Below are 144,179 nucleotides of genomic sequence, written 5' to 3'. Positions count from 1 at the left end.
AAATACTTGCTTTTCAGGCACACAGTCCAGTGTTTTGTCTGCTACCCTTGGTGTATACAGAATTTTGTGGTTCAAAAAATTTAAAAGAATACAGGCCACATATTGAAGCAGTCTGTTATCTCCGTCAGATGCCTGGTCTATCTGTGGTGTTGAAATACTTGCTTTTCAGGCACACAGTCCAGTGTTTTGTCTGCTACCCTTGGTGTATACAGTATTTTGTGGTTCAAAAAATTTAAAAGAATACAGGCCACATATTGAAGCAGTCTATTATCTCAGTCAGATGCCTGGTCTATCTGTGGTGTCAAAATCTTAGCTTTTCAGGCATACATTTCAGATTTTTGTCTGCTGCCCTTGGTCTATACAGTATTTTGTGGTTAAAAAAAATGTAAAAAATACAGGCCACATATTGAAACAGTCTGTTATCTCAGTCAGACGCCTGGTCTCTCTGTGGTCTCCAAATCCTTGCTTTTTAGGCATACATTGCACTTTTCGGTCTGCTACCCTTGGTCTATACAGTACTTTGTGGTTAAAAAGTTTTTTTAGAAAAAACAGGCCACATATTGAAACAGTCTGTTATCTCCATCAGACGCCTGGTCTATCTGTGGTGTCGAAGTCCTTGCTTTTAAGGCATACATTCCAGTTTTTTGTCTGCTACCCTTGGTGTATACAGTATTTTGTGGTTCAAAAAATTAAAAAAAATTTAGGCCACATATTGAAACAGTCTGTTATCTTAGCCAGTTGCCTGGTCTATCTGTGTTCTCCAAATCCTTGCTTTTCAGGCATAAATTCCACTTTTTGGTTTGCTACCCTTGGTGTATACAGTATTTTGTGATTAAAATTTTTTAAAAAAATACAGGCCACATATTCAAACAGTCTGTTATCTCAGTCAGATGCCTGGTCTCTCTGGGGTCTACAAATCTTTGCTTTTTAGGCATACATTGCACTTTTTGGTCTGCTACCCTTGGTGTATACAGTATTTTGTGGCTAAAAAAATGTAAAAAAAATACAGGCCACATATTGAAACAGTCTGTTATCTCAGCCAGATGATTGGTCTATCTGTGGTCTACAAATGCTTGCTTTTCAGGCATACATTCCACTTTTTGGTCTGCTACCCTTGGTGTACACAGTATTTTGTGGTTAACAATTTTAAAAAAATACAGGCCACATATTGAAACAGTCTGTTATCTCCGTCAGACACCTGGTCTATCTGTGGTGTCGAAATCCTTGCTTTTCAGGCATACATTCCAGTTTTATCTCTGCCACCTTTGGTCTATACAGTATTTTTTGTTTCAAAAAATTTAAAAAGTAGAGGCCACATATTGAACCAGTCTGTAATCTCAGTCATACGCCTGGTCTATCTGTGGTCTCCAAATACATGCTTTTCAATTTAATTAATTTCTCAAAATTATCCATTTGTATTGAACTTTTAAAATATTTCAGTAGTCCATTTAAAATGGGCAAGGCAAGGGACGGGGAAGTGGACATGATGCTGATGGTGCATGCAGAGGATGAGGCTGTGGCCAAGCTGAAAGTGGGCCACAACAAAGACCCATATCTTCTCGCTCAACCTTCCTGTCCCAGTTTCTAGGTGACCGCAGCACACCACTATTGAAACCAGAGTAGTGTGAAACTGTTGTTGGTTGGATAGCAGATAATGCGTCCAGTCACTTAGCCACCACCACCAAGTCCTAAACATGGTCAAGTCTGAGTAGCCGTGAGTGTGGACCGCATATTACTCACCCTGATCCTCCTTCATCCCACCATGCCGAGTGCCCTGAGACAACTGATCCCACACTTGGACACTCCAAAGAGCTGTTCACTTTTCCATTTAAAAGATTCCAGACTCTCAGCAGGTCAACTTGAAGTGGGGCAAGGTGAGATCGCATGTAGTGATGCCCAAAGATTTGAGCAGCCACAGTCACACGAAGGCGATGGTGGGAAAGTTTCACAAGAGGTGGACGATGATGAGACACAATTGCCAGAAATTCAGGAGGAGGAGCAGGGTGCGGATGTGGAAGACGAGGTGGTGGATGACATAGTGATTGACCCTACCTGGCAGGGGGACATTCAGAGCGAGTACTGCAGCACACATGGGGAAGGAGGCATGAACCACAGACTCCAGGAACACTGTTTGCAGGTGACACCACTGCTTCTTCCACTGTTTTGCGCAGAAGCCAATCCCCAGTCCACGGTGCATGTGAAGTTGCTTCGTGCCCTGCACCTGTTGTTGCCCACAGTCAACCAGCACCATCATGAAGCCCATCCACGTCCTTGTCCCAGTGCAGCCTTCAGTTGTCTATACCCCAGTCATTGGGACGCAAGCAGAAATACGCAGCTAACGCCCCACAGGCCACAGTACTAAATTCTCACATTTCTTGTCTGCTTGCGCTTGAAATGTTTCCTTTTAAGCTCATTGAGATGGAAGTTTTCTGCAACCTGATGGCAGCAGCCATCCCAAAGTACTCAGTATCCAGTCGTCACTATTTCTCCCGGTGTGCCGTACCGGCATTACACCAGCACGTGTCCCACAACATTACCCGTGCCCTCGACAATGCTGTTACTGGGAAAGTCCACCTAACCACAGACACGTGGACAAGTGCTTGTGGGCAGGGACGGTACATCTCATTGATGGCACACTGGGTTAACATAGTAGAAGCCGGGACATAGTCGGACCTTGGGATAGAACATACTCCCGACGTTGAGGATTGTGGGCCCTAAGTCAATAAGGGTTGCCCCACAGTCTACAGCTCCTACACCACCTCCTCTTCACCCTCCATCTCTGGAAGAACTGAAGCACTGCCTCAGCCAAGCGGCAACAGGCTGGGCTGAAGCTAATCTGCTTAGTTGACAAATCGCACAATGCTGAAGAGTTGTGGACAGCGCTGAAAGAGCAGTTAGATTTTTGTATGACACTGCTGAACCTACAGCCAGGCATGGTCATGTGTGACAATGGTCAGAATCTGGTGGCAGCTCTGAGGCAAAGTAAGCTCACACATGTACCTTACCTGGCCCATGTGCTTAACCTCATTGTTCAACGTTTTCTCAAAAACTACCGGATCTGCTAGTGAAAGTATGCAGCCTGTCTGCCCATTTTAGAAAGTCAGCTACTGCATCACCTGCTCTTGCCATGCTTCAGCAGCGCTTGTATCTTCCGGCTCACCTATTGGTGTGTGATGTCCCCAAATGTTGAAACACTACACTGCATATGTTGGAAAGGATTTCTGAGCAGAAGAGGGCAGTTGTTAACTACCAGCAGCAACAAGGCCATCGTATTCAGTTCAGACTCCACACATAAGACCTAAGGAGTGGACATGGATGTCAGACATATGTACCATCCTCAAAAACTTTGAGGACTGCACCAAGTTGGTGAGCGGCAATGCCGCCATAATTATTGTCACCATCCTACTTCTCTGCATTCTGAAAACCTCTCTGCTCACAATTAAAGAGGATGCATTGCAGGCGGAGCATGAGGATATGGAGCAAGGAGCCATACAGAGTGATTACACACAGCCCAGCCTTTTGTCGTCCCTACGTGAATTGGTAGACAATGAGGAAGAGGAGGAGGAGAAAGAACAGGAGCTACTTTCATGCGCTATAGATGGTGCTGCAAGCACAGCTGTCATACCTTCTGTTCAGTGTGGATGGCCTGAGGACAGGGAGGGGTGGAGGAGGAGGTGAACAGCATGGTCAGTCGTCCTTTTGGTGAGGGCACGGAAGTCTTGCCTGTTAGCAGTCTAGCACACATGGCAGACTTTATGTTGCACTGCGTTTCCCGTTACCCTCGCATTATTAAAATTTTCTGTGACACTCATTACTGGTTGGTCGCACTTCCAGACCCACGCTACAAGGAGAATTTTCAATCTCTTCTTCCAGAGGCAGACAGGTGTACTAAAATGTTGCAGTACCAGAGGGCCCTTGTAGCGGAATTACTAAAAAAATTCCCATCTGAGAATGCTGGCAGCAGACATCAGAGTTTGTTGTACAACCAAGGAGTCCAAGCGAGAGAGACAGAAGTACAATCCAGAACAGGCAGGGGAACAATGGCAAAGTTCTGGGACAGTTTTCTCAGACCCTCCCATCGTGCCAGCACAGAGGCAAGGGGTGCTCTCACAAGAGGTGCAATGTTTGGGAAGATGCTGAGGGAGTACCTTGCTGATCAAACAAATATCCTCCGTGATTTCTCTGTGCCTTTTAATTATTCGGTATCCAAGCTGCACACATGACATGAACTGGCTCTCTACTCATTGGAGGTCCTGGCCTGCCCTGCTGCTAGCATTCTGTCAGAGCGGGTTTTTGGTGCCGCTGGTGGAATTATAACAGATAAGCGCATCTGCCAGTCAACTGAAAATGCTGACAGGCTGACTCTTAAAAAACTGAACAAGGGCTGGATTGGGCAAGACTTCTGTTCACCACCAAGTGAAAACAGCAAAGCATAACCTCTAATACATTCTGTTTTTTGGGGAGGTGTATTCTCATGCACCTCTTCACAACCACGTATTGGTATGCGATTCCTGATTTGGTCTGTTTGGTGTTATCCTCCTCCTTATTCTCATCCTCATCATCCACAGCCACTAGAACACCAGGGTGAACGTATTCCGCGATGCAAAAGTCACTCAATTTTTGTGCAATGGTGTTTTTATGATGCCCGTTACTAATTTGAATCCAAAATAAATTTTACTCCCCCAGGAGGAAATGCTTGTCAGCCCATGCACTTAGTGTATGGGCATTACAAGTCTAGGAGACCTGCTCCTTTAAATTGGGCCTAGTTTTTAATGAGGCCTTTCTCCACGTCTCATCATCCACCGCCACTACATCACCAGGGTTAACGTGTTCCGTGCTGATACAGCCAGTCAATTTTTTGGCAAGGGTGTCTATGATCCCAATAAAATATTTTTAAAAATGTTCCCCCCATGGGGAAATGTTTGTCAGCCCATGCACTTAGTGTATGGGCATTACAAGTCTAGGAGATCCGCTCCTTTAAATTGGGCCTAATTTTTAATGAGGCCTTCCTCCACGTCTCATCATTCTCCACCACTAGAATACCAGGGTGAACATCTTCTCTGCTGCTACAGCCAGTCAATTTTTTGGCAAGGGTATCTATGATCCCCATAACATATTTTTTTTAAATGTACCCCCCATGGTAAAATCTTTGTCAGCCCATGCACTTAGTGTATGGGCATTACAAGTCTAGGAGGCCCGCTCCTTTAAACTGGGCCTAGTTTTTAATGAGGCCTTTCTCCGCGTCTCATCATCCATCGCCACTAGATCACCAGGGTTAACGTGTTCCGTGCTGATACAGCCAGTCAATCTTTTGGCAAGGGTGTCTATGATCCCCATAAAATATTTTTTTTAAATGTATCCCCATGGGGAAATGTTTGTCAGGCTATGCACTTAAGGCCCCGTCTCACATAGCGAGATCGCTAGCGAGATCGCTGCTGAGTCACAAGTTTTGTGACGCAACAGCGACCTCAGTAGCGATCTCGCTATGTGTGACACGTACCAGCGATCAGGCCCCTGCTGCGAGATCGCTGGTCGTGTCGGAATGGCCTGGACCTTTTTTTGGTCGTTGAGGTCCCGCTGACATCGCTGAATCGGTGTGTGTGACACCGATCCAGCGATGTCTTCACTGGTAACCAGGGTAAACATCGGGTTACTAAGCACAGGGCCGCACTTAGTAACCCGATGTTTACCCTGGTTACCAAAAAAAACAAACAGTACATACTCACCATCTGTTGCCCGTCAGGTCCCTTGCCGTCTGCTTCCTGCTCTGACTGCCGCCGTAAACTGAGAGCACAGCAGTGACGTCACCGCTGCGCTCTGCTCTCACTGTACGGCGGCACACAGTCAGAGCAGGAAGCAGACGGCAAGGGACCTGACGGACATCAGATGGTGAGTATGTAGTGTTTGTTTTTTTTGGTAACCAGAGTAAACATCGGGTTACTAAGCGCGGCCCTGCGCTTAGTAACCCGATGTTTACCCTGGTTACCCGGGTGCTGCAGGGGGACTTCGGCATCGTTGAAGACAGTTTCAACGATGCCGAAGTCGTTCCCCTGATCGTTGGTCGCTGGAGAGAGCTGTCTGTGTGACAGCTCCCCAGCGACCACACAGCGACAAAACAGCGACGCTGCAGCGATCAGCATCGTTGTCTGTATCGCTGCAGCGTCGCTGTGTGAGACGGGGGCCTTAGTGTATGGGCATTATGAGTCTAGGAGACCCGCTCCTTTGTAATGGTACTTTTTTTTTTATGAGGCCCTCCTCCATGTTTCTTCCAAGGGGGATTGGGGTACGTGCAAATTTGGGTCAAGGCAGCCCTTGCATTCAATGCATAGGGAAACAGTATGGCAGGACCAACTGAAGAATGTGAAGTGGGTTTTCCTGTGACCAACCAGTACCTGGGTTCAAAGGATTCTTTGGGTGCATATGACTGGGTAGCAGGGCAGGCCTTGCAGTCAATGCAACATTTTTTCAGGAAGCCCTCCTGTATCTCTCGTGAAAGAGGTATTGGGGTGCGTCGTAATTCTTGGCAGCCCAGCCACTCACTGCATAGGCAATAACAGAATAGGAGACCCACTGTTTAATAATGGCCCTTTAAGAATATTATTGCTGCCTGATGCCCCTCTAAAAATAGGCTTTGTGACTTTAAGCATCCCTCCTTCATAAATGAAACAAGATGTGTCTCCTTATGTGTCAGACCCACTGTTTAATAATGGCCCTTTAAGAATATTATTGCTGCCTGATGCCCCTCTAAAAATAGGCTTTGTGACTTTAAGCATCTCCTTATGTGTCACACACCACATGGCAAGCTAGGGTTGTTATATGTTACAATGGCATTTCCCACTGAATGCATTTGTATTGGTTGAAAGCAATGTTAAAGTTGAAAAACGCATCAAAAACGCTGCGTGTGAACATAGCCCAAGTGGTGGAGGAACATTTTGGTCTGGGGTTAATTTTTTGCCTTATATACAAGTCATTACCCTGGAAAGGATGTACCTTAACATATTTCCCAGCAAAATCCATTTTGGTTTTGTGTTTGTATGTTTTTTGGTGCACCTGTAAAAATGACGTGAAAATCTGACAACATTGCTTACAGCTGTGACCTAGGAGTCAGAAATGCTTCCAGGGGCGATCCCCATGATGTTCCCATGATATGAGCAGTGATTCCATCATTTTCAGTCATTTTTAGACCTTAAATGGACTCCTGGTGGGATCGCGGTAAAAATACTCGGGTTTCCCATAGACTTACATTGGGCTCATTGCTCGTATCGAGTACCCGAGTATTCCAATTTGCTCTACCCGAGCAACGAGCACCCGAGCCTTTTAGTGCTTGCCCATCACTAATTATGGGTTATTCTGCTATCTACAGTTATATGAAAAAGTTTGGGCACCCCTATTAATCTTAAGCTTAAAGTTTTATAAAAAAATTTTTTTTTTCGCAACAGCTATTTCAGTTTCATATATCTAATAACTGTTGGACACAGTAATGTTTCTGCCTTGAAATGAGGTTTATTGTACTAACAGAAAATGTGCAATCTGCATTCAAACAAAATTTGACAGGTGCATAAGTATGGGCACCTCACCAGAAAAGTGACATTAATATTTCGTAGATCCTCCTTTTGCAAAAATAACAGCCTCTAGTCGCTTCCTGTAGCTTTTAATGAGTTCTTGGATCCTGGATGAAGGTATTTTTGACCATTCCACTTTACAAAACAATTCCAGTTCAGTTAAGTTTGATGGTCGCCGAGCATGGACAGCCCTCTTCAAATGATCCCACAGATGTTCAATGATATTCAGGTCTGGGGACTGGGATGGCCATTTCAGAACAGTGTAATTGTTCCTCTGCATGAATGCCTGAGTAGATTTGGAGCAGTGTTTTGGATCATTGTCTTGCTGAAAGATCCATCCCCTGCGTAACTTCAACTTTGTCACTGATTCATGAACATTATTGTCAAGAATCTGCTGATACTGAGAGGAATCCATGCATCCCTCAACTTTAACAAGATTCCCGGTGCCGGCATTGGCCACACAGCCCCAAAGTATGATGGAACCTCCACCAAATTTTACTGTGGGTAGCAAGTGTTTTTCTTGGAATGCTGTGTTTTTTGGCCGCCATGCATAACGCCTTTTTGTATGACCAAACAACTCAATCTTGGTTTCGTCAGTCCACAGGACCTTCTTCCAAAAAGAAATTGGCTTCTCCAAATGTGCTTTTGCATAACTCAGCCGACTCTGTTTATGGCGTGCTTGCAGAAACGACTTCTTTCGCATCACTCTCCCATACAGCTTCTCCTTGTGCAAAGTGCGTTGTATAGTTGACCGATGCACAGTGACACCATCTGCAGCAAGTTGATGCTGCAGCTCTCTGGAGGTGGTCTGACGATTGTCCTTGACTGATCTCACCATTCTTCTTCTCTGCCTTTCTGATGTTTTTCTTGGCCTGCCACTTCTGGCCTTAACAAGAACTGTACCTGTGTTCTTCCATTTCCTTACTATGGTCCTCACAGTGGAAATTGACAAGTTAAATCTCTTAGACAGCTTTTTGTATCCTTCCCCTGAACAACTATGTTGAATAATCTTTGTTTTCAGATCATTTGACAGTTGTTTTGAGGACCCATGATGCCACTCTTCAGAGGAGATTCAAACAGGAGAACAACTTGCAAGTGGCCACTTTAAGTAGCTTTTCTCATGATTGCATACACCTGGCTATGAAGTTCAAAGCTCAATGAGGTTAGAAAACCAAAAAAAGTGCTTTAGGCCTGTCCCACACGTCCAGATAATTCTGGTACCGGAAAAATTGGTACCGGAGTTATCCGTGTCCGTGTGTCCGTGAGCTCACGTGGCACATCAGTGTGGCACATGTGCGGCAGCCGTGTGCAGCCCGTGTGCCGACTGGGTACCACATGGACCATGCAGGAGACAGCACTACAGTAAGCGCTGTCCCCTGCTTTGGGTGCTGAAGCCGCCATTCATTTCTTCTCTCCAGCAGCGTTCGCTGGAGAGAAGAAATGAAAAATCATTGTATTTTGTTTTTTTGCTGTAGAAATAAAGATCTTTGTTTACCCCCCTCCCACCCCCTGTGTGCCCGACCGCTGGAAAGAAAATACTCACTCGGCTCCCTCGAAGCGTCCTCTCTGCGCCGCAGCTTCTCCTGTATGAGCGGTCACGTGGTGCCGCCCATTACAGTCATGAATATGCGGCTCCACCTCCCATAGGGATGCTGGAGAGAAGAAATGAATGGCGGCTTCAGCACCCAAAGCAGGGGACAGCGCTTACTGTAGTGCTGTCTCCTGCATGGCACACGGACTGCACATGGACAGCATCCGTGTGCGGTACGTGTTTTACACGGACCCATTGACTTTAATGGGTCCGTGTGATCCGTGCGCTCCCACGAACACTGACATGTCTCCGTGTTTTGCACGCGGACACACGGTCCGCGAAAACACGCTGACATGTGCAGAGACACATTGATTTTAATGTGCCTACGTGTGTCAGTGTCTCCGGTACGTGAGAAAACTGACACCTCACGTACCGGAATCACTGACGTGTGAAACCAGCCTTAGTAAGTCAGTAAAAAGTAGGTAGGAGTATTTAAATCAAGAAAATGATAAGGGTGCCCATACTTATGCACCTGTCAAATTTGGATGATTCTCCCTGTTCCACCAGCGGCCCCCTGACGCACGTTTCGCGGTCAGCTTTCTCAAAAGGGGTTTGTATATGTAATCTATATATATAATTGTCTAAGGGGTACTTCCGTCTTTCTGTCGGCAACTTCCGTCACGGAAATCCCGCGTCGCTGATTGGTCTCGCCAGCTGCCTGTCATGGCTGCCGCGATCAATCAGCGACGGGCACAGTCCGATTAGTCCCTCCCTACTCCCCTGTAGTCAGTGCCCGGCGCCCGCTCCATAATCCCGCTCCATAATCCCCTCCGGTCACCGCTCACACAGGGTTAATGCCAGCGGTAACGGGCCGCGTTATGCCGCGGTGTAATGCACTCCGTTACCGCTGCTATTAACCCTGTGTGTCCCCAACTTTTTACTATTGATGCTGCCTATGCAACATCAATAGTAAAAAGATGTAATGTTAAAAATAATAAAAAAACAAAAAACCTGCTATTCTCACCTTCCGTCGTCCGACGGTGAGCTCGCGCCGGCCGCCATCTGCCGTTCCCAGAGATGCATTGCGAAATTACCCAGAAGACTTAATGGTCTTGCGAGACCGCTAAGTCATCTGGGTAATTTCGCAATGCATCCTGGGAACGGAAGATGGTGGCAGCCGCGCGCGCATTGCCAGAGCTTCGCTGGATCCCGGCGGGTGAGTATATAACTATTTTTTATTTTAACTATTTTTTTAACAGGGATATGGTGTCCACACTGCTAAATACTGCGTGGGCTGTGTTATATACCGCGTGGCTGCTATATACTACATGGGCAGTGTTATATACTGCGTGGGCTGTGTGATATACTGCATGGGCTTTGCTATATACTATGTGCCCTGTGTTATATACTGCATGGCCTGTGTTATATACTACGTCGCCTGTGTTATATACTGCGTGGCTGCTATACACTGCGTGGCCAGTGTCATATACTGCATGGGCTGTGTTATATACTGTTTGGGCTGTGTTATATACTGCGTGGCCTGTATTAACGCATCGGGTATTCTACAATATGTATGTATGTATGTATGTATATAGCAGCCACATAGTATATAGCACAGGCCACATAGTATTTGTCTGCTATATACTACATGGCTCCTATATACTATGTGGCCTCTGCTATATACTATGTGGCTGCTATATACATACATACATACATACATATTCTAGAATACCCGATGCGTTAGAATCAGGCCACCATCTAGTAATCATATAATTACTGAGGTGAAGTACTTCAGACAACATATCCAAAACAAAAGTAAAAAACAGTAGCAAGAAAACCACCAGAAAATAAATCAATGAATAAATTGTATTAAATAATCACATATAAAATCAAACTTAACACAGTACAAATACATATAAGGGAAAAGGAGGAGACATGAATGTAGGCAAGGGAAAGACTGTAGGTCAGAATAGGACTTAGACAAGCGGGGAAAAGAATAATCACAGTAAGTGTGATCAGAAATAGCATAAACTGGCAAATGCTGTAGATGGTAGTAGGATATACCTATATACTGTACCAACATAATGCAAAGTCATAGAATGAAGTATCTACTTAACCATAGTAGGTCCAGACCATAACAGCCTTCCCTTCGACCCCTGATGCACATTTCACATGCTTGCTTTATTAAAGGGGAGTAGGTAGAATGTCCTCTCCTTGAAGAACTATGTAAATGGAACAGCACAGAGCCGATTATTGCGGCTCCAAACACATGAAATATCACTTCCTCCGCTGCCGTCACCATGCTGTGAGCATGCGGGTGACATAGCACCCGATGACATCATAGGACATGCACACTTTGTTGGCTTCATAACCGCTGAGAAAGCAAAGTGCTGGGTAAGTCACAGTGCCCATGCGTGCTATCGTGGCCATCATACCAGGTACCAGCAGAAATCTATGGATGATATAGGAGCTCCAACATCAGGGTGGTATTACTTATACCGGTGTTCTAGAACCAGGTGTGGTACAAGAAAGATGTATAAAGAGTTGGGAAAGAAAAAAAGATATAAAACAGAATAGAGGTGAAAAAGAAGGGGAATACATCCCACTTCAACAAGAGTATGTGCATGGCAGCAGATACCACCATAGAATAAACAGTGTACTATAATCTCCGTACAAAGATGGAGCCATACATTATTAAGCCAAAAGCTAATATAACAAGTGCTACAGAGCATGCAAAAAGTATACAGCCATAAGGACGTAAGACTAAAGGCGGTAGTTTGAGCCCACCATGCAGAATAAAAAACAGTACCCATAAGGACCAAATGTGGTCAGACCTGTAATACCTAGGGCAAGAAAGGCTCATAGACTAAAGTTACATTAGTGCAAAATAAACAAACAGATCAAAATAGTACAAAAGGAGTGACATAAGATAAAGGTTTATCAGTTTAAACAATCTTTTTTCCCCCATATACACCTCATTGGAACACTTAAACATGTCAAACAAACACTGGTTGTATGTACAAAAGAGGACAATAATCATACAAACAAGAAGTCTATATGTACAGAGTAAGATTAATGTGGCCAGTGGTAACATATCATTATCTTCACTCAAGATGACAGACGGGGTGGAGAATGGCCCAGGTAGGGGAATGGATTCAAAAAGAAATCATGATGATAAGGCACATATAGTAAGAACCAATAGGACACTAAAAGAAAAAGATATGGACAGCACATAAGTTAAGAATTAGTGATGAGTGAATATACTCGTTACTCGAGATTTCCCAAGCACGCTCGGGTGTCCTCCGAGTATTTTTTAGTGTTCAGAGATTTAGTTTTTATTGCCACAGCTGAATGTTTTACATCTGTTAGCCAGCATAAGTACATGTGGGGATTCCCTAGCAACCAGGCAACCCCCACATGTACTTATGCTGGCTAACAGATGTAAAACATTCAGCTGTGGCAATAAAAACAAAATCTCCGAGAACTAAAAAATACTCGGAGGACAGCCGAGCGTGCTCGGGTAATCTCGAGTAATGAGTATATTCGCTCATCACTATTAAGAATCAAAGAGCAGGGAACCTAAGAAAGGGGAATGCAAAAGAACAGCAGTGGTGGAAGGCATCCTGTAGGATGGAACGGATGGCAGGGGGGACAAGTCACAAGAAGGGAACGAAACTGAGCTTTTCGTCAAGTCCCTTTAGTGACATGGTGTCAAGGGTGACAATCCACCTGCATGCATGATCTAGAGTCTACTTTAGGTTGCCACCCCTGACACCACCATGAATCCTGTTAATTCCCCTAACCACTGGGATCAAAGCCGTGGTAGGCCTTAAAATGCTTTGGCAGTGTTCCAAGTGTTGAGACATCAGACACCTCCCTTGCAGCTAAAATATCGCGTATATGCTTGCGAGTTCTAGTTTTCAACTCCCTAGATGTGAGACCAACATAAGTAAGGGAGCCGAGACATGTGGCATAGTAAATCACATGTATAATAGTACAGGAAATAAAGTTGTAAATCACATATTCCCTGTTCCCATCAGATGATTTGAAGGTCCCACATCTCAGGATGCTGGGGAACGCCACTTATGAACCACAAGGAAAACAGCCGTGTTTTGGGCCACCTGAGTTAAAAAGTGTTTTTTGTTTCCTCACATAGTGGCTTCTTACCAGTTGATCCCTTAAATTTTTACCTCTCCACTGCATCATGCGTGGGGCCAGAGGTAGATGGGCCGCAAGGACGGTGTCGGTGCACAGAACCGGCCAGTGCCTGTTCCATATCTCTCGGATCCTATTCCAGTGGCAATTAGAGGTGGAAATAAAACTCAGATTAAAATTATCCATCTGTGCTTTATTTTTAGATTGCATCAGCAAATCACTCTTCTTGTTGACCAGGCCCGCCTGATGCAATGGCCACTGTAACCCCGAGCTCTAAATGGCATTATAATATATTAGATGCATAATGCTATATGAGTCTGCAATATACTTTATGGGGTTTTATTATACTCTATTAAACCGCAACACAGCACCATCTTATTGAAGACACTGTGCTTGCGAATTCGTAGGCACAGTGTCTTCAACAAAATGGTGCCACAGTGCATTGCAGCTCACGAACTTGCTGATTGTGGGTTGCATTATAATGTATGGGGCTGCATTATACTGTAAGAGGCTGCATTATATATTATGGGGCTCCACTATACTCTATGAGGATGAATTATACTATTTAAGGCTGCACTATGCTATATGGGGGCTGCATTATACTATATGAGGTTGCATTATACACTATGGGGGATGCATTATACTTTATGGGGTTGCCTTATACTTTATGGGGGCTGCATGATACTCTATGGGGGCTATATGGGGCTGCATCATACTCTATGTGGGCTGCATTATACTCTATGGGTCTGCATTATATTCTGTGGGGCTGCATTATACTATATGGGTCTGCATTATACTCCATTGGGCTGCATCATACTCTATGGGGCTGCATTATACTATTTGAGACTGTATTATAATATATGGGATGCATTATACCTTATGAGTCTGCATTATATCATATAGGGCTACATTATACAATATGAGGCTGCATTATACTATATATTTATATCGGGGGTGCATTATACTTTATGGGATTGTATTATACTTTATGGAGGCTGCATTATACTCTATGGTGGCTATATGTGGCTGCATTATACTCTATGTGGGCTGCATTATACCGCATATTACCCAGCACTACAGCACAATTTTATTGAAGACACTGGGCTATATAGGGCTGCATCATACTCTATGTGGGCTGCATTATACTCTATGGGGCTGCATTATATTCTGTGGGGCTGCATTATACAATATGGGACTGCATTATACTATATGGGTCTGCATTATACTCTATTGGGATGCATCATACTCTTCGAGGCTGCATTATGCTATTTGAGGCTGTATTATAATATATGGGATGCATTGTACCTTATGAGTCTGCATTATACTCTATCAGATTGCATTATACTTTATGGGGTTGCATTATATTCTATGGGGGCTGTGTTTACTCTATGGGGCTATATGGGGCTGCATTATACTCTATGTGGGCTGCATTATACTAAATATTACACAGCACTACACCACAATTTTATTGAAGGCACTGTGTATGCAAATTTGCAGACACATTGTCTTCAACAAAATGGTGTGGAAGTGCATTGCAGCGCACAAACGTTCTATATGTGGGCGGCATTATAATGTATTGGGCTGCATTATCCTCTATGGGGCTGCATTATACTATTTGATGCTGCATTATACTATTTGAGGCTGTATTATGCTATATGGCGCCTGCATTATACTTTATCGGGTTGCCATATACTCTATGGGGACTGCATTATACTCTATAGGGGCTATATGGGGCTGAATTACACTCTATGGGGGCTGCATAATACTCTATGGGGCTGCATTATACTCTATCAGGGCTGCATTATACAGTATGAGGGCTGCATTATATACTATGGGGCTGTATAATACTCTATGTGGGCTGCACTATACTATATGGGAGCTGAATATACTCTATGGGTACTGCATTATACGCTGTAGGGGCTGCTTTTACTATATGGCTGCATTATACTCTGTGGGATTGTATTATCTATATATATAATTGTCTAAGGGTTTTTCCGTCTGTCTGTCTGTCTTTCTGGCTGTCTGTCTGTCTTTCTGTCTGTCTGTCTGTCTGTCCTGGAAATCCCGTGTCTCTGATTGGTCGAGGCCGCCAGGCCTTGACCAATCAGCGACAGGCACAGTATCGACGTAGATGTCATAATGGTTGCCAAGGCGACGATGATGTCATAAAGGTATACTACGGGGACATGCATATTCTAGAATACCCGATGTGTTAGAATCGGGCCACAATCTAGTATTCTATAAGGCTGAATTATAGCATTTGAGGCTGCATTATACTATAGGGGGGTGGCATTATCCTATATTGGGCCAGCATTATACTTTATATGAGTCTGCATTATACTGTATGGAGGCTGCATTATACTATATGGTGCCTGAGTTATACTATATGGGAGCTGCATTATACTCTATGAGGACTTCATTATACTCTATGGGAGCTGCATTATACTCAATGGGGGCTGCATTATACTATATGGGTTTGCATTATTCTTTATTGGGTTGCATAATACTCTATGAGACTATATTGTAATATTTGAGGCTGCTTTATACTATATGGGAATGCATTATACTACTGTATATGGGGCTACCTAATACTATATGAGGCTGCATTGTACTCTATGGGGGCTGGGTTATGGCCTATCAAGGACTATGGGGAGTGCATTATGCTATGTGTACTATATTGGTGCTGCATTTTATTCTGTGTACTATATAGTAGCTGTATTATACTCTATTGAGGACTATTGGGAGTGCATATACTATATGAGGGTTTTATTATACTATATGGAGGACTATGGGGATTGCATTATACTATATGGAGGACTATTGGATGCATTATACTATTTTGAGGACTATGGGGTGCATTATACTTTATGGATGACTGTGGGTTTCATTATAATTGATTGAGGACAATGGGAAGTGTATTATACTGTATTTTACTATATGGGGGCTATGGGGAGTGTATTGTACTATATGGAGGACAATGGGGAGAGCATTATATTATATGGAGGTCTATGGGGAGTGTATTATACTATATGGAGTACTATGGGGCACATTATACTATGTGGAGGACTATGGGGTACAATATACTATATGGATGACTATGGCAAGTGCATTATAATTTATGGAGGAATATGGAAAGTGTATTATACTCTATGGAGTACTATGGGGAGTGTATTATACTGCATGGAGGTCTATGGGGAGCGTATTATACTATATGGAGGACTATGGGGCACATTATACTATGTCGAGGACTAGGGGGCACAATATACTATATGGAGGACCATGGTTTGCATTATACTAAACAAGCAAACTGCTGCCTATTCATTAAGTAATCATTGTTCTCAGCAGCACATCGCCTGGTGAAAACTGCAGCTCTGCTGCTGATAATCTGATACTGTATGGGGACAGATTGAAGTACTAGTGATCATTCTGTGCCCATCATTCTTCATCAGCTGGTGTAAAGAGACCAGGAAACAAGCGTTGAATAACTTCAATATTGTTGATCACGCTTGTTTAGTGTCCTGAAGTCAGAGCATGTAAATGCAACCAGAATGTTTTTTTATCAAAAATATGCCCATATATGTCAACGGGGCATGGCACGTCAAACAATATATTACCACAAGCGGACTTACAGAATAAGTAGTCTAAAGAAGCAAACCATATACAAGTTAAAATACACAACTTTATTTTAAATATATAAAAAAAAAAATCCATTAAAAAATAACTAAAAACCCATAATTAAAGAAACAAAAGTGTCCTGTAGGGGGATCCCTCACCTCGGTATGCAAGAGATCACATAACCTCAGTATACAAGAGATCACATAAAAAGAATGGTAAGTATACAGCTCTAAGATTCAATAGCAAAGTTAGTTTGAAGTACGGTAATTAATACTTTTTATAAAATATAAAACACAATGAAAAAACTCAAATGTAAATAGCCAGAGCTAGAATAAAATAAGTACTGGTCCCAATAAATAATAAAAGGTAAGAAATATATAATTTTTGTATTTTGTATAGCAAATGTTCTATTAAGCAAAATGTAAACACTTAAGTTAGAAACTCATTACGGAGTACAGAGACATTCAGGGATGTAAGCACAGAAATGTTACCTGCATGCAGAGTAAGATAAGATGAGCACTGAAAGATTCCCCACACCCCAACGTACGTTTCGCCCCCCGAAAGAAGCTAAGGTTTCCTTAGGTATTTTTTGATGGATTTTTTAAAATATATCTAATATATAATTGCCTAGAATACTACTTCCTGCAATTTGTGCCAACTTCCGTGGCTTTGTCCGGAGCTAATGTCCGGAGATAATGTCCGGAGCTAATGTCCGGAGATAATGTCCGGAGCTAATGTCCGGAGCTAATGTCCGGAGATAAGTGACGTCACCAGTGTCCTACACCCAGGCAGAGCACAGGGGCCCCAGGCAGCATATGGGGCCCCAGGCAGAGCACAGTGGTCCCAGGCAGAGCACAGGGGCCCCAGGCAGCCTATGGGGCCCCAGGCAGAGCACAGTGGCCCCAGGCAGAGCACAGGTGCCCCAGGCAGCATATGAGGCCCCAGGCAGAGCACAAGGGCCCCAGGCAGAGCACAGGGGCCCCAGGCAGCATATGGGGCCCCAGGCAGAGCACAGGGGCCCCAGGCAGCATATGGGGCCCCAGGCAGAGCACAGTGGCCCCAGGCAGAGCACAGTGGCCCCAGGCAGAGCACAGGGGCCCCAGGCAGAACATGGGGCCCCAGGCAGAGCACAGGGGCCCCAGGCAGCATATGGTGCCCCAGGCAGAGCACAGGGGCCCCAGGCAGCATATGGGGCCCCAGGCAGAGCACAGTGGCCCCAGGCAGCATATGGGGCCCCAGGCAGAGCACAGTGGCCCCAGGCAGAGCACAGGGGCCCCAGGCAGCATATGGGGCCCCAGGCAGAGCACAGTGGTCCCAGGTAGAGCACAGGGGCCCCAGGCAGCTTATGGGGCCCCAGGCAGAGCACAGTGGCCCCAGGCAGAACATGGGGCCCCAGGCAGAGCACAGTGGCCCCAGGCAGAGCACAGGGGCCCCAGGCAGCATATGGGGCCCCAGGCAGAGCACAGGGGCCCCAGGCAGCATATGGGGCCCCAGGCAGAGCACAGTGGCCCCAGGCAGAGCACAGGGGCCCCAGGCAGCATATGGGGCCCCAGGCAGAGCACAGTGGTCCCAGGCAGAGCACAGGGGCCCCAGGCAGCCTATGGGGCCCCAGGCAGAGCACAGGGGCCCCAGGCAGAGCACAGGGGCCCCAGGCAGAGCACAGGGGCCCCAGGCAGCATATGGGGCCCCAGGCAGAGCACAGTGGTCCCAGGTAGAGCACAGGGGCCCCAGGCAGCCTATGGGGCCCCAGGCAGAGCACAAGGGCCCCAGGCAGCATATGGGGCCCCAGGCAGAGCACAGGGGCCCCAGGCAGCATATGGGGCCCCAGGCAGAGCACAGGGGCCCCAGGCAGAGCACAGGGGCCCCAGGCAGAACATGGGGCCCCAGGCAGAGCACAGAGGCCCCAGGCAGCATATGAGGCCCCAGGCAGAGCACAGGGGCCCCAGGCAGCATATGGGGCCCCAGGCAGAGCACAGCGATATTTTGGACCACTGTGCGGTGTTTCAGACCCCCTGTGTGATGTCTGGGGCCCTGTTCTTAAGTATATTAAAGATTAAAGTAACGTATATTAAAGTATATTATAGATCAAATTTGACACGTTTATGAGCACCATTGAGTGATATACTCAAGAATGACATAATTTTTCAACATTTTATGGTTTCAAACTGTAAACACTCAGTTTTTTTTACTTCAACCAGAAAACAACGGTTCATAAAAAACTTGACTGTTCAGGATATGATAAAAGTCATAGTATTCTGAATCTTTAACTTATAAAGATACCTTTACATGGGGTGATTATTGGTTCCAGAGAGGCTTTCGGCCGATAATCGTACACATGGCTGGTGACAGGACAATACAATATAAACGTTCAAAGGTAAACACTGATAACATTAACCCCTTAACGACCGCCGATACGCCTTTTAACGGCGGCCGCTAAGGGTACTTAATCCACAGCGCCGTTAATTAACGGCGCTGTGGAAAAAGTGAATAGCGCCCCCCAGAGTCGGATTTTCTCTGGGGTCTCGGTTGCCGAGGGTAGCCGAGACCCCAGAGAACATGATTCGGGGGGTTTTTACCGACCCCCGAGTTGCGATCGCCGGTAATTAACCGTTTACCGGCGGTCGCAACAAAAAAAAAAAACGCGATTTGCCGTTTAATTTCTCTGTCCTCCGATGTGATCGCACATCGGAGGACAGAGAAATGTGGTCCCCGATGGCCCCCAATACTCACCTACCTCCCCCGGTGCTCCTCGTGTCTCCCCATGGGCGCCGCCATCTTTTTTCCGGGAAAAAATGGCGGGCGCACGCGCAGTGCGCCCGCCGCCCGGCACCCGGAAGATCTTTGGGGTCTCGGCTGCCGGGGGTAGCCGAGACCCCAAAGAACATGATCGGGGTCGGTTTCCACCGACCCCTGCTTTGCGATCGCCGGTAAACTGTTAATTAAAAAAAAAAAAAAAAGCGATCAGTTATTTCTCTGTCTTCTGATGTGATCGCACATCAGAGGACAGAGAAATAGGGGGATTCGGGGACCCTATCATACTCACCCGGGGTCCCTGGGTCCTCTTCTGTCTTCTCCTGCCAGCCGGGTTTTTCATCATGGCGGGCGCATGCGCAGTGCGCCCGCCATCTGCTGCCATCTGCCGGCCGGCAGGAGAAGACAAGTTGGGGCTAAAATTAGGGTTAGGGTTAGGGTTAGGGTTAGGGTTAGGGTTAGAGTTAGGGTTAGGGTTAGGGTTAGAGTTAGGGTTAGGGTTAGGGTTAGGGTTAGAGTTAGGGTTAGGGTTAGGGTTAGAGTTAGGGTTAGGGTTAGAGTTAGGGTTAGGGTTAGAGTTAGGGTTAGGGTTGGGTCTAAATTTAGGGTTAGGGTTAGGCTACTTTCACACTAGCGTTTTTTGGCTTCCGTCGCAATGCGTCGTTGGAGAAAAAAAGCATCCTGCAAAAGTGCTTGCAGGATGCGTTTTTTCTCCATTGGCTTGCATTAGCGACGCATTGCGACGGATTGCCACATGTCGCATCCGTCGTGCGACGGATGCGTCATGCTTTGGCGGACCGTCGACACAAAAAAAACTACATGTAACTTTTTTGTGCAACGTGTCCGCCATTTCCGTCCGCGCATGCGTGGCCGGAACTCCGTCCCCGCCTCCCCGCACCTCACAATGGGGCAGCGGATGCGTTGAAAAAACAGCATCCGCTGCACGCGTTGTGCGGCGCTTACAACGCTAGCGTCAGTACGTCGGCCCTACACACTGCGATGGGCCGAGTACGACGCTAGTGTGAAAGTAGCCTTAGGCTTCTTTCACACTTGCGTTGGTACGGGGCGGTCGCAATGCGTCGGCCCGATGTACCGACGCACGTTGTGAAAATTGTGCACAACGTGGGCAGCGGATGCAGTTTTTCAACGCATCCGCTGCCCAGTCTATGTCCTGGGGAGGAGGGGGCAGAGTTACGGCCACGCATGCGCGGAAATGGCGGACGCGACGTACAAAAAAAAGGTTACATTGAACTTTTTTTGTGACGACGGGGGCTAAAGTTATGGTTAGGGTTGGGGCTAAAGTTAGGGTTGGGGCTAAAGTTAGGGTTAGAGTTGGGATTAGGGTTAGGGTTTGGATTAGGGTTGGGATTAGTGTTACGTTTGGGATTAGGGTTGGGATTAGGGTTAGGGTTGGGATTAGGGTTAGGGGTGTGTTGGATTTAGGGTTTTGATTAGGGTTATGGTTAGGGTTGAGATTAGGGCTGTTTTGGGGTTAGGGTTGTGATTATCGTTAGGGTTGTGATTAGGATTATGGATCGGGTTGAGATTAGGGTTAGGGGTGTGTTGGGGTTAGGGTTGGAGTTAGAATTGGGGGGTTTCCACTGTTTAGGTACATCAGGGGGTCTCCAAACACGACAGCCAATTTTGCGCTAAAAAAGTCAAATGGTACTCCCTCCCTTCTGAGCTCTGCCGTGCGCCCAAACAGTGGTTTACCCCCACATATGGGGCATCAGCGTACTCGGGATAAATTGGACAACAACTTTTGGGGTCCAATTTCTCCTGTTACCCTTGTGAAAATAAAAACTTGGGGGCTAAAAATCTTTTTTGTTGGAAAAAAAAATATTTTTTTATTTTCACTACTCTGCATTATAAACTTCTGTGAAGCACTTGAGCTTTCAAAGTTCTCACCACATATCTAGATAAGTTCCTTAGGGGGTCTAGTTTCCAAAATTTGGTCACTTGTGGGGGTTTCTACTGTTTAGGTACATTAGGGGTCTGCAAACGCAACATAACGCCCGCAGACAATTCTATCAAAGTCTGCATTCCAAAATGGCGCTCCTTCCCTTCCGAGCTCTGCCGTGTGCCCAAACAGTGGTTTACCCCCACATATGGGGTACCAGCATACTCAGGACAAATTGGACAACAACTTTTGGGGTCCAATTTCTCTTGTTACCCTTGTGAAAATAAAAATTTGGGGGCTAAAAAAATCTTTTTTGTGGGAAAAAAATATTTTTTATTTTCACTACTCTGCATTATAAACTTCTGTGAAGCACTTGGGCATTCAAAGTTCTCACCACATATCTAGATAAGTTCCTTGGGGGGTCTATTTTCCAAAATGGGGTCACTTGTTGGGGGTTTCTACTGTTTAGGTACATTAGGGGTCTGCAAACGCAACATAACGCCCGCAGACAATTCTATCAAAGTCTGCATTCCAAAATGGCGCTCCTTCCCTTCCGAGCTCTGCCGTGCGCCCAAACAGTGGTTTACCCCCACATATGGGGTACCAGCATACTCAGGACAAATTGGACAACAACTTTTGGGGTCCAATTTCTCTTGTTACCCTTGTGAAAATAAAAACTTGGGGGCTAAAAAATCATTATTGTTAAAAAATATATATTTTTTATTTTCACGACTCTGCATTATAAACTTCTGTGATGCACTTGGGCATTCAAAGTTCTCACTACACATCTAGATAAGTTCCATGGGGGGTCTAGTTTCCAAAATGGGGTCAATTTTGGGGGGTTTCTACTGTTTAGGCACATCAGGGGCTCTCCAAACGCGACATGGCGTCCGATCTCAATTCCAGTCAATTTTGCATTGAAAAGTCAAATGGCGCTCCTTTGCTTCCGAGCTCAGCCATGCGCCCAAACAGTGGTTTACCCCCACATATGGGGTGTCGGCGTACTCAAGACAAATTGTAAAACAGCTTCTGGGGTCCGTTTTCTCCTGTTACCCTTGGTAAAATAAAAATTTGGAGGCAAAAAATCATTTTTGTAGAAAAAATGCGATTTTTTTATTTTCACGGCTCTACGTTATAAACTTCTGTGAAGCACCTGGGGGTTTAAAGTGCTCACCACACATCTAGATAAGTTCCTTAAGGGGTCTAGTTTCCAAAATGGTGTCATATGTGGGGGGTCTCTACTGTTTAGGCACATCAGCGGCTCTCCAAACGTGACATGGCGTCCGATCTCAATTCCAGCCAATTCTACATTGAAAAAGTAAAACGACACTCCTTCTATTCCAAGCTCTGCGGTGCGCCCAAACAGTGGTTTACCCCCATATATGGGGTATCGACGTACTCAGGAGAAATTGCACAACAACTTTTGTGGTCTAATTTCTCCTGTTACCCTTGTGAAAATAAAAATTTGGGGGCAAAAAGATCATTTTTGTAGAAAAAATGAGATTTTTTATTTTCACGGCTCTACGTTATAAACTTCTGTGAAGCACTTGGGGGGTTCAAAGTGCTCACCACACATCTAGATAAGTTCCTTAAGGGGTCTAGTTTCCAAAATGGTATCACTTGTGGGAGGTTTCCACTGTTTAGGCACATCAGGGACTCTCCAAACGCGACATGGCATCCGATCTCAATTCCAGCCAATTCTGCATTGAAAAAGTCAAACGGTGCTCCTTCACTTCCAAGCTCTGCGGTGCGCCCAAACAGTGGTTTACCTCCACATATGGGGTATCGACGTACTCAGGAGAAATTGCACAACAACTTTTGTGGTCTAATTTCTCCTGTTACCCTTGTGAAAATAAGAATTTGTGGGCGAAAAAATCATTTTTGTGAAAACAAATGCGATTTTTTATTTTCACGGCTCTACGTTATAAACTTCTGTGAAGCACTTGGGGGTTCAAAGTGCTCACCACACATCTAGATAAGTTCCTTGGGGGGTCTAGTTTCCAAAATGGTGTCACTTGTGGGGGGTTTCCACTGTTTAGGCACATTAGGGGCTCTCCAAACGCGACATGGCGTCCAATCTCAATTCCAGCCAATTCTGCATTGAAACAGTCAAACGGTGCTCCTTCACTTCCAAGCTCTGCGGTGCGCCCAAACAGTGGTTTACCTCCACATATGGGGTATCGGCGTACTCAGGAAAAATTGCACACAAAAAAAAAATTTGTGGTTAAATTTCTGTTTTTACACTTGTGAAAATTAAAAAAAATGGTTCTGAAGTAAAATGTTTGCAAAAAAAAGTTAAATGTTCATTTTTTTTCTTCCACATTGTTTTAGTTCCTGTGAAGTACGTAAAGGGTTAATAAACTTCTTGAATGTGGTTTTGAGCAGCTTGAGGGGTGCAGTTTTTAGAATGGTGTCACACTTGGTTATTTTCTATCATATAGACCCCTCAAAATCACTTCAAAGGTGATGTGGTCCCTAAAAAAACATGGTGTTGTAAAAATGAGAAATTGCTGGTCAACTTTTAACCCTTATAACTCCCTAACAAAAAAAAAAATTGTTTCCAAAATTGTGCTGATGTAAAGTAGACATGTGAGAAATGTTATTTATTAACTATTTTTTGTGACATATCTCTCTGATTTAAGGGCATAAAAATACAAAGTTTGAAAATTGCAAAATTTTAAAAATTTTCGCCATATTTCCATTTTTTTCATAAATAATCGCAAGTAATATTGAAGAAATGTTACCACTAACTTGAAGTACAACATGTCACGAAAAAACAATCTCAGAATCAGCGGGATCCGATAAAGCGTTCCAGAGTTATAACCTCATAAAGTGACACTGGTCAGAATTGTAAAAATTGGCTCGGTCATTAAGTACCAAATTGGCTCTGTCACTAAGGGGTTAAAATCTAATATATAATTGCCTAGAATACTACTTCCGGCAATTTGTGCCAACTTCCGTGGCTTTGTCCGGAGATAATGTCCGGAGATAAGTGACGTCACCAGCGTCCTACACCCGCTCAGGGTGGACAAAGATATATGCCTTCGTGGTGCGCGGCACTTTTCTGATTGGTTGCCGCCTGCCGCGAGCGACCAATCAGAAATGTGCCGTACTGTCAAGAATTGTCAAGAGCTGGTGAGTGCAGCCATTTTTTGTTCTTTCTTACTATTATTTATTAATTGTATTATTCTTACATTTGAATAAATAAAGTATATATGGATTCTAGACTCCCGATTCTTTAGAATCGGGCTGCCATCTAGTTTAAAATAAAGTTGTATATTTTAACTTGTATAAGGTTCACTTCTTTGGACTACTTATTATGTAAGTCCGCTGATGGTAAAAACCATAATGTTTCTGTCTGATGGTGCAATATGTTGGCATCTGGGGCCCCGGCCCCCACTGTAATCTTTTGCTCAGGGCCCCACTTTGTCTAACACCGGCCCTGTTCCTGGGGGTGGGTTTTCTCTAATTATCATCTTTTAAGCAATGTTTAATTCATGTCCAATTGACCTCCACAATAATGATAATAATAATTATAACAACATGTGACTTTTTCTACTGTCACTATACAATATCTATGTTGATTTATTTTATAGTTTCTCTCCCTTTAAAAATAATGCAAAATATATTTAAAATTACAATGTACAACAGAAAGTATTTTATGCCGGTGAAGTCTTGAAATTTCTCAAACAAATTACCTGGCTTACTGCCACCTTTAAATATACTGGTTGCTGAAAATAAGGATGGAAGTAGCCTGACATTTCTGGCAAGATGTAATAGGCCCAAACGTGTAATTTAAACTGTAAGTCGAGTTTTTAATTTATAGTGCTGGTGAAATAAACAAGTAGCAGGTTAAAATCATAGGCTGACATTCTGAACACTTTCTTATTATTGCCTCCATTTCAAAGTACAACTTCATTGGTATTAACATAAAATAAATATGTATTAGAAGACATTTACTGCCCTTCTTACATATACTAGCTGCCAATATAAATATAAATTCTAAATTAATAGTCCCCCTGTAATAGAAAGCTGCAGTGCAGAAAGAAAGGAAGAGAAAATTGGCAGATTACCACAAGAAATAAGAAGTAAAACTTCTGTAATTAGCTGTGCCTTGAAAAGTGTCCTTCAGAACTTTATGAAGTTATGTGAAGTTATACCGGCACTGACTGATCCTAGCACATAGAATCCACAAAAGGCACTTGAGACAATGAGTTTGCGATCCTATAGAAAAATGTTAAAGGGGTTGTCCAGGCTTGGGGTTCAAGTCTGCAGTCACTATATGTGTCAGGATGCTTCAGTGCTTGCACCGGGAGAAGGCGGTCATGAAGATATAGCATTAGCAGTTTATCAGGGGACATCTCTACTGCAACATAGACAATGGAAACACAAGTTATGTCTTGACAGCATATGTTCTTAATTTTTGTAAGAGGGTGGCAGATACATTTTTAACTTTATAATAAACTTCAGTCTATGGATGGCATGCATATGGATCAGTGCTACATTGGTACAAATTTGCTGAGAGAAAACTACCTATATGCCTATCACTGACCATGTACAGTGGGGAAAATAAGTATTTGATACACTGCCGATTTTGCAAGTTTTCCCACCTACAAATAATGGAGAGGTCTGTAATTTTTATAGTAGGTACATGGAGCGCCCCCAGACGCAGGGCCGCAGGGTACTCGGTACTGGGCCTCTCTGTCTCTGTTCTGTGGTTGTCACGGTGGCCTGACCCGGTCCGTGACCCTGCTAAGGGGCGTCCAATTAAAGGTAGTGGTGCGTGGTGAGATGAAATAACGAGGACACAGGGTTGCAGTCTCTTTACCTCTTTACTGTAGGCTTCAGGATCCTCAATCTGGAGCACTGCTAACAGGGCTGGCTGAGACCGGCTGGTCCGAAGGAACATCCAGAGTTCCCTTCCCAGGTGGAAATCAGTGCCTACCTTCTAGCGCCTGTGTGTTGTAGTCCTTCCCTGCTGAGCACCACGGGATAGTCCTCACAACTGTTGTGTCTGTTCTGATGTTCTTTCCCACAACTCGTATCTTTTCTGATATTCTTCTCCGTCCCCCAGATGATATGGCTAGGACGCACCCGTATGACGGTAGGCCTGGAGTTCTTCCGGGACCCTAGTGTCGCCCCTCTCCCACAATTGCCCCCTATGTCTGTTTAGGTGATTTAGGTGAGACAGCCAACCTATAATTAACTGTCCTGCCGCTGTTTGAAGTAATGCTTGGAGCCCAATACTTCCTCGGCGTTCTGGCCACCGGCTACGCGCCTCAGTAGGATGTTGCCGATCTCGGGGCATGACTCCTACTGGTATTATCTCCTTTTTGCTGTGATCTCGTTTCTCACTGCTTCACAATAAACCTCGCTTCTTGTCCTTTCTTAAGATACCGCCGCAAATCAGTGCAGGCGCGGTTCCGTAACGTTCTGTTCTGTTCTGACCCCCCTGAATCTTCTCAAGCAACCCCTTCTCTCACTAGGTGTTGCCTGGGCAAAACCCAGTCAGCTTCTTCTCTCACTTTCTATCCAACCCCCAGTTTTACCAGATTGTGAGGAGTGGTCTAATGCATTGATTTTCAACCTTTTTTGAGCCGCGGCACACTTTTTATACTTACTTACAGTACATATTCTACATATAGTTAATAATATAGATTCTAAATGTATTTATACTCACTCAGTGTGAAACCTGATAAACACAAAAAGGATATCCTGGCAGGAATGGTGGAAAGACACACACGAAGCTCTTCCTCAACAGTTCTCAGTCTCTCCCTGTTTTTATTTTTTTTTGTGCACATGCCCTAACCCTACCCCTAACCCTACCCCTAACCCTACCCCTAACCCTAACCCTACCCCTAACCCTAGTTCTAACCCTAGTTCTAACCCTAACCCTAGTGGAAAAAGAAAAAAAATATTTTCTTTTTTTTTATTATTGTCAGTACCTATGGGGGTGATAAGGGGGGGTCATTTACTATTTTTTTATTTTGATCACTGTGATAGGTTATATCTCAGGGATCAAAATATACCTGGAACGAATCTGCCAGCCGGCAGATTCGGCGGGCGCACTGCGTATGCGCCCGCCATTTTGGAAGATGGCGGTGCCCATGGAGAAGACGGACGGACACCGGGAGGCCCGGTAAGTATGAGGGAGGGGATCTGAGCATGGGGGGTGGATCGGAGGACGGGGGGGTGGCATCGGAGCACGGGGGAGCGGGCAGGAGGACGGGGGAGCGGACAGGACGACGGAGGGGAGCGGAGCACCGGACGGAGGACCGGAGAGGAGATCGGTGGTGGTGGGGGGGTACATAAGTGTTTCCAGCCATGGCCGATGATATTGCAGCATCGGCCATGGCTGGATTGTAATATTTCACCAGTTTTCTAGGTGAAATATTACAAATCGCTCTGATTGGCAGTTTCACTTTCAACAGCCAATCAGAGCGATCGTAGCCACGAGGGGGTGAAGGCACCCCCCCTTGGGTGAAGTACCATTCCCCCTGTCCCTGCAGATCGGGTGAAATTGGAGTTAACCTTTTCACCCGATCTGCAGGGACGCGATCATTCCATGACGCCACATAGGCGTCATGGGTCGGATTGGCACCGACTTTCATGACGCCTACGTGGCATCAAAGGTCGGGAAGGGGTTAATGAGCTGTTGCTGACTTAATGATTATACACAGCATTATTGGCGGGCATTACCTTGGCGGCGTGTGTTATGGACCTGGTGGTTAGGTGCACCTGGAATGACCTGATGGCTAAACTAAAAGACAGGACAAGCTCTGGGAAGTGGGAACTCTGCTGACCGCAAATCCTAATCCTAACACACACACAAGAAATAGCTGTGGAGCGTACCTAACTCTCCCTAGACGCCTCTTCACAGCCTAAGAGCTAACTACCCCTAAAGATAGGAAAATAAGCCTTACCTTGCCTCAGAGAAATTCCCCCAAAGATAAAGGCAGCCCCCCACATATATTAACTGTGAGTTAAGAGGAAAGTCACAAACACAGGGATGAAACAGGTTTCAGCAAAGGAGGCCAGACTTACTAGATAGACTGAGGATAGGAAAGGAATCTATGCGGTCAGCACAAAAAACTACAAAAAGCCACGCAGAGTGTGCAAAAAGACCCCCGCACCGACTCACGGTGTGGAGGTGCCACTCTGCAACCCAGAGCTTCCAGCTAGCAAGGCAATATCATGTTAGCAAGCTGGACTAGAACTTAGCAAGCACTAAGAAACATATTCAGTACACAATGAACAACAAATGAACCAGCAGGGACTTAGCTTTTGCTGGAGTAGACAGGTCATCAGAAAGATCCGAGAGAGATCTGAACCAGTACTAATACATTGACAGCTGGCATGGAGTAACGATCAGAGTGGAGTTAAATAGAGAAGCCAGCCTAGCCGCAAACGAGGGCAGCTGGGGAAGCAACCTCAGAACCAGCAGTTCCACTCACAGCCACCAGAGGGAGTCCACGGACAGAACTCGCCATTCATGACCATTCATGACCACAGGAGGGAGTTCGAGAACGGAATTCACAACAGTACCCCCCCTTGAGGAGGGGTCACCGAACCTTCACCAGAGCCCCCAGGTCGATCAGGACGAGCCAAATGAAAGGCACGAACCAACTCGGCCGCATGGACATCGGAGGCAAAAACCCAGGAATTATCCTCCTGACCATAACCCTTCCATTTGACCAGGTACTGAAGTCTCCGTCTCGAAATACGAGAATCCAAAATCTTCTCCACCACATACTCCAACTCCCTCTCGACCAACACCGGGGCAGGAGGGTCAACGGAGGGAACCATAGGCGCCACATATCTCCGCAACAACGACCTATGGAACACATTATGGATGGCAAAAGAAGCTGGAAGGGCCAAACGAAACGACACAGGATTGAGAATTTCAGAAACCTTATAAGGACCAATGAAACGAGGCTTAAACTTAGGAGAAGAAACCTTCATAGGGACATGACGAGACGACAACCAAACCAAATCCCCAACACGAAGTCGGGGACCAACACAGCGACGGCGGTTGGCGAAACGTTGAGCCTTCTCCTGGGACAACATCAAATTGTCCACTACATGATTCCAAATTTGCTGCAACCTGTCCACCACAGAATCCACACCAGGACAGTCCGAAGGCTCAACCTGTCCTGAAGAAAAACGAGGATGAAAACCAGAATTACAAAAAAAAGGCGAAACCAAAGTAGCCGAACTGGCCCGATTATTAAGGGCGAAATCAGCCAATGGCAAGAAGGTCACCCAATCATCCTGATCAGCAGAAACAAAGCATCTCAGATAGGTCTCCAAAGTCTGATTAGTTCGTTCAGTTTGGTCATTTGTCTGAGGATGGAAAGCCGAAGAGAAAGACAAATCAATGCCCATCTTAGCACAAAAGGACCGCCAAAACCTTGAAACAAACTGGGAACCTCTGTCCGACACGATGTTCTCCGGAATGCCATGCAAACGAACCACATGCTGGAAAAATAGTAGAACCAAATCAGAGGAGGAAGGTAATTTAGGCAAGGGTACCAAATGGACCATTTTAGAGAAGCGATCACAAACCACCCAGATGACCGACATCCTTTGAGAGACAGGGAGATCTGAAATAAAATCCATGGAAACATGCATCCAAGGCCTTTTCGGGACTGGCAAGGGCAAAAGTAACCCACTGGCACGAGAACAGCAGGACTTGGCCCGAGCACAAGTCCCACAGGACTGCACAAAAGAACGTACATCCCGTGACAAGGAAGGCCACCAAAAGGTCCTAGCCACCAAATCTCTGGTACCAAAAATCCCAGGATGACCAGCCAAGACCGAACAATGAACCTCAGAGATAACTCTACTAGTCCATCTATCAGGGACAAACAGTTTCTCCGCTGGACAACAGTCAGGTCTATCAGCCTGATACTCCTGCAGCGCCCGCCGCAAATCAGGTGAGATGGCAGACAGAATTACCCCCTCTTTGAGATTACCAGCCGGCTCAGGAACTCCCAGGGAATCAGGCACAAAACTCCTTGAAAGGGCATCGGCCTTCACATTCTTAGAACCCGGAAGGTATGAAACCACAAAATTGAAACGGGAGAAAAACAGCGACCATCGAGCCTGTCTAGGATTCAACCGCTTAGCAGACTCGAGATAAGTCAAATTCTTGTGATCCGTCAAGACCACTACGCGATGCTTGGCTCCCTCAAGCCAATGTCGCCACTCCTCAAACGCCCACTTCATAGCCAACAACTCCCGATTGCCAACATCATAATTACGATCAGCAGGTGAAAACTTTCTAGAAAAGAAAGCACATGGCTTCATCACAGAGCCATCAGAAGATCTTTGAGACAAAACAGCCCCTGCTCCAATCTCAGAAGTATCAACCTCGACCTGAAAAGGGAGCGAAACATCTGGCTGACACAACATAGGGGCCGAAGAGAAACGACGTTTCAACTCCCGAAAAGCCTCAACGGCCGCAGAGGACCAATTCACCACATCAGCACCTTTTTTGGTCAAATTAGTCAATGGTTTAACAACACTAGAAAAATTAGCGATGAAGCGACGGTAAAAATTAGCAAAGCCCAGGAATTTCTGAAGGCTCTTCACAGATGTAGGCTGAGTCCAATCATAAATGGCCTGAACTTTAACAGGATCCATCTCGATAGTAGAAGGGGAAAAAATGAAGCCCAAAAAGGAAACCTTCTGAACTCCGAAGAGACATTTAGACCCCTTCACAAACAAAGAATTAGCACGAAGAACCTGGAACACCATTCTGACCTGCTTCACATGAGACTCCCAATCATCCGAAAAGACCAAAATATCATCCAAATATACAATCATGAACCTATCCAAATACTTTCGGAAGATGTCATGCATAAAGGACTGAAACACAGATGGAGCATTAGAAAGCCCGAATGGCATCACCAGGTACTCAAAATGGCCCTCGGGCGTATTAAATGCTGTTTTCCATTCATCGCCTTGTTTAATACGCACGAGATTATACGCCCCTCGAAGATCTATCTTGGTGAACCAACTAGCCCCCTTAATCCGAGCAAACAAACCAGACAGTAGAGGCAAAGGGTACTAAAATTTGACCGTGATTTTATTGAGAAGGCGGTAATCTATACAAGGTCTCAGAGAACCATCCTTCTTGGCCACAAAAAAGAACCCTGCTCCCAACGGTGACGACGACGGGCGAATATGCCCCTTCTCCAAGGACTCCTTTATATAACTCCGCATAGCGGCGTGTTCCGGCACAGATAAATTGAAAAGCCGTCCCTTAGGAAATTTACTACCAGGAATCAAATTAATAGCACAATCACAATCCCTATGAGGAGGTAGGGCACTGCATTTGGGCTCATCAAATACATCTCGGTAATCCGACAAAAACTCAGGGACTTCAGAAGGAGTAGAAGGAGAAATTGACAACAACGGAACGTCACCATGTACCCCTTGACAACCCCAACTGGACACCGACATTGATTTCCAATCCAATACTGGATTATGGACCTGTAGCCATGGCAAACCCAACACGACCACATCATGCAAATTATGCAACACCAAAAAGCAAACATCTTCCTGATGTGCAGGAGCCATGCACATGGTCAACTGAGTCCAGTACTGAGGTTTATTCTTGGCCAAAGGCGTAGCATCAATTCCCCTTAATGGAATAGGATACTGCAAGGGCTCCAAGAAAAAACCACAGCGCCTGGCAAACTCCAAGTCCATCAAATTCAGGGCAGCACCTGAGTCCACAAATGCCATAACAGAGTAGGACGACAAAGAGCAAATCAGAGTAACGGACAAAAGAAATTTAGGCTGTACAGTACCAATGGTGACAGACCTAGCGAACCGCTTAGAGCGCTTAGGACAATCAGAGATAGCATGACTGGAGTCACCACAGTAAAAACACAGCCCATTCTGATGTCTGTGTTCTTGCCGTTCAGCTCTGGTCAAAGTCCTATCACATTCCATAGGCTCAGGCCTCTGCTCAGAGGACACAACCAAATGGCGCACAACCTTGCGTTTACGCAAGCGCCGATCGATCTGAATGGCCAAGGACATTGATTCATTCAGACCAGCAGGCGTGGGAAACCCCACCATAACATCCTTAAGGGCTTCAGAAAGACCTTTTCTGAAAATTGCTGCAAGGGCACACTCATTCCATTGAGTAAGCACAGACCACTTTCTAAACTTCTGGCAATATACCTCCGCTTCATCCTGACCTTGACACAAAGCCAGCAGGATTTTCTCTGCCTGATCCACAGAGTTAGGTTCGTCATAAAGCAATCCAAGCGCCAGAAAAAACGCATCTACATTAAGCAATGCAGGATCTCCTGGCGCAAGGGAGAATGCCCAGTCTTGTGGGTCGCCACGTAACAAAGAAATAATGATTTTTACTTGCTGAATGGGGTCACCAGAGGAGCGGGGTTTCAAAGCAAAAAACAGTTTACAATTATTTTTGAAATTCAGAAATTTAGATCTATCTCCAAAAAACAAATCAGGAATTGGAATTCTAGGCTCTAACATAGGATTCTGAACTACATAATCTTGAATGCTTTGTACCCTCGCAGTGAGGTGATCATCACAAGAGGACAGACCTTGAATGTCCATATCTACACCTGAGTCCTGAACCACCCAAAGGTTAAGGGGAAAAGAAAGGCAAAACACACTGCAGAGAAAAAAAAATGGTCTCAGAACTTCTCTTATCTCTCTATTGAGATGAATTAACACTTTGTAGGCCAGCTGTACTGTTATGGACCTGGTGGTTAGGTGCACCTGGAATGACCTGATGGCTAAACTAAAAGACAGGACAAGCTCTGGGAAGTGGGAACTCTGCTGACCGCAAATCCTAATCCTAACACACACACAAGAAATGTGCTGTGGAGCGTACCTAACTCTCCCTAGACGCCTCTTCACAGCCTAAGAGCTAACTACCCCTAAAGATAGGAAAATAAGCCTTACCTTGCCTCAGAAAAATTCCCCCAAAGATAAAGGCAGCCCCCCACATATATTAACTGTGAGTTAAGAGGAAAGTCACAAACACAGGGATGAAACAGGTTTCAGCAAAGGAGGCCAAACTTACTAGATAGACTGAGGATAGGAAAGGAATCTATGCGGTCAGCACAAAAAACTACAAAAAGCCACGCAGAGTGTGCAAAAAGACCCCCGCACCGACTCACGGTGCGGAGGTGCCACTCTGCAACCCAGAGCTTCCAGCTAGCAAGGCAATATCATGTTAGCAAGCTGGACTAGAACTTAGCAAGTACTAAGAAACATATTCAGTACACAATGAACAACAAATGAACCAGCAGGGACTTAGCTTTTGCTGGAGTAGACAGGTCATCAGAAAGATCCGAGAGAGATCTGAACCAGTACTAATACATTGACAGCTGGCATGGAGTAACGATCGGAGTGGAGTTAAATAGAGAAGCCAGCCTAGCCACAAACGAGGGCAGCTGGGGAAGCAATCTCAGAACCAGCAGTTCCACTCACAGCCACCAGAGGGAGTCCACGGACAGAACTCGCCGAAGTACCATTCATGACCACAGGAGGGAGTTCGAGAATGGAATTCACAACAGGCGGGCAAATGCGAGAGTCTCTCCGCTCTCAGGATGACGCACCGGCCTCGGTGACGTCATTAAGTCGCGCGAGCATTCAAAGCTCGCGCATGTGTTATTCCGTGACTGCGCATCGCTTCGCATCGCTGCACATTGCCGGGGAACAAAACAAAGGGGGCACCATAGTTTGGGGAACTTTCCCCGTGGCACACCCGACCATGTGTCGCGGCACACTAGTGTGCCGCGGAACACTGGTTGAAAATCACTGGTCTAATGCATAGTACCCTTAGCTCCCCCTGGAGGCCAGATGGTGAAGTGTATTGGTGCCTGTGATACCTGGTCAGGTGAACTTCTTCAGTGCAATCAGACGTACCATCACTCCCCTTAGTGGCAGAGCGATGTTACTGCAATGACCAGGTCTCTGGGGCGCTGCACTCCCCCCCGGTTAAATCCAGTACTCCTGGACTGGGAAGTAAACAACAATACATGTCAGAAAAACGCCATAGAAGAAAAGAAAAGGCAGCACTCACCTATGGAGACTTCTGTTAATCGAGTTGCTTTTAATCCATAAAATTCAGAATTTTACAAATAGATGCGGTGTAGGCTAAGGCATAGGAGTGAAGAGGGAGCGGTGGAGACAGAACAGACGACGGCCGTTTCGCTCTTACGAGCTTCTACGGGTCCATGTGTGCTGTATCGGTAACGTCATTTCCTTTATCGGGTGAAGGACGTACCGCACGTGAAGTGAATACATACATAATTAAAATCAACAACACATTTACAATTTAATTCGGATTTAAATAAAGATGGCCATATCTAATTATCTAATTTATTCTATGGCGTGCATCTTAAATGTATCATCTTCCAAGGCTGAGCACCACCAGAACTTCTAAAGGAAGCATTACTCCCTAAGCATTACCACTCCGCAGGTGCACTTGCTATATATGAACTATTGCAGTACGTTTAGTGCCAACCATCTGTTTTTCTTTATTCTGGTCATCGACATGTCAGAAAAAGACATACAAATTTTTGAAATGCTTTGAACAAGTACAATTTTTAACAGTGCTTCCCTTTATGGGAGGTGAGAACTCTTAAACGTTACAAAACAGGAACATGGTTAAATATTTTAAGTAACAGATTATAAATAACTTCTCTTACCCAGCCGGGTATTCTACTTAAGTGCAAATTCTGAACAATAGTTTAACTGCTCCTTTAAGGGCGTATAAGCTGAACCCACTAAAGGCTTACTATAAAACTCTATAATATAAATTAACTTTTTGTTCTAAGTGCAACACTTTCCTATTGACTCTCTGATTCATCTGATGCAGGACCGCCTGTCTATCTGCCCAGGCCTACTGCCTCTCTCTCAATTCACAGTATAAGATTGGTCAACCATCTCTCTATGGTTTTCAGGAGGACTCCCTAACCTCTACAGGTTTGTTTTTTCCCTGAAATTCAGCTTTCAGTTCTTTCCTGTCCTCAGTCTTTTAATAACATTATTAAACATTTGCGATAACTAACTAACTGACTACACATTACTTGCCACACACAACATTATTGCTGTTCACTTTCTTTAAGGCAACATTATACATTAAGTGCAACTAGTGAACCTTCCCTTTAAGAGGGAACCAAGTCTCTTTGAGGTAGTGCAACTTCTCAAGTTGCAAGTCTGTCTACAGCAGGAACTCCTGTGCTGTTTCCAGGAACAGTTTCCTCGAAAAGAGTTCCTTTTCTTGTAAAACCAGTAGGGGGCACCCTTAATAAGGTGCAAACTATTTACAAGGCAGTTTGTGAACCATTCACCGTCCATGATTCGGCAGTCTGTTTCAAAATAGGGGGTGTAAAAGGAGCAAAACAAAAAGAAGCAAAATGAGAGGGATCCCGGGTCAACTAAGGGATCCCTTTAAAAGTAACCCTGGTCGGGTTTCAGTAGCAGCAAGGAGAAAAAGAATTAAAAGAACTATTTACAGTTTGTAGAATTTTAAGGCTTCATTCTGACTGATCAGGAGGTGGCCTTCTTCCGGGCCTTACCTGGCAAGTGGCCCTCGGTGGTCTGGGAAGGCCCGATCCTCATCCAGGCAACAGCGGCGCCCCTCTTTGGGCCACCCTTCTCAGCCGAGAACGGGCACGACCCATAGGCACACGATGGGTCGGGATATTCTGATGGTCCGCAGCGGAGGGTTCTGCCACATTTTCTGCAGTGGGTACAACCTCCGGAGTCCCAGCAGCGACCTGGAGAGTAATGCACCGCTGAACGCCCCTGGCCGTCCAGCCAACCTCCCTCTGCCACCGGGTGTAGGTCACGGCATCTCCGGGTTCTAAGTTGCGGTCCACATCATACTTTCCACCGCAAGGCTCCACTTCCCTCCGGTCGACGCGGACCTGCAGCGGCTCTCCGGTCTCCTGAATAACTCCCCTTCCTTCCCGGGAGTTGAAGAAAACCACTACACCCCACTGCGACGGTGGGACCTCCACAGCACCCGTCAGGTCGACCAGGGCCGCAGGTTGGGGCCTCTTCCTCCATGCTGCCATCAGGCGCCGTAGGTGCTCCGCCGTCGGCAGGATCCTCAGGTCCGTCGTCTGCTGCTCATGCTCTGCCGGTGGGGCCTGGAGGTCTGCCGCGGTCGGGATGGATAGAGCGGGGGACACTGGGGACAGGCGGATCTCCGTAGGCTGGCCCGACCGGGAGATCACACAGTCATCAGCCTCCTGGCGGTGTGCTAACCGCCGGGCCTTGGCCGCAGCCACCCACTCCTCAGATGGCTGCCAGCTGGGTCTCCCCATCGGTAGCTCCGTGAGGGCCAGTCCTTGCAGCGACGGCGACTCCGGGGCTGCTATGGGTGATGCAGCCTCGTGCTGGATCGGGTCATCCCCATGCGGTGCTTCGGACATCGCCATCTTTGTCCCCTCCTCTGGGTCTTCTTCCCGTGCTCTTTTCCGGGGGCGGCCCCGTCTCCATGGTCTCCACCCTCCAAAGAGGATGAGAAGGCGGACGGACACGTCCTCAGGATGCAGTAATATTTAGACTGGGCGGCCATTGTCTTGCACGCTCTCCAGCTCGTTCACGCCCACATCACGCCCTTCTTCTTCTCCTGTGCTTTTCTTAGCGCTGTAATGAAGGCAATTTTGGTGGGAATTCTTGGTGGTAACAGCAATAAATCACGGTTTAGGCGCAAGTCAATCACAGTTCCAAGACACACATGACCTGTTTCTTCAGGCTTAAGTAGTTCCTGTTCGTGACACCAAGTTTGGACCGCCCCCAGACGCAGGGCCGCGGGGTAGTCGGTACCGGGCCTCTCTGTCTCAGTTCTGTGGTTGTCACAGTGGCCTGACCCGGTCCGTGACCCTGCTAAGGGGTGTCCAATTAAAGGTAGTGGTGCATGGTGCGATGAAATAACGAGGACACAGGGTTGCAGTCTCTTTACTTCTTTACTGTAGGCTTCAGGATCCTCAATCCGGAGCACCGCTAACAGGGCTGGCTGAGACCGGCCAGTCCGAAGGCACATCCAGAGTTCCTTTCACAGGTGGAAATCAGTGCCTACCTTCTAGCGCCTGTGTGTTGTAGTCCTTCCCTGCTGAGCACCACGGGATAGTCCTCACAACTGTTGTGTCTGTTCTGATGTTCTTCCCACAACTCGTATCTTTTCTGATATTCTTCTCCGTCCCCCAGATGATATGGCTAGGACGCACCCGTATGACGGGTAGGCCTGGAGTTCTTCCGGGACCCTAGTGTCGCCCCTCTCCCACAATTGCCCCCTATGTCTGCTTAGGTGATTTAGGTGAAACAGCCAACCTATAATTAACTGTCCTGCCGCTGTTTGAAGTAATGCTTGGAGCCCAATACTTCCTCGGCGTTCCGGCCACCGGCTACGCGCCTCAGTAGGATGTTGCCGATCTCGAGGCACGACTCCTACTGGTATTATCTCCTTTTTGCTGTGAACTAGTTTCTCACTGCTTCACAATAAACCTCGCTTCTTGTCCTTTCTTAAGATACCGCCGCAAATTAGTGCAGGCGCGGTTCCGTAACGTTCTGTTCTGTTCGCTAGCCCTCTGTCAGGATCCCACCCCTGACAGGGACCCCCCTGAATCTTCTCAAGCAACCCCTTCTCTCACTAGGTGTTGCCTGGGCAAAACCCAGTCAGCTTCTTCTCTCACTTTCTATCCAACCCCCAGTTTTACCAGATTGTGAGGAGTGGTCTAATGCATAGTACCCTTAGCTCCCCCTGGAGGCCAGACGGTGAAGTGTATTGGTGCCTGTGATACCTGGTCAGGTGAACTCCTTCAGTGCAATCAGACGTACCATCACTCCCCTTAGTGGCAGAGCGATGTTACTGCAACGACCAGATCTCTGGGGCGCTGCATACACTTCAACTGTGAGAGACAGAATCTAAAAATAGAAAACAGAAAATCACATTGTATTATTTTTAAATAATTAAATTGCATTTTATTGTATGAAGTATTTGATCACCTACCAACATGCAAGAATTCTGTCTCTCACAGACCTGTTAATTTTTCTTTAAGAAGCCCTCCTACTCTGCACTCATTACTTCTATTAATTGCACCTGTTTGAACTCATTACCTGTATAAAAAACACATGTCCCCACAATCAATCACACTCCAACCTCTCCACCATGGCCAAGACCAAAGGGCTGCCTGGGGACACCAGGGATAAAATTGTAGACTTGCACAAGGCTTGGATAGGCTACAGGAAAATAGGAAAGCAGCTTGGTGAGAAGGCAACAATTGTTGGCACAATTATTAGGAATGGAACAAATGGAATGGAAGAAACACAAGATGACTGTTAATCTTCCTCGGTCTGGGACTCCATGCAAGATCTCGCCTCGTAAGGTAAGGATGATTCTGAGAAAGGTCAGGAATCAGCCCAGAACTACATGGGAGGAATCAGTCAAGGACTTGAAGAGAGCTGGGACCACAGTCTCAAACATTACCATTAGTAACACACTACGCTGTAATTAATTAAAATGCTGAAGGGCACAAAGATCCCCATGCTCACACCAGCACATGTACAGGCCTGTTTTAAGTTTGCCAATGACCATCTGGATGATGCAGAGAAGGCATGGGAGAAGGTTATGTGGTCAGATGAGAGCAAAATAGAACTTTTTGGTATCAACTCCACTCACCATCTTTAGAGGAAAAAGAAGTATGAGCACAACTCCAAGAACACAGTCATGAAGCATGGTGGACAAAACTTTGGGGGTACTTTTCTGCGAAGGGGATAGGACGATTGAAGGGAGGATGGATGGGGTCATCTATCACAGGATTTTGGCCAAGAACCTCCTGTAAGATGGCCACCGGACAAGTACTTGAGGGGAGAAATGTGTCATCGCGGCTATTGGCTGCAGTGATGTGAGCTCAGAAGTATGCTCCAGCAACTATAGTTCTGCCAGAGTTATTTGGCCATTCCAGGGCCGAGTTTTCCGAGCGGTAACAAGAGATGGGTCGAAATGACCGCTCACATATCCCAACCCAGGGGCGTGGTTTGGCAGATAAAATGGAGGCCGAGTCTTTCATTCAGTGCCTGTGGTTGGAGGTGTGGCGACCTTCAGTGAGTGTTGCTAAAGGCACTTACCTTAGTGGCCGGACCCACAGTGCTACATAGACTACTTACTTTCAGTTTGTTTTCACCTCCAGTGTGTGTTGCTAAGGGCACTGACCTGAGCGGGCGGACCCTCAGTGTTATATGAACAACTTATTTCCAGTTTGTTTTCACTTTGTGCCAGAAAAAGCTGTGTTTTGTTTTGCTGTCCAGAGTGGTTTATGGACTTCAAATAAACTTGCTTGGACATTTCAACAATACAGCGTCCTGTGCCTACCTCAAGCGCAGCTGAGTGAGTACAGTCTTCTACAGAGCATTGAAGATGGGTCGTGACTGGGTCTTCCAGCATAACAATGACACAAAACACACAACCAGGGCAACTAAGGAGTGGCTCCATAAGAAGCATTTCAAGGTCCTGGAGTTGCCTAGCCAGTCAGACCTGAACCCATTAGAAAATCTTTGGAGGGAACTGAAACTCAATGTTACCAAGCTCCGAAACCTGAAAGATCTGAAGAAGATCTGTATGGAGGAGTAAGCCAAAACCCTTGCTGTATAGTGTGCAAACTTGGTCAAGAACCCCAGAAAAAAAGTCTTACCTTGCCTGACCATCTGACTTCTGTAATTGCAAAAAACGATTTCTGTTACAAACATTAAGTTCTATTTTTCTATTGTATTAAATACTTATTTCATGCAATAAAATGCAAATTAATTCTGCAAAATGAGCAACTTTGGTCTTGTTTAATTGGGGCCCCAGTCTCTCCTAATATGAATTTTACACACCCTGCCATTCCCATTATTCTGTCACCCTTGAGCATGGGTAAAAGATATATAAATTGCAATATACTGTATTTTTGGTCCCCAATTACAATGCCTCAACAATCTGCTTTTGTATGTATCATCAAATAATGCCGTAACCATTATATGTTTATTTATTTGTATAATGTCCTAGACTTGTGCTATGCCATATGGTTATACTTTTTAAATCTCAAACTATAATATGTCTGCAATTTAAAGAGGATATTCGGGACTTAAAAAAAATAAATGTGCCTAAGCATTAACAGGCAAGTAGCTGCTACCTACCTTCCTGTTGTGCCCGCTGCCATTCTGCATCGGCACAGAGCGGTCACAGACTTCCACTGATGCCACGTCAACAGAGTGGCAGTTTCTTTTCCTGTTTACAGGGTCGGGACTATTGGTGCCATGCTGATAGACAGCTGGCTCTGAACTGCCTAACTGTGGGAAGCTGTCTGTCAATCAGCATAAAACCAGTAGTCCGGCCCTGTCAACAGAAAGAGGCTTTGCTCTGTTGACAAGGAGCAGCTGAAACTCCGGCTGGAGCGGTCAATGACCAGTGCCTGGTACAATAGACAAGTAATTGACTCTGTTAGCAACTACATGCCTGTTAGTGCTTAGGCAGATTGTTTTTTTTTTTTTTAAATCCTGGATATCTACTTTAATGTCTGCACTACAACAAGATGTCACAATTACTATGTTGCTTTTTCTTTTTTCCTTTTCTAGTCATTATGTTATTAATCACTCTTAATTTATTAATGTTGGATGTGAGGATGATCAAAAATAAACTACTAGCAAACTACTAGCACTGTGTTCTGCCTGTGAATCAATTGCCCTTATAAGAATATCTATAAAGGAGGCTTGTGTTTAGGCCTGGAAGTAAGAAGATCATGGATGTCCTAGGGATTTGACTTGGTTGAAGAAATCTGTTATTCCCAGTTACCTCTGGCCAACGCTGGCAAGAAGTAAGAGGTTGTCACAGCTAAACAAAGCTACATTTATGCTTCTTGCTCTCAGTCAAGTCAGCCCACTCCCCCGTCCCAGCGTTTTTCTTTGGCCCCATCACTAGCACTGTACCTCATTCTGCACACGTTAGAGCAGCACTGGTCTAAAAAGCATCCAGAAGTTTCACAGAAGGGACAGGTAAGGTCTTCTACATTCATAAGTGCTAGCAATGACTAAAAGGAAGGGATTTGTTCAAATGTAGCAGATGTCAATTGGGTTATTTAATTCCACTGAGCTAGATTGTGCTTCGTATTAAATTTTCTATAATTTTCTACCCTGTTCCTATTTCTATGAATAATACATTTTGTTCAGCATTATGCCACAATTACCTTTTTACATGCTACCAATCAATAGAGCTGTGACAACAAAGAAGTTAAAAGCTTTCTATCATTTCATAGAATTGAAATAAAAACAAACACAAGTAATTTTAAAAAATGTATGTGCTAAAGGTTTTCATCGCAGTTGCAGGGGGTGATTTCTTACACACAATTCACTTTCCATTGAAAAATAGAATTGCCAACCCTTCAGAACCTCAGTCTGACTTTATAGAAAACATTGAACAGTATCTACAAGAATGACTTTATGAAGTCTGACTTGTCAACACATGGAGTCAAAAATTCCAATGGCCACTATAAGATATTAAGATATTAAAGACAATGAAAATTAAATACTTTTTACCAAAATGTAAATATAACGAGCCAAAAGATTTTGATGTTATAGCTCATGATTAGAGAAAGTTTAATATAATGTCATTGTCAGATTTGTTTCCTTGGTCTTAAAGTGAACCATTCAGCTGATACATACTGCCCAATTTGTAAGCAGCATGTATCAGGCACTGGCTGTATGATCTCAGCCAGGCATATTTGGCTCTATATGATGCAGCGGACAGGGAGGTCCCTTCTACCCTCCTGCTGCCTGGATTAACAGGTCTCTAATTACATTAGGCATAGACCTATTAATTCAAAGCAGTGGGCGGGGAAAGGCATTGGCCAAGTCCCCAAAACCAAAAATGTACAGTTTACATTCAAAAGTTTACGTACCCCAGCAGAATTTTTGCTTTATTGGCCTTTTTTCAGAGAATATGAATGATAGCACCAAAACTTTTTCTCCACTCATGGTTAGTAGTTGGGTGAACATGGTTATTGTCAAACTACTGTGTTTTCCCTTTTTAACCCCTTCACCCCAAGGGTGGTTTGCACGTTAATGACCGGGCCAATTTTTACAATTCTGACCACTGTCCCTTTATGAGGTTATAACTCTGGAACGCTTCAACGGATCTTGGCGATTCTGACACTGTTTTCTCGTGACATATTGTACTTCATGATAGTGGTAAAATTTCTTCGATATAACTTGCGTTTATTTGTTAAAAAAATGAATATTTGGCGAAAATTTTGAAAATTTCGCAATTTTCCAACTTTGAATTTTTATGCCCTTAAATCACAGACATATGTCACGCAAAATACTTAATAAGTAACATTTCCCACATGTCTACTTTACATCAGCACAATTTTGGAACCAAAATTTTTTTTGTGACGGAGTTATAAGGGTTAAAAGTTGACCAGCAATTTCTCATTTTTACAACACCATTTTTTTTTTAGGGACCACATCTCATTTGAAGTCATTTTGAGGGGTCTATATGATAGAAAATACCCAAGTGTGACACCATTCTAAAAACTGCACCCCTCAAGGTACTCAAAACCACTTTCAAGAAGTTTATTAACCCTTCAGGTGTTTCACAGGAATTTTTGGAATGTTTAAATAAAAATGAACATTTAACTTTTTTTCACACAAAATTTATTTCAGCTCCAATTTGTTTTATTTTACCAAGGGTAACAGGAGAAAATAGACCCCAAAATTTGTTGTACAATTTGTCCTGAGTAAGATGGTACCCCATATGTGGGGGTAAACCACTGTTTGGGCGCATGGCAGAGCTCGGAAGGAAAGGAGCGCCATTTGACTTTTCAATGCAAAATTGACTGGAATTGAGATGGGACGCCATGTTGCATTTGGAGAGCCCCTGATGTGCCTAAACATTGGATCCTCCCACAAGTGACACCATTTTGGAAAGTAGACCCCCTAAGGAACTTATCTAGATGTGTGGTGAGCACTTTGACCCAACAAGTGCTTCACAGAAGTTTATAATGCAGAGCCGTAAAAATAAAAAATCATATTTTTTCACAAAAATGATATTTTCGCCCCCAATTTTTTATTTTCCCAAGGGTAAGAGAAGAAATTGGACCCCAATAATTGTTGTGCAATTTGTCCTGAGTACGCTGATACCCCATATGTGGGTGTAAACCATTGTTTGGGCGCAGGGCAGAGCTCGGAAGGGAAGGAGCGCCATTTGGAATGCAGACTTAAATGGATTGGTCTGCAGGCGTCACGTTGCATTTGCAGAGCCCCTGATGTACCCAAACAGTACAAACCCCCCACAAGTGACCCCATATTGGAAACTAGACCCCCCAAGGAACTTATCTAGATGTGTTGTGAGAACTTTGAACCCCCAAGTGTTTCACTGCAGTTTACAACGCAGAGCCGTGAAAATAAAAAATCTTTTTTTTCCCACAAAACTTATTTTTTGGCCCCCAGTTTTGTATTTTCCCAAGGGTAGCAGGAGAAATTGGACCCCAAAAGATGATGTCCAATTTGTCCTGAGTACGCTGATACCCCATATGTTGGGGTAAACCCCTGTTTGGGCACACGGGAGAGCTCTGAAGGGAAGGAGCACTGTTTTCCTTTTTCAACGCAGAATTGGCTGGAATTCAGATCAGATGCCATGTCCCGTTTGGAGAGCCCCTGATGTGCCTAACCAGTGGAAACCCCCAATTATAACTGAAACCCTAATCCAAACACACCACTTACCCTAATCCCAACAGTAACCCTAACCACTCCTCTAACCCAGACACACCCAACCCTATTCCCAACCGTAAATGTAATCCAAACCCTAACCCTATCTTTAGCCCCAACCCTAACTGTAGCCCCAACCCTAGCCCCAACCCTAGCCCTAACCCTAGCAATAACCCTAGCCCTATCACTAGCCCTAACACTAGCCGTAACACTAGCCCTAACCCTAACCCTAGCCCTAACCCTAGCCCCAACCCTAGCCCTAACCCTAGCCCTAACCCTAGCCCTAACCCTAGCCCCAGCCCTAGCCCTAACCCTAGCCCTAACCCTTGCCCTCACCCTAACCCTAACCCTAGCCATAACTCTAGTCCTAACTCTAGCCCTAACCCTAACCCTAACCCTAACCCTAATGGGAAAATGGAAATAAATACATTTTTTTATTTTTTTATTTTTCCCTAACTAAGGGGGTGATGAAGGGGGGTTTGATTTACATTTATAGCGGGTTTTTTAGCGGATTTTTATGATTGGCAGCCGTCACACACGCTTTTCATTGCAAAAAATATTTTTTGCGTTACCACATTTTGAAAGCTATAATTTTTCCATATTTGAGTCCACAAAGTCATGTGAGATCTTGTTTTTTGCGGGACGAGTTGACGTTTTTATTGGTAACATTTTCGGACACGTGACATTTTTTGATCGCTTTTTATTCCGATTTTTGTGAGGCAGAGTGATCAAAAACCAGCTATTCATGAATTTCTTTTGGGGGAGGCGTTTATACCGTTCCGCGTTTGGTAAAATTGATAAAGCAGTTTTATTCACCGGGTCAGTACGATTACAGCGATATCTCATTTATATCATTTTTTTTATGTTTTGGCGCTTTTATACGATAAAAACTATTTTATAGAAAAAATAATTATTTTGGTATCGCTTTATTCTCAGGACTATAACTTTTTTATTTTTTTGCTGATGATGCTGTATTATGGCTCGTTTTTTGTGGGACAAGATGACGTTTTCAGCGGTACCATGGTTATTTATATCAGTCTTTTTGATCGCGTGTTATTCCACTTTTTGTTTGGCGGTATGATAATAAAGCGTTGTTTTTTGCCTCGTTTTTTTTTTTTCTTACGGTGTTTACTGAAGGGGTTAACTAGTGGGGCAGTTTGATAGGTTGGGTCGTTACGGACGCGGCGATACTAAATATGTGTACTTTTATTGTTTTTTTTTTTATTATTTAGCTAAAGAAATGTATTTATGGGAATAATAAATATATATTTTTTTTATTTATTTAGGTTTTTTTTTTTTTTTTACACACGTGGAGGAGGGAGGTAGGAGACCCTCGGAGCAACGCGATCACATCGTGTTGCTCCGGAGGTCTCAGGGAAGCCATCAGGGATCATGTTTGATCGCGGTGTGCCGGGGGTTAATGTGCCGAGGGCGGTCCGTGACCGCTCCTGGCACATAGTGCTGGATGTCAGCTGCGATATGCAGCTGACACCCGGCCGCGATCGGCCGCGCTCCCCCCGTGAGCGCGGCCGATCGCGTATGACGTACTATCCCGTCGGTGGTCATACGGGCCCACCCCACCTCGACGGGATAGTACGTCAGATGTCAGAAAGGGGTTAAATCATAATGACAGCCCAAAACATCTAAATGACCCCGATCAAAAGTTCACATACCCCTTTTCTTAATACCATGTATTGCCCACTCTAACATCAATGACAGCTTGAAGTCTTTTGTGGTATTTGTGGATGAGGTTCATTATTTTCTCAGATGCTGAAACTACCCACACTTGTTGGCAAAAGCCTCCAGTTCCTGTAAATTCCTGGGCTGTCTAGCTTGAACTGCTTGAACTTATGGCTGTGGCCAAAAAGTACAATATTGGTCTCATCACTCCAAATTACCTTGTTCCAGAAGTTTTGAGTCTTGCCTCTGGGCTGTTTTGCATATTGTAGGTGAAAAACTCTGCAACATTTGCGCAGTAATGGCTTTCTTCTCGTGACTCGACCATGCAGCCCATTTTTCTTCAAGTGCCTCCTTATTGTGCATCTTGAAACAGCCAAACCGCTAGTTTTCAGAGAATCCAGTATTTCAGCTGATGTTATTTGTGGGGGTTTTTTGCATCCCGAACAATTTTCCTGGCAGTGGTGGAGGACATTCTTGTAGGTCTACCTGGCCATGGTTTTGTTTTTACTAAGCCCCTGATTTTCCATTTGTTAATCACAGTTTGAACCTTCTAACTGGCATTATCAATTTCTTGGATTTTTTTTATATCCCTTTCCTGTTTTATACAGTTTAACTACCTTTTCGCATAGATCCGTTGACAATTCTTTTGCTTTCTCCATGACTCACAATCCAGAAATGTCAGTGGCTGGATGAAAGCTGCAAGAGTCTGTATGGATCCCAGAAACTCACTCAGCTTTTATGCACACACACTGATTACAAGTAAATAGGTCACAGGTGAGGATGTTACCTTTAGAAGCCATTCAAACCCATTTGTGTCAACTTCTGTGCATGTTATCAGGCCAAAATCACCATGGTATGTGAACTTTTGATCAGGGTCATTTGGATGCTTTGTGTTGTCATTATGATTTAAAAAGAGAAAACACAGTAGTTTGACAATAAATGGCTTCACCCAACCACTAACCATCAGTGGAGAAAAAGTTTTGGTGCTATCATTCATATTCAATGAAAAAAGGCCAGGAAAGCAAATATTCTGCTGGGGTATGTAAACTTTTGAGCAATCTGTAGGTTAAACTCATTAGTTTCTGCTTCTCAGATTGGGCACTCATGATATCTTGGCATCCAGTGGGGGGCATCGCGAGACCGCTGGAACCCAATCTGTGACTGCTGATCAGCTGCCGAATTCAAATTCCATCTGATTGGAACAAACAGTTTTGGATGAAATGCTAAGGCTGCAGCCGATCAGCGGATGTAGCACAGATTATCAGGGGACACTGTACAGAGTGCAGCGAAGTGATGCCAATTGAGGTAAGTAAAGGTTTTCTTCCATTGCCCTGAGCTCATTAAAATTAAAGTTTATAGCAGTTTTTAAATTTATTTGAATGACCAAAAGTTAATTTGCTTATTCAAATTAATATCTTTATGATTCAAAAAAAATTTATTTAATTCTAATTAGTGGAAGAGATACTAGTTTTCGCACGATAACAGTAACTAGAAATGACCAAATGATGTTTTGAGATAGAAGTCAAACCAAGGGACTTAAAGAGGTTGGCAACTATTTTTTTTATTGATGGCCTACCCATTAATATCTGATCAGCTGTTACTAGCGCTGGACAGAATTTCTTGGATGTTGCTGTAATACAGCAGCTCTGTCAACACTATAATGACAATACAGTTCATATCCACCCCCGAATCATGTGAATTTGGGATAGATTTGTAGTATCCGGCCATAGCCACAACAGAAATGACAGAGCGGCTGTGTTCTGGCAGCATACAAGAAGTTCTGGCTATCGCCATTAACAGCTGATTGGTGCCGATGTCTGGTGTCGAACCTCCACTGATCAAATATTGACAGCCTATCCTAATAATAGCATATCAATAAAAAAGTAATAGCCAACCCTTTTAAGTCCACACCTTTAAATATCCTTTCATTTCTAGGTCCATAATACACATGATTAAGTCCACAATATATATGGACTTCACAGACTTCATTGGAAACTAACATTGCAACAGTCAATGTAGGAAGCATAAATCTTGTAAGACCTGCGCCTATAGGTGGCCCTATTGAGGGTCAACAGGAGCCAAAATACAACATTTCTGTAAGAGATTACCTCTTTATTGTTGGTGTTCAAAAATTGTGTTAGCTGGTTAGTTGGCACTGTTATTTTAGGACTGTATGGATGCTATGTGATATTATTAGGACACTGTTACTGAAGCATTGTATAGTGCGGCACTGTGGTCCGTGTAACGTGAGCACTGTGTAACACTATAAGTTGGTTTTGATATTCAGTATTATCTTCATATATCAGAAGCATGCCTAGGGTATTATCGTATTCTCCCCTTTATGTAAGCTTTATGTTCCTGATTTGTATGACCATGATATGATTATTGCATATGTATACCCAGATCATCAAACGTCCAATTGATTCCAGCATAGGTTTGCATCTATTTTAGGGATGTACAGTTAAGGGGACTCACAAAGGTAAAGCATCACCTTTTGTATCCCAGTCGCAGCAATGCAAGTGAATAAGAGTCAGTTGCTGGATCATAGGAAACAGATTTTCCTTTCAGGCTCTGGAGCTTCTATGGAGCCATTTAATTCTGACATATAATATAGCCACTGACAGCAGCCAGTCGTTCTGAAGCTCAGACTCCCAGCAGCCTCAAGACTGCGACGCTCTGCCGCCTAGAAGGAGAAGACTGAAGTATATGTTGGCTGGCAATGACACATGCTGGCTGGCATGACGGAGTGATGTCATCAGACCATGCAGCGTAATGCTGATGACTGCCAGGCACACAGTGAGTAGAGAGAATTTAGATTTACATGGGGCATCATTTATAGCACAGCTTTATATGGGGCACTACAGAGGGCATTATCGGTACAGTAAACCTTTACATCGGGCACTGTTTATTAGGACCATATGGCCCTACTCGTTGTGGGACACTGTCAAATAAAGTTGTTTACTGTGAGGCACTTTGAGCTCTTATTCACATGAGCCATATTTGATGGACTTTTTCCACATGTATATTCATTCGTAAAAAAGACAGTGTTTTACAGTAGGATGACGACATTGTATATTTTTTCCTTGTGTTTTTTGAGTTGCAGCTAGTTTTTTCAAGATGCAGAATGTCATTTATTTCAGTGTATTTGCAGCATTTGAGTTCACATGTGTTTTCAAACAAGAGGAAGGGTAAGACAATGGTACTTAAAAATATGCTTTAACATGTATAAAAATACACACGAAAAAGCACATTGATTAATGCAGTAAAATGTATCAAAAACCTCAATGTATGCAGCTAATGTATGCAGCAGGTTTCCTGCCAATAATGCCTACTTCAGGCAGAAGAATAAACGCTAAGCATGAAAACACCCTAAAGGGGCACTAGATATATGAGTCACTTCATTATGGAGTGAATGTATGATCCAATTTACTGTGGGGCACTTTGAGGGCACCATGTGTATGGTACTAATAACTGTGAGGCATTGGCTTTTACTGCAGCACAGTTTTGGGGGGGCACTATGGCGCAAAACAGATGCGTTTTTAAGCATAAGCTCAGGATGGCACTGCTAAAGGGGTTGTCTGAGCCATTGACAAAAGACTGAAGTTATGCCATGGCTGAATCATGATGGTGTGTGGTGTGCATACTACCATAATTTCCCAGTATTTCTGGGTGGTCCATGCTTGGGAAAAAAAGTTGTGTGTTGTGCATGCTGTCACAATTCCCCAGTAAACCTGGCATGAGTGAGTGGTCACGTAACCACATATATGTGATCTGCATACTTGTAGTTACATGCCGACTAGATTACTGTTAGACCAGGGGCGAAGAACCTCAGACACAAGGGCCATTTAAGGCCCGTTACGCCATTTTCTCTGGCCCCTGGGCAGATTCCTGGGGACTGCAGTGCTTGACTCGGCAGTTTACCCATTAATTGCCACTGACACTAAGTGCATGTGCACACAGCTTTCACTACTGAACGCTGAGGCTCGTAGAATAAAGGATTACAGCATGCATCAAGACACACTTTGTGGGAGGAGTCAAGGCACTCCAGTCCCAACAACGACATGTGAAGCGACAGCCCCGACCCCTCTTGTGATGTCTATGTAAGGGACACAAGGAGCTGTCCGTAAATACTACTTGTAATGTCTTTGTAAGTGTCCATGTTGTGCATTTCCCTGGCATGTAAATGTACTGTTAAGTAGATAGGGAAAGCACAGTTTCCTAGTTTATCCACTAGGTGGGGTTAGAGAGTTTCAGCAAGTAGATGGTTAATATGGGAGGAGCTAGTGACAATTAGGGTTCAGAACAGCTGAGAATTTGAATCAGTTGGGCGGGAGCGCCGTGTCAGGGTAGTCAGCTCTGCAGAAGTCCAAGGCCCAGTCAGGCAGCATCAGGGCCAGGAAAGCCACGAGAGAGAAGAAGGGCATTGATAGAGTCACTGACAGCGTAGTATAAGTGGGAATGTGGCTGACAGGGAGGAAAGAACTAAGCAGTATGGACAGGTTACTTGCAATGTGGTGGCTTGCTAAGTGGATGGATGTACTCGGGACCAGGGCGAAATGGTTTAGAGGAATCCCTACTAAAGTAAGACTGGGCACAGAGGACGCTGGAGGAGCGATAGGCATGGTCCGCTCCGGAAGCGAGCTTAATAAAGATGAAGGAAAGGTAGAGAAAGAGAAGAAGCAGTGTAAAGCGAAGCCAGATATAAATGCTGACAATTGTTTAACGTAAAGCCTGCTGTAAATGCTGAAGAGAATTGTTATGTGCCCGTCTTTAGTAAAGTTTATTGTTCAAGCGTTCAATGGGACTGTGACTCTGTTTATTCTACTTTGGCTGAGGAGAACGTGCAGTGTTTTACAGGAAGCCCTAGAAATAAAGGAGCAGCAGGTATGCTGACTGAAAGTCATGGAGTGTATGTGAGAGGAGGTCAGGGAGTGCAAGAGACTTTTACCTCAGTCAGGGCTACCACCCTGACTGACCCTTACATATATATGCCCCCAGATCCCTCCTGCGATGTATATAAGTTCCCAGATCCCTCCTGTGGCGTATGGGCCCTCAGCTTCTCCTGTGATGTATGTGGAATTAATGATTACGTCCTGCTTCAGGACATACAATGTGGTGGAAACAGTGCGCTCCACGCTATAGTCTCGCCGAGGACAACAGCAGTCACAGCTCTGGCCCCTCCTATGATATTTATACAGTGGGGAAAATAAGTATTTGATACACTGCCGATTTTGCAATTTTTCGCCCCTACAAGGAATGGAGAGGTCTGTAATTTTTATCGTAGGTACACTTCACCTGTGAAAAGATGGAGAACAAAATGTCTCCATATTCTCCATTTTGTACGTCCATTCTATGCCCTCATAGTGCAGTCTAATGTTTTGCAATTGATTTCCCATAGACTTGAATGGACAAGTGGCATCAGATTTCAAAGTGAAATCGCAGGATGCTACAATTATTTTCACTGACAGATTCTGGTCTCAGCACTGTCCCATTAAATAACATTGGTCCGAGTGCTATCAATAAAAAGTCAGATAGCACTCGCTCTCTATCAATAAAAAGTCAGATAGCACTCGCTCCTGTGAGCGAGCCCAAAGGGTTAGTGGATGTGCTGATAAACAACATGCGGCTTCCACAACGATGGACAGGACTCATCCAGTATTATTCTATTAACCTTTTTTGGACATATTATTGCTGATATACTTCTAAACAAATAGCATATTATGTCTGACACAATCCTGCTTTTTCACATTTTTTACCACGTTAGCACATTCGTTGCAGAAAGCAGAGGAATGTAGATAAGCATTGCAATTTTTTTTTATCTAAAAATTATATCTAAAATTGCTCATCAGTGCCATTAGCTAATTGCGGCAGTTACTGTAACTGTGAGCGCCCAGGTTGGTTCCCTTTTTCAGGGTGATAACAAACAATCTGCACTTACAGTACAAAAAGTTTCCTCTCCAGTTTCCTCACCACATTAAAAGGTAAGATATCATGAGACCATGGTATCTTACTATACCATATAATTAGTAGAATCATGCTGCTGGGACACCCATCAATCCCTAGAAGAAAGGGGCAGAAGGGCCAATGCCAACCCAGTGCTACAAGAAGCTTCAGCCTAGCCACAGTATATTCCAGCTAATTACTCAGCGATACGGGTCCCACAGGTCCTGGGGGTCTGTGCACAGTTCATATACATAGTTGTCCCTTTAAACTTTACTTTTTAATCCTGCGCACATCTCTGATCTCTTTACATAAAGGCTGTGACTGTGGGCGCGATTACAGAGGTGCAAGAGGTCTAAGACACCAGCCATTATACAGTATGTCTATGTGAGACACATAAGAACACTATTTAGAAAGCACAAACTTAGACTAGACAGCATGAAAATGTTCCAAATGTATCACAGTGGCCCATGCTGTATGGTACAGTTGTAGCTTTACAGACAAGTTTGTCTGACTTTATTGGTAGCTGCATTTTTTGCCAAAGTTTAGGCACAATCTCATTAGTAAATCTGCCTCAATATGATTGCCAATTTGTGATGTCTGAACAGTTCTCCTTTATAGTGAATGTGAGTTACAAAATATGGTTTCTGAAAAGTAATTCCATTAATATGCTGGAGAAAATGAACACAGAGCATACAGAATAAATAAAGGGTCAGAGGGAGTCGAATCACAATACAGTTACTCCTATCCTATTTCAGCCATTACGGTCTTTTGAGAGAAACATATATATTTTTAGGTAATGTTAGAAAAACATTATTTTGAGACAGTGTATCTTGGAATGGAAATGAGCCGCTGACGTATTTTACATAAACGTAACTCATTAATTTTCCCCAACGTCTCCTGCAGTATAGCACACATTGCACACAAGCCATTTTTAAGGAGTGAGAACAGATCCCTGCCTGGCAGTTGCCTGGTTTTATATTGCTTTCTAACATTTTCCTTGAGTTTTTTTTCACTCCAGTTTTGCTAATGTAAAGGTGACTGGGAATATGTTGCTAGGTGCTGAAGCAATGACTACGCATAAGATTAGGTCCTGGAATTCTACAAATCTTTTCTATGTGTTTGCAGAGGTTACAAAGTACACTGATCTCATTGAATTTTAGGGATGTTTCTAATATTAACAATTATTGTGCTGACGTCAGAGAGTTCCATCATAGGATTCGCCAAATGTTTGCTTCACTGCAATCATCAATGGATCCCTGTCTTGAATGAAGCAGAGGTGTACATGATCGACCGTCGCTCCACTTATTCTCCATAGGACTGCAGAAGAAAGCCAAGAACAGTGCTTAGCTATTCTTGGAATCACTGGGGGTCTCAATGGTCGGGTTATTTCTCAGGATCACTGGTAGTCTCAGTGGTCAAACCCCCTAGCAATCAGTAAGTTATCAATCCTATAGATATGGGATAGCATTCAAATCTATAATATAACGCTGGGAGCGTCACTCTGTCCAAAGCCTTTATAGACTGTGCAGGCGCAAGCGCCGGCGCAGTCTGGACCCCACAGAGATGCTCCCAGGAGATCGCGGTATGCGTAAGCACTGAACGCACACCACGATCTCCCACGGAGAAGCAGGGACGTGCCAGGAGGGTGAGTATGCTATATTCACCTGTCCCCCGTTCCACCGATGCGTGCCGCTCCGTCCTCCACATCCTCTGCCTGTGACGTTCAGGTCAGAGGGCGCGATGACGCGCTTAATGCGCGCCGCCCTCTGACTGAACAGTCACAGCCAGAGGACCTGGAAGACGGAGCGGCACGCAGCACAGGATCAGGGCCAGGTGACTATATCAAGTGCCGGGGGCCTGAGCTAGCGGTGACTCCAGCACCTGACCCCCACAGCGCACCGGTGTCCCCGCCTGCTCAGGCCCCCAGCACTCGGCGCCCAGCGACCATAGGCAGGAGCCCATTTGCTATCTACTTAATGTTGCACAGCCACGGGTTTCCGTTCTCCATGTACCCTTAGCCTGATTTTGGTTTGTTATAATCGTGGTTCCCCTCATTAATGTGTGTTTAGATTCTGAGTAAAATGAAGGTACAACTGTGTGCAATCCACATACTGTTGATCCACATAGTCCATCAGTAGATATCCTGACTCCCCATACACCTGAATGCTGGGGTGAGCAAGCATGTGTGTTAAATAGGGAGATAAGCCACTGCCAGACACCTAAGGATCAGAGGCGTGAATCAGAGGCATAGCTAGGGTTTTGGCTCAGGGAGGGCGAAGCTACTGAGTGGGCCCCTAACCAGGTAACCTTGATTATAACTGGGTGATGCACCCTAATAGTGGAGGAGAACCTCCGCAGATGACCGCGCTGTTACTGAAGATAATCTCTATATAACGAACAACATGGATATTACCGCCATATGGTCAGTGGTAGATACCAGTCCTACAGAACATATAAGAGATCACAGCACAGTTACAGATAATGTCTTACTGCTGACGTTGTTTCTGATGGAGTCGTCACTTTTCCCGTCTTTTCCATCTGGCCCAGACCGACATAACAACTTCTTCCAGCAATGACTCAGCTGCAGAGAATACAACAAAGACACATTTCACTTCTCATATTCCAGCTCCATCACATCTATTCCTAACCTGCACAAACTTGTCATCCTGCCGATACCCCAATACTGAGCCGCTGCTGCCGTATGTGACCCTATTACTGCACCTGATACCCCAATACTGAGCCGCTGCTGCCGTATGTGTCCCTATTACTGCACCTGATACCCCGATACTGAGCCTCTGCTGCCATATGTGTCCCTATTAGTGTTGAGCGATACCGTCCGATACTTGAAAGTATCGGTATCGGAAAGTACCGGCCGATACCGGCAAAGTATCGGATCCAATCCGATACCGATACCCGATACCAATACAAGTCAATGGGACTCATGTATCGGACGGTATTCCTGATGGTTCCCAGGGTCTGAAGGAGAGGAAACTCTCCTTCAGGCCCTGGGAACCATATAAATGTGTAAAAGAAAGAATTAAAATAAAAAATATCGCTATACTCACCTGTCCGACGCAGCCGGGACTTCAGCGAGGGAACCGGCAGCGTTGTTTGTTTAAAATTCGCGCTATTACTTGGTTACGTGAATTCCCGGCTTGTGATTGGTCAGGTCGGCCATGTTGCCGGGACGCGGACCAATCACAGCAAGCCGTGACGAAATTACGTCACGGCTTGCTGTGATTGGTCCGCGTCCCGGCAATATGGCCGCCCTGACCAATCACAAGCCGTGACGTCACGGGAGGCTGGACACGCGCTCATTTTAAAATGGGCGCGTGTCCAGCCTCCCGTGACGTCACGGCTTGTGATTGGTTGCGCCGCGGTCAACCAATCACAAGCCGGGAGGCTGGACGCGCTCATTTTAAAATGGGCGCGTGTCCAGCCTCCCGTGACGTCACGGCTTGTGATTGGTTGCGCCGCGGTCAACCAATCACAAGCCGGGAGGCTGGACGCGCTCATTTTAAAATTGGCGCGTGTCCAGCCTCCCGTGACGTCACGGCTTGTGATTGGTCAGGGCGGCCATATTGCCGGGACGCGGACCAATCACAGCAAGCCGTGACGTAATTTCGTCACGGCTTGCTGTGATTGGTCCGCGTCCCGGCAACATGGCCGACCTGACCAATCACAAGCCGGGAATTCACGTAACCAAGTAATAGCGCGAATTTTAAACAAACAACGCTGCCGGTTCCCTCGCTGAAGTCCCGGCTGCGTCGGAGAGGTGAGTATAGCGATATTTTTTATTTTAATTCTCTCTTTTACACATTTTAACATTAATGTTGTTGCGATACCCGATACCCGATACCACAAGAGTATCGGAATCCCGGTATCGGAATTCCGATACAGCAAGTATCGGCCGATACCCGATACTTGCAGCATCGGAATGCTCAACACTAGTCCCTATTACTGCAGCTGCTGTGTGGTTCTATGTGCCCTCTAAATTTTAAGGCACCCCTCTATAATATAGCAATGCCAGGTGCAAGTGCCCTAGAAAACAGTGCCCATATTTTGCTCCCTAGAAAGTAATACTGCCCTGTGTGCCCCTTTGACAGTCACAGTAACCTGAGTTCCCCTATAACAATAAGTGCCCACTTTACATTTAATAATGTCCCGAGTCTCCCCTGTACAGCTCCCCTATACACAGTATAATGCTCTCTTATACACAGTATACTGACCCCTTAGTAGCCTCCAAACTGTTTGATGGCTCCAACACTGTAATCCCCACACTGTATGATGCCCTTCTAGATAGCCTCAATATAGTATAATGCACCAGATAGTCCTCAATATAGTATAATGCACTCCCCATATGCCTACTCTATATTGTATAATGCACCCCCATAGGCAGACTCTATAGCACAAGGCAGCACCCATAGGCAGACCCTGTAGTATAAGGTAGCACCCCACAGGCAGACCCTGTAGTATAAAGCAGCACCCCTATAGGCAGACGCTGTAGTATAAGACAGCACCCCTATAGGCAGACCCTGTACTATAAGGCAGCACCCCCATAGGCAGATCCTGTACTATAAGGCAGCACCCCTATGGGCAGACCCTGTAGTATAAGGCAGCACCTCTATAGCCAGACCCTGTACTATAAGGCAGCACCACTATAAGCAGACCATGTACTGTAAGGCAGCACCCATATAGGCAGACCCTGTAGTGTAAGACAGTACCCCTATAGGCAGATCCTGTAGTATAAGACAGCACCCCCCCATAGGCAGACCCTGTAGTATAAGGCAGACCCCCATAGGCAGACCCTGTAGTATAATGCAGACCCCCATAGGCAGACCCTGCAGTATAAGGCAGACCCCCATAGGCAGACCCTGTAGCATTAGGCAGACCCCCCATAGGCAGACCCTGTAGTATTAGGCAGACCCCCCTATAGGCAGATCCTGTAGTATAAGGCAGACCCCCATAGGCAGACCCTGTAGCATTAGGCAGACCCCATAGGCAGACCCTGCAGCATTAGGCAGACCCCCCATAGGCAGACCTTGTAGCATTAGGCAGACCCTCCCGTAGGCAGACCCTGAAGTATTAGACAGACCCCCCCATAGGCAGACTCTGTAGCATTAGGCAGACCCCCCATAGGCAGACCCTGAAGTATCAGGCAGATCCCCCATAGGCAGACCCTGTAGTCTAAGGCAGACCCCCCATAGGCAGACCCTGTAGTATTAGGCAAACCCCCCATAGGCAAACCATGCAGTATTAGGCAGACCTCCCATAGGCAGACCCTGTAGTATTAGGCAGACCCCCCCATAAGCAGAACCTGTAGTATAAGACAGAACCCCCCATAGGCAGATTCTGTACTATAAGGCAGCACCCCTTAAAAAAATAAATAAATACTCACCTCTCTTCTTCCTGGTTCCTGTGCTGCTCTGAGCTCCCACTCATCTCCTGACAGTGGGCTCCGGGCAGTGACATCATCGCACCCCCTGTCGGCATCGCCGATGTCAGACGCTGACAGTGGGATGATGGGTGAAGGAGCGCAGCGCTCCTTCCCTCATCATTGCGGTCAGCTGTTTTGGCTAAATGCCGGTACAGCTGACCCTGCAATGACAGGCGGGGGGCCCACTGCTGGCACCGGCCCCCCCACCTGCTCAGGGGCCCCATAGCGGCCGGTGACACAGCAGGGAGATCGATTCTCCCTGCTCTGCCGCAGAAGGCAACTGTATCGTAGCGTAGCTCCGGGTGGGCCCCCTCAGAGCACTGGGCCTGAGGCGCCCGCACCCTCTGCCCCCCAGGTAGCTAAGCTACTGATGTGAATGTAAATTGCAAAAAGGAGGAAAGCAGCAGCACTGTGTAGAGACCAATATATATGCATACACAAAATCTATCATAATTGTTGAGTAAACAGTAATAAAAAGTAAAAAAAATGTAAAAATTACTTACGAAAGTGAAGGTTCTTAGCTCTTAAATTGGCCAATTCATATGAGCCCATCCACCATGTCACTTCTCTGATGGCTCCTATCATCTAAATCAGGGGTGGGGAACCTCCGGTCCACAGGCCGTATGTGGGAAGGTCCCCAGAGTCTGCAATGTCCATGCGGCAGCCACACCCTGCCGGCTGCCGGCCCTTTAACTCCAAGTGCACGGCACACAGCATTCATCACAGAACGCTGCCTGCCCTGCAGAATCATGAATGATGTCATCGAGGCAGGCGGGGTTAGTGATGGAGTGGGCGGGGTTAGCGTCAAATGCTCTCCAGTCCTCCAGTCCCGGTATGAAGAGCTGTTGCCAGACCAGAGAGTCCAGAGCGATCTCTGTGCTGGCAGCTGTGTCTGCAGGTGATCTGTGTCCCTCAGCTATGTGCCCCCCAGCTATGTGCCCCAATATAATTTCTTTGCTCACCCAGCTATAAGCCCCCTGTGATCGCTGTGCCTCCCAGCTATGTGCCCCCATGTCATCTCTGTGATCCCTGTGGCCCTTAGCTATGTGCCCCCTGTGAGCTCTGTGCTCCCCCGCTATGTGCCCCAATATGATTTCTTTGCGCCCCCAACTATAAGCCCCCTGTGATCGCTGTGCCTCCAAGCTATGTGCCCCCATGTCATCTCTGTGATCCCTGTAGCCCTTAGCTTTGTGCCCCCTGTGATCTCTGTGCTCCCCTGCTATGTGCCCCAATTTGATTTCTTTGCTCCCCCAACTATAAGCCCCCTGTGATTGCTGTGCCTCCCAGCTATGTGCCCCATGTCATCTCTGTAATCCCTGTGGCCCTTAGCTATGTGCCCCGTCATCTCTGTGCCTCCCAGCTATGTGCCCCCATATCATCTCTGTATCCCTGCGATCCCTTTGCCCCCAGCTATTTGCCCCCTGTGATCTCTGTGCCCCCCGCTATGTGCCCCAATATGATCTCTTTCCTCCCCAACTATAAGCCCCCTGTGATCTCTGTGCCTCCCAGCTATGTGCCCCCATGTCATCTCTGTGCTCCTCCTGTGATCCCTGTACCCCCAGCTATGTGCCCCCTGTGATCTCTGTGTCCCCCTGCTTTGCATACCGGGCAGCCCTTAATGGCAATACTGTAGAGAGATTTAATCTTCTTTGGTCTCCTTGGGATTCCTTTTGGTCCATGCTAAATATATGGCCTCTATAAGATGCTATAACTAGGTCATAACATTCCACATCATTTCCCCCTCTTTTCTTTTGTCTGAGTCTGTGTGTTTGTAAAATTTTACTCTTTATCTACTTGAAAATGTTTAACTATTACTGTAGTATAAGACTGGTTGTTAACCAATAAATGATAGTTTGATAGCTAAAAATCTAAAATGCATAATTACTTTTTCTTTTCCTGTAAAATTTGAAAAAATTTGAATAAAAATTACAATAAAAAAAAGAAGTATAAGCCAGGGTTGGGTTATAAAAAAATCACAATCTCTGATGATCCCCCAGAACACTATCAAATCCATAATCATCAAATGGAATGAACATGGTACCACAAAAAACCTGCCAAAACTCTCAGCCTGGGCAAGAAGGGCAATAATCAGAGAGGCAGCACAGAGATCAAAGGTAACCCTGATGGAGCTGCAGAGTTCCCAAGCAGAGACTAGAGAATCTGTTCATATGACAACAATAAGTCATACACGCCTTTATCGAAGAGTGGACAGAAAAAAGGCCTTTACCTTAATCCAATTGAGAATCTGAGGTCAGATTTGAAGATTGCTGTTCACTAAAGAAGACCAAATGTTCAAAGTAGTAGGCATGCTCTTTACATGAACTGATGCAAAACCTCAAAAAACAGTGACATTTCAGGTTGTGAGGTAGCAAAAAAATGCCAAGGGAGTGAATACTTTCACAAACCACTGTATGTACTTGTCTTCTGTCTATACAGTGCTGAGTATAAATCAGTACACTCAAAAGATTTGCCAGAAACCTTTGTTTCAGAATCAACATTTTCTTTGGGAAACCATGCTATAAAATTCTACCACAAGTGTGAGCCATTTACTGCAAATAAAAGTTATTTTGCCCAACCAAAAAAGTAATTTTCCTAATAAATTAATTCAAGACCATGTTGCAAAATTGAGTACACTTCAATGAAAGATTTAGAAGCAAAGCTAAAGTTTAAACTACAAAATTCGAATTAGCAGAAATTCAACCACAGGAATGTCTAAGTCAGAGGTCCCCAACATTTCTGACCTTGAGGGCCACATTCAGCTCTGAGAGAGGGTAGCAAGCCACATCCAGCCTTGAGAGAGGGTCGAGAGCCACATTCAGCTCCCGCCCCCTCACAATAGTGGCAACCAAAGCCCCCATTACAGGCATAATGGTAATCAAAGCTTTTCCACAAAAATCAATCACCCCAAAGCAGTATACAAAGATCCAGGGGTTCCTACAATACACTCCATTTAGTATTCTCCTATAAAGCACTCCCAAGACACTGTCACATCCATCTTCAAACACATCCTCTTACAGGTGGTGCCATCTTGTCTCCAGCGTACCATACTTAAATAATTTCAAAATCCCTAAGACCCGTATATGTGCATCCAGATCTGCTCTTCTGTGCAGAGCTGCTCACAAAATTCACCATTTTCAGATGTCCTCTTCATACCTGTTTGCTAGAACTGGAGCTAATGCACCAAGCTGACAGACAGCCATGAGCCACAATTCATGTATTCATTAAACAGGTGTTTAGCAGACAGTTGACTGAAAAGGGCATTACTTAATAAAGAAAACTCCTTCCAATTTCATGCTGTCAGCAATAGTACCACATGGAAGAGAAATGTCATAAAATCTGAGTAAGAAAATAATTTCTTTACACAAGAAAGGCTATAAGAAGATCAGCAAAGTTTTGTATATCAGACAGAATCCTGTTGCAAAAGCAATACAAAAATTTAACAGAGATGGAAATACAATCATCTCACAGAGATGACCAGGCCTACCATGAAAATTTACACAATGAAAGGAGCATCTACTGATGAGAAGGGTTAAAAAATAAAAATACAAGTTCACTGCAGTTAGCTTAAGAAGTAGCAAGCTAAACAGGGGTGAGGGTTACCCATGACACAAAATGGTTTTCACTGCAAGGGAATGGGATTCTTGGGTGTCATTCATGTAGGTAGCCTCTCCTAAAGCCCATGCACTAAAAACCCACCTACAATTTGCTAGATGCCATGCTTAGAAATAAGAAGACTCCTGGTACTGTATACTTTGGAGTGATGAGACCAAGATAAATGTTTTTGGAACCTATCTCTTCAAAATTCTCTGGCATCACAAAGGTGATGAGTACAAAGAAAAATGCATGGCATGGTGCCTAGAGTGAAACATGGTAATGACAGTGTCTTTATATAGGGTTGCATATGTGCTGCTGGGGTCGGGGAGCTATATTTCATTAATTGAATCAATAATTCACAGAAGTAAAGCGCTATATTGAAAGAGAAGATGCTGAAATAACTCTGTGACCTTTGTATACTTGTACTTTTCCAACATCACAATGATCCAAAGCAATTTTATGACCACTATTTCATTTTTGAGGAAGAAAGTGATTGAGTGGCTGTTACACCCCTGTGTCGGATATACCAGGCTCCTTCCCTGTGTCCGCTTCCCTCAACTGTGCTCCACATCAGGCAAGTTGCCTGGAGTGGATTTATGACCTGCTGTTGTAAATAGAACCATGAATTCTGCTGTCTACCAAAAAATCCTGAAAAAGAATGCCCAGCCATCTGTTTGTGACCTCCAGCTGAAGAAGACTTAAGTTATACAGTAGGACAATGATCCAAAACACACCAGCAAGTCCACCTCCGAATGGCTTAAGAAAAACAAAATTAAGACTTTGGCTTGGCCTAGTCAAAAGCCTGACCTTAATCCAATTGAGATGTTGTGGCATGACCTTAAAAAGGCAGTACATGCTTGGAAACCCTCCAATGTGTCTGAATTACAACAATTCTGCAAAGATGAGTGGGACAAAATTCCTCCGGAGTGTTGTAAAAGACTCATTGTCAGGTATGCTTGATTGCCATTGTTGCTGCTAAGGGTGACCCAACCAGTTATTAAGTTTAGGAAGCAATCACTTTTTCACGCAGTGCCCTATAGGTTTGGATTTCTTTTTACCTTAATAATAAAGACTTTCATTTAAAAACTGCATTTTGCGTTTACTTGTGTTATCTTTGTCTAAAGCTGGAGTCACACTACCATAGAATATGGGTGAGTGCTATGCGAGAAAACATCGCATAGCACTCGGACCAGTGTTAATCTATGGGACAGCTCACATCACGTTTATTTTCTCAGGCATATTCAGCGTACATGTAAAATTGCAGCATGCTGCAATTGTCACTGAATCTCGGCCAAGACTGTATTTATATTGCATAGCGAGACAGATAGAAGAAAAGCTGACAATTCATCTGCCGTGTTCAGTAATATCACAGCGTGACAGGATTGAATAGAATAGATATAAACATAGAATACATACAGTGGGTACAGAAAGTATTCAGACCCCTTTAGATTTGTCTCATTGCAGCCATTTGGTAAATTCAAAAGTTCATTTTTTTCTCATTTATGTACACTTCGCACCTCATCTTGACTGAAAAAAAAAACAGAAATGTAGAAATTTTTGCTAATTTATTTAAAAAAAATACTGAAATATCACATGGTCCTAAGTATTCAGACCCTTTGCTCAGTATTGAGTAGAAGCACCCTTTTGAGCTAGTTCAGCCATGAGTCTTCTTGGGAATGATGCAACAAGTTTTTCACACCTTGATTTGGGAATCCTCTGCCATTCTTCCTTGCAGATCCTCTCCAGTTCCATCAGGACGGATGGTGAATGTTGGTGGACAGCCATTTTCAGGTCTATCCAGAGATGCTCAATTGGGTTTAGGTCAGGGCCCTGGCTGGGATAGTCAATAATGGTCACAGAGTTGTTCTAAAGCCACTCCTTTGTTTTTTTTTAGCTCTGTGCTTAGGGTCATTGTGTTGTTGGAAGGTGAACCTTCAGCCAAGTCTGAGGTCCAGAGCACTCTGGAAGAGGTTTTCAACCAGGAGAGCTCTGTACTTGGCCGCGTTCATGTTTCCTTCAATGGCAACCAGTCGTCCTGTCCCTTCAGCTGAAAAACACCCCCATAGCGTGATGCTGCCACCACCATGTTTCACTGTTGGGATTCTATTGGGCAGGTGAAGAGCAGTGCCTGGTTTTCTCCACACACACCACTTAAAATTATCACCAAAAAGGTCTATCTTCATCCCATGAGACCAGATAATCTTATTTCTCATAGTCTGGGAGTTCTTCATGTGTTTTTTAGCAAACTCTATACGGGCTTTCATATATCTTGCACTGAGGAGAGGCTTCCGTCGGGCCACTCTGCCATAAAGGCCCGACTGGTGGAGGGCTGCAGTGATATTTGACTTTGTGGAACTTTCTTCCATCTCCCTACTGCATCTCTGGAGCTCAGCCACAGTGATCTTGGGTTTGTTCTCTCTCACCATAGCTCTTCTCCCACGACTGCTCAGTTTGGCTGGATGGTCAGGTCTAGGAAGACTTCTGGTGGTCCTAAACTTCTTCCAATGAAGGATTATGGAGGCCACTGTACTCCTAGGAACCTTTAGTACTGCAGAAATTCTGTTGTAACCTTGGCCATATCTGTGCCTTGCCGCAGTTCTGTCTCTGAGACCCTGGGCCAGTTCCTTTGACCTCATGATTCTCATTTGATTTGACATGCACTGTGAGCTGTGAGGTCTTATATAGACAGGTGTGTGCCTTTCCAAATCAAGCCCTATCAGTTTAATTAAACACAGCTGAACTCCAATGAAAGAGTAGAACCATCTCAGGGAGGATCACAAGGAAATGGACAGTGTGTGACTTAAATATCAGTGTCTGAGCAAAGGGTCAGAATACTTATGACCATGACCATATAATATTTCAGTTTTTCTTTGTAAATAAATATGCAAAAGTTTCTACATTTCTTTTTTTTCAGTCAAGGTGGGATGCAGAGTGTACATTAATTAGAAAAAAATGAACTTTTTTGAATTTACCCAATGGCTGCAATGAAACAAAGAGTGAAAAATGTAAAGGGCCCTGAATACTTTCAGTACCCAATGTATATATATAGATGTCAGTGACACACGCATATATATATATATATATATATATATATATATATATATATATATATATATATATATATATATATGTATATACAGCTCTGGCAAAAATTAAGAGACCACCACATCAAAACCCTGTCATGGGCAGCCCAATCTCCAGACCTGAACCCCATTGAAAACCTTTGGAATGTAATCAAGAGGATGATGGATAGTCTTAAGACATCAAACAAAGAAGAACTGCTTACATTTTTGCTCCAGAAGCAGTGTGAAAGACTGGTGGAAAGCATGCCAAGACGCATGAAAGCTGTGATTAAAAATCATGGTTATTCCACAAAATATTGATTTCTGAACTCTTCCTGAGTTAAAACATTAGTTTATAATGTTGACACCATAATGTGGTGGTGCACCATGTTGGGTGTCTTGTCTGAGCATTCCTACATTAACAGTTTCCTGGAAAGTGGGTTCATCATCGTGGGCCAGTTGAATGGCCACCAAGGTCTCCTGATCTGATCCCCTTAGACTTTTATCTTTGGGGTCATCTGAAGGCAATTGTCTATGCTGTGAAGATACGAGATGTGCAGTATCTGAAACAACGGATACTGGAAGCCTGTGCTAGCATTTCTTCTGTGGTGTTGCTATCAGTGTTTCAAGAGTGGGAGAAGAGGGTTGCATTGACAATCCAACACAATGGGCAACACTTTAAACACATTTTCTAAGTGGTCATAAACTTGTAAATAACTCATGAAAGAATAAAGTTTCATTTAAACCAAGCACACCATTGTTTTTCTTGTGAAATTCTCAATAAGTCTGATGTGTCAAATGACCCTCTTTCCATTGAAAAAATATAAAGTTGGATTCAAAATGTCCGACTTCAAAATGGCCGCCATGGTCACCACCCATCTTGAAAAGTTTTCCCCCTCCCATATACTAATGTGCAACATAAAGGAAGTTGATATCACCAACCATTCCCATTTTATTCAGATGTATCCATATAAATGGCCCACCCTGCATATATACAGTATATGTGTGTTTGTGTGTTTTGACGAATATTTCCTTTGAAAACGATGTGTAAATGACATAGGGAATTGCTGTATGCAAAAGCTCATGTTAAAATCGCATTGCAATAGGATAGCAATTGCACTGCATTCAGATGTAGATTGGATGCTGGTTGTGAAAAATCGGATTGTACTCTCATGGCACTCGCGTGACACTCATATTACACTGGTGCGACTCTCAGCAGGGAGACTCGGACCAATTTTCCACATGTTTAGTGTGACGCCGGCCTAATATTTATATTTGTTTGGTGATCTGAAACATTTAAGTGTGACAAAATGCAAAAGAATAGGAAGAAGAAAATCAAAAATGGGGCAAACACTTTTTCACACAACTGTAAATGATGAAAAATAAATGTGTAATTGTAACTACAGTAGATACCAGCTACACCATATCAGTGATTAATTATATTGATTCTGACATTGCTTCTGACACCTCCTTTATTACTCCCCATCTATTGATTTAATCTCTGTAGCATTCCGACACTACTACTATCATCTTCTTCTTTGCTGCAGTTATACAACACATCCCTGTCTAAAGTATTTGTCCGATGTTTTAAAACCTTCTCTATTTCTGAGCTGTGAGCTCAAGTGTATTCACACAATCCTAAAATTACCCTAAAATGTCTGCTGTATTCCATGCCTAGTCTTTTATACAGACTATACAGCGATAGTTACAGTCGTGCCTGATGTCATGTCAGCCTAATTTGACTAATGCATTGTGATGCAATGTGTAAGAAGGCACCAGCCATTTTTTGAGATTCACAGGAATCAAATCATGTATTGTTCAAAATTGCTGAGACTTTAACATTTAATTAAAATTCAACATAAATTTGTTTTGCATTGAATTGATGTGATTATCTCCAGTTGACAGCCTATGCATCTGAGTTATTGCCATGCCAGCACCAAACATTTATAGTGATTTTCCGTAAATGGTTAACATTATAAAGGAAAAATTAATATAACGAAGCCTAAATCACACCGCCGGGCAGGACTCAAGTACGGTACAATAGACGAGGAGGCAGAAACAAAACACCAGCTTTATTGAATGACAGAGGATTATATGCCGAAAATAAGACTAACAGTTATTGAAAAGGAAATAGCAATATTAGATACAAAGAGAGATAGCTGGAGCGTCACACAAGCTGCACTCCAGCTATGGCAATACAAAGTTCAATACAAACAGTATAAACAATTTCTACAAACTACTCTCTTCTAACTTCATACCTGGCTTCTGATAGTCGGGCAATGCTGCTATAGTGCCTTAGCTACAAAAGCCTGCTGTACAGCCTAACACAGTTGAACACATGTATCTCACTCACTGTTCTGTAGCACTTAGAAGAAAGCTGCTGCTGGATCCTGGTGTAGTAGCGCCGAGTTTGTTGTGTTGAGCTCTTCCTTCAGGTTAACTGATCTGTCTTCTTCCAGATCCAGGCAAGTCTCATTCCCTCTTTCATTGTTGCGAGATTACTGACACCACAGCGTTCTTTTCTCTCTCAGGTTACAGGTGCTCAGGGAGAACCATTCTGGCTGTTCGATGCGACTCTTTCCTTCTGACACGGTCATGGTGATCGATATTGCAGGTACCAGGCATCTTCTCCCTTGAAGCTGTTCAAATTCATTTACCAGTCTCTCGTTGTTAGGACACACTTACTGTCCTTACTGTCTCTCACAGGCACGTTGCTCTCTGTTCCCTTCCTGAACCAACACACTTCCTACTTTTGGTTCAGAACCAACACAAAGCAAGCTGCAGGGAAGAAATGACTAGTACAAGTGCACACAAATCAGAGGGGAGCAGTGTCTCTTGAAGTCACAGCGTAACTCAGTTCTTAACAAGGGCTGACCCTCTACATTAAATCAAAATTCTTTTTAAAATAGAAATTATTTAAAGGGAGTCTGCCAGCAACGAATGGCTGTTTAAACCAAGTACATGTGATCAGTACACCATTGGCATGTCCAAACATTTAAGTGCACCTTCACATCTACTTAGACCATAGGTGCATCGAGCATGTACTTGGTTTGAACTGTCATTCTTATCTGAGTCCCTTAAAAAATTAATGACAGCAGGTTCTGGATATAATAAACGTTTTCTGATCTTTCTTCATAAAAACAGAGTGTGTGTTGAGGCTTGATGAATCTTGCAGAGTGTGGAATCTTCTCATCTTTCTCCTTTTACATCTATAGTATTACTGTTTATGCAGGAGGTGTGTGAAAAATAGAAAGTTCAATACTGCTGGTCCAAAACAAGAGAGCTGATCACTGCTGGTCCAGTGGTAAATCCTGACATTATTGTCAGGGCAAGCTCTACACAGCAGCCACTATATGTGAAACGTAACTTTCCATGAAGCCCATTAATTGTAATGTGGCAGCCTGTTTAATTCTCTATCTCAAGCATATTTTTTTTTCCCAGAAATTGGAAAATCCTGTGCTTTCAGCCATTATTACTCATAGCTGAAGGAACTGTGTTTGCTTATATTGGCCAATGCTCTTGTTTTATTTTGCAGTGATCAGTCTGTAGTTAAATCATATACCACTCGCCCCCCCAAAAAAAAAAATAAAATAAAATGTGGCGTCAAGAATCCTATCTGCTATCTTACCACTTGTTCTCCCTGGATGCATAAGAAAAGAAAGAGTACTGTATTGAAACATGAAGTCTTACACAAGTACTGTAACCTTTAAGTGTTATTTTTTAGAGGCTTTAAGCAAATGTGAAATGCAAGCGCTCATTCTCACTAGGCTTTTATGTTTCAATATATTCAGAAGATGAATACAGAGCATTTTCTGCACTCAGCAAGGTACAGTAAAAACGTATAAAATATCTTCTCGTTAAAGGAAGAATTTCTTCATCCAGCTGCATCAATTCTTTAGTGTGAAAAGCAATAGTAAGAAAAAGGCCCTCGGCATAATTCGGCTTTTATAGTCTCTGCTGTTCCAACTACTATGAAATGCTGTGCAATAACGCAGAATGGGTCATCAGAGCACTTATCTTATATACATTTTATTAGACGTGAATACAGCACAAACATGGAAACATATAATATCTATAACACATTGTCTGCTACATTTTAATGTAAAAGTTTTGTCTAACAGAATAAGAGTTATAGTAACTGCAGGAAATCTTGTAAAAAAAAAATTAAAATGACCCATTAAAACAAACCTGTCAAGTCAGATAACACTATTCCGGGGTCACACTTGCGAGTTCAATGCGAGAAACTCGCACGAGTCTCTCGCATCAAGACCCGGCACTGCCGCCGGCACTCGGGACCGTAGAGTGTGGCTGCATGTATTTCTATGCAGCCGCACGCTCCAGTCCCGAGTGCCAGCTGCAGTGCAGGGACTTGATGCAAGAGACTCGTGCAATTTCTCACATTGAACTCGCAAGTGTGACCCCGGCCTTAATCTGCAGATTGAGGTTTAATGTCCAGATTAATTAGCATTAGAAGGCTGCCGTACTGAAAGTGCAGATCCCAGGAGAAAAAAAAAAGTATTTTCCCAGGAGCCGCTGACTTTCAATCATACAGACATGCCAGCGTGACTACAGTCAGCACTCACAGCGGCGCTGCACTCTAACGGGGCGTGCTTAAAGTAGCTGTTCACAGTGCTATGAGCGGTGATTGTAACCACGCTGGAAAGCCTTTATGACTGAAAGCCGGCAGATCTCGAGAGAAAAAAAGCTCATTTTCTCACAAGAAGAGCAATTCCAGTACAGCGGCAAGGCAACTTGCTGAAAATATTAACCTCTAGATTAACCCCATGTCGGCAGGATAATAGCGTTACACAATGTAACAGGTTTCCTTTACATCCACTACCACTCCAGCTCTGTAGCTTCAGTGATTCCCCTGGACTTTGTTTATTTTCCTGAAGTAATGATGTGGTGTACATAGATATGAAAGTTAAATCTAATCATTGCCCTCCGTGGTAATCAGCATAGTTTCTAGTATTTTCACTGAGGTCAGAATCTGCAGTGGTCACATGTATGTACAGAACATCAACGCTCCAGGAAAATTCTGAAAAATATACAACTTAAAAAAAAATACACAGATATCTGGTTTGCCTCCCATATACAGAGATCAAGGTGTTGAAATCGCTCTGCATTAACATTGGCCCTTGTGGATAGGAAAGCTTCTTGTAGATGGGGCAAATTAGATGTGGGGTAATTGAAATGCTATATTCTACCTCGTTCCTCAGATGCTCTATAGGAAAAATAACTGGGTTAACACAATGCATTAGTTACCCCTACTATCTAAACATCAAATAACTTGTATCAAAAGACCCAGTTCTGGTGGCATGTCACCGCCTGAGTATTCAGGAAGTTGGCAGCCACGTCACTTCATTCATTACTGTGCCAGCACTACCTAGAACCTCGTTGCAAATTCAGCTCTGCTACATCCCACAGTATGTCTAATGACATCAGCTACATTGCCACATTATGACCACTGAGTCCTGACATATCCAGCTCGGCTACATTACTGGGCCCTGCTACATTTCTACAGAGTTCTACCCAGACATATCCAATGATGCATTTGGGAAAATCATAGCTTTTTTAACGTGTTTTTCAGAAAGTGATGCAAACAAAATACAACATGAACACATTGTGTGAACATATCCTTAGTCCCCTGACCCACTCAGCTCTATCACATGGCTGAGCTATCTCTAGTAAGCTATTTCGTCTCCTCTGTTTCATCAGTCTATCTAAGCTCTTAGGGTACCGTCTCACTATACGATTTACCAACGATCACGACCTGCGATACGACCTGGCCGTGATCGTTGGTAAGTCGTTGTGTGGTCACTGGGGAGCTGTCACACAGACCGCTCTCCAGCGACCAACGATGCCGAGGTTCGCTGGTAACCAGGGTAAACATCGGGTTACTAAGCGCAGGGCCGCGCTTAGTAACCCGATGTTTACCGTGGTTACCAGCGTAAAAGTAAAAAAAAAAAAAACAGTACATACTCACCATCTGATGTCCGTCAGGTCCCTTGCCGTCTGCTTCCCGCTCTGACTGAGTGCCGCCGTAAAGTGAAAGCAGATCACAGCGGCGACGTCACCGCTGTGATCTGCTCTCACTTTCCGGCCGGCAGACAGTCAGAGCGGGAAGCGGACGGCAAGGGACCTGACGGACATCAGATGGTGAGTATGTACTGTTTTGTTTTTTTTACTTTTACGCTGGTAACCACGGTAAACATCGGGTTACTAAGCGCGGCCCTGCGCTTAGTAACCCGATGTTTACCCTGGTTACAAGTGATCGCATCGCTGGATCGCTGTCACACACAACGATCCAGCGATGACAGCGGGAGATCCAGCGACGAAAGAAAGTTTCAAACGATCTGCTACGACGTACGATTCTCAGCAGGGTCCCTGATCGCAGTAGCGTGTCAGACACTGCGAGATCATAACGATATCGCTAGAACGTCACGAATCGTACCGTCGTAGCGATGAAAATGCCACTGTGTGACGGTACCCTTACACTAAGTGTCCAGCCTGCATAGCCTTCAATCTTTGAGCCTCTACATTTTTCGTTTCTTTAGCTGCCATCCAGTCACTACAGCCTCTATTCCTTCTCTGATCTCTTTAGTCAGTGAGACTTAGACTTTTATGTCCACGGGATCCCCCTTCACTGGCTGTTTTTTCTCCATCACACCATTTCTGGAATATTCTTCACACCACATCCCACAAAACCCCACACAAGATCAGGATTTTTTAATACTGGTTCAGGCTACTCTAGCATTATTGACTATGCCTTATTTAAAGTCACTCAGATTACTCAATTCTCCTATTGCAAATGTGGATTTACAATGAAAATGATCCACAGAAAACTTCCTTATTGATTTTGTGCTGCACTTTGGGGTCACTTCTATAAGTTTCATAATGAGAAACTCCAATTATGAAGTCTTATGTGTTTCTAATGAATTTCCCATTCAGTGAATGATATTGTGAAGCACACAAATGCCCTTAGTAAGAAACAACAATTGACAAAACATAGAAAAAAATATCCTTGGGTCTCTTGATGCATGAAATGTATGAGAATTGAGGTTAATACATTTTCATTGTGAGTGATGAGGTTTATTGAAGTCTCTCTTAGCTCTATGCTGACATTCTGTATCTGACAGTCTTTGCCTAACTGATATTAATGTAACATAACTAAGGTCTTGGCTATGCTCCTTACTTAGTTCCAGACAGGCGCTTTCGGTCCTATTACAAGTGAAATAATATACATTTAAAATCATCATTATCATCATTATTATGTGTCTCTATTGTTGTACAGTGGTCTAGTCAAGAATATAAGCCGAGACTCCAGAGAAGAAGAAATAATTTATAGGCCAATTGTCTGTCTCACTATTCAGATAATCATATTCTGTTTACGTTTCTTTTCTTAATGTGTTCAGTCTGTCATTACATTTTGTCTGCCAGTTTTCACTGCTATTGTGCACTGTGGAATATAATTATATTTTACTTGTGTCGGCTCAGATCTGTTTGCATAATCCTCTGACACTATCTGTTGGCTGTGGTTACAGAATTCTTCCAGCTTGTAGCACTGCCAGTTGTTAGATAACGTGGACTGGCTTGGTCAGTGTATCAAGTTTTTATCAAGTACCTTCCTCATTTATAACGGAATTAAGTTACAATCTCCACAGTGGAACGTTAGTAGTATTGAAAAGACTGAAGAGAAGCTACTATCTACACTAGATTACATCTCATTTGGGTCCAATGGAAATTAGTGCACATTTATAGCATGTACAAAACCCAAGATAAAAACAAAATGAGCAAATACCCTGCAGTAAATAAATAACAAGCAATAGTGCATGGAAATTATATAGGGTACTTAGTTAACATAATTTTGATCAAAAAAATGTAGCAGCCATCCCACCACATCAAGGTGACCCCATTCGGGACGGTCCTAACCGCTAGTATTAAAACCTTACCATATGTCAAATTACATAAATGTGAATAAGGGCCAAGCAGAACTGAGGCCCCAACTACTGGACACTCAGACATGGGGAGCTATATAAATATAATGTCCAGTTGAAAAAACAGGGAGGCCACATCCTTATTTACACATAGCACAAAAACCTGAAACAAAAACCTAAAGAAATTAACTGGATTATAAGATGGGGTGCATGCAGTGTATAGGCACATGTTGACACTGGCTACTAAACAGACAAAACCCAAGATAAAAACAAAATGAGCATATAACCAAAAGTAAATAAATAAATATCAACAGTGCATGGAAATAATATAGGGTACTTAGTTAACATAATTTTGATAAAAATGCCATAAAATTCATCCCACCACATGCACTGGGTTTCTCAAACGAAGCGTCATCAGAAAGGAAGTAGGGAAATAAAGTAGAAAAGCTGTTAGATGGTGTACATAGAGAAGGATATGGACTTATTAATGAAAATACTTTGACTTTGGACCACCCCTTTAAGATCCACATTTGGTTCCTTCAAACCTTCGTTACTGTGGACTCTGTCTCAAGCCACTTTGTTCCCTTCTTTTGCCTCAGTCACTGTATATTATGCCTTGTACTGCGTGACTTCCCCTATGTTCCTGCCTAGACCTATGGATACAAGGACTGGTACTTTTTCTGATCATTGTTGGCTTTACCTGACTACGTTCCATATGTGACCTTAGAATATTATGCATGTTACAATTTCTATGTTGCTACTTAGATTCTTGAATACTATGCATGGTACCTGTGGTACTACTCCTGGTTACTGCATTCTTGACTAGACCCTAGGATACTATGCATTGTACCTGTAGTGCTACTTCTGGGCCTGATATTCACCTTCCTACTTTCTACTCTCTAGTGCCATACCTTGGTCATTCACATCCTGAATTTTCACCTAGTCATTATCTTTGGCTATGTTCCTGACCCCACCTTGCTCTTAGATTCTGCAATGTCATGTTTTCCTGCTATCTCCAGGTATTATCCACCAAAAGTGACTCTTAATTTAATTCAAGCCCTGTTTCTGGTTTTGTCTATGACCTGTTCCTGGTTGCTCTTACTGATATCTACTGATCATTTCTAGGGCTGCTCCTGCAAACTGCTCTTGGTATCTCTTTTTTCCAAACCTGCATATTCCAGACTATGTTCCTCCTTTGACCATTTGATACTGTGATTGGAATATGTAGTGCTATTCCTGGCCCTGATATCTGGGTTGCACTCGATTACATTCCTTTCTCGTGCATTGGTCGATTTCACTCTTACAGCATACTCAGGGATGACTTTTGCCTCTTTTCCTGACCATGTCTCACTCCTGAATTTGCCTTGTTTTGTATCTCTCTGTATTATTTTTAGTTGTGATTCACTGGAGCTGTCCTAGGCCTGCTCCTGATCCTGTTCCTGGTATCTCTTGGTTCTGTCTCTTGCCTGCTCTTGGTTTCAGTTTCTGGTGTCACCTGCCTTATTCAAACCCAGAATCCAAAGCATTTTCCTGTAATCTGTCATCCTGGTTCAGTCCTGTTATGCACTCCACATTTGGTCTTGTTCTTGCCCTACTATTGCTGCTGCACCCAGCTGCCAATTTGTGATTATTCTAGAGACTTAGAGGTTAAAGCCAGGGGACACCTTACATTTGCACTATAGTTTAGTGCGCACAAACTAGTTGCAGCCTAAAAATGCAGGTTGATGTGCAGACATACGTCTTACCACCTTCAGTCCGTTTAAAATGTGATCTTCCATCTCATCTTCCACTTCAACACAGCATTTATCTGAAGAAGGTCCATAAGGACCGAAACGTTATCCTCTAGCTTTTGATCACGGACTGTAAACAAATTCACCTTGTTTTGCAACATATCCTTTTGAGTGCCGAGTTTCATTACTACTGCAGACAAAATAGCATCCTTGAAGCCTAAGGCCACGTTCACACTTTGCGGCCTGCTCTGCGGTTAATCCCGCAGCGGAATTGATAAATCTGCAGGGCAAAACCGCTGCAGTTATCCCTGCAGATTTATCGCGGTTTGTTCCGCGGTTTCCGCTGCGGGTTTCCGCCTATACTATTGATGCTGCATATGCAGCAATATGCAGCATCAATAGTAATGTAAAAAATAATAAAAATTGGTTATACTCACCCTCCGATGTCCGGATCTCCTCGGTGCTGCAGGCGGCTGTGCCGACAAGGACCTTCGTGACGTCACGGTCATGTGACCGCGGCGTCATCACGGTCATGTGACCGCGACGTCACCACAGGTCCTGCTCGCACAGCAACTGAGACCGGACGCCGCGGGCAGCGCTGAGAGGTGAGTATAGCATCATTTTTTATTTTAATTCTTTTTTTTACACCAAAATATGGTTCCCAGGGCCTGGAGGAGTCTCCTCTCCTCCACCCCGGGTACCATCTGCACATTATCCGCTTAACTTCCCGCAACGTGGGCACAGCCCCATGCGGAAAGTGAGTGGATCAATGCATTTCTATGGGTGCAGAATCGCTGCGATTCTGCACCAAGAAGTGACATGCTCCTTCTTTTTTTCCGCAGAAAAGCCGCGCGGCTTTTTCCGCGGAAATCCGCAGCGTGGGCACAGCGGGTTTTGTTTTCCATAGGGTAACATTGTACTGTACCCTGCATGGAAAACTGCTGCGGATCCGCAGTGTCAAATCCGCTGCGGATCCGCGGCAAAACCCGCAAAGTGTGAACGTAGCCTAAGGGCCATTTACATTGAGTGATTATTGGAAAATGAGTGTTCCTAGCAATTGGCCAGTCTAAATAGGCCTTTAGATTTCTAGGAAAATACTTTGTTTAAATAACCTCAGAATTAGAATTGCTCTTGGTAGCACTTCATTCTTTGTAAACATGACATATGCTGCTGAGAACAATGATATTCTATGCGCACACAACGATTGTGTTAACATAAAAGTGCCATCAGCCTGCCTTAAAGGCTATTAAACGTCTTTTGAGTCCCTTGTGAATATTCAATTGTTAGTCAGTTAATGGACGTACAGCTTTAGGTTATAAGCCCAGCCCTGTTTTTTTCCAGAGGGGTATGCAACTACTTGTAATCAAGTTGGCAGAGTGCTATGAGCCAAGTGACTGAGTTCTTTTTAGAAAGAAATCTTGGAAAGATTCTCTGGACCAGACGTTTCTGCTGTCGTGGCAATTCAAAAAATCCCTCCAGTGATTGATGAACATAAGTGAAGGAAAGGAGCATGGTTCTTACACATTGATTAATTCTTACCATAACTGCATAACTTACCATATGGTGCTTCTCACAAAATTATCACACTGCCAAAAAAAAACAATAGCTGGTTTAAAAACAACACTGTGCTTGATTGGCCAGTAAACTCACCTGACCTTAAGACCTTAACCCCATAGAGAATCTATGGGGTATTGTCAAGAGGAAGATGAGAGACACAAGACTCAACAATGAAGATGAGCTGAAGGCTGCTAGCAAATCAACCTGGGCCTCCTTAACACCTCAGCAGTGTAAGGGGGTCACACAGACTGATATGCACCCCACCCATTTAAGTACGTCCCAGTTGCTGTACTGTGTAAAAACAAGTTCTTTGATTATGTATATTGTGCCTTATAAATGTTTGCGGTACCATAATGTGTTGTTGTACTACTTGCATGGTTCGTTTTCCAAAAGAATGTAGGGACAGTGTAGTACTGCAGTTGGCCCACTAGATGGGGTCCATGACACTGTATCATATTAGTGTGTAAATAGTTAATCATAGGAGGAGCTAGCTGGGATAAGGTAGGAATAGCTTCCTAGTTTGAGTCAGTAGGAGCCAGGGTGCCCAGGCAGCTTGGTCGGGCGCCAGAGCCCAGATTACCCAGCAGCTGCGCAACGTTAAAGTGCAGTACCCAGCTATCCAGGGATCACTGGCTAGAGATATAGCAATGCAGTGAGCTGGAAGCAGTGAAGAATCAGAAGATGAAAGCAGGGTCAGGACAGTGTGGAGATGAAGGTGGCTCCATGATGTTACAACTCGTTGTATGGGCTGATGCCCTCAGAACCAGGGCAAAACAGCTGAGGCACAGTGATTGTGGACAGGGAGAACACTACGTTACCGCAGGAAGCGGTACAACCCAGGCACGTACTCGAGGCCGAAAGAGGAGAAGCAGGGAAAGTGAGAATTGTGAATTGTTTGAAACCCGCTGCTATAACTTTAATTGAGAAGGATGTGTTGCAAATCGTAACAAGTAAAGTTTGTTATTTGAAGTTAAAGCTGGACTGTGTTTCAATTTGTGAGCATTCGTCTGAATGGAGCCTGCAACAGGTGAGAAGGGATCTGGAAGGTACAGATGAAAGAGAGGCAAGTACGCTCATAAAAGAACACTGTTTGTATGTGCAGGGAGACCAAGGTGCGCAAAAGCCACCAATCTCAGCCATGACTACAGCCCTGGTTTTCCCTGACAGCAGTGCCACAGGCTGATCACCTCCTTGCCACACTGCATTGACGCAGTAATTGATGCAAAAGGAGCCCCGACCAAGTATTGAGTGCATTTGATGAACATACATTTCAGTAGGCCAACATTTTGGATTTTAAAATCATTTTTCTAGCTGGTGTTATAAAGTATTCTAATTTACTGAGATAATGACTTTTAAGTTTTTATTGGTTGCAAGCCATAATCATCAACATTAACAGAAATAAACACTTGAAAAAAACATGGATAATTCTGCCTCATGTCACCTGTCTTATCCATGGTTTGTTTGTTTTTTCTGTGCTTTGTTGTGCATAAATATGTGATTCTTTAGAATTTCTTTTAGTCTTTGCCTGATGAAGAGACCTGTGTAGTCTCGAAAGCTTGCAATTTGTTACCATCTTTTCAGTTAGCAATTAAAAGGTATCAACCACTGAGGACTCTCAATTCTAAATATTTTTCTTTATCTACTAGCTAACACGATACCAAGATATGTATCTTTCTTGTGATTCTTCAGAATTTCTTTTAGTCTATACCTGATGAAGAGACCGGTGTAGTCTCGAAAGCTTGCAATTTGTTACCCTCTTTTCAGTTACCCATTAAAAAGTATCAACCACTGAGAATTCTCAATTCTAAATATTTTTCTATCTACTGGCTAACACGGTACCAAGATATATATCTTTCTTGTTGTAGATAAATCATCTTTTATCATTTTATTTAAATTACCACTTCCAGGCTCTGAGGAGGACACTGGTTAGAAGATAACTCTGACTCCAGAGATCACTGCACATGAAGGGGGAGTTACCAGCATGATGTGTGATGCAGTGATTGGCAGTCTAGCTCTTTTTGGTGATGTGGCTCTCTTGGCTCCTCTCACCAAAAAGAGCCAGCTCTTTTGGACCCAAAATGGATCCCTATTAAATATGTGCGCACCCTGGATGAACACATATTTAGGATGACATTAAAACATCCGAAACACTGCCCACTTGTGGCTGAACCACGCCAACTTGCAGTTAGGGAATTAAATTGATGAATGGGAAGGGTTTTGTTTGGGTGGGCAGGGTTTTGTCCTCTGAACATTTGAATTTTACGCCCCGTGAGAGACATTAAGAGAATTCAGTGGCTCTCACTGGGGTGTCGGCTCCAGTCGTTCACAGCAGGGAGCTGACTCTTTGTCTATGTTCATTCGCGAATGACCCATCACTAGTGTGATGATGGCCGCTCTCTGCTCTCATAATTTCACTACAGACCTGTTTATGGTTATAACTGACATGTCTGCAGGTTCTGCTCAGATTCAGTTTTCATTTCACAAGCAGACAGGGTTGTAATATTCTTGCAATACAGCAGAGCTGAGAGAGAAGCAAAAACGTGTTTGCAAGAAGACAAATTTAATTTCTCCTGTTCTGTGTTAGTTACTTGTCTAACACTCGTAAATACCCTTTTATTTAAAGTAAGCTCTACAGCAGGGGTCCCCAAGCTACGGCCCGCGGGCCGCATCCGGCCCCCGGAGGCCTTTTACCCGGCCCCCGCCGCAATTCACATGTTCCTCTAGCTTCTGAGCGCCCGGCGCTATGCAGAAGCAAGAGTTCGGCGCTCATCTTCCGCTCCCTCTGCCCGTCCCACGGTCTTCGGTGCCGCAGCTCTTCCCCTGTTCAGCGGTCACGTGGGACCGCTCATTAAAGTTATGAATATGGACTCCACTCCCATAGGGGTGGAGCCGCATATTCATTTCTCTAATGAGCGGTAACGGTGACCGCTGACAGAGGAAGAGGCTGCGGCACCCGGAGACCATCTGTCCGGGATAAGGAGCCAGGGACCGCGCCGGAGCAGGTAAGTATGTCATATTTACCTGTCCGCGTTCCACACGCCGGGCGCCGCTCTGTCTTTCCGTCCTCTTGCAGTGACTGTGCAGTTCAGAGGGCGCAATGACGTACTAATCTGCGCGCCGCCCTCTGCCTGAACAGTCAGTGCGGAGAGACGCCGAGACTGGACGCTGAGGAGCTGCAGGCAGCAAGAGAGGTGAGTATGTCATTTTTTTTTATTGCAGCAGCAGCAGCATTATATATTGCACAGATTTATATGGAGCATCTATGGGGCAATAATGAATGGTGCAGAGCATTCTAAATGGCACAGCTTTCTATGGAGCAACTGTGGGGCCATATTGAACGGTGCAGAGCATTATATATGGCACAGCTTTCTATGGAGCATCTATGGGGCCATACTGAACGGTGCAGAGCATTATATATGGCACAGCTTTATGTGGAGCATCTATGGGGCCATACTGAACGGTGCAGAGCATTATATATGGCACAGCTTTATGTGGAGCATCTATGGGACCATAATGAACGGGGCAGAGCATTATATATGGCACAGCTTTATGTGGAGCATCTACGGGACCATAATGAACGGGGCAGAGCATTATATATGGCACTGCTTTATGTGGAGCATCTATGGGACCATAATGAACGGTGCAGAGCGTTATATATGGCACAGCTTTATATGGAGCATCTATGGGACCATAATGAACGGTGCAGAGCATTATATATGGCACAGCTTTATGTGTAGCATCTATGGGACCATAATGAACGGTGCAGAGCATTATATGTGGCACAGCTTTATGTATTATGTATTTTGAATATTGTATTTGTTCCCTGTATGTTTTTTTACTTTAAAATGAGATAAGTGTAGTGTACATAGGGATTTTCACAGTTTTTTTATAGTCCGGCCCTCCAACTGTCTGAGGGACAGTGAACTGGCCCCCTGTGTAAAAAGTTTGGGGACCCCTGCTCTAGAGGCAGAGTTATCTTCCAGGCACCATCCTCCCCATAGCCTGGAAGAGGTCATTTATATAAAGTGATAAAATATGATTTATCAACAACAAGGCATTTGATATGAGGCATACAAATCTCACTCTTTTCAGCATTCCGAAGTAGCATGTAAAAGTTTGGGCACCCCTGATCAAAATTTCTGTTATTGTGAACAGTTAAGCAAGTTGAAGATGAGGGCCATTGTAAAACCTTAAGCTTGCATCCTTTGAGGTAGTCTATTGTGGATTTTGATTTGTGTTTAGGATCATTATCCATTTGTAGAAACCATCATTTCTTCAACTTCAGCTTTTTTATAGATTGTGTTATGTTTGCATCAAGAATTTGTTGAAATTTCATTGAATCCATTCTTCCTTCTACCCGTGAAATGTTCCCTATGCCTTTGGCTGCAACACAACCCAAAGCATGATTGATGCACCCCCATTCTTATTGGTTGGCGAGATGTTCTTTTCCTGAAATTCTGTGCCCTTTTTTCCACACATACCTTTGATCACTGTGGCCAAAGAGTTGTACTTTAGCCTCATAGGTCCAAAGGACTTGTTTCCAAAATGCATCAGGCTTGTTTAGATGTTCTTTTGCATACTTCTGATGCTGAATTCTATGGTAAGGACACAGGAGAGGTTTTCTTCTGATGACTCTTCCATGAAGACCATATTTGTGCATTTGTGAACAATAGACCAATGGGCTACAACTCCAGAGTCTGCTAAATCTTTCTGAAGATCTTTTGCAGTCAAGCAGGTGTTCTAATTTGCCTCTCTAGCAATGTTATGAGCAGGTCTCACTGGAATTTTGCTTGGTCTTCCAGACCTTATCTTGAATTCCACTGTTCCTGTTAACTGCCATTTCTTAGTTACATTTTGAACTGAGGAAAGCACAACTTGAAGACACTTTGCGATCTATTTATAGACTTCTCCTGCTTTGCGGGCCTCCACCATTTTCATTTTCCGACTGCTAGGCAGCTTCTTAGAAGAACTGCTGTTTTTTGGCACAAGGACAGAGAAGGCTGCGTTTTTATAAAGCTGGGAAATTTGCATCACCTGGCCATTCCTAATGATGATAGTGAACAAGCAACAACCCTAACAGGCTAATTAAGGTCTAAAACCTTGGTCAAAGTTATTTGAGCACACAAATCCCAAAGGGTGCCCAAACTTTTGCATAGGTTTATTTTCCTTTGTAGAATTTTTAAACTGTAAAATATGAATAAATATATATATATATATATATATATATATATATATATATATATATGTATAAAATACAATGGAAATGTGTTATCTTTAACTTTAGGCTTTTTAGAGATCATTTCATCTTCATCTGGCGTAACTGTTCAGAATAACAGTAATTTTGACCAGGTGTGCCCAAACTTTTACATGCCACTGTATAACCTGTATAATTTGTGTGGTGACAGATTCCCTTTAAGGACCAATACATTTAATTAAATATATCATTTTTCATGGCCCTTCTACCCAAATATATACTTATATAAAAAAAAAGTAACATGAATTTCAGGGTTTTTTTTGTTTTTATAATTTCTTTTTGTTGCTTTTTCCATGTCATAACATTTTAAATAAGTTCTTCTTGTATTTTTTCCTGTAACCCCTTCCCAACCTCAGCCGTACTAGTACTGCGCTGCAGGAGGTGCATTTCTGACCAGCGCAATACTAGTACCGCGCCGCCATTTTCCGGTCTCCTCGCGGCATCGCGCGGTGACCGGGTTCCGATGGCTGCTGTCCATGACAGCAGACCATCTCTGCACATAGCCCTGGGGGGGCTGCACCGCCCCCCCACCATCGGCGGTCGCTGTGATTGGCTGGTCAATTCTGACCAGCCAATCACAGCAATATAACAATAAAGTTATTAAAAAAAAAAAAAAAAAAAGCATGTGACCAGCTGTGATCTGTGCTGAGTGATGTCGCACCAATCCCAGCCTTCACAGTGGGTGGGGTGATCACCACATTACCTCACCTGATTAACCCCTAGAGCGCTGATTGGCTGAACAATAGCTTCTAGCCAATCAGCGCCAAAGGGGTTCATTTAAAATACCGATCACCGCCCTGCATGCCATCTTTACCTCAGATTTGGCATGCAGAGCGGTTGTCCAAGCCCCTCTGAGAACCTGAGTGAAGGAATCCATTGGTGGCCAGTGCGATCATCCCTGCGATCTCCTGCCTCCTGCTTCAGCGTCTTGATCCAGCTTCCTGCTATGCTCTCTGCTCTCTGCTGTCATCTGCCTGCTGTGTGACTCCAGTGATCACAACAGAGCAGCAGCACCTCCCTCACCCCTTTCCCATCCCCCATCCCTGTTCCAGTACCCCCCTCCCTCCAATTGATTTTTTTGTGCACTTTTTTTGCACTTTTTTCCTGTGCACGGCGTCCTGCGCAGAGCATTCGTGCTCTTCCCGTGTCCGCAGCACTCTGATCACTATCGCTGCTGATCAGAGACTGCGCCACGGGAATTTTTCATTTTTTAGATAGTTAGCATAGCAGACTTTGCAGTCTAAGCGACGTCCGATTTTTTTTTTTAGAAAATAATAATAGTAGTTAGTACAGTGTAGTTTTAGATGTAGCGTAGCTGGCGTCAGTGTTTGGTGACGCACCCTTTCCCATCCCCCCTCTCTGTTCCAGTACCCCCTCCCCCATCTCCAATTGAATTTTTAGCACACTTTGCGCTTTTTTTGTGTGCGCTGCATCCTGCGCAGAGCATTTGTGCTCTTCCTGTGTCCACAGCGCTCTGATCAGTATCACTGCTGATCAATGGCTGTGCCACAGGGATTTTTCTCTTTTTAGCTAGTTAGCATAGCGGACATCACAGTCTAAGTGACGTCCTTTTTTTTTTTTTTTTAGAAAAAAATAATAATAGTAGTTAGTACAGTTTAGTTTTAGTCGTAGCAAAGTAGTGTAGCCGGCGTCAGTGTTTGGTGACGTCCCCTTTCCCATCCCCCCTCGCTGTTCCAGTACCCCCTCACCACCTCCAATTGAATTTTTTGCTCACTTTTTTTGCGCTTTTTTTGTGTGCGCTGCGTCCTGCGCAGAGCATTTGTGTGCTTCCTGTGTCCGCAGCTCTCTTATCAGTATCACTGCTGATCAAAGACTGCGCCACAGGAATTTTTCTCTATTTAGCTAGTTAATGTAGGGACATCGCAGTCTAAGTGACGTCCGATTTTTATTTTTAGAAAAAAATAGTTATAGTTAGCACAGTGTAGACTTAGAAGTAGCAAGGTAGCGTAGCCGGCATCACAGCGTTAGTAACGACCGATCTTTTATAGAAAAAAAAATCGTATAGAGTAGTTTTATAGGTAGTGTACTAGGTATAGTCGGCGTCATTGTTTGGTGACGTCCGATCTTGTTGTAGAGAAAAAAATCGTACAGAGTAGTTTTATAGGTAGTGTGTTAGGTTTTGCCAGCATAAGTGTTTGTTGCTATTGCCGGGTAATTTCTAGTGCATTAGGGGAGCGTACATCACATTGTTGGTGACGTCAGTTTTTCTTTTGTAAAAAGAAAAGAATTAGTTGCGTCGATTAACTTTTAAGCGAGTGCATTGGGAGCGTACGTCACATTGTTGCTGATGTCCATTTTTGTTTTGTAAAAAATAATTATTTGCGGCTGGTAAATTTATAGGGAGGGCATTAGTGTAGTGAACATCTAATTTTTTTTTACAAACTTTTTTTTTTTTAGCATCTGATTTTTCTTTTCATTTTTTTCTTTTCTACATTTTATCTCTCTACTTTTTTTCTCTCCGTTTTGTTATAATAAAGAGTACCCTATTACACAAGCCCCACACATTACACGTGTAAAAGCACCACTTACACATACATCCCCAGGGTTTGGGAAAAAATATAAAAATGGCCCATTCGTCAACAAGGCGCTATTCACCAGAGGAGGCTTACGCCATCCTTGCGTCCAACACGGATTCAGCCAGTGATTCAGCCATCCTCCTCATCTGATGAGGAGCAAGGTGCCCTAGGACCCAGGCAACTGCTGCAGCAATCGATCCCGTATGGATTGCACCCCCTGAAAATTTTCAGCCCGTCGTTCAGATTTCAGCAGCAGCTCAGGAATCCAGTTTGACACCACTGGCCTCACTGAAATTGACTTCTTCAAATTCTATTTCAGTGATGAAATAATAAATCTTATGGTGGCCCAGACGAACCTGTATGCCCAACAATTTTTCACCCAAAATCCCACATCATCATACGCCACATGGACTCACATAAATGCAGCAGATATGATGACATTTTTGGGAATTTTGCTGCATATGGGCATAATAAAAAAAAACAGAGATTCGTGAATACTGATATTCTCTACAGTACACCAGTGTTCCGCACGGCCATGAAAAGGACACAATTTGAAGGGATCCATAAATTTTTGCATGATAATGATAATGCTCAGTGTCCTCCCCGAGACGATCCTAACTTTGATCGTCTATATAAAATTCTTCCAGTGGTTGAACACTTCAGCAGAAAATTTGCTGAGGCGTACATACCCCAGAGGGACATCGCTATTGATGAATCTCTCGTTCACTTCAAAGGGAGGTTAAAATTCCGACAATACCTGCCCAGAAAGAGGTCCAGGTACGGAATAAAGCTGTACAAGCTGCACGAGAGTACCTCAGGGTACACCCACAGATTTAGGGTCTACGAGGGGAAGGACACCCAAATTAACCCCCCTGAATGCCCCCCCCCCCCCCCGTCCTGGTGGTGAGTGGGAAAATTGTGTGGGAATTGCTGCACCCACTGCTGGATAAGGGTTATCACTTCTACATTGATAACTTTTACACCAGCGTCCCACTCTTCAAGGCCCTCTCTGCCAGAGGTACAGCTGCATTGGAAACGTGCAAAAAAATCAGTGAGGCCTCCCTAAGCCGCTAATTGGGCAAATGCTGAGAAAAGGGGAAAGCAGAGCCCAATGCAGCGACAACATGCTGGTGATCAAGTATAAGGACAAAAGGGATGTCCTTATCCTGACCACCATACTTTGTGACAACAGCATCCTTGTCACTGTTCGTGGGACCACAACAAGTCCCAAAGCCAGACTGTATCTTGGATTACAATCGGTACATGGGGGGTGTGGATCTTTCAGATCAGGTCCTCCAACCATACTGTGTCATGCGAAAATCCAAAGTTTGGTGCAAAAAATTGGCTGTGCACATTGTACAGATGGCAATGTTCAATGCTTTTGTGCTGTTCCGATCTGCAGGTAATACAGGGACCTTCCTTCAGTTTCAGGAGGTAGTCATCAAGGCCCTAATGTTTGGCACACAGGGAGGTGAGGGTCCCAGTACTTATAAATCTGATAGTGCCCGTATTGTCCCAGGTCAACATTTCCCAGGACAGGTTCCCCAAACAGCGAGGACAGGATGATCACAAAAACGGTGCAGAGTATGCTCCAAAAGGGGAATCCGAAAGGACACAATTTACCATTGTGAAACCTGCCCTGAAAAATCTGGCCTTTGTATTAAGGATTGCTTCAAAGCATACCACACGTCCACAAATTAATAAAATTTGTTTATACAATGTTGACATAACACACTTTTATAAATCTGGTGTACCGAGCACTTCTTACATATGACACCACATTACAAATTCATACACCAATAAAACAAAAAGCATTATAATCAGTACTATAAAGCTATGCCTCTAGATAAATTCAATCAGGGGTGTAGATTCCAAAATGGGGTCACTTGTGAGGGGTTTCCACTGTTAAGGCACATCAGGGGCTCTGCAAACGCAACATGACGCCTGCAGACCATTCCATCAAAATCTGCAATCCAAAACGTCACTCCTTCCATTCCAAGCCCTGCCGTGCGCCCAAACAGTGGTTTTCCCCCACATATGGGATATCGGCATACTCATGAGAAATTGCACAGCAACTTTTGGAGTCAATATTCTCCTTTTACACTTGTAAAAATAAAAAAAATCATTGCTGAAAAATCATTTTTCTGGAAAAAATTTAATTTTTTTATTTTCACTGCTCTACGTTCTAAACTTCTGTGAAGCGCCTGGCAGTTCAAAGTGCTCACCACACAGCTAGATAAGTTCCTTGCCCCCATTTGAAGAAGCTATTATAGCGAAACGGCGCTGTCGGGGTCACTGATGGACATATAAAGAAAAGGCACATATATATGTGAGTACATAGGTTCTCTGCTGTTATAATTTACTTCACTTGTTAACTACCTCGTGCACTAGACACCTTCAGGTGATCTGATGTGGTACAGGCACATTGACACTTTGTCTTTGAAAAGTTTAAAACCATTATGGTATTAACTTTGTTTAAACTATTGCATTTATACAGCACTAAGCACTTTTTCTAAACTGCTGCTATGCATGACTATTTCTGTGTATTATCCTTGCACTGGGCACTTTCAGTTTAGCTCATATGGTGCAGGTATATCAGCATTTTATGTTAGGATAGTTTGGATCACTGTTATAACCGCATAAAACTAAATCAATAAAACTTTTTTGAACACGGTATTACTGTAGCACTAAGACATTACACAGCTCATAACCTGATATATATTAAGCTGCAGGCTAGTCATTGGGTGCTATTGACATTATAGTGATACGGTTTTTCAGTCACAAACTTCCCAGTGTGCACGTGCCACTTTATACTTGTATTTATATATTTGTTAGGGCTGGTTCCCATAAATATAATTGAATCTCTTAAAAGGTTACATAGTGCCATACAGTTGTTTCCTCCTTTTTCTTTTGATATATGTTCCATCAGTATTCTTTTTGAATTTCCTTGTCTTGTGTTTTTATCATTTGTTTTTGTTTAATAAAAATATCATGTCTTAATTTAATTGCTCATGCCTCTTTTTCTTAACCTTTTATCATTTGGGTGTGTTTTTTGGTATTTGTAAGTTCCTTGAAGGGTCTAGTTTCCAAAATGGGGTCACTTGTGAGGGGTTTCTACTGGTTAGGCACATCAGGGGCTCTGCCAACGAAAAATGATGCCTGCAGACCATTCCATCAAAATCTGCAATCCAAAACGTCACTCCTTCCATTCTGAGCCCTGCCGTGCACACAAACAGTGGTTTTCTCCCACATATGGAGCATAGGCGTACTCAAGAGAAATTGCACAACAACTTTTGTGGTCCATTTTCTTCTTTTATACTTGTGAAAATAAAAAAAATCGTTGCTGAAAAATCATTTTTGTGGAAAAAATTAGATTTTTTTCTTACAGCTCTACGTTCTAACCTACTGCAAAGCACCTGAGAGTTCAAAGTGCTTACCACAGAGCTAGATAAGTTCCTTGAAGGGTCTAGTTTTCAAAATGGGGTCATTTCTGGGGGTTTTCCAATGTTTAGGCACATCAGGGGCTCTTCAAGCGCGACATGGCGTATGCTATCAATTCCAACCAAATTTGCATTCAAAAAGTCAAAAGGAGCTCCTTCCCTTCCGAGCCCTGCCGTGCGCCCAAACAGTGGTTTTCCCCCACATATTGGGTATCGGCGTACTCAGGAGAAATTGCCCAACAACTTTTGTTGACCATTTTCTCCTTTTACACTTGTAAAACTAAAAAAATCGCTGCTGAAAAGTCATTTTTGTGGAAAAAATTAGATTTTTCTTTTCACGGCTCTACGTTCTAAACTACTGTGAAGCACCTCAGAGTTCAAAGTGTGCAACACATGGCTAGATAAGTTCCTTGAAGGGTCTAGTTTTCAAAATGGGGTCACTTGTGGGGGTTTTCCAATGTTTAGGCACATCAGGGGCTCTTCAATCGCGACATGGCGTCCGCTGTTGTGATTTTGCTTTTTGCTCCCTCTAGTGGTCATTAGTGATTTGACTCTGGAGCGTCTGTCTTTTCCTATATCCTCACCTGGGCCGTTAGTTCAGGGGCGTTGCTATATAAGCTCCCTGGACCTTCAGTTCAATGCCTGGCATCGTTGAAATCAGAGCTAATCTGTTGTGCTCTTGTCCTCTGATCCTGGTTCCTGTTTTTCAAGCTAAGTCTGCTTCTTTGCTTTTTGATTTTGTTTTGTTTGGTATTTTTGTCCAGCTTGTTCCTATCTGTATCCTGACCTTTGCTGGAAGCTCTAGGGGGCTGGTGTTCTCCCCCCGGACCGTTAGACGGTTCGGGGGTTCTTGAATCTCCAGCGTGGATTTTTATAGGGTTTTTGTTGACCAGATAAGTTATCTTGCTATATTCTGCTATTAGTAAGCTGGCCTCTCTTTGCTGAACCTGGTTCATTTCTGTGTTTGTCATTTCCTCTTACCTCACCGTTATTATTTGTGGGGGGCTTGTATCTTTCTTTGGGGTCCCTTTCTCTGGAGGCAAGAGAGGTCTTTGTTTTCTTCTCCTAGGGGTAGTTAGATTCTCCGGCTGGCGCGAGTCATCTAGCGATCACGGTAGGCATGATCCCCGGCTACTTCTAGTGTTGGCGTTAGGAGTAGCTATTTGGTCAACCCAGTTACCACAGCCCTATGAGCTGGATTTTTGTATCTTGCAGACTTACACGTTCCTCTGAGACCCTGTCCACTGGGGTCATAACAGTATGCCAGGCCAGTATTAAATGTTTAATGCATTGCAGAAGTGGGATTATAAGAAAGAAAATTTTGAGTTTTTTTTTTCCCTCTCTCATTTTTTTTTTCTTTTCCCCTTTACCTCAGAGTGGCTTAAGCTTGCTGCAGACATGAATGTCCAGACCTTGATTACAAGTGTGGACCAGCTTGCCGCTCGTGTGCAGGGTATACAAGATTATGTTACCAGAAATCCTAGGTCTGAACCCAAGATTCCGATTCCTGAACTGTTTTCAGGAGACCGATTTAAGTTTAGGAATTTCAGGAATAATTGTAAATTATTTTTGTCCCTGAAACCTTGTTCATCTGGAGACTCTGCTCAACAAGTAAAAATTGTTATTTCATTCTTACGGGGTGACCCTCAGGATTGGGCTTTTTCGTTGGCGCCAGGAGATCCGGCATTGGCTGATATTGATGCGTTTTTTCTGGCGCTCGGTTTACTTTATGAGGAACCCAATCTTGAGATTCAGGCAGAGAAAGCCTTGCTGGCTATGTCTCAGGGCCAGGACGAGGCTGAGGTGTATTGCCAAAAATTTCGGAAATGGTCCGTGCTGACACATTGGAACGAGTGTGCACTGGCCGCTAATTTTAGAAATGGCCTTTCTGAGGCCATTAAGAATGTTATGGTGGGTTTTCCCATTCCCACAGGTCTGAATGATACCATGTCCCTGGCTATTCAAATTGACCGGCGGTTGCGGGAGCGCAAAACCGCAAATTCCCTCATGTTGTTGTCTGAACAGACACCTGATGTGATGCAATGTGATAGAAAAACCGCAAATTCCCTCATGGTGTTGTCTGAACGGACACCTGATTTGATGCAATGTGATAGAATCCTGACTAGAAATGAGAGGAAAATTCATAGACGCCGGAATGGCTTGTGCTACTACTGTGGTGATTCTACACATGTTATCTCAGCATGCTCTAAACGTATATCTAAGGTTGTTAGTCCTGTCACCGTTGGTAATTTGCATCCTAAGTTTATTCTGTCTGTAACTTTGATTTGCTCACTGTCATCTTATCCTGTCATGGCGTTTGTAGATTCGGGTGCTGCCCTGAGTCTTATGGATCTCTCATTTGCTAAGCGCTGTGGTTTTATTCTTGAACCATTAGAAAATCCTATCCCTCTTAGGGGTATTGATGCTACGCCATTGACAGAAAATAAGCCGCAGTATTGGACACAGGTTACCATGTGCATGACTCCTGAACACCGCGAGGTGATACGTTTTCTCGTTCTACATAAAATGCATGATTTGGTTGTTTTGGGGCTGCCATGGTTACAGACCCATAATCCAGTCCTTAACTGGAAGGCTATGTCAGTGTCTAGTTGGGGCTGTCGTGGTATTCATGAGGATTCCCTGCCTGTGTCTATTGCTTCTTCTACGCCTTCGGAAGTTCCGGAGTACTTGTCTGATTATCAGGATGTCTTTAGCGAGTCCAGGTCCAGTGCATTGCCTCCTCATAGGGAATGTGACTGTGCAATAGATTTGATTCCAGGCAGTAAATTTCCTAAGGGAAGACTGTTTAATCTGTCGATACCTGAACATACCGCTATGCGTTCATATATCAAGGAGTCTCTGGAGAAAGGACACATCCGTCCGTCTTCTTCCCCTCTTGGTGCGGGATTCTTTTTTGTGGCTAAAAAGGACGGATCTTTGAGGCCTTGTATTGACTATCGGCTTTTAAATAAGATCACTGTCAAATTTCAGTATCCTTTGCCGCTGTTGTCTGACTTGTTTGCCCGGATTAAAGGTGCCAAGTGGTTTACCAAGATAGACCTTCGTGGTGCGTACAACCTTGTGCGCATTAAGCAAGGGGATGAATGGAAAACCGCATTCAATACGCCCGAAGGTCATTTTGAGTACTTGGTGATGCCTTTTGGGCTCTCTAATGCCCCTTCAGTTTTTCAGTCCTTTATGCATGACATTTTCCGGAACTATCTGGATAAATTTCTGATCGTTTATCTGGATGATATTCTGGTTTTTTCTGATAATTGGGACTCGCATGTGGAGCAGGTCAGGATGGTCTTTAAAATTTTGCGTGAAAATTCTTTGTTTGTCAAGGGCTCAAAGTGTCTTTTTGGTGTACAGAAGGTTCCCTTTTTGGGGTTCATTTTTTCCCCTTCTGCTGTGGAGATGGACCCAGTCAAGGTCCGAGCTATTCTTGATTGGACTCAGCCCTCGTCAGTTAAGAGTCTTCAGAAGTTCTTGGGTTTCGCTAACTTCTACCGTCGTTTTATCGCTAACTTTTCTAGCATTGTGAAACCTTTGACGGATATGACCAAGAAGGGCTCCGATGTGGTTAATTGGGCTCCTGCTGCCGTGGAGGCTTTCCAGGAGTTGAAACGTCGGTTTACTTCGGCGCCTGTTTTGTGCCAGCCTGATGTCTCGCTTCCCTTTCAAGTTGAGGTGGATGCTTCAGAGATTGGAGCAGGGGCCGTTTTGTCGCAGAGAGGCCCTGGTTGCTCTGTTATGAGACCTTGCGCCTTTTTCTCTAGGAAGTTTTCGCCTGCGGAGCGAAATTATGATGTGGGCAATCGGGAGTTGTTGGCCATGAAATGGGCATTTGAGGAGTGGCGTCATTGGCTCGAGGGTGCTAAGCATCGTGTGGTGGTCTTGACTGATCACAAAAATCTGATGTATCTCGAGTCTGCTAAATGCCTGAATCCTAGACAGGCCCGCTGGTCATTGTTTTTCTCCCGATTTGACTTTGTTGTCTCGTATTTACCAGGTTCAAAGAATGTGAAGGCCGATGCTCTTTCCAGGAGCTTTGTGCCTGATGCTCCTGGAGTCGCTGAACCTGTTGGTATTCTTAAAGATGGTATTATCTTGTCAGCTATTTCTCCTGATCTGCGACGTGTGTTGCAGAGATTTCAGGCTGATAGGCCTGATTCTTGTCCACCTGACAGACTGTTTGTGCCTGATAAGTGGACCAGCAGAGTCATTTCCGAGGTTCATTCCTCGGTGTTGGCAGGTCACCCAGGAATTTTTGGCACCAGAGATCTGGTGGCCAGATCCTTTTGGTGGCCTTCCTTGTCTAGGGATGTGCGGTCATTTGTACAGTCCTGTGGGACTTGTGCTCGAGCTAAGCCTTGCTGTTCTCGTGCCAGCGGGTTGCTCTTGCCCTTGCCTGTCCCTAAGAGACCTTGGACACATATCTCCATGGATTTCATTTCTGATCTTCCGGTGTCTCAGGGCATGTCTGTTATCTGGGTGATATGTGATCGCTTCTCCAAGATGGTCCATTTGGTTCCTTTGCCTAAACTGCCTTCCTCTTCCGATCTGGTTCCTGTGTTTTTCCAGAATGTGGTTCGTTTGCACGGCATCCCTGAGAATATTGTGTCAGACAGAGGATCCCAGTTCGTTTCCAGATTCTGGCGATCCTTTTGTAGTAGGATGGGCATTGACTTGTCGTTTTCGTCTGCTTTCCATCCTCAGACTAATGGACAGACGGAGCGAACTAATCAGACTTTGGAGGCTTATTTGAGGTGTTTTGTCTCTGCGGATCAGGACGATTGGGTGACCTTCTTGCCGTTAGCTGAGTTTGCCCTTAATAATCGGGCTAGTTCCGCCACCTTGGTTTCGCCGTTTTTCTGCAACTCTGGTTTCCACCCTCGTTTTTCTTCGGGTCATGTGGAACCTTCTGACTGCCCTGGGGTGGATTCTGTGGTGGATAGGTTGCAGCGGATCTGGAATCTTGTGGTGGACAACTTGAAGTTGTCACAGGAGAGGGCTCAGCGCTTTGCCAACCGCCGCCGCGGTGTGGGTCCCCGACTACGTGTTGGGGATTTGGTGTGGCTTTCTTCCCGCTTTGTTCCTATGAAGGTTTCCTCTCCCAAATTTAAACCTCGTTTTATTGGTCCTTACAAGATATTGGAAATTCTTAATCCTGTATCCTTTCGCCTGGATCTACCTGTGTCGTTTGCTATCCACAACGTGTTTCATAGGTCCTTGTTGCGGCGGTACGTTGTGCCTGTGGTTCCTTCTGCTGAGCCTCCTGCTCCGGTGTTGGTTGAGGGCGAGTTGGAGTACGTGGTGGAGAAGATCTTGGATTCTCGTCTCTCCAGGCGGAGGCTTCAGTACCTGGTCAAGTGGAAGGGCTATGGTCAGGAAGATAATTCCTGGGTGGTCGCCTCTGATGTTCATGCGGCCGATTTAGTTCGTGCCTTTCACGCCGCTCATCCTGACTAAGGGGGGGGTACTGTTGTGATTTTGCTTTTTGCTCCCTCTAGTGGTCATTAGTGATTTGACTCTGGAGCGTCTGTCTTTTCCTATATCCTCACCTGGGCCGTTAGTTCAGGGGCGTTGCTATATAAGCTCCCTGGACCTTCAGTTCAATGCCTGGCATCGTTGAAATCAGAGCTAATCTGTTGTGCTCTTGTCCTCTGATCCTGGTTCCTGTTTTTCAAGCTAAGTCTGCTTCTTTGCTTTTTGATTTTGTTTTGTTTGGTATTTTTGTCCAGCTTGTTCCTATCTGTATCCTGACCTTTGCTGGAAGCTCTAGGGGGCTGGTGTTCTCCCCCCGGACCGTTAGACGGTTCGGGGGTTCTTGAATCTCCAGCGTGGATTTTTATAGGGTTTTTGTTGACCAGATAAGTTATCTTGCTATATTCTGCTATTAGTAAGCTGGCCTCTCTTTGCTGAACCTGGTTCATTTCTGTGTTTGTCATTTCCTCTTACCTCACCGTTATTATTTGTGGGGGGCTTGTATCTTGCTTTGGGGTCCCTTTCTCTGGAGGCAAGAGAGGTCTTTGTTTTCTTCTCCTAGGGGTAGTTAGATTCTCCGGCTGGCGCGAGTCATCTAGCGATCACCGTAGGCATGATCCCCGGCTACTTCTAGTGTTGGCGTTAGGAGTAGCTATTTGGTCAACCCAGTTACCACAGCCCTATGAGCTGGATTTTTGTATCTTGCAGACTTACACGTTCCTCTGAGACCCTGTCCACTGGGGTCATAACAGTCCGCTATCAATTCCAACCAAATTTGCATTCAAAAAGTAAAAAGGTGCTCCTTCCCTTCCGAGCCCTGCCGTGCGCCCAAACAGTGGCTTTCCCCCACATATGGGGTATTGGCATACTGAGGAGAAATTGCACAACAATGTTTGTGGTCCATTTTCTCCTTTTACACTTGTGAAAATAAAAAAATCGTTGCTGAAAGATCATTTTTGTGACTAAAAAGTTAAATGTTCATTTTTTCCTTCCACGTTCCTTTAGCTGCTGTGAAGCACCTGAAGGGTTAATAAACTTCTTGAATGTGGTTTTGATCAGCTTGAGGGGTGCAGATTTTAGAATGGTGTCATTTTGGGGTATTTTCTTTCATATTAACCCCTCAAAGTGACTTCAAATGTGATGTGGTCCCTAAAAAAAATGGTTTTGTAAAATTTGTTGAAAAAATGAGAAATCGCTGGTCAACTTTTAACCCTTATAACTTTCTAACGAAAAAAATTTTTTTTCCCAAAATTGTGTTGATGTAAAGTAGACATGTGGGAAATATTATTTATTAACTATTTTGTGTGATATGACTCTCTGATTTAAGGGCATAAAAATTAAAAGTTTGAAAATTGCAACATTTTCAAAATTTTTGCCAAATTTCCATTTTTTTCACAAATAAACGCAAGTCATATCAAGGAAGTATTACTGATATCAGAAAGTACAATATGTCACGAGAAAACAGTCTTAGAATCTTAACTTATTGTTCACAGCAGGTCTGGACGATGGGCACCCAAAAATCTCAAGAACGGACATCTGGAACCATGGTTAAGGGACTCTACGTAGCCTCCTCTAATTTGAGGTATTCATGTTTGTCCTTTGCTCTATTCATTGTCTATGGGACTGCTAGAAAAATAGAGTATAGCACTAGATTAATTCTAACCTCCATAGACAATCGACCGGTTAAAATGAAGCATGTATACCTCAATTCCAATCAAGTTGGGGCTCTGCAGAAACCCATTCTCATTGTTCTTTCATTGGGATTGGTGGAGATCTCAGTGGTCGGACCCCCTGCAATCAGTATATTTTCCCCTATCAGTAAGTTATTCCCTTTAACTCCAAAATTTTCTTTTTTTTTTTTTTAATTGTTATGCCTCAAGCTCTTGCACGGTTTGAATGGTAGCAGCTTGTTAGCTTTTCGTGCTCTGTGGAAATCAGATTTTATTTCAAGGGTTTGACAACTACTTGGACAACCAATTCTTAAATACTATAGACCCCTGTGTAAAATAAAACACTTACACTACCCTCCAACACTAGCGCCATTCCAAAGATTTCAGCACTACGTCTCCTGGCACTCATGTGACATTGTTATGCCACGTGAGTGCTGCGGGCTATCAACAGGCTCTGGTGGACTGCAGCTGTAAGGTGCCCAGGGCGGTAGTCATGGTCAGGGACTGCTCTCCCACACCCAGGAACTTTACAAATAAATAGTGCCCCAGCCCATAAGTGTTGTGCTGTGTACATGGTACTCACTTGTAAGTCAGAGGCCTCTGCTGCATCCACAACTTTAGTTCCAGGAACAGCCACACACGTATCTGGGGACACCCAGTTCATTTTAAGGCTACTTTCACACTTCCGTCTTTATTGATCGGTCAGAATGCGTAGTTTTGGGAAAAAAAAACGCATCCTGCAAATGTGCCCGCAGGATGCGTTTTTTCCCATAGACTTGTACTGCCACTTGGGTCCTGTGGAACTAGGACGAGCACCACTTTATGCAGCAGTGCTGTCAGCCGTTTTTGTATTACTTGGACTGTGTTTGGATCCTTGGTTGGCGTGCACCTGTGAACTATGACTGAATCTAATTTGAATCCAGATATGGGTGAACTGGATGGTGCCAGCAGTATTTTTTCCTATACGGATGATGATGCTGCACGAATCATTAATGCTGCACAGACAGATGTGACTTTCTTGAGTGTCCCTTCGGGTGACATGTTGAAAAGGAAATTTGAGAATGAGAAACGGAGGTTGATCTCATTAGAACTACATGTTTCAACTCTGACTGAATATTACAAGGTGCATAGGATACCACGTGATGGCGGAGAATGTGCTATTTTGTTCAAGATTTGAATCTATAACGAACAAGTATTGTTTTGATTTGATGCTGTTAAATATTGAGTTTTTAAGTAAAGAGATTGAGACTCTTAAAAAGAACATCACGGAATGTGAACAGTTGCTTACAACTCATTTGACGGCAGCGGACATGAGTGCTTATATGACACGGTTGAATATGAATTTGTCTAAATTCCGTGCAGATAATGAGAGCACAAAAAGGACTAAGTGGTTCCGGGATAATGAGGACTATAAAACGGGACGTGTGTTTCCATGGCACATGGGGAAACAGTCGTCCTCATATAGAAACAACAAAACTTTTCAACCACGTCGACGAAGGAGAGCCCAGGAGGGTAAACAACAATTTGGTTTCACTACTGGAGAGTCTGACTCTACTGATGACTCAAATATGGGAGCTTCAACGTCCATGCATTTTTTGGAGAAAGAGACACTGACGGATACCACCCCAGGAGGAAATATCGGAGGGGCGGTAGGAAGCATAAAAGGAACAAGGCCAGCACAAGTACAGAGAGTGACACGGAACACCGCAACCAAACAGAGGAATGGAGAGGAGAAACGGAGGTTCAACAACTAAGAGAAAGAACTCTTGTGGTGAATATTTCCTCTGTAATTTTGTCTACAATTGAACTGAATGTTTTAGAGAAGGGCCTTTCATTTTGCCCTACAAATACACCGGACTGGTTTGAACTTGAGACCGATCTTTTTGCTTTTTTTAGGAGGTGTCGTTTAACAACTTTTTTTGCAGATAAAAAACAAGACACAACAATAAGTTCTGGTGATGCAGTGAATACTGATGTTTTTTCTTTACAGGGTGTTGGCCTATATGGTAGAAGTGAGTTTCAGCCACCCACTAAAACCCATGTAGTTGAGGCATTTATCCAGTTGGTAGAAAAATAATTTGAGACATTAAGAAAGACACATAGGAATCGTAGTCAACATAACCTTACTATGGACGAGAAGAGAGCATTGGATAATCTCTCTAGTAATACATCCATTACAATCAAGGCCGCCGACAAGGGCGGAGCGGTGATTGTGATGGATACTGTAAAATATAAAACGGAGATACTATGCCAATTGGCAGACATGAATGTCTACTGTAAATTGACAGGGGATCCTACGATGCGTTTCCAAGGAGAATTACAGCTTAAAGTCAATGAGGCCTTGACCGATGGCCTGATTGACTCTAAGCTGTCTGAGTATTTGATTACTGATTGTCCTGTAAGACCATTGATATATGTTTTGCCCAAAATCCACAAGGATTATTTTAACCCTCCGGGTCGCCCGATAGTTTCGGGGTGTGGCTCCATTTTCAATAAAGTGTCGGTTTTCCTTGATAAGGTGTTGTCTGGGTTTGCCTCAACAGCGAGGTCATATATTCGTGATACAGACGATTTTTTGAATAAAATTGAAAATTTAAGTGTTACAACTGAAACATTGTTAGTATCTTTCGATGTGGTTTCGTTGTATACCTCCATAGAACACGACAGAGGTTTGGCAGCAGTCGATGTGGCTCTATCGGGCTCGGACATGGGGCCGGGCTGTGCACGTCTGGTCCTCCAGCTGCTGGAGTTCATCCTCAGAAGGAACTACTTCCTGTTTGGGGATGATTACTACCTGCAGCTGAGGGGTACCGCCATGGGGTCCAATGTGGCCCCCACTTACGCTAACATCTACATGGCGGTACTCGAGGACCAGTACGTGTATGTCTCCCGGATCTGGCCCCATGTCCGGGCCTGGTGGCGCTACATTGATGACGTGTTTGTAGTTTGGGAGGGACAACTTAGTGAGCTTCTGGACTTTCATCATGAGTTAAACAACATTTTCCCAGAACTCAGCTTTACAATAACACATTCCCAGGAACAGGTACAATTCCTAGACACACTGGTGTATAAGGTTGGGTCCACATTGAAAACTGATTTATATATTAAAAGCACGGACAGGAACAGCTTATTACAGTTTAACAGCCATCATCCGAGAAATATGGTGGAGTCGCTCCCTTGGAGCCAAATGCTTAGAGTAAGGAAAATAGTCTCGGAGGACTCACGTCTTGATTCCAGGCTGGAGGATATGTGCAATAAATTTCTAAATAGGGGTTATCCAGAGAATGGAGTTAGAAAACATATGTACAAGGCTAAGGTAACTTCAAGGGCTGCTGTAAGGGAAAAGAAGGTTAGGGTTAGAGACAAGCGAATCTCATTTGTGTCCACTTACAGTACAGCCAGTGGGCATGTGAAGAATATCACTTTGAAACATTGGCACATTTTGCATCAAGGTTTACCTGAAATTAAAGAATTTACTCTACCACCGATTTTGTCCTACAAAAGAGGACACAATTTAAAGGACAAATTAGTGAAATCTGATGTTGGTCCTACGGTAGTTAGTATACAGAGGACCTTGGGCCCCCCGAAATTTGGGAATTTTCCTTGCTTAGGATGTGCGTGCTGTAGCAATATGATTAAGGGGGATTTTTTTAATCATCCCCGCACAGGCCAGAGATTTTCAATCAGAGAGAGATACACATGTACCTCAAGTTTTGTCATTTACCTTATCGTTTGTCCTTGTGGATTGACATATGTGGGAGAAACCACTATGGAAATAAAGGCACGCATTGGCAAACATAAAAGTACAATTAGAACAAAAAAGGTGGATTTACCGATACCTAAACATTTCATTGAGAGTGGACACTCGGTCAGTCAATTGCGGTTTAGGGTGATAGATAGCGTGCCTCCTCTTCGTAGGGGAGGCGATAGAGTTAAATTATTAAAAAAGAAGGAATTGAGATGGATCTCGAGGTTGGGTTCTCGTCAGCCCGGAGGGTTAATTTATAATCTGCTGTTATGTGTATCTTGAACAATCTTTAGGTGGTTCGTGCGGCCCACGTTCGTAGGGATATGTTTTAATTGGTGATTGGGTATGTCTACTGTTGTCCCCTGTTATGACTTATGGTAATTGTGAATTTGTATACAATTGATTGATTTATATTGTATGGTTTGCCCTCTCTTTTCCTTTCCTTATCAATTATAGAGCATTTCCACTAATGTTAGTGGCTCTATAGCCATGGATATGACAGTACAAGGATTGGAATTGGCTTTTTATATATGGGGGTTTACCCTAATGTGTGGGATTGAGGGATCATTATCCATATATTTATTCGATCTTTTTATATGTTATATCTTGTATATACCATGCCATAAGTTTTTTTCACATGATATGCACATTTTGCATGTGAGAGATATATTGGCGGTGTATGTGGGTTCTGGGTAGCCTATATGTAGGGAGGATCTGCTGGCCAGTGGGCGTGACCTTCGGCTGTCCGTGATGGCGCTATATCATGCGGTTGTGCGCTGCTGGGGAGCCGGGGAGCATGCGCACTGGGTTGGTGATTCTCTCGCTGATGTCACAGAGGGCCGATCATGTGATCAATGAGGAGCGTTTCCAATGGATGTAGAAGGAGCCTAGATTGGCTCTCTTACATGGGGCTAGTAGCGATGTAGGTGGACGTGTCCTTCGGCTGTTGACAGCGGTGCTGCATGTCTCACATGTAGTGCGTCGCTGTGGAGCCGACGGGCATGCGCAATAGGCTCGGGATCTTGCCTCCGATGCGATGGATGTTCAGCTTGGGAGGCGGTTCGTTGGAAGCAGGTATGGAGCCTGGATTGGCTTCATTGAAAGTTGGTGGCCATGCATCACTGCTCCGGATTGGATTACCGCTACAGGTACTGATTGGTAGATGTGGTACGAGCCCAGGTATAGGTAGCTCGTGTATATAATGACCCCCCAGAATGTTTTGATAGGCTGAGATGTGACAGATAGTTTTGTTTATTTATGTTTCAACCTTGTACATGTGCTTGCTACTATGATCGTGTGCAGTATTGTTCATAACCGGGACTTCCAGTGACACTATCATGAAGTTTTAAATGTATATGTTTCACTGTTTATATATTTTTTATTGTTATTAGTATTACCAAATATCATATATGTAAATTATATGGGCGGACCTAATGGGGGGTGATTACCCACTTCCTATTTAAGGCCGTCATGTGGATTGTTATGTATGCTTGATAAAGACCCTGTGAGGTTGAAACGTCGCACTTATGGCACAATAAAGCGTTTTCTGTCTTCACCTGGATTGGATGCTGTCCTTCACTTTGAATCATTTGTACTGCCGACGGATAGCGATGTATGGCCATATGTCGCGTCCGTCGTGCACTGGATGCGTCGTGTTTTGGCGGACCGTCGTCACGAAAAAACATTCAAGGGAACGTTTTTTCGTACGTCGCATCCTGCACTTTGGAGTGCGCATGCCTGGGCGGAGATCTGTAGCTGCTCCCCGGGACTTTAGAATGGGCAGTGGATGCATTGACAAACTGCATCCGCTGCCCACGTTGTGCCGAATTTTAGCAACGTCCGTTGGTACGTTGCGCCGACACTTAGCGACGGCCGCGTACCGATGGAAATGTGAAAGAAGCCTTACACGTTCAACTTTACTGGACAGTTCAAGTACATGCAGTAACGGACACAGCACCCTCCTCTTGTTGTTCCATCAACACAGTACTACATTTCAAGACAGTAGCTACCTTGGGGCAGAGGGTGCAGGTGTCCCGTGCACAGTTACATTCTGCAGGAGAGCAGGGAGAATCGATCTCCCTGCTCTGCCGCCCGACCGCTATGGGGCCCCTGAGCAGGCGGGGGGCCCGGTGCCAGCAGTGGGCCCCCCGCCGTCATCGGAAGATCAGCTGTACTGGCATTTAGCTGATACAGCAGACCACAATGATGGGAGAAGGAGTGCTGCGCTCCTTCTCCCATCATCCCCCTGTCAGTGTTGGCGTCTGACGTCGTCAACACTGACAGCGGGCACGATGATGTCACTGCCCGGTGCCTGCTGTCAGGAGATCAGTGGGAGCAGCACAGGAACCAGGAAGAAGAGAGGTGAGTATTTATTTATTTTTTATTGGGTGCTGCTGCCTTATTACAGGGTCTGCCTATGGAGGGGCTGCCTTATTACAGGGTCTGCCTATGGGGGGCTGCCTTATTACAGGGTCTGCCTATAGTGGTGCTGCCTTATTACAGGGTCTGCCTATGGGGGGCTGCCTTATTACAGGGTCTGACTATGGGGGTGCTGCCTTTTTACAGGGTCTGACTATGGGGGGCTGCCTTATTACAGGGGCTGCCTATGGGGGCTGCCTTTTTACAGGGTCTGACTATGGGGGGCTGCCTTATTACTTGGTCTGACTATGGGGGACTGCCTTATTACAGGGTCTGACTATGGGGGTGCTGCCTTATTACAGGGTCTGACTATAGGGGTGCTGCCTCATTACAGGGTCTGACTATGGGGGGCTGCCTTATTACAGGGTCTGCCTATGGGGGTGCTGCCTTATTACAGGGTCTGACTATGGGGGTGCTGCCTTATTACAGGGTCTGCCACCTTATTACAGGGTCTGTCTATAGGGGTGCTGCCTTATTACAGGGTCTGACTATGGGGGCTGCCTTATTAAAGAGTCTTACTATGGGGGTGCTGCCTTATTACAGGGTCTGCCACCTCATTACCATTTCTGCCTATGGGGGTGCTGCCTTATACTACAGAGTCTGCCTATGGGGGTACTGCCTTATTACAGGGTCTGCCTATATGGTGGTGCTGCCTTATTACAGTGTCTGCCTATGGGGGCTGCCGTATGCTATAGAGTCTGCCTATGAGGAGTGCATTATACTATATTGTGGACTATTTGGTGCATTATGCTACTGTATATGGAGGCTATATAGGGGGCCATCATACAGTAAGGAGATTACAGTGTGGGGGTCATTATACATTGTTGGAGCCATCAAACAGTTTGGGGGCTACTAAGGTGTCAGTATACTGTGTGGGTGCATTATACTGTCATTAAGAGAGCATCATGCTGTGTATAGGGGAGCTGTACAGAGGGAGACTTGGAACTTTTTTAAATGTAAAGTGGGCACGTATTGTTATAGGGGAACTCAGGTTACTGTGGCTATCAAAGGGGCACACAGGACAATATTACTTTCTAGGGGCAAAATATGGGGCACTGTTTTCTAGGGCACTTGCACCTGGCGTTACTATATTGTAGAGAGTTCCTTTAGAATTTAGAGGGCACAGAGAATCACACAGCAGGTGAAGTAATAGGGACACATACGGCAGCAGCGGCTCAGTATTGGGGTATCAAGTGCAGTAATAGGGACACATACGGCAGCAGCGGCTCAGTATTGGGGTATCAGGTGCAGTAATAGGGACACATACGGCAGCAGCGGCTCAGTATTGGGGTATCAGGTGCAGTAATAGGGTTACACACAGCAGCAGTGACTCAGTATTGGGGTATCAGGGGCAATAATAGGGACACATACGGCAGCAGTGGCTCAGTATTGGGGTATCAGGTGCAGTAATAAGGACACATATGGCAGCAGCAGCTCAGTATTGGGGTATCAAGTGCAGTAATAGGGACACATACGGCAGCAGCGGCTCAGTATTGGGGGTATCAGGAGCAGTAATAGGGACACATATGGCAGCAGCGGCTCAGTATTGGGGTATCAGGTGCAGTAATAGGGTCACACACAGCAGCAGTGGCTCAGTATTGGGGTATCAGGGGCAATAATAGGGACACACTTCAGCAGCGGCTCAGTATTGGGGTATCAGGTGCAGTAATAAGGACACATACGGCAGCAGTGGCTCAGTATTGGGGTATCAGGGGCAGTAATAGGGACACATACGGCAGCAGCGGCTCAGTATTGGGGTATAAGGTGCAGTAATAGGGACACATACGGCAGCAGTGGCTCAGTATTGGGGTATCAGGTGCAGTAGTAGGGACACATACGGCAGCAGTGGCTCAGTATTGGGGTATCAGGTGCAGTAATAATGACACATACGGCAGCAGCGGCTCAGTATTGGGGTATCAGGTGCAGTAATAAGGACACATATGGCAGCAGCGGCTTAGTATTGGGGTATCAGGTGCAGTAATAAGGACACATACGGCAGCAGCGGCTCAGTATTGGGGTATCAGGTGCAGTACTAAGGACACATACAGCAGCAGCGGCTCTGTATTGGGGTATCAGGTGCGGTAATAGGGACACATATGGCAGCAGCGGCTCAGTATTGGGGTATCAGCAGGATGAGGAGTTTGTGCAGGTTGGGAATAGATGGTGATGGGGCTGGAATATGAGAAGTTAAATATGTCTTTGTTGTATTCTCTGCAGACAAGTTGTAGCTGGAAGAAGTTGTGATGTCGGTCTGGGCCAGATGGAAAAGACGGGAAAAATGAACGATTCCATCAGAAAGGACGTCAGCGGTAAGACATTATCTGTGACTGTGCTGTGATCTCTTATATGTTCTGTAGGGCTGGTATCTACTACTGACCATATAGCGGTAATATCTATATTGGTCTTTATATATCTTAGATCTATAATATAACGCTGGGAGCGTCACTCTGTCCGAAGCCTTTATAGACTGCGCAAGCGCAAGCGCCGGCGCAGTCTGGACCCCACAGAGCGACGCTCCCAGGAGATCGCGGTATGCGTAAGCACTGAACGCACACCGCGATCTCCAACAGAGAAACAGGGACGAGCCAGGAGGCGGAGGGTGAGTATACTTACCTGTCCCGTTCCACCGACGCCATTCCGGGCCATGAATATCCCCCTGCTCCCGGAATCGGCGCCTGCGCAGTCCGCGCTTTCCGGCGCCATTTTCTTGAAGACACATTGCAGTGTGTCTTCAAGAAAATGGCGCCGGAAAGCGCGGACTGCGCAGGCGCCTTTTCCGGCACCAGGAGGACACAGAAAATCTGTCCTCCTGGTGCCGGAAAAGGCGCCTGCGCAGTCCGCGCTTTCCGGCGCCATTTTCTTGAAGACACACTGCAATGTGTCTTCAAGAAAATGGCGCCGGAAAGCGCGGACTGCACAGGCGCCGATTCCGGGAGCAGGGGGATATTCATGGCCCGGAATGGCATCGGTGGAACGGGACAGGTAAGTATACTCACCCTCCGCAAGTAACAAATTGCTGTGCCATGAGGCTGTGGCACTTCATGCCACAGCTATTTGTTACTTACGTCACTTACGTCCACAGCCACCGCACCCACCACAGCCACCGCACCCAGCACAGCCACGCACAGCCGCCGTACCCAGCACAGCCACGCACAGCCGCCGCACCCACCACAGCCACCGCACCCAGCACAGCCACGCACAGCCGCCGCACCCAGCACAGACGCCTACAGCCACGCACAGCCGCTGCACCCAGCACAGCCACGCACAGCCGCCCACAGCCACGCACAGGCGCCTACAGCCACGCACAGCCACTGCACCCAGCACAGCCACGCACAGCCGCCGCACCCAGCACAGCCACGCACAGCCGCCCACAGCAAAGCACAGCCGCCCACAGCCGCCGCACCCAGTACAGCCGCCGCACCCAGCACAGCCACCCACAGCCGCCGCACCCACCACAGCCACCGCACCCAGCACAGCCGCCGCACCCAGCACAGCCGCCTACAGCCACGCACAGCCGCTGCACCCAGCACAGCCACACACAGCCGCCCACAGCCACGCACAGCCACCGCACCCAGCACAGCCGCCACACCCAGCACACCCACGCACAGCCGCCGCACCCAGCACAGCCGCCGCACCCAGCGCAGCCACGCACAGCCGCCCACAGCCACGCACAGCCGCCCACAGCCACGCACAGCCGCCCACAGCCACGCACAGCCGCCGCACCCAGCACAGCCGCCGCACCCAGCACAGCCGCCGCACTCAGTACAGCCGCCGCACCCAGCACAGCCACCCACAGCCGCCGCACCCACCACAGCCACCGCACCCAGCACAGCCACGCACAGCTACCGCACCCAGCACAGCCGCCTACAGCCACGCACAGCTGCTGCACCCAGCACAGCCGCCCACAGCCGCCCACAGCCACGCACAGGCGCCTACAGCCACGCACAGCCACCGCACCCAGCACAGCCGCCGCACCCAGCACAGCCACGCACAGCCGCCGCACCCAGCACAGCCGCCGCACCCAGCACAGCCACGCACAGCCGCCCACAACCGCCGCACCCAGCACAGCCGTCCACAGCCGCCTCACCCAGCACAGCCACGCACAGCCGCCCACAGCCACGCACAGCCGCCTACAGCCACGCACAGCCGCCTACAGCCACGCACAGCCGCCGCACCCAGCACAGCCGCCGCACCCAGCACAGCCGCCGCACCCAGCACAGCCACGCACAGCTGCCCACAGCCGCCCACAGCCACGCACAGCCGCCGCACCCAGCACAGCCACCGCACCCAGCACAGCCGTCCACAGCCGCCGCACCCAGCACAGCCACGCACAGCCGCCTACAGCCACACACAGCCGCCGCACCCAGCACAGCCGCCGCACCCAGCACAGCTGCCGCACCCAGCACAGCCACGCACAGCCGCCCACAGCCACGCACAGCCGCCTACAGCCACGCACAGCTGCTGCACCCAGCACAGCCACCGCACCCAGCACAGCCGTCCACAGCCGCCGCACCCAGCACAGCCACGCACAGCCGCCGCACCCACCACAGCCACCGCACCCAGCACAGCGACGCACAGCCGCCGCACCCAGCACAGCCGCCGCACCCAGCACAGCCGCCCACAGCCACGCACAGCCACCCACAGCCATGCACAGCCGCTGCACCTAGCACAGCCACCACACCCAGCATAGCCGTCCACAGCCGCCGCACCCAGCACAGCCACCCACAGCCGCCCGCACCCAGCACAGCCACGCACAGCCGCGCCACATACAGCCACCCGCACTCAGCACAGCCGCCGCACTCAGCACAGCCACCGCACCCAGCACAGCCACCCACAGCCGCCTACAGCCACGCACAGCCGCCGCACCCAGCACAGCCGCCGCACCCAGCACAGCCGCCGCACCCAGCACAGCCACGCACAGCCGCCGCACCCAGCACAGCCACCGCACCCAGCACAGCCGTCCACAGCCGCCGCACCCAGCACAGCCACGCACAGCCGCCCACAGCCACGCACAGCCGCCTAGAGCCACGCACAGCCGCTGCACCCAGCACAGCCACCCACAGCCGCCGCACCCAGCACAGCCGCCACACCTAGCACAGCCGCCACACCCAGCACAGCCGCCGCACCCAGCACAGCCGCCGCCCACAGCCACACACAGCCGCTGCACCCAGCACAGCCACCGCACCCAGCACAGCCACCCACAGCCGCCCGCACCCAGCAGCGCCACGCACAGCCGCCCGCACTCAGCACAGCCGCCCGCACTCAGCACAGCCGCCCGCACTCAGCACAGCCGCCCGCACTCAGCACAGCCGCCCGCACTCAGCACAGCCGCCCGCACTCAGCACAGCCGCCCGCACTCCGCACAGCCGCCCGCAATGATGGGGGCGCAGGATGGAGCAGCACGTGATAGGATGGGGGCGCAGGATGGGAGCACATGACAGGATGGGGATGCAGGATGGAGCAGCACATGACACGGTGGAGCAGCACATGACAGGGTGGGGCACAGGATGGAGCAGCACATGACACGGTGGAGCAGCACATGACAGGATGGGGGCGCAGGATGGAGCAGCACATGACAGGATGGGAGAGCAAGATGGGAGCAGCACATACCAGGATGGAGACCATATACCAATATAAATGCTCGCCACCCGGGCGTAGAACGGGTTCAATAGCTAGTTTATATATATTAGATTATCTTCAGTAACAGCGCTGTCATCTGCTGAGGCTCTCCTCCACTAGTAGGGCGCGTCACTGAGTTGTAATCAAGGTTACCTGGTTAGGGGCCCACTCAGAAGTTTCGCCCCCCCTGGACCAAAACCCTAGCTACGCCTCTGTTTCTGTTACGGAGAGACTAGGTGGGCGAGAGCTTATAACCCGGGCCCCTGCAATTTCCCTAAGACTAGGGAAATACTGACTGGCCCTCTACCTGAAGTTTACACTGATGGTGTGCGTGTTCACGCCTCGAACCTCACCCTGCCTCCTGATACAACCCTGAGCTGGAAACCTGCGCCCTCCACCCAGTGAATGCAATACACCAGTACCCACAGTTAGCACAGACAAGGATAAAGGAAAATATACATCACGCTGCAGTCACACAGGAATACACTATAAATGTGCAGGGCAAAATAAACACAAATATAGGAAGGAGTAAATAAGACAAGGGAAAATACACCACCAGCAACAATACTCCAACGACCAGCTCTCCACTCCAGACCGAGATAACAAATGCGCAAGACAGAAGCTATAATTGGCGACACCCAATGATCAGGAGAACTATAAAAAGGCAATGGGCATGGCCCAGCCTCCAATCCGAGGATCAGGTAAATTAACCCCGGAACAGCTAGACAAAATCTAGCCGACGCCAATGAGCAAATAGTGGTCAAAAGCGGAACTACCGCTGTCTGTCGGATGACCTGGTCTGAACAGCGTCCGACATGACAGTACCCCGCCTTCTACGAGGGACCCCAGGGCCCTCACGGCTTATAGGACCCGGCTTGTCTGGATGACGATGATGAAAAAAACCTGATCAGCCGATCCGCATGAATGTCTGAGGCTGGTACCCAGGACCTCTCCTCAGGCCCATAACCACGCCAGTGTACCAAGCACTGTAAAGTGCGGCGCACTACACGAGAGTCAACCACCTTGGAGACTTCAAATTCCAAGTTAACATCCGCCAAGACTGGAGATGGCATAGGCGCCGCGTCCACAGAACCCACCACCCTCTTCAGAAGAGACCTGTGGAACACGTTGTGTATCTTATACACCGTAGGGAGCTCCAGTCGGTACGCTACTGGGTTAATGACGGCGGTGACCCTAAATGGACCAATAAACCGTAGACCCAATTTAAGGGACGGAATTTTGAATCTTATGTATTTGTGGATAACCACACCCAGTCATCCACACTCAGGTCCGGACCTGGCACACGCCTACTGTCAGCCACACGTTTGTACCTAGCACCCACACTCAACAGGCGCTGTTTAACTCTCCTCCAGACTGACGACAATTGTGCTCCTAAGCGGTCCTCCTCCGGAACGCCGGAAGAACCCCTTTGACTCAAAGTACAAAATTGAGGATGTAGCCCGTAAACACAAAAAAACGGAGACTCCCCAGATGACTCCTGGCGATGATTATTGATGGAAATCTCAGCCAAAGGAAGAAAGGTAGACCACTCCTCCTGATTATCAGAGACAAAGCAGCGTAAGTACTGTTCCAAATTTTGGTTCATACGCTCAGTCTAACCATTTGACTGAGGATGAAACGCCGAAGAATGAGACAACTTGATCCCCAGCCGTGAGCAAAATGCTTTCCAAAATTTTGCCACAAACTGAGACCCCCTATCAGACACGATGTCAGATGGAACCCTATGAAGTCTGACCACCTCCTGCACAAACACCTGAGCCAGAGTCTTAGCGTTAGGCAACGAAGGCAAAGACACAAAGTGCGACATTTTTGAGAACCGATCAACAATCACCAAGATGACCGTGTTCCCAGCTGATGAGGGCAAATCAGTGATGAAATCCATGGAGATTTCCGTCCATGGCTTACTAGGTACCTCAAGAGGAAGTAGTGTGCCAACAGGACGGGAGAGAGGCGTCTTAGCCCTAGCGCACGTGGTACAAGCTGACACGTATGAGACCACGTCCTGTCAGATCTTAGGCCACCAAAACCGACGTGACACCAACTCCAAGGTACCTCTAACCCCTGGGTGGCCAGCCAGGACAGCATCAAAACCAAAACCTTTAAGTGGAGATGAAGCGGTACGAAAGATTTGTTGATAGGTAGCTCAGATGGTACCTCCTCCTGAGCCTCGGCAATCTCAGCCTCCACCTCGGTAGTGAGAGCCAAAACCACAACACCCTTTTGGAGGATGGGTACTGGATCCTCCCGAGGTTCTCCCCCCGGAAAACACCTGGACAGAGCATCTGCCTTAGTGTTTTTAGACCCCAGTCTGTAGGTGACAACAAAATTGAACCGCGTGAAAAACAATGCCCAGCGAGCCTGCCTGGGAGACAGACGCTTGGCAGACTCCAAATAAAGCAAATTCTTATGGTCGGTAACAACAGTGACCTGATGAATCGACCCCTCCAAGAAGTGTCGCCATTCCTCAAAGGCCAATTTGATTGCCAACAACTCTCTGTTGCCGATATCGTAGTTACGTTCGGCGGGCGACAATTTCTTGGAAAAATAGGCGCACGGACGCAAACCGCTCAAGGATGAGCCTTGTGACAGCACCGCCCCCACACCAACCTCAGATGCATCGACTTCCACCACAAAAGGTTTCGATACATCTGGCTGCACCAGAATGGGGGCCGAAACAAACCTGTTTTTAAGAGATTCGAATGCGCACACAGCAGCCTCAGGCCAAACGGAGAAATTGGTACCCTTTTTAGTCATGTCAGTTAGCGGTTTAGCAATGGTGGAAAAATCCTTGATAAATTTCCTATAGTAGTTAGAAAACCCAAGGAACCGCTGAAGTGCTTTCAGGTTATCAGGACGTTCCCAATGCAACACCGCTTGCACCTTAGCGGCGTCCATTTTAAAACCAGAGGCAGACACGATATAGCCCAAGAAAGGCAACTCCTGTACCGAAAACACACATTTCTCCAGTTTTGCATAGAGCTTATTTTCTCTGAGCAGCTGTAACACCTGCCTCACATGCTCTAAATGAGTATCACGGTCGCATGAATAAATGAGAATGTCATCTAGGTACACAATAACGAATTTCCCCAGTACATGCGAGAACACATCATTTATGAAATGTTGAAATACAGAAGGCGCGTTTGTCAACCCAAATGGCATCACCAAATTTTCAAAATGACCCTCAGGGGTATTAAAAGCCGTCTTCCACTCATCACCTTGACGGACTCTTATGAGGTTGTACGCCCCCCTGAGGTCAAGCTTGGTAAACCACTTAGCACCTGCCACCTGGTTGAACAAATCCGGTATCAATGGCATAGGGTATGGATCACGAACCGTAATCTGGTTTAAGTCCCCGAAATCCAGACAGGGCCGTAGTCCACCATCTTTCTTCTTAACGAAGAAGAACCCTGCTGCCACCGGAGAGGATGAAGGCCCGATGTGCCCTTTGCTCAAACTTTCAGCAATGTAATCCTTTAGCGCTTGTCTCTCCGGACCGGAGATGTTAAACATCCTTGCTTTGGGCAATTTAGCCCCTGGTTTAAACCTGATAGTACAGTCATAGGGACGATGTGGTGGCAACTCTGAACAACCCTTCTCAGAGAACACATCCAGAAAATCCAGAAGTGACTCAGGGACACTTGAAGTCACAGCAGCAACACATGTGGCCAAGCAATTCTCCTGGCAGAAATCACTCCACTGAATTATGTCTTGAGTTTTCCAGTCTATCACCGGGTTGTGTGTAGACAACCATGGAAAACCCAGAACCAATGGTGCCGGAAGACTCTTGAGCACCTTACATGTAACCTGCTCAGAATGAAGAACCCCAATGTGGAGTTTAATCTCAGACACAAACTCAGTAATCTCCCCCTGTGGGAGAGGAGCAGAATTGATAGCGACCACGCGGATAGGATGAGACAGTTTTTCGATCCTAAAACCAGCAGTGCGCGCAAACTCCTCATCAATGAGATTTGTGGCAGAACCACTATCCACAAAAACAGTGATTGGCAGCTCTCTGCCAGCAACAACAACCTTGGCAGGGAGCATGCACTGAGATACCATCATGGAGGACATACACAAGCTCAGATTGGACTCCTCCACACCCTCTGAGTTTAGAAGTCTTTCCGCCGTTGCATTTTTCTTTGACAGCAGAGGACAGATATTAATAAAATGACCAGTTTTACCGCAGAAAAAGCAGGCTCCCTGCCTCCCATGTACAGAAGCCTGATGCTTAACATGTGATACCCCTGCAATTTGCATAGGTTCCGTGGGCTCACCTGCAGCAACCTCACGTAAACCCAAACCTCCTCCCACAGATGACGTCACATGCTCTCCCAGACGCAAACGGCGATCAATACGGATAACAAGACTCATAGCAGAATCTAGTGAAGTAGGAGTCTCGTACATCAGGAGGGCTTTTTTAACCCTGTCAGAAACTCCATGAATAAAATGACTCCGCAGCAGGGAATCATTCCACTGAGTGTCGACCGCCCAGCGGCGGAATTCAGAACAGTAATCCTCTGCCACTCGCTCCCCCTGGCAAATAGTGCGTATCTTAGATTCTGCTAGAGCCATTCTGTCAGGCTCGTCGTAGATGTTTCCAAGTGCAGAAAAAAAACTCTCCATAGAGTCAAATGCAGTAGAATCAGATGGCAAAGAAAACGCCCATGCTTGTGGATCCCCGCTTAATAATGACAACACCAGGCCCACACGCTGAGCCTCATTACCGGAGGAAGTCGGACGCATCCGAAAATATAGTTTGCAAGCCTCACAAAAAGTAACAAATTTACTGCGTTCCCCAGAAAATTTTTCAGGCAACGGATACTTAGGTTCAGCAACTTTATCTGTAACAACGGCTTGCACACTAGATACTGCTATTCCCTGTTGCTGCACTGCCCCCCTCAACTCAGTGACCTGTAGGAACAGCGCCCTCAACTGGCGGTTTATGGAAATCATGGGATCCATGGAAATAATGTTGGCCGATTATAATGTCACGGAGAGACTAGGTGGGCGAGAGCTTATAACCCGGGCTGTTGTGAACTATACTTCTTGGCTCCCTCTTGTGGTCACTAGTGATTTGGCACTTGGATTGTCTTTTACCAGGTTGGTACTCACCTGCTTCGTTAGGCCTGGGGTGTTGCTATTTAAACTTCTTGGATTCTCAGTCCAGTGCCTGGCATCGTTGTAATCAGTTCATTTCTGTTTGCTCCTGTCTTCAGGTCCTGGTTCTTTGCAAGATAAGCTAAGTCCTGCTTTCTTATTTTTTGTTATTTTGCTTTGTTCATATTTTTGTCCAGCTTGTACAATATGTGATTCCTGATATTGCTGGAAGCTCTAGGGGCCTGATATTCTCCCCCCTCACCGTTAGTCGGTTTGGGGGTTCTTGGATATTCAGCGTGGATATTTTGCAGGGTTTTTTGCTGACCATATAAGTCATCTTACTATTTTCTGCTATTAGTCAGTGGGCCTCTCTTTGCTAAAATCTAGTTCATTCTTACGTTTGTCTTTTCTTCTTACCTCACCGTTATTATTTGTTGGGGACTTGTATTACTTTGGGGTCATTTCTCTGGAGGCAAGAGAGGTCTTATTTTCCCTTATAGGGTTAGTTAGTTCTCCGGCTGGCGCGAGACGTCTAGGATCAACGTAGGCACGTTCCCCGGCTGCTGTTAGTGTTTGTGCTAGGATCAGGTATATGGTCAGCCTAGTTACCACGTCCCTATGAGCTGGTATTTATGTTTGCAGACTTTGCTGTAATCTCTGAGATCCTTGCCATTGGGATCATAACACCGGGCCCCTGCAATTTCTTTAAGACTAAGGAAATACTGACTGGCCCTCTACCTGAAGTTTACGCTGATGGTGTGCATGTTCAGGCCTCGAACCTCACCCTGCCTCCTGATACAACCCTGAGCAGGAAACCTCTGCCCTCCACCCAGTGAATGCAATACACTAGTACCCACAGTTAGCACAGACAAGGATAAAGGAAAATATACATCACGCTGCAATCACACAGGAATACACTATAAATGTGCAGGGCAAAATAAACACAAATATAGGAAGGAGTAAATAAGACAAGGGAAAATACACCACCAGCAACGATACTCCAACGACCAGCTCTCCACTCCAGACCGAGATAACAAATGCGCAAGACAGAAGCTATAATCGGCGACACCCAATGATCAGGAGAACTATAAAAAGGCAATGGGCATGGCCCAGCCTCCAATCCGAGGATCAGGTAAATTAACCCCGGAACAGCTAGACAAAATCTAGCCGACGCCAATGAGCAAATAGTGGTCAAAAGCAGAACTACCGCTGTCTGTCGGATGACCTGGTCTGAACAGCGTCCGACATGACAGTTTCAAGCCTTTGATTACGTTCAGCTCGGACTGTCCCTACTTTAAAAGCTCCTGTCAGTCATAAGAACTCTGGTCTAGCACCACAGAACTACTGAGATCCGCTACGGTTCCCTTACTTGGTTCCCTGTCCGGTTTCTTCTGCATGGAAGGGATTAAAGCAAACTCCTCCGTGCCGGACGTTACAGGAAGGTTCAAAGGAAATTTGGTACAACTTCATGCTGCCAGAACAATATTAACTCCATGTTCCTCCAGCCCACTACACCTTGAACTTCAGCTTCATAAGAACCTCACACTTGCCCAGACTAACTAAATCAGGAAGTACCTTTCCTTTTGATTTGACCTCACAACTCCCATCCTGGGCTTGTCCCAAACATTTAACTGTAGCTTACCTCACTACTTTTATCACTTATACACTAATAATTAATAATACCCACCACTGCCTATCTGCCTTAATGCTGCTATATATAATTAGCTAAGTACTGACCTATACCCTATACTTTCCCTATACCAGAGTTACCTTAGGTGGTACTTTGCAGTGCCCACACAGCAGCATCAGTACCTATAATATTCTATGCATTTTACATTATACCATAAAATGTAACAAAACCGCTTTTCAATATTCACACTACACAATTGTTGTCTTTGGGGGCAGATACATGACAATCTCTGTCACACCCTTGCACAGCACTCACACTTCCCTCAGATGAAACCTTGATGTCTGGAGAAAGTGTTTGCGCTGTAGCCCATGAGCAGCCGCTAGTAGGCTCCATCACTAACATGGCATAACAATTTCATGCAAGTGCTGCTAGACATAGCTGGAATGGCGTCCCTGTGGGAGTTATAATTATACATTTGTTATTCTACAGGGGGAACTACAGGATTTTGGAAGGGGTTGTACAAGTAATGATCAACCACTTTAGTTTTTAGAAATATAGTTTTATTATTAGGAAGTATTATAAATTATGCCCAGAAATAAAGCAGTTTCATCCCAAGGATCAAAAGCAACGTTTATCAGTGAGAAAATATGATGAATAAAAATCCATGTATTCCTTGTCCAATGCTGATCTTCTTCAATCATAGCATAGATTTAACATTCAACTGCTGATCCGAAGAAATGCAGAAGCTATTTCAATGCATTATCCTGTTTAAACAGAAGGTGGTGCAGCTGAGCCCTTCATTGTTGAGTTTCCAGACTAAGCACTTTACAACTGAAAAAAAAAATCATGCTTTATTCCTATATATATATATATATATATGGGGGATGCTGGGAAAGTGTCTCCCAGGTGTAAAGGAGTTCAAACTGCCACCTCTCTTTTCATATAGAAAAAATAGAAATATTAAAGATTATCTTGTAAAATCAGATATAGGATCCTTTAAAAAGAGTACACAAGCAACCCTGACAGGTAGGAATAAAACTGGCTGTTTTCCCTGTCTAGGATGTGTCAACTGTGCATATATGGATAAAGGCCCCACATTTCAACACCCGGAAACAAAAAAAGTATACAAAATTAAACAATTTCTGACTTGCAGTTCAGATCACGTTGTCTACCTACTAATGTGCCCATGCAATTTGTGGTACATTGGGGAGACAACGTGTGAATTTAAAGTCAGAATGAATCAGCATAGATACACAATTAGGAAAAAAAGAATGGACCTCCCGGTACCGAAACATTTCACAGAAAATAATCACTCAGAAAAAGATCTTAGGTGTAAAATTATAGATGTAGTGCCTACTCAGAGGAGAGGAGGGAATAGGGAGCAAATCCTAAAGAAAAAAGAACTTATGTGGATTTATGAGCTCAATACCTTGAAACCCAAAGGGCTAAATGTTGACTTTAAGATTCATGCTATTGTTTAGAAGATATATGTGTAACTCACTTTGACAGATATTGTAAGGACTCTTTGTATATGTATTACAAATATTTCTAATTTTTATTTTTATTTATATTTTCCCCATCTTTTTAGATGTATTGGGGCGGAGCATGAAAAGTGTGGAGGACGAATAAGAAATGAATGAAATTTACATAAAATGAAAATTAATTTGAATTTCTTTAAATAAATGAACGAATAATGAAATTGGATATTGTATTTATTTATTAAATCTTAAAAATCTATGGTACCGTGTATATGGGCATATTAATAAATATAAGTTGAACCAGGACTCAGGTGTAACTACCTTTGTGGTTACAGTTGCGGTATATTGACCTGAAAAGGTTAATTGCCGTAACCTAATACCGCATGACTCCCGGAGACAACCTGAATAAGGTGCCGTCCGGTGCGTCAGGGTGGGATCTAACACCAAAAAGAAGTCCGTATGGCAATAATTGAATACACGATGTGCCCGATACGTAAGTACCAACAGGAAGCCACAACAAAGATGGCGACATTGAAAGGACGCGCGCATGCGCTAATAGGGAATGCCACACAAGGCAGTGGATTGGCTGGTTATTCACCGCATAGAGATGACACAATGAGACATGCGCAGTAGACCTAACAAGACGCTGAAAGGAAATAATGGCGTCCTCCACGCTTAACATGCATCTGCCGGGTAAAGTAAAGACCTTTTATGTATACTGTACTGTATAATATGGGGAATTAGGAAGATTTTTATACACTTTTATTGGCACAGCTACGGTTAAACATGTTTAGCACATATGCACTTTATGAAAACGTAAATCTAAGTAGCACCTTATAATGCATAATTGGACACAATTAAGGATGTTGTAGATACATATAAAAGGGAAGCACATGAACATACTCACTGCTTGAGAAAAGCTCATTGTGAGCTGAAACGTTGCCTGAATATGTGGGTAGAGTAAACCCTGCACATTTTTCACTGAAACAATGGAGTGCTGCCTCTTTTTTTGCAATATATGAAACTTGGATGATCGGTGGACTGGTTGTCTGGGGGCCTTGCACCCGAAGATAAGTATCTCTGTGCTGTTCCTTTTTCTTTTCTTATATATATATATATATATATATATATATATATATATATATATATATATATATATATATATATATATATATATATATATATATATATATATAGTGTTCGACCTCTTGAAATTGTTCCAGAAAATGAAGCATCTCTCCCAAAAAATGTTTGCAATTTCACACGTTATGTTACACGCATGTTTATCTCCTTTGTGTGTATTGGAACAACACAAAAAAACTGAGAAAAAAAGGCAAATAATTTTCTGGGAGAAATATTTCAATCTCTGGAACAATTTAACATATATATATATATATATATATATATATATATATATATATATATATATATATATATATATATATACACAGTAGGTACAGAAAGTATTCAGACCCCTTTAAATTTTTCACTCTTTGTTTCGTTGCAGCTATTGGGTAAACTCAAAAAAGTTCATTTTTTTCTCATTAATGTACACTCTTCAACCCATCTTGACTGAAAAAAAACAGGAATGTAGTAATTTTTGTAAATTTATTAAAAAGAAAAACTGAAATATCACATGGTCATAAGTATTCAGACCCTTTGCTGAGTATTGAGTTGAAGCGCCCTTTTGAGCTAGTACAGCCATGAGTCTTCTTGGGAATGATGCAACAAGTTTTTCACACCTGGATTTTGGGATCCTTTGCCATTCTTCCTTGCAGATCCTCTCCAGTTTCGTCAGGTTGGATGGTGAACGTTGCTGGAAAGCCATTTTCAGGTCTCTCCAGAGATGCTCAATTGGGTTTAGGTCAGGCAACCAGGGTAACCGCAGCCGTGAAAGGATTGTTAAACAAAGGCCATTAAAAATTTGGGGAAGATTCACAAGGACTGGACTGCTGCTAGAGTCATTGCTTCAAGAGCCACCACACACAGATGTATCCAGGACATGGGCTACAAGTGTCGTATTCCTTGTTTCAAGCCACTCATGACCAATAGACAACGCCAGAAGCGTCTTACCTGGGTCAAGGAGAAAAATAACTGGACTGCTGCCCAGTGATCCAAGGTGTTGTTTTCAGATTAAAGTAAATTTTGCATTTCATGTGGAAATCAAGGTCCCTGAGTCTGGAGGAAGAGTGGAGAGGCCACAATCCAAGCTGCTTGAGGTCTAGTGTGAAGTTTCCACAATCAGTGATGTTTGGGAAGCCATATCATCTGCTGGTGTAGGTCCACTGTGTTTTATCAAGACCAAAGTCAGCACAGCCATCTACCAGGAAATTTTAAAGCACTTCATGCTTCCCTCTGCCGACAAGCTTTTTGGAAATGAAAATGTCATTCTCCAGCAGGACTTAGCACCTGTCCACTCTGCCAAAAGTACCAATACCTGGTTTAAAAACACTGTGCTTGATTGGCCAGTAAACTCGCCTGACCTTATTCAACGCATTTCAAAGTACTGAGACTTCTTCATAAGGAAATTTGTGGTGTTGAATAAAACCACATTTTATTTTAACACGCTCGGATCTTCAGTTATTCAGCAGAGCAGAATAAATCCACCTTTATTCCATTTTTTCCCTTGAGCTCTTTCGTTAAGAGCCAACCACAAGGGTCATAGACACACGACTTTATTCTTCTTGTAAAAATAATCACTGCCTCAAAAGCAGACCACTTCTGGGAAAATTGTGGAGATAGTTGTCCTATACAAGTTTATCAGATCCGCCTTGTTGGAGACAGGACTTTGTTTGACATTAGAAGCCTACAAATACCATGACATCTAAAAGTGTGGGCACCCCTAGTTAAAATTACTGTTGTTGTGAACAGTTAAGCAAGTTGAAGATTAAATTATCTCTAAAAGGCTTAAAGTTAAAGATGACTCATTTCCTTTGTATTTTAGACAAAAAAATATTTTTTTCTCAGATTTTACATTTTAAAAATTACAAAAAGAAAAATGGGCTGATTCAAAAGTTTGGGCACCCTGCATGGTTAGTACCTAGTAGCATCCCCTTTTGAAAGTTTCACACCTTGTAAACGCTTTTTGTAGTCAGCCAAGAGTCTTCAAATTCTTGTTTGCGGGATTTTCATCCATTTTATTTTGGAAAATTCTTCCAGTTCTGTGAGATTTTTGGGTCGTTATGCATGCACTGCTCTTTTGAGGTCTAGTCACAGAGTTTCATTGATTTTGAGCAGGGGACTGTGAGGGCCATTGTAAAACCATCAGCTTGTACCTCTTGAGGTAGTCTCTTGTGGATTTTAACGTATGTTTAGAATCATTTGTAGAAACCATCCTTTTTCAATTTCAGCTTTTTTTCACATATAGTGTTATCCATTCTTCACTCTACCCGTGAAATGTTCCTTGTGCCATTGGCTGCAACTCAACCCCAAATCATGATTGACCCACACCCCGTGCTTAATGGTTGGCGAGTTGTTCTTTCCAGAAATTCTGTGCCATTCACAACCCCTTCCTGAAGTATACCATTCCCCTCAGCCCCTGCTCCATATACAGCTCTATCCTGCAGGGTAACACACAGGGATCCAGCACACAAGGGCACATGAGCTAAAATCAATATTTATTACAAAATTGTTAAAATCATCTCCATCAATGTATATTCCAGAAAAAGATTAGGCATAAGGTCTATAAGACATGGAAGTTATTACAAATTTCAAACCATTTGGCTTTTAATCATAACTAGACATTGCAGGAGAAAGATTGTGGTTACAAAGCATCCAATATATGTACTTGGTTCATTAACCTGATATTCCAGATTGGGGACACATTCCTCTAGGTTACATAAGAAAATATTTAACAACAAAATAATGAAATTACAAAGAAAAAATGCACAGCTTCTCTTTGAAGAATTCCATTGAAGGAGAACTCACCACCTCTCGTGGCAGCCTGTTCCACTCATTGATCACCCTGACTGTCAAAAAGTTGTTTCTAATATATAATCTGTATCTTCTTCCTTTCAGTTTCATCCCATTGCTTCTAGTCTTTCCTTGTGCAAATGAGAATAAAGATGATCCCTCTACAATGTGACAGCCCTTGAGATATTTGTAGACAGCTATTAAGTCTCCTCTCAGTCTTCTTTTTTGCAAGCTAAACATTCCCAAATCCTGTACCCATTCCTCATAGGACATGGTTTGCAGACCAGTCACCATTCTGTTCGCTCTTCTATGAACTTGCTCTAGTTTGTTGATGTCTTCTTTAAAATGTGGTGCCCAAAACTGGACACAGTATTCCAGATGAGGTCTGACCAAAGAGGAGTAGAGGGCAATAATGACTTCACGTGAGCTAGACTGTATGCTTCTGTTAATACAACCCAGAATTGTATTTGCCCTCTTTGCTGCTGCATCACACTGGTTCAGTTTATGATCTATTAGTATACCCAAGTCTTTTTCACATGTGCTGTTGCTTAGCCCTATTCCTCCCATTATTATATGCTTTTCATTTTTATTGCCCAAATGTAATACTTTGCATTTTTCCCTGTTAAAAACCATTCTGTTAGTTGCTGCCCACTGCTCCAGTTTATTTAGATCTTTTTGAATTCTCTCTCTCCCTCTTCTTTAGTATTATCTATCCCTCCTAGCTTTGTGTCATCAGCAAATGTAATCAGCGTACCCTCAATCCCTTCATCTAAATCATTGATAAAGATGTTGAACAATACAGGGCCCAGGACAAAGCCCTGTGGTACCCCACTTGAGACATTCTTCCAACTGGACGTGCAGCCATTTACGACCACTCTTTGGGTCCGATCACTAAGCCAGTTATGAATCCAACAGTTGCTTTGTCCATTCCATACTTTTTTTCAATAAGGATGGTGTGAGATACTTTGTCAAATGATTTGCTGAAGTCAAGGTACACATGTGGTCACCAATACAGACCCATACATACAGTAAATCTTATTTAGCTTATCAGCTAAGCCTGGTAATAAATGCATGCTGCTCCTGAGGTCTGAATTATAAATTGCATTGTAACCATCCTGCTGGCAACACCATTCACAAACACACTATTTTTTGTATCTTTCAGGTGGAAAACCGCCAAAACAGTATACGTCATGCTTAATATTACAATGAAGGTTGTCCAAGTAGCATTGCTGTTATTTGCTTTGTGGGAAATTAAGGCCACTCCGGCTGGCCGCCTCTCCTGCTATAAAAAGATTTTAAGAGATCGAAACTGTCACAATATCCCTGAAGGAGTAGACGATCTTCTTCCTCTGAATGGAAACCTCCAGAACCACTTTTTGCAGGGAGCCGGATGTGAGATAGTCTGTTATTGCAATTTTAATGAACTGTTCTGCTGTCCAAAGTAAGAATTGCCGCCTTTTATATTTCGTATTCTTTATTTTTTTTTGTTTTACTTATATAACTTCTGTGATGTAAAAGTTATAACTCATGCACTGAGCTGCCGCAACAGAGAGACATATTCAGGTTACTCCAACATGTAATCAGCCATTGCAAGCCCGCAGCGAAATCTGCTTTCCCGCATTTCACTTTTAATGACCCTGTTCTTTGTATTATATAATGCACTAATAAATATCACAAGACGTTTCTCACTGCAAACTTACAAGCTCAGATCCATTACTTTTATCACATATAAGAAACATAAGAGGAATGTTGGAAGGGCCGATTACAGGAATGATGAGTTTTGTTTGCATACATATAAATAAAATATGGCCAATATTTCCTGACCAGCTCAGTGTCGGTATCACCTACTTAGCCTGATGAATTACGCAGTTGGTAGTGGAAGTGGTCATCTGTCATGTACTATCAATCATCGTATTTCTGTAATTGTTCCACAATTTAGATTATATACCCAGAAGTAAACTGACATAGAATTAGTCAGTTATTCTGCACAGTACCACGGGTCTGAAAAATATTTGCTGTGCTGACATACAAAGAAACATTAATCAGGAATATTACCTATCTCTGAGGAGCAGGACACATAAATCCAACTATTAATGACTGTTTCATGCATTCCCTGTGAGCTCCTTCATTATTTTACCTCTGTCAAAATATGTAATTACAATCCTATTCATTCTCTGTTTATAAACCAAGGCAACTGAAATACAAAAAGATTGAGAAAAGTTTTTCTGTTAAAGAAACTGCATGCAAAGTTGGAACTTTTATGAAGAAACAGCAGCTACAAGTTCAGAGGGTTCCTAGTCATACATTAAAGGGAATCTGTCAAGAGAAAAAAGGCTATTAACCTGCAGATATAGGGTTAATCTGCAGGATAATCGCATTCTGAAACCATACGGCGACCACACTGAGAGTCCCGCTGTCGGGAGCGAATGAACTTTACTGCCCCTTCAGCGGTGTTTCCCAAACACCAATCCTCATGGCCCCGAACAGATCGTATGTCAGGAAGAATTTCCTCCAGGTAAGAGAACTAGTGCCAATTCCTGATGCCTTAATAATAATTCTACTGTCTGTGCAATACAAAGGAAATCCTGAAAACATGACGTGTTGGGGGATGTGAAGACTGGAGTTTGGGATACAGTGGTCTACAGCATAAATGGCTGGTACACCCCAGTTCAGCTACTCAGCTCCTACTTTGCAAATGACATGCCTGCCTATGACAATAAAATGAAAGTACAGAGTAGTAAAATGATAGATATTAATGAGCTTACCCAATGTTCCAATCATTAACATGCTTAGTTTTAAACAATGATAAAAGTTTTCTCTTCTCAAATGAACATTTGCACTACCTAGATTAATTACAGATGCATATATTGTTCATAGTAAAGGGAATGTGTTAGTAGGACTAACCCTTCTAAGTCGTCTATATGGACTGTAAAGTCATAGAAAGTTTAAAAAAATGATACCTTGATATCTGAAATCCGATGTCTTAGGCTGGTTTCACACTTGCGTTTTGATCTGCAGCGTTTTAGCGCTAAAAAACGCATGCGTTTTTTTTTCTATACTTAACATTAAAAACGCATGCGTTTTTTAGCATGCGTTTTGACGCGTTTTCGGCAACGCATGCGTTTTTGGACGCGTGCGTTTAGTTGCAGAAATGCAACCTGTAGTAATTTCTAGCTGCGTTTTTTTGCCGCAAAAAAACGCATGCGTTTATTCGCGGCAAAAAAATGTATTGCTGTCTATGTAAACGCATGCGTTTTTAAGCACATGTGTTTGCTTGCGTTAAAAACTCATGCGTTTTTATAGAAAAACACAAGAAAACACAAGAAAAAAACAAGAAAACCCTAACCCTAACCTTAACCCTAACCCTAAACACAAGAAAAAACAAGAAAACCCTAACCCTAACCCTAGGGTTACTAGGGATCCTAACCCTAACCCTAAGGTTAGGATCCCTAGTAACCCTAGGGATCCTAACCCTAACCCTAGGGATCCTAACCCTAACCCTTAGGGTTAGGATCCTAACCCTTAGGGTTAGGGTTAGGATCCCTAGTGTTAGGGTTAGGATCCCTAGGGTTAGGGTTGGGGTTAGGATCCCTAGGGTTAGGGTTAGGGTTAGGATCCCTAGGGTTACTAGGGATCCTAACCCTAACCCTAGCTATTTCTGTTTATAGTGGGTTTTCTAGTTGATTTTGATGATTGGCAGCTGTCACACACTTCTCAGCATGCGTTTAAAAAACGCAAACACAGGAAAAAATGCATGTAAACGTGGCAAAACGCCGCGTTTTTTTTTCTGCATGCAAAAATGCATGGGTCTAAAAAACGCAGCGTTTGCACGCGTTTACATGCGTTTTTTCACCACATGCGTTTTTAAAAATGCTGCAGATCAAAACGCAAGTGTGAAACCAGCCTTATTCCAGTAAGTTCCATGTTTTACTTAATATGGAAATCAGCTGTTAAGATCTAACGGTCGGATATAGATTTCAATGAAAATCTGCCTCCAGAGCTTATATTAAATGTAAGGGGGCGTTACCAGTGTGAGACATGTAGACCAGGAGACTGTCACACTGGTAACTCCTCCTTTCCTATAAAAAAATCTCTGGAGGCAGATTCTCATTTAAATCTATATATGACCCTTAGATCTTAACAGCTCATTTACATTTTAAAAATGTGGATTTCTTCTGAATAAGACATCTGCTCGCAGATATCAAAGCATCATGTTAATCAGCATCCTACCAACAGTTTCCCATTAAATAGCGAAATATGGCTAATGTATCGCCTAATTATTTTGGGGAATACCTGATGTCAGTTCACTGGTTGATATTATTCAAGTCTCTTTTACAGACTTTGGGCAAACACCATGTTCCTTGACAATAATCCAGTTGAGATTCTTTAGTACAGTGCCTTGCGAAAGTATTCAGCTCCATGGAACTTTTCAACCTTTTCCCACATACCATGCTTCAAACATAAAGATACCAAATGTAAATTTTTGGTGATGAATCAGCATCAAGTGGAACACAATTGTGAAGTTGAACGAAATTTATTGGTTATTTTAAATTTTTGGGGAAAATAAAAAACTGAAAAGTGTGGCGTGCAATATTATTTGTCCCCTTTAACTTAATACTTTGTTGCACCACCTTTTGCTGCGATTACAGCTGCAAGTCGCTTGGGGTATGTCTCTATCAGTTTTGTACATCGAGAGACTGAAATTCTTGCCCATTCTTCCTTGGCAAACAGCTCGAGCTCAGTGAGGTTTGATGGAGATCGTTTGTGAACAGCAGTTTTCAGCTCTTTCCACAGATTCTCTATTGGATTGAGGTCTGGACTTTGACTTGGCCATTTTAACACCAGGATATGTTTATTTGTGAACCATTCCATTGTAGATTTTGCTTTATGTTTGAGATTATTGTCTTGTTGGAAGACAAATCTCCATCCCAGTCTCAGGTCTTTTGCAGACTCCAACAGGTTTTCTTCAAGAATGGTCCCGTATTTGGCTCCATCCATCTTCCCGTCAATTTTAACCATCTTCCCTGTCCCTGCTGAAGAAAAGCAGGCCCAAACCATGATGCTGCCACCACCATGTTTGACAGTGGGGATGGTGTGTTCAGGGTGATGAGCTGTGTTGCCTTTACGCCAAACATATCAGTTGGCATTGTTGCCAAAAAGTTCAATTTTGGTTTCATCTCACCAGAGCACCTTCTTCCACATGTTTGGTGTGTCTCCCACGTGGCTTGTTGCAAACTTTAAACAACACATTTTATGGATATCTTTGAGAAATGGCTTTCTTTTTGCCACTCTTCCATAAAGGCCAGATTTGTGCAGTGTACGACTGATTGATGTCCTATGGACAGACTGTCCCACCTCAGCTGTAGATCTCTGCAGTTCATTCAGAGTGATCATGGGCCTCTTGGCTGCATCTCTGATCAGTCTTCTCCTTGTTTGAGATGAAAGTTTAAAGGGACGGCCGGGTCTTGGTAGATTTGCAGTGGTATGATACTCCTTCCATTTCAATATGATCGCTTGCACAGTGCTCCTTGGGATGTTTAAAGTTTTGGAAATCATTTTATATCCAAATCCAGCTTTAAACTTCTCCACAACAGTATCACGGACCTGCCTGTTGTGTTCCTTGGTCTTCATGATGCTCTCTGTGCTTCAAATAGAACCCTGAGATTATCACAGAGCAGGTGCATTTATACGGAGACTTGATTACACACAAGTGGATTATATTTATCATCATTAGGCATTTAGGACAACATTGGACCATTCAGAGATCCACAATGAAATTCTGGAGTGAGTTTGCTGCACTGAAAGTAAAGGGGACGAATAATATTGCACGCCCCACTTTTCAGTTTTTGAATTTCCACAAAAATTTCAAATAACCAATACATTTCGTTCAACTTCACAATTGTGTTCCAATTGTTGTTGATTCTTCACCAAAAAATTATATTTGGTATCTTTATTTGAAGCATGATATGTGGGAAAAGGTTGAAAAGTTCCTTGGATCCAAATACTTTCACAAGGCACTGTACGTATAAATATAATATACCATAAACAGATCTTAAAATACTGTGACAGAGGAGAAACTCAAGAGCTGCATCTTAGGTTGGTTTCATTTTATTGGACTGTTTTATTTTTGGCATGTGAAAAAAAGGGATCTATTTTGATCCAATTTTCATCCATTTTTTGATTTGTGTGTCCATTTTTCCCACCAGTGTGACATTCTATTTTCGTGTTAGCAAATAAAAGGTGAAAGTTTCCAAGTTACTCCTACTCATTGGACATTGAAAAACAGACAGTACTAGGATGGAACATGATATCTTCTCTGTGCTGTGTGTTTTGTTTTTCGTGGACCCGTTGACTATTGTTCTTTTCCCTTTGATCCGCAAATTTTGCACAAGTCTCCATTTTGCGATTGTTCACAAAAAACATGCCAATGTGAACGGGACCATTCTATAATGAAAAAACAGCAGAAAACGGTAAGAATACATATGAGAAAATAGCTGCGTGACAGGGTTCCTTACATTCATAAACTCTTTCTAGAGCTGGTATTTTATTTAGCGTCGTGTAAAAGCAATAAATTATTTGTAATACTACTTGATTTGAAAATAGCTCTTAGCTTAGGAGAAAAAATATTTCCTGGGCTTCAGATGACTTTTTTACCTAAACCCCAATAAATGTAATAGATTGTGAAGCTATTACATTAGTTTCTGCTGCTTTGAGTCCTTATATCCCTTCCCGAATGCTCATTTATTAGTAAAGTCAATTAGCTCAGGAGTCTATCAGTATGGGAATGGCTCTAAACGAACTGCTGCTTCTGCTCCTTCAATTATTGGATAGTTGATACGATAAGTTTTCAAATGTTCAGCTGAAAATAATGAGGCCTGGAAAGAAGAACATTAATTTATTTAATATCAGCGAGGTACAGAAGATCGCACGTATTTAGATATAAAGCACTGAATCTGGATCTTCTCGGCAGTGGGCACAAAGGCTTAGTGGAGACACCATCTTTCCCATATACCAGCAGTTACAGAGAAGCTGTTTGGTTGGGAGAGCACAACTGAAGAGCTATTATGTTCTCACAATGAGGCCTCTGTTCCTTTCCCCTAAAGCGGCGGCTCGTGAACATGCCCGGAGAGCTGCCGGCTTGTATTAGCTTGCTGTCTACTATTTCCTGAAGTGTCAGAATGTTGCCTTCACAAGCATCAACTTCAACAGCTTTCCCATAATAAATGGCATCCAGCAATATTGTCCACTTACATGAAACATTTGCAATATGTTAACTCGTTCTGCACCTTTTTTTTTTCCTAGAGACATTTTCTTTGGCCCAAAGATTTCCTTTGTGATTCCTTGTAACACCCACTGAAAACAACATCGCAATGTGACAGAGAAAGACAAGGAGTGACACAGAAAATGAGAAGAATATACAGTGAAATACCTCTACATTTATCATTGTTTTCCGCCTTCAATACCAAAGTTTTATCTTTGATACATTTTGACAAACAATGACATTTCCTCACAAATTATTCTGCATTTATCTATGACAGATTACCTAAAAGCATCAGGCGATACTTACCTATGTATAACACTGCATGCACTTAGAAAAGTTTTGACCTGTCAGACTGATGGATTATATCAGGTGGGTAAGCAAAAAAAAAGCTTTGTGCAGTGAGCAAAGGGTGAGGTTTAGGAAGACGGCGGCAAATGTTATTCTCCTAAATAATTCAATAAAGAGTTTCTTGGAAGTCCTGGATTGTGTTATCGAAATATATTTAAAAAAACATTGCTAAAGGTTGGAAGATATTAAAAATCTACTGCAGCTTAGTTTAACCTTTTCAATAGATAGCACAGTATGTTTTCTATACATACCATTTATATCTGTGTATAGAGTAGCTGCAGTTTTGTAGTTTCCCAAACTACTTCCATGTTCAATGCCAACCAGAACCAACAGTTTCAGACATCTTAGGCATTTCTTCTCAGTTTGCCGTACCAGATTTTTAAGGTGGCATGGGTGTAACCTATATGGGCAGGGGGGGTGAAAAATGTACACTCCACACAAGAGCTCATTCTGAAAAGTCACATGAATAAAACAGTTTGCTTTAAATAGGACTTATCACTGAATCAAAAGTGGCTAGTTTTTGCTGTTATTTTATTACTGTTCCTCCTGAGAAAAGTTTATTTGCTCTATGATTTTCTTATTTATTAAATCCAGCATCTGGTTCCATAGATATGGTCTCTTTTGTTAAGTGCTAATTGTATGATCGTTACCATGGGTGGAGGGGGAATTTAAAAACTGCTTACTTTTGGCTTTGTGTTAGGTGTTCTTAAAATGTTTACTACCTTTGCCCACTTTTTGATAGAATTTCTGGGCACGCTTTATATGGGAAATATGTTACTATTACATCGCTATTGTGTCAAATTGTGGCTCCTGACTTGGAAACAGCAGAGCAATTTTTGTAGCACATAGCCATCGTATTATTGCTTGCTTTGTCCCTTATTTATTCTTTATAAATAAATTTGTGTTCTGTGTTTTACATCTCTTATGCATAATAAACCTTTACATAGCAGGACTCGTGGCATTTATTAGCAGTGGAATTGAACAATATTTCTACGTTTAAGGGTAAATTTCTGTTGACTTCTTCAGCAGTGATGACCTCTGCTGGCAGAATGTGATTACTATTCAGTACTAATTCACCCTTTTGTAATAGGAAATTGGTTATTAGCAGTAGTTTAATTGTTCCACTGCATTTTATTAACACATTCGAGCAGAGACCTCTTTATCATCACATAGTTTGTAAAAATAGCTGTATGTAGGTCAACCTATAATTATATGCACTGATAAAATGTAGAAACTAGTGATGAGCAAGTGTACTCGTTGCTCAGGTTTTCCCGAGCACGCTCGGGTGATCTCCGAGTATTTGTTCGTTTTCGGAGATTAGGTTTTCATTGCCGCAGCTGAATGATTTACAGCTACTAGACAGCTTGATTACACATGAGGATTTCCTAGCAACCAGGCAACCCCCACATGTACTCAGCCTGGCTAATAGCTGTAAATCATTCAGCTGCGGCGATGAAAACTAAATCTCAGAGCACTAACAAATACTCGGAGGTCACCCGAGCAACGAGTACACTCGCTCATCACTAGTAGAAACTAAAGGAGCACAAGGACAAATGTCAGGGAAAAATGAATGGGCATGTGGAATTTCTCCATTGTTAGATAAGCTGTATAGGATGTACAGATATCAAAAGACTGATCATCAGTTCCAAACAGAATACTGGTCTCAACAGGTGCATACTAAGAGTAGCCTTCTCCATACATAGCTAACAAATAAATGTGCACTCTGTAGTGTTATAGCATGTAAAAATATGAAATATATGAAATATGAATTGCATTACTGCTCTGGAAAATATAAAAAAATGAGGGGGGGCATGCTAAGACCATATAGTGGTAGTACAGCAAATAGATAATTTAGGGGGGGCAACTGTGGGTAAGACAGGAGCATTTCCTGAATGTAGTCAGTAGGGCCAGGAACGCAGGTGGCTCTCTCATGTGGCAGCTTACTACATGGGCAGGTCCCCTTATGTCTGGTGCGAAGCAGACAGGGGAAACCCTAAGAGTAGTAAAGCTGGACAGGGAGGACGCTGCAGTACTAGTCAAGTAGGTACGATCCGGAAACGTGCAGAAGGACATGAGGGAGAGCACAGGGAAAGTGAAGGATGTAAACGGTGTGGAACCCTATATTGATGCTGTAATGGTTATGGATGTGCTGAGAAAAGTAACCAATAAAGTTACCTTTTTTAAAGTTGAAGCCAGACTCTGTCTCTATTTGTGTGCAATCATTGGGAGTGAGCAACAGACCAGAGGTGACCCTGATGGTTAGGAGAATGGAAAGACAGGTACGCTGACAAAAATAACATTTTTTTTTCATGTGTAGGGTGGCCAGGGTGTGCTCCAGCAGCTGTCATTGCGGGCCATGACTATGGCCCTGGCTCCTCTCACACAGGCACATCAGTGAGTGGAGAGCACAGAGTATTCTGTCCATAATGTCTAATGCTGCAGACATTCAAGCAGTCTCACTGCCTGTGTGGGGCCCATTACTAGCACTCATTTGAAAAGCCCATCACACAACACAGATTTTCCCCCCACTCCTCCGCCGCTTTAGAGACACCATTGTATATGTTCATTCTGTGTCTGCGCATAATATGAGAATTCTAAGCTGGGCTCAGATGGAGAGAGCTGGGGGATTTATGGTTCACTCTCAGATAAGCAGCACGTGTAGCCACTACACCATGCTCTGTAGGCACCCATGATATAAATGAGATGTTTCAGTAAAATAGTCCCCAAAGTGTATAAAGTCCATAAAATAAACTCATCAGGTACCCATCCTATATGGTTGCAGCATCGACTTCCAGGCACTGCAGCATTCCTGGTGTTGTGACAAGAGTGGTGGTGACATGACTCAACACGCCACCGCCCAGCCAGTAAGTATCGGAGCTCAACGTCACGTGCCATCAACCTCTGCCTAAGCATTATGCACAGTGAATGGCTAGAGCAGTGACGCATTGACGTAACATTGCCACTCTAATGGCAGCCAGCCCTGGACCCAGAGAAGGAGAGTATCTGCTGAGTTTGTTAGTTCATGTACTTTACACAGTTTGAGGACCACTTTACTGAAAATGGATAACAGGGAATTTAAAATTTAACATTTAATATTACCATTAAAATATCATGACACAACACACATAGAAATCAGAACTCCCAGCAAGGCAGCCAACCACATATGCATCAAAAACTAGGGACTGAATGTAATCCAAAATATCTGCCAGTACAACTGGAAATGCAATACACAAAACATAATCAGACATGGGGGACTTTATAGACCCATCAGTACAACTGACACATTTACCCCTTTATGTCTCAAAACACCCAAAGGAGATCCATATACAGTAGCAGAATTTGGAACAATCTCACCAGATCCGTAGGCAATGGATTCTCCGATGTTACAGAAAGAACTATTGAAACTTGATTCCAGCTCACCCAGTTGCTCTATGACTGGGTCATATTGACCAAGCAAATTTTTCTTTTGTACGCACTATATTTTCTTTTGAAAAAGAAAAAGAAATCGAAAATCTAGTCCTGTTGAGCCGGACTCCAATTTTCCCTACAGAAAGAACCTCCTATGGAGCAGTAAACAAGAACCCATAAAGGCAATTATCCATGCAAGGATAGAGTTCACTAAGCCAATCCAAGAGAGGGCCACATCCCAACGTGTTTCATCCTTGTAGGATTCCTCAGGGGATATAGCAGCCAAGGCAGGAGTGCTCCACCATCACTGGTATTATTCAAGAGCCTCCCCTGTCCCAACATGTATTCAAGCTGCCTAGCAGCCGCAAATCATGCAGCTGCGTCGACATAAACTAAATCTCTGAGCACTAAATCATTATACATTATGGAAGATTTCAAGAAAAATACCCGATAGAAATATGAAATATGGCATTGAAATTATGCAAATATACCATAACTGATATGTTTAATAATGTATAAATGATTTTAAAAAATATTTATAATATTATTTTTGTATGGTACATATTATATATTACACAATTTATGTATAATTTTTATAGAAATTTAGTTTATTTTTTGTTGATTATATATAATTATATGTTTGGTTTAGAATGCTGATTTTTTCACATGTTTAGTATAATGATGTCACTTCCCTGGTGTTATCCTATCCTATATGGTATATGCATACCATATAATGGTTAATGGTATATATTTCATTCATCTTACGGAGCTGTTCCCTGTTCCCACTTGCTCAAAGAGTTGTATGACCCATGTTGGCCTGCAAACTTATTTGTTTATCTCTAGATTTATTGTCACCTGCTGTCTTAATTTAGGTGATTGATTGTTAACGAGTCAAATTAGTGATAGAGCTAAGAACTAACTTCCTATATATTCAGAGAGAGCTTTTGGGAAACATTTATGCAGGGGGCATTTATGCACATTTTATTGCAAGTGCATTTTTATAAAACTGCCGATACAACTGCCGATGCTGCTCTTTTGTATGGTGGCCTACATTTTTCACATTACCCCGGACATGAGAGCAGACAAGGTGGAGGTGTTGATCTGCCCCTATCCACCAAATGTTCTTTACAGATTATCCCACCAGTACCTCACTTATCTTTCCTTCTTTTGAGGTCCACACTATCAGACTCTACCGGCCCTTCTCCCTGCGAGTGGCAGTTGTGTATCGCCCTCCTGGCCCCTCCTGTCAGTTCTTGGATCATTTTGCCACCTGGTTTCCACATTTTCAAACATATGACATCCCCACCTTCATCATGGGGGACTTTAATATCCTCATTGGTGATCCCCTCTCTCTATCTGCCACTCGCCTTTTATCTCTAACCCATTCCTTCAGCCTTTCATAGCTTACTAGCTTACTCTCCTACACAAGAGGTTGGTACACAAAATGAGAATGCTGGGTCTGGGGGAAAATGTGTGAAATGGGTAAGTAACTGGCTTAGTGATAGAAAACAGAGGGTGGTTATAAATGGTATATCTCTAACTGGGTCAATATGACCAGTGGGGTACTGCAGGGGTCAGTGTTGGGACCTAACCGCTTCAACATATCTATTAACGATAGTATTCTGCTACAGATGGATCTGGATAAGTTGGAAACTTGGGCCGAGAGGTGGCAGATGCGGTTTAACAATGATAAATGTAAGGTTATACACATGGGAAGGAAACAATATCACCATTACACACTGAAACGGGAAACCACTGGATAAATTTGACATGGAGAAGGACTTGGGGATCCTAGTTAATGATAACTTACCTGGAGCAGCCAGTGCCAGGCAATGGCTGCCAAGGCAAACAGGATCATGGGGTGCATTAAAAGACGTCTATATACACATGATGAGAGCATTATACTGTCTCTGTACAAATCCCTGGTTAGACCGCACATAGAGTACTCTGTACAGTTTTGGGCACCGGTGCTCAGGAAGGATATAATGGAACTAGAGCGAGTACAAAGGAGGGCAACAAAATTAATAAAGGGGATGGGGGAACTACAAAACCCATAGAGATTAGCAAAGTTAGGATTATTTAGCCTAGAAAAAAGACGACTGAGAGGTAATCTAATAACCATGCATAAGTATAGTTATATGAAAAATTTGGGCACCCCTATTAATCTTAAGCTTAATGTTTTATAAAAATAGTTTTTTTTGCAACAGCTATTTCATTTTCATATATCTAATAACTGTTGGACACAGTAATGTTTCTGCCTTGAAATGAGGTTTATTGTACTAACAGAAAATGTGCATTCAAACAAAATTTGACAGGTGCATAAGTATGGGCACCCTTATCATTTTCTTGTTTTAAATACTCCTACCTACTTTTTACTGACTTACTAAAGCACTTTTTTTGGTTTTGTAACCTCATTGAGCTTTGAACTTCATAGCCAGGTGAATGCAATCATGAGAAAAGCTACTTAAAGTGGCCACTTGCAGGTTGTTCTCCTGTTTGAATCTCCTCTGAAGAGTGGCATCATGGGCTCCTCAAAACAATTGTCAAATGATCTGAAAACAAAGATTATTCAACATAGTTGTTCAGGGGAAGGATACAAAAAGCTGTCTAAGAGATTTAACCTGTCAATTTCCACTGTGAGCAACATAGTAAGGAAATGGAAGAACACAGGTACAGTTCTTGTTAAGGCCAGAAGTGGCAGGCCAAGAAAAACATCAGAAAGGCAGAGAAGAAGAATGGTGAGATAAGTCAAGGACAATCCTCAGACCACCTCCAGAGAGCTGCAGCATCAACTTGCTGCAGATGGTGTCACTGTGCATCGGTCAACTATACAACGCACTTTGCACAAGGAGAAGCTGTATGGGAGAGTGATGCGAAAGAAGCCGTTTCTGCAAGCACGCCACAAACAGAGTCAGCTGAGGTATGCAAAAGCATATTTGGAGATGCCAATTTTTTTTCGGAAGAAGGTCCTGTGGACTGATGAAACCAAGATTGAGTTGTTTGGTCATACAAAAAGGCGTTATGCATGGCTGCAAAAAAACACAGCCTTCCAAGAAAACACTTGCTACCCACAGTAAAATTTGGTGGAGGTTCCATCATGCTTTGGGGCTGTGTGGCCAATGCCGGCATCGGGAATCTTGTTAAAGTTGAGGGCCGCATGGATTCCTCTCAGTATCAGCAGATTCTTGACAATAATGTTCATGAATCAGTGACAAAGTTGAAGTTACGCAGGGGATGGATCTTTCAGCAAGACAATGATCCAAAACACCGCTCCAAATCTACTCAGGCATTCATGTAGAGGAACAATTACACTGTTCTGGAATGGTCATCCCAGTCCCCTGACCTGAATATCATTGAACATCTGTGGGATCATTTGAAGAGGGCTGTCCATGCTCGGCGACCATCAAACTTAACTGAACTGGAATTGTTTTGTAAAGAGGAATGGTCAAAAATACCTTCATCCAGGATCCAGGAACTCATTAAAAGCTCCAGGAAGCGACTAGAGGCTGTTATTTTTGCAAAAGGAGGATCTACTAAATATTAATGTCACTTTTCTGGTGAGGTGCCCATACTTATGCACCTGTCAAATTTTGTTTGAATGCACATTGCAGATTGCTCATTTTCTGTTAGTACAATAAACCTCATTTCAAGGCAGAAACTTTACTGTGTCCAACAGTTATTAGATATATGAAACTGAAATAGCTGTTGCAAAAAAAACAATTTTTATAAAACATTAAGCTTAAGATTAATAAGGGTGCCCAAACTTTTTCATATAACTGTATATAAGGAGACAATACAAATATCTCTTTGAGGATCTGTTTATACCAAGGAAGGTCTTTTTATGTGGCCATGGCTGGATGAATACCTTTTTTGGTCAGCTAACAGAGGAAGAGGAAATTGTCAAGCTTCAAGCTCCTCATTATCTTAATATACCCTATTGATGGACATCTAGTTGCCTCTTTCATCTATGTAGTGTGATATGATAAGATCTATCCATGAAAAGGGATTTGAGCAGCTGTTGATCTACTTTTATATATTATATTATAGCTTATCAGACTATAGATCCATTTTGAACATATTTGCAATGCTCTCTCTATGTACCTGCCTGTTGTATATATTTTGTCTAATTTTGGATGAATTTTTCACACTATATATGTTGCACTGTTTAAACTTTGGCATATTGAGGGGGTTAATATGCTCATATAGTGAAGTTGTTGTAATTTTCTCTGTATTATACGACTAGTGGGGTTGCCTCCTCTATATTTTTGGCGGTGGTATCGGCATTGTTGTTATGCATAGCACGCATATTTATTACCCTTTCACATGTATATATGTATTTATTTTTCTGTGTTTCTAACATTGATTATACTGGTATATCTTACCTTTACTGATTACAGCCATTCTGCTCTGTTTGGTTATTTAATTAAGGTAGTGATGATTGTATACATGCTGCCCACAGTTAATATGCCACTTTTGGCAAAAGCTGCATCTGCGCATGCGCTATGCCTTCATGATTCTGCTGTTGATGACGTCTATGGGGCGGTTGATGTCGGCTCACATGGAGCCCCACATGTCTCCGTCTCCATGACCTGCGTGACGCTGCACCTCCTGGAGTGTGAGTAGGTTACCTAGGCGGCACACGATCACTTCCGGGGCGGGCCCAGGATTGCCTTCCGGTCTTTGGCCTTTTAAACTGGCTTAGTTTAGTTACACATCGTGCCCCCTGACGAAGGTGTTCCGAAATGTGCGTTGGGGCGGGCACAGGGACCCTCTGTCTGCCTGCACTTGCCTGCACTTTAGGTGTTGTATCTTATTTTGTGTCTTCCACTTTTTAGTGTACCTATAGTCCACATCCTCTACTGGTTAGGATTATACCTGGTATGTAATTTAATTGTCTGCTTCTTAGATACGTTACTATCTTGATACATTTACCACTGTTATGTATAATGTACAATGTTTAAGATCTTATATAAATTATGGCATTCATGGTTCACTGTGCCCTTTTTAATTTTTAATTTTTAGATGATTGTCTGTGGCTCCCACCGCTTCCTTGCATTTCCACAATAAAGAAATTATATTAAAATAGACCTTAGGTTGTCGTTTGGATGCTTTCTTCCCCCTTTCTAGTTGTATGTTCTTGACAACCGGTCTTGTCACAGGTCCATGGAATTTACTTTCCCTGGGTATTAAAATATTTATGATTTAGTTATTATTTTTTATGGTACATACCAAACTACCCTGATGACTTATTTGCCTTTGTTCACTCTCCTATTGTTTCGTTATTTCAAGGAAGGTGATGGTCACAAGGGGGCATTCTCTGCGTCTGGAGGAGAGAAGGTTTTTCCACCAACATAGAAGAGGATTCTTTACTGTTAGGGCAGTGAGAATCTGGAATTCCTTGCCTGAGGAGGTGGTGATGGCGAACTCAATTGAGGGGTTCAAGAGAAGCCTGGATGTCTTCCTGGAGCCTAACAAAATTGTAGCTTACAGTTAATAGGTTCTTTAGAAAGACGTAGATATGGGGATTTATTCTGACGGATTATAGGCTGAACTGGATGGACAAATGTCTTATTTCGGCCTTGCTAACTATGTTACTATGTTACTATTTCTATGCCGATAACACCCAATTATAGACCTCTACTAGACATCACGCCCGCATTATTACAAAACATCATAGTCCATTATTACAAAACCCTAGTCCATGCCCTCATCATCTCTCGCCTTGACTACTGCAACCTCCTGCTCTGTGGCCTCCCCTCTAACACTCTCACACCCCTCCAATCTATTCTATTCCCCGGCCTCTCCCCTCTGTCAATCCCTTCACTGGCTCCCCATTGCCCAGAGTCTCCAGTACAAAACCCTAACCATGACATACAAAGCCATCCACAACCTGTCTCCTCCATACATCTGTGACCCCGTCTCCCGGTACTTACCTACACGCAACCTCCGATCCTCACAAGATCTCCTTCTCTACTCCCCTCTTATCTCCTCTTCCCACAATCGTATACAAGATTTCTCTCGTGTATCACCCCTACTCTGGAACCCTCTACCACAACACATCAGACTCTCGCCTACCATCGAAACCTTCAAAAAGTGCCTGAAGACCCACCTCTTCCGACAAGCCTACAACCAGCAGTAACCACCGATCAACCAAACCGCTGCATGACCAGCTCTATCCTTACCTACTGTATTCTCACCCATCCCTTGTAGATTGTGAGCCTTCGCGGGCAGGGTCCTCTCTCCTCCTGTACCAGTTATGACTAGTGTTGAGCATTCCGATACTGCAAATATCGGGTATCGGCCGATATTCGCTGTATCGGAATTCCGATACCGAGTTCCGAAATTTTTGTGATATCGGAAATCGGAATCGGAAGTTCCCAGTGTATGGTTCCCAGGGTCTGAAGGAGAGGAGACTCTCCTTCAGGCCCTGGGATCCATATTCATGTAAAAAATAAAGAATAAAAATAAAAAATATGGATATACTCACTCCTCCGGCGGACCCTGGACCTTAGCGGTGTAACCGGCAGCCTCCGTTCCTAAAAATGCAGTGAGTGTACAGGACCTGCGATGACGTCGCGGTCTTGTGATTGGTCGCGTGACCGCTCATGTGACCGCTCACGTGACCGTGACGTCATCGAAGGTATAATGCCCCCACAGCTCCCCTATACATAGTATAGTGGGCCCACTGCTCCCATATACACAGTATGATGTCCCCCACAATTCCCTTATACACAATATAATGCCCCCACAGCTCCCCTATACACAGTATGGTATGCTCACAGCTCCCTTATACACAATATGATTGGCCCACAGCTCCCGTACATACAGTATGATGTCCAATAGAGCTCCCTTATACATAGAATGACGTTCCCATTGGTCCCTCAAAACACAGTATAATAGTTAATAGTGTTCTGACACAGTGCGTCGCCTGCACTGAGAGTCACACTGCCAGGAGGAAATTAACTTTATTCCTCACTGCAGCCCGGGGGCGGCGCCGGCATAGTTTCAGTCACCGCTCTGTGTATAGAGAGCAGCAGCTGTAACTGCACCTCTTAGGCTATGTGCACACGTTGCGGATTCCATTGTGGATTTTTCCACGCAGATCCTGCAAGATCCGCAGGTAAAATGCCCTGCGGATTTTGTGCAGTTTTTGTACGGATTTCACCTGTGTTTTTACACCTGCGGATTCCTATTAAGGAATAGGTGTAAAACGTTGTGGAATCCGCACAAAGAATTGACATGCTGCGGAAAATACAACGCAGCATTTCCATGTGGAATTTTCCGCAGCATGTGCACTGCGGATTTGGTTTTCCATAGGTTTACATGGTACTGTACAACACATGGAAAACTGCTGCAGATCCGCAGCCAAATCCGCAATGCGTGCACATACCCTTACTGCGACTGACAGCCGGCTCAGCAGCCTCTACCACCCAGTAGTTGCGCACTGATGCCCCTATAAATAATAATGCTTCTTAAGTGCCCACTTGACATTTAATAATGTCCCCTGAGTCCCCCCATGTACAGTGATAGTGGCCCCAGCATCACAGAGGTTAGCAGGCGGTCAAGTGACGACTTTTTCGGCTTCTCTCAATTATCTTCTATTGAAAGAAACCAAACCTTTCTAGTCGACACAAGCACATAGTAAACATGTGGTCGCATGACCGCCTGATGACGCCAGTGATATTGGGGCTCATGGCAGCAGGAGCTCCGTGTCATGATTTGGCAGTCTGCTTATTATTAAATTATTAAAGCACCACTCTATAAGGGTTTTTTTTCACTGCTGGAGTGGTGCTTTAAGCACAAGTCCCCTGCCCCGGCCATATACTCATCTTCCGCCATATTGACCGCTTTTTGGCACCGCTCCAGTCCCGCAGCTCCATCTTGTGAGCACAGCTTCTGATTGGCCAGAAGTTAGAAGCTGCATCACAAGCGCTCAATGTACGGTAAGTCTATGAGGGCCAGGAAGAGGCGAGAAAGAGGCCAGAACGAGGCTCTTATAGACTGACATTGATACCGTACCGCTCCATGAAACACTGGGGCAGCGGACAGGTCACAAACTGCAGGAGACGAACCCAAACGGTGCGGTGGTGAAAACTGATGAAAACGCCGGAAGGTGAGTATCATACAGTTGGTCTTAGATTGAGACTATGTGCCCACGTTGCGGATTCGTGTGAGGATTTTTCCACGCATTTTTTGTGTGGATTTCCCCTGCGGTGTTACACCTACGGATTCCTATTAAGGAACAGGTGTAAAACGCTGCGGAATCCGCACAAAGAATTGACATGCTGCAGAAAATACAGTGCAGCGTTTCCGTGTGGTATTTTCCGCAGCATGTGCACTGTGAATTTTGTTTTCTATAGGCTTACATGGTACTGTACACCACATGCAAAACGATTTGTAGAGTCAAATCCGCAACGTGTGCATACCCTTAAAGTGCCACTCCAGAGGTGAAGTAAAAAAAATGCTGGAGTGATGCTTTAAGGGTATGTGCACACGCTGCGGATTTCGCTGCGGAGCCGCAGCGCTTCCACAGCTGCGGGTCTGCAGCGGTTTCCCATAAGTTTACAGTACAATGTAAACCTATGGGAAACTAAATCCGCAGTGCACATGCTGCGGAAAAAAACGTGCGGAAACGCAACGGTTTATATTCCACAGCATGTCAATTCTTTGTGCGGATTCCGCTGCGGGTTTACACCTGCTCCAATAGAAAACTACAGGTGTAAACCCGCAGCGGAAACCGCACTAGAAACCACGATAAATCCGCAGTAAAAACAACAGCGTGTGCACAAGCCCTAAATGTGATGCAGCTCATGGCTTACCCAGCTGGTAAATATAATAAGCCCCCTACCTGCCCATCCCAGAGAACAACTATTACATGTGATGGAGTGCATATAATCTCATAACAAAACCGTATAATAATCAGTCCCCCAATGCCGTCACCATTCACCCACCTCAGCCCTCACAATACCCTTATCTTCTCACATTCACCTCCTCAGTGCCCTGTCGACCCTCCCCCACAACACCCCCATCCTTTCACATTCAACCCCCAGTGCCCTGTCCCCCTCCCCCACCTAAGCCCCCACAACACCCCCATCCTTTCAGATTCACCCCCAGTGCCCTGTCCCCCTCCCCCATCTAAGCCACCACAACACCTCATCCTCTCACATTTACCCCCCAGTGACTATGACATGCCATCAATCTAATGTATCTTATCCCCACTTAGGCTACTTTCACACTAGCGTTAACTGCAATACGTCGCAAATGCGTCGTTTTGCCGAAAAAACGCATCCTGCAAAAGTGCTTGCAGGATGCGTTTTTTTTGCATTGACTAACATTAGCGACGCATTTGCGACGCATTGACACACGTCGCAACCGTCGTACGACGGTTGCGCCGTGTTGTAGCGGACCGTCGGGAGCAAAAAACGTTACATGTAACGTTTTTTGCTCCCGACGGTCCGCTTTTTCTGACCGCGCATGCGCGGCCGGAACTCCGCCCCCACCTCCACGCACTTCCCCGCACCTCACAATGGGGCAGCGGATGCGCTGGAAAAATGCATCCACTGCCCCCGTTGTGCGGCGGAGACAACACTAGCGTCGGGGACCTCGGCCCGACGCACTGCGTGTGTGAAAGAAGCCTTACCAATGAAGTTTGCAGCAGGACCAGGAAGTATCTGAGTGAGTGATATGCAGGTGGGCACTAGGACCCAGCGTACCTGCCCTGAGCCAATCCCAGCACAGGGAGGGAAGAAACCTGCAGCCTGGAGAAGCTCCTGAGGTGGTCAGCACAATACAGTGCAGGAGGGACCAGCATGCAGAATCTCCGTCTGACAGGGGAGCAGGCATTTTGCTGCGCTCCTCCTGTGCTGTATTGTGCCTCATCACGGAAGTGGCAGTGCCGGCTCCCAGTCGGCCCCTTCATGTGACAGGGCCCGGGGCAAAGGCCCCCTCTGCCCCCCCAGTAGCTACGCTACTGCAAGAGGATGATGGATAGTCACAAGCCATCAAAGAACTGCTTAAATGTTTGCGCCAGGAGTAGTGTGAAAGACTGGTGGAAAGCATGCCAAGACGCATGAAAGCTGTGATTAAAAATCATGGTTATTCCACAAAATATTGATTTCTGAACTCTTCCTGAGTTAAAACATTAGTATTGTTGTTTCTAAATGATTATGAACTTGTTTTCTTTGCATTATTTGAGGTCTGAAAGCACTGGGTTTTTTTTGGTTTTTTTTAATTTTGACCATTTCTCCTTTTCAGAAGAAAAATACAAAATCTATTGCTAGGAAATTCAGAGATCTGTTGTCAGAAGTTTATAGACTAAAAGAACAATTTACATTTTACTCAAAAATATACCTATAAAGAGAAAAATAAGAGAAACTGAAAATTTTGAAGTGGTCTCTTAATTTTTGCCAGAGCTGTAGAGTTCAATAGAAATTCTTCACTCTCACCCGCAAAGCACTCCATGCTTCACTACCACCCTACATTTTCTCAGTTGTCTCAGTCTACCACCCTAGCCATAGCCTCCGTTCTGCTAATGACCTAAGATTAAAATGCTCAATAATCCAAACCTCCCATTCACATCACCTAGACTTGTCACGAGCTCCGCCAATTCTTTGCAATGCATTACTCAGGACACTTAGATTAATGAACATTATCCACAGTTTTAAGAATGCCATAAAGACACTTTTCTTTAGACTGTCTTATTGTCTCAACAAGCTTATCTAACTATTCTGGTTTTGCCCATGCAAAATTTTCCTCAAAACCAGGACCCTCGTATCATCTATTCACACACCCTAGGTGCACTTAATAGTCCTTTGCGTCCATCAAAAATACACTAGTTAGTGACCAGTTCATGCAGCATTACGTGAACACTCTATTTATTATATTGATGGCTGGACCGCACAATGCAAGTAATTGTTACCATCCACCTTTCATGTCTCCTCTATTTACTCATAGATTGTAAGCTTGTGAGCAGGCCCTCATTCCTCTTGGTATCTGTTGATTTAAGAGATTATTGTTATTGTATGATTATTGTTCTGTAATGTCTTTTATTGTCTGTACAAGTCCCTCTAAAATGTAAAGTACTGCAGAATATGTTGGCACTTTAGAAATTATTATTATTATTATTATTAATTTATATAGCACCATTAATTCACTTACAGTAAACAAAACTAACAATGGCAGACTGGTACAAAGGGAAGAGAACCTTGTGGGCTTACATTCTGATTATGGGGAAGGAGACATTAGGTCAGGGGCTGCAGTAGCTCTGATGGTGTTGAGGTGGCCATATAGTCATTACAAGTTGTAAGCTTTTTTGAAGAGATGGGTTTTCAGGTTCCATTTGAAGAATCTAAATGTGGTGGATATCTGAACGTGTTGGAGCACAGAATTCCAGATGATGGGGGATATTTGGGAGAAGTCTTGGAGGCGATTGGGTGAGGAGTGAATAAGCATGGAGGAGAGAAGGAGGTCTTGGGAGGACCGATGATTACGTGAGGGAAGATATTGAGAGATTAGTTCGGAAATATATGGAGGAGAAAGGTTATGGATGGCTTTGTAGGTCACTGTTAGTAGTTTAAACTGGATACGTTGGGAAATTGGGAGCCAGTGAAGGGATTTGTAAAGAGGGGAAGCAGTAGTGTAGCGAGGAGAGAGATTAATTAGTCGGGCAATAGAGTTAAGGATGGTCTGGAAGGGTGAGAGAGTGTTAGAAGGTAGGCCACAAAGAAGGATGTTGCAGTAGTCAAGGCAGGAAATGATTAGGGTATGCACAAGCATTTTGGTAGAGTGAGGGTTGAGGAAAGGACGGATTCTGGAAATAGCTTGGATGTGTGGTTTGAAGGACAAGGCAGAGTCAAGGGTTACTCCGAGGCAGCGGACTACCGGGACAGGGGAAAGTGTGAATTTATTTATTGTGATAGATACAGTTGTGGCCAAAAGTATTGACACCCCTGCAATTCTGTCAGATAATACTCAGTTTCTTCCTGAAAATGATTGCAATCACAAATTCTTTGGTATTATTATCTTCATTTAATTTGTCTTAAATGAAAAAACACAAAAGAGAATGAAGCAAAAAGCAAAACATTGATCATTTCACACAAAACTCTAAAAATGGGCCAGACAAAAGTATTGGCACCCTCAGCCTAATACTTGGTTGCACAACCTTTAGCCAAAATAACTGCGACCAACCGCTTCTGGTAACCATCAATGAGTTTCTTACAATGTTCTGCTGGAATTTTAGACCATTCTTCTTTGGCAAACTGCTCCAGGTCCCTGATATTTGAAGGGTGACTTCTCCAAACTGCCATTTTTAGATCTCTCCACAGGTGTTCTATGGGATTCAGGTCTGGACTCATTGCTGGCCACCTTAGAAGTCTCCAGTGCTTTCTCTCAAACCATTTTCTATTGCTTTTAGAAGTGTGTTTTGGGTCATTGTCCTGCTGGAAAACCCATGACCTCTGAGGGAGACCCAGCTTTCTCACACTGGGCCCTACATTATGCTGCAAAATTTGTTGGTAATCTTCAGACTTCATAATGCCATGCACACGGTCAAGCAGTCCAGTGCCAGAGGCAGCAAAGCAACCCCAAAACATCAGGGAACCTCCGCCATGTTTGACTGTAGGGACCGTGTTCTTTTCTTTGAATGCCTCTTTTTTTCTCCTGTAAACTCTATGTTGATGCCTTTGCCCAAAAAGCTTTACTCTTGTCTCATCTGACCAGAGAACATTCTTCCAAAACATTTTAGGCTTTTTCAGGTAAGTTTTGGCAAACTCCAGCCTGGCTTTTTTATGTCTCGGGGTAAGAAGTGGGGTCTTCCTGGGTCACCTACCATACAGTCCCTTTTCATTCAGACGCCGACGGATAGTACGGGTTGACACTGTTGTACCCTCGGACTGCAGGGCAGCTTGAACTTGTTTGGATGTTACTCAAGGTTCTTTATCCAACATCCGCACAATCTTGCGTTGAAATCTCTTGTCATCTAGGGAGGTTAGCCACAGTGCCATGGGCTTTAAACTTCTTGATGACACTGCGCACGGTAGACACAGGAACATTCAGGTCTTTGGAGATGGACTTGTAGCCTTGAGATTGCTCATGCTTCCTCACAATTTGGTTTCTCAATTCCTCAGACAGTTCTTTGGTCTTCTTCCTTTTCTCCATGTTCAATGTGGTACACACAAGTACACAGGACAGAGGTTGAGTCAACTTTAATCCATGTCAACTGGCTGCAAGTGTGATTTAGTTATTGCCAACACCTGTTAGGTGCCACAGGTAAGTTACAGGTGCTGTTAATTACACAAATTAGAGAAGCATCACATGATTTTTCGAACAGTGTCAATACTTTTGTCTACCCCCTTTTTTATGTTTGGTGTGGAATTATATCCAATTTGGCTTTAGGACAATTCATTTTGTGTTTTTTCATTTAAGACAAATTAAATGAAGATAATAATAACAAAGAATTTGTGTTTGCAATCATTTTCAGGAAGAAACTGAGTATTATCTGACAGAATTGCAGGGGTGTCAATACTTTTGGCCACAACTGTACATCAGGTAGGGAAGGTGTGCGGGATGGAGGAAAGATAATTAGTTCAGATGTGTCCACATTGAGTTTGAGGAAGCGAGAGAAGAAGGGGAATACAGTGCCTACAAGTAGTATTCAACCCCCTGCAGATTTAGCAGGTTTACACATTTGGAATTAACTTGGCATTGTGACATTTGGACTGTAGATCAGCCTGGAAGTGTGAAATGCACTGCAGCAAAAAAGAATGTTATTTCTTTGTTTATTTTTTTTTAAATTGTGAAAAGTCTTTTCAGAGGGTCATTTATTATTCAACCCCTCAACCTACCAGAATTCTGTTTGGTTCCCCTAAAGTATTAAGAAGTAGTTCAGGCACAAAGAACAATGAGCTTCACATGTTTGGATTAATTATCTCTTTTTTCAGCCTTTTCTGACTATTTAAGACCCTCCCCAAACTTGTGAACAGCACTCATACATGGTCAACATGGGAAAGACAAAGGAGCATTCCAAGGCCATCAGAGACAAGATCGTGGAGGGTCACAAGGCTGGCAAGGGGTACAAAACCCTTTCCAAGGAGTTGGGCCTACCTGTCTCCACTGTTGGGAGCATCATCCAGAAGTGGAAGGCTTATGGAACTACTGTTAGCCTTCCATGACCTGGACAGCCTTTGAAAGTTTCCTACCGTGCCGAGGCCAGGCTTGTCCGAAGAGTCAAGGCTAACCCAAGGACAACAAGGAAGGAGCTCCGGGAAGATCTCATGGCAGTGGGGACATTGGTTTCAGTCAATACCATAAGTAACGTACTCCACCGCAATGGTCTCCGTTCCAGACGAGCCCGTAAGGTACCTTTTCTTTCAAAGCGTCATGTCAAGGCTCGTCTACAGTTTGCTCATGATCACTTGGAGGACTCTGAGACTGACTGGTTCAAGGTTCTCTGGTCTGATGAGACCAACCGAGATCTTTGGTGCCAACCACACACGTGACGTTTGGAGACTGGATGGCACTGCATACGACCCCAAGAATACCATCCCTACAGTCAAGCATGGTGGTGGCAGCATCATGCTGTGGGGCTGTTTCTCAGCCAAGGGGCCTGGCCATCTGGTCCGCATCCATGGGAAGATGGATAGCACGGCCTACCTGGAGATTTTGGCCAAGAACCTCCGCTCCTCCATCAAGGATCTTAAGATGGGTCATCATTTCATCTTCCAACAAGACAACGACCCAAAGCATACAGCCAAGAAAACCAAGGCCTGGTTCAAGAGGCAAAAAATCAAGGTGTTGCAGTGGCCTAGTCAGTCTCCTGACCTTAACCCAATTGAAAACTTGTGGAAGGAGCTCAAGATTAAAGTCCACATGAGACACCCAAAGAACCTAGATAACTTGGAGAAGATCTGCATGGAGGAGTGGGCCAAGATATCTCCAGAGACCTGTGCCGGCCTGATCAGGTCTTATAAAAGACGATTATTAGCTGTAATTGCAAACAAAGGTTATTCCACAAAATATTAAACCTAGGGGTTGAATAATAATTGACCCACACTTTTATGTTTAAAATTTATAAAAATTTAACTGAGCAACAAAACTTTTTGGTTTGTAAGATTTATGCATCTGTTAATAAATCCTGCTCTTGTTTGAAGTTTGAAGGCTCTAACTTATTTGCATCTTATTAAACCTGCTAAATCTGCAGGGGGTTGAATACTACTTGTAGGCACTGTATGTCTGACAGACACTCTGGGATTCTGGAGAGCAGAGTGGTGACATCTGGGCCAGAGAGTTAGATCTGAGTGTCATCAGAATAGATGGTATTGGAAGCCATAGGACTTTATGAGTTTTCCCAGGCCAAGGGTATAGATTGCGAAGAGAATGGGTCCTAGGACAGAGCCTTGAGGGACACCAACAGAGAGAGGGCGAGATGAAGAGGTAGTATGGGAGTAGGAAACGCTAAATGTGCGGTTGGTAAGGTATGAGGAGATCCAGGATAGGGCAAGGTCTTTGACACCAAAGGAAGAGAGGATCTGTAGTAGGAGGCAGTGATCAAATGTGTCGAAGAGGACAGGTCTAGAAGGAGGTGTATAGAGAATTGTCTGTTAGCTTTGGCTGTAAGTCGTTCGTAAGTTTGGTCAGGGCAGTCTCAGTGGA

The 144,179-nt window shown here is 44.4% G+C and overlaps 1 protein-coding gene across 1 annotated transcript; it reads left to right on the top strand.

Moving 5' to 3' along the window:
- Window positions 1-41,477: 41,477 nt before the first annotated feature.
- SCRG1 (stimulator of chondrogenesis 1) lies at window positions 41,478-126,324 on the top strand. Its single transcript, XM_077270703.1, has 3 exons — window positions 41,478-41,554; window positions 118,677-118,955; window positions 124,817-126,324. The coding sequence occupies exons 2-3, from the start codon at window positions 118,705-118,707 to the stop codon at window positions 124,869-124,871; spliced, it is 306 nt and encodes a 101-aa protein (XP_077126818.1). The 5' UTR covers window positions 41,478-41,554; window positions 118,677-118,704; the 3' UTR covers window positions 124,872-126,324.
- The last annotated feature ends 17,855 nt before the right edge of the window (window positions 126,325-144,179 follow it).

Source organism: Ranitomeya variabilis, chromosome 1 (assembly GCF_051348905.1).
Source record: "Ranitomeya variabilis isolate aRanVar5 chromosome 1, aRanVar5.hap1, whole genome shotgun sequence".
Classification (NCBI taxonomy): Eukaryota; Metazoa; Chordata; class Amphibia; order Anura; family Dendrobatidae; genus Ranitomeya; species Ranitomeya variabilis.
This window is presented reverse-complemented; position numbering and strand designations above follow the sequence as displayed.

Coding starts and splice junctions, on each gene's coding strand:
- SCRG1 (XM_077270703.1), top strand. CDS start 118,705: ATGCTTAATATTACAATGAAGGTTGTCCAAGTAGCATTGCTGTTATTT. Junction 118,956..124,816: donor GAACTGTTCTGCTGTCCAAA/GTAAGAATTGCC, acceptor TTTTTTTCCTAG/AGACATTTTCTTTGGCCCAA.